Source organism: Ostrea edulis, chromosome 9 (assembly GCF_947568905.1).
Source record: "Ostrea edulis chromosome 9, xbOstEdul1.1, whole genome shotgun sequence".
Classification (NCBI taxonomy): Eukaryota; Metazoa; Mollusca; class Bivalvia; order Ostreida; family Ostreidae; genus Ostrea; species Ostrea edulis.
Window position 1 is genome coordinate 47,614,112 of NC_079172.1, and position 144,179 is coordinate 47,758,290.

General features: G+C 36.9%; 3 protein-coding genes and 1 long non-coding RNA gene across 9 annotated transcripts in view; 2 read left to right on the forward strand and 2 right to left on the reverse strand.

The window, feature by feature from the left end:
- Nucleotides 1-8,371: 8,371 nt before the first annotated feature.
- LOC130050203 (cGMP-specific 3',5'-cyclic phosphodiesterase-like) lies at nt 8,372-71,143 on the reverse strand. Of its 6 annotated transcripts, XM_056149431.1 has the most exons (22): nt 40,394-40,851; nt 35,761-36,382; nt 34,831-34,989; nt 32,266-32,355; nt 27,891-28,031; nt 27,142-27,222; nt 26,227-26,286; nt 19,397-19,461; nt 18,330-18,444; nt 17,851-17,994; nt 17,472-17,615; nt 16,896-17,042; nt 16,614-16,721; nt 15,388-15,497; nt 15,145-15,232; nt 14,948-15,048; nt 14,725-14,802; nt 13,990-14,128; nt 13,831-13,914; nt 12,634-12,751; nt 11,369-11,457; nt 8,372-10,722 (listed from the first exon to the last, which is right to left on the reverse strand). In XM_056149431.1, exons 2-22 carry the CDS (start codon nt 36,346-36,348, stop codon nt 10,648-10,650), a joined length of 2,724 nt encoding a protein of 907 aa, XP_056005406.1. In that variant the 5' UTR covers nt 36,349-36,382; nt 40,394-40,851; the 3' UTR covers nt 8,372-10,647. The 6 variants fall into 6 exon arrangements, with proteins under 6 accessions (XP_056005406.1, XP_056005407.1, XP_056005408.1 ...); XM_056149432.1 differs by lacking the exon at nt 27,142-27,222 and having other exon boundaries at nt 40,394-40,798; XM_056149433.1 differs by lacking the exons at nt 27,142-27,222; nt 40,394-40,851 and adding an exon at nt 39,267-39,422.
- Nucleotides 71,144-83,492: 12,349 nt separating this feature from the next.
- LOC125663030 (uncharacterized protein K02A2.6-like) lies at nt 83,493-87,486 on the forward strand. Its single transcript, XM_056150765.1, has 2 exons — nt 83,493-85,821; nt 86,771-87,486. Exons 1-2 carry the CDS (start codon nt 83,493-83,495, stop codon nt 87,484-87,486), a joined length of 3,045 nt encoding a protein of 1,014 aa, XP_056006740.1.
- Nucleotides 87,487-87,516: 30 nt separating this feature from the next.
- Nucleotides 87,517-88,341, forward strand: LOC130050550 (uncharacterized protein K02A2.6-like). The gene has a single exon (XM_056150766.1). It carries the CDS (start codon nt 87,517-87,519, stop codon nt 88,339-88,341), a length of 825 nt encoding a protein of 274 aa, XP_056006741.1.
- Nucleotides 88,342-134,947: 46,606 nt separating this feature from the next.
- Nucleotides 134,948-144,179, reverse strand: part of LOC130050204 (uncharacterized) — a 10,686-nt gene continuing 1,454 nt past the window's right edge. The window contains exon 2 of the long non-coding RNA XR_008798619.1: nt 134,948-135,407. This is a non-coding gene — a long non-coding RNA (uncharacterized LOC130050204). The remainder of the gene's footprint in view (nt 135,408-144,179) is intronic.

Genomic DNA, 144,179 nt, shown 5'->3' on the forward strand with positions numbered 1-144,179 from the left:
TTTCGCTGAACCAATGTTATCAACTATGCATACTTGATTATGTTGCATTACAGACCTAGCTATACCTTCTCAGTTAAGAGTTACTCTCCTTGGCAAACGCCTGTTGATACTTAGCGATGTGATCTGCACCTTGAAATTAGTTAATCGATCACAAATCAGTTCAGCAGTGAAGCAGTCAGTAATGAACCGCTACTGATTTGTAGAGTAATAACCTATAAGGACAATCAACAAGAGGTCAAACAACTAGTATAAGTGAAATAAGCTCAGAGTCTATGGTCTAAACGTCTTTCTTTTAGATGTTTTGCCTTGCTAAAGATTTCATAATGTACTCTCTCATAGCAACAAAAACAGTTGCATGTAACGTGTATACTTTAAAGCACAAATTAACGACGTCATTAAAATGGCGACTAGAACCAGTTTTCAAATTTGTCATACGCAAAGGGCAATAGCCTGATTACACAGATACTCGACGTTTTGAATATCTATAATAAAAATTGTCTTCCTATTAACAAAATATTCACAAGGTATATCACGCCGCCATCTTGGTTTTCTTTTTTACCATCTACATCAATTGCAATTTTCGGCGAAAAGTTCGATATTAATATGATAATTAGACCCTTACCGTTTAGAAGCAACTCTGTCAAGGTCACACACCTCTCGCATCGTCGCGGTGAACGAGAAATAAAGTCCGTCTATCGGTTATAATCAACAGTCAAACATCGTCTACTGCTTCTCAAATGCGAAAAATCGCTAATCCGAGGACGGTAGTTGACATAATTATGCAAATGAGAATTGCCTTGCTGATGTACATATGTACCCTCTGATGCTTGTACGGGGAAAATGGGGGGTGGCACTGAATACAAGGTAGTGTGCAGCCCTGCAAGCAATAAAATTCAAGCACAATTGTGTGGTTTGGGGACAGGTCGACTTCAACCCACTAAGTGTTGTCACCCATTGTGCCAACACTGAAAATTTACAGCCATTTGGCTGTATAAATATCACTGAACGTTTGATAGTATGCCCACGTGTACGCGTGTGTGAATGTTCATTCAGTGTATAGGCCTAGTGAACTTTTTTTTAATTACGCATGACATTTCCACTAATTTTGATAACAACGAATGCATGAATAAGTGAAGTTATCAAGTTTAACATTGAAAATAAAATAAAGTATATGCTGTACCAATAGAATAGTGTTCAAGATTCATTACCTCGCTATCTAACATATTTACTGCTAATTATAAAATTTACTATTTTATCTACCAATGAAACAAGGGTTACTCCGAAATTATGTCAACTTCCGTCCTCGGATTAGCGATTCTTCACATTTGAGAAGCAGTAGACGATGATTGACGTTTGATTATAACCGATAGATGGACTTTATTTCTAGTTCACCATGACGATGCGAGAGGTAAGACCTTGACAGAGTTTCTTCTAAACAGTAGGGGTCTAATTATTATATGATATCGAACTTTTCGCCGAAAATTGTTGCAATTGATGTAGCTGGTAAAAACAAAACCAAGATGGCGGCGCGATATACCTTGTGAATATTTTGTTTTTTAAAAAGTCTAGTGCCTGTGCCCGATTATATGGCATGTTTATCAACATAGCTAGACCGTGGATTCTATGATTCATTTAAATCTTATGTGACGTCAAAAGATTACGTACGAGATACCACAATGAGTGAAGAAGAAAAAATTGTCAATTAAGAAACCCGATATCATTAATGTGTATATGTATTATTCAACATTTATTTCTGATACTGAACTTACACATACTTGCAATTATAGACAATGATATTACAAATGTTACAAAGTCACTTACAAAGGATTTAGAACATATAGATGATTGGTCTAAGAAATGGCTTCTTGAATACTGTCAATATTGATTTTTTTTTAAAAATCAACTTTGTTTATCCGTATGTTAAATGGTAAACATTGACCAGAAATTGTTCAAGATAAATCTCACACCCACTTAGGTCTCCAATTTCAGAGTGATGGTATGTGGACATCCCATATACTTTCAATTCACGAAAAGGCTACACAAAGATTAACATTCTTCGAATGCTAAAATATAAGGTTAACCGGAAAAAAACCAACCACTGATTAAGATATTTTTCGCATTTATTAGACCTGTGCTTCAATATTATAATGTTGTTTGAGATAATTGCCCAGAAAAAGACTAAATTATTAGAAGACAGTGAAAGAGGTATCATCAGAAAAAGTCGTATGATATTAACCAAATCTTCAGAAATATCATTGATATACAGAAATAAAAATGCCTCCAGTACAGAACCCCGAGGAACACCAGCATTTACTGTTTCGGGATTAGATGCAAAACTATCAATTACAACTTTTTGATGTCTATCTAACAAGCAATTTTCAATCTAGCCTAAGACATTACCACTAATACCATATTTATGCAGCTCAAATAAGAGACCCTTGTGTCAGACTTTGTCAAAAGCCTTAGAAATGTCACAAAAAATAAATCTGACATCTTTTCCCTTGTCAAGATTTGAAATTATAGTGTTGTAAATTTCTATCCGTTGGTTTATCCATATGTGTGAAAAATTCTCGAGAGGGACGTTAAACAAGATACCAGTTGGTTTACAGGCTGAAGGCCAGATTAATATTTATAAATTATGTCATGGACAGTCTTAAAATTGTGTAAATGGTTGGATAATATTTTTTCTATTATTTTAAACAAGACACTTATTAGTGATATTGGTATATGATTCGATACTTCTTGGGCACTACCTTTATTTTTGAAAACAGGTGTGATTTGGACTAATTTCCATAGGTCTGGCAACTTCGTTAATTTTAAGGATATATTGATTCCACCTGATCCCACCTCTGGTATATTCAGGGGTCCGTGTTTGCCCAGCTCTATATTTTGTATTGCTTATAGGAGTTATGAGATTGATCACTGTTCGTTATCTTCACCTTTCATGAAAGAATTTAGATAGAAGTTTCTTTATTGAAGTAGATATACCTTTCAATACTCTTAGAGATATACCATCAGGTCAAGGTGGTTTAGTGTTATTAATTATACTTAATTGATCACATCATTTTCTGTGATAAGAAGTTCTGACAAACCATCATCAGTATATTATGGGGAACCAAGTCTATGGGGAGGTATATCTGGTTCAGTGATAACATGTAATATATGAAACCTGTGCAAAATATTTATTTAGTACTGTAGCTTTTCAACTGGGTGAAAGATAAGTTTACCATTTGATTTTAGAGGTGAGAGGGGTTTATAATATTTATTAAGTTTTGATACTGACTTAATAATACTCCACCATTTGCCAGGGGGTATATATTTATCAATCAAGGAGGATACTTTTTGTTATAGTTTTCACGAGATTTCCTAATTTCATCAATGACTGTTTCTAAGGTTTCATTATTTTTTCCAATGACGAGGATTGTGTGTGTTTGACATTATTATGAATCCTGTTTCGTTTTCTCATACGTTGACGTATAATACCATTCATGACGACTTTATATCCTGGTCTAATGGTTATAGTTTTCTTGGGAATATGCTCATCAATAGCATCGTTTAATATACAAATAAAATTAGAATGTATTTCATTAATATTTTCAGAGTTCAACACTTCATTGATTGTATTGAAGTTTCCTTATTCATAGTTTTTAATCACCCTCTTATACGAATATTGTTTGTCTGTAGTAAATTTCAATTGAATGTTAGTTACACAGTGAGAGTTGCAAAATGGTGCAGTAGTGTCATGATTTACAATTAATGGTGCAGTAGTGTCATGATTTACAATTATAATGTAATGGTGCAGTAGTGTAATGCTTTACAATTAATGGTGCAGTAGTGTCATGCTTTACAATTAATGGTGCAGTAGTGTCATGCTTTACAATTAATGGTGCAGTAGTGTCATGATTTACAATTAATGGTGCAGTAGTGTCATGATTTACAATTAATGGTGCAGTAGTGTCATGATTTACAATTAATGGTGCAGTAGTGTCATGCTTTACAATTAATGGTGCAGTAGTGTAATGCTTTACAATTAATGGTGCAGTAGTGTCATGATTTACAATTAATGGTGCAGTAGTGTCATGATTTACAATTAATGGTGCAGTAGTGTCATGATTTACAATTAATGGTGCAGTAGTGTCATGATTTACAATTAATGGTGCAGTAGTGTCATGCTTTACAATTAATGGTGCAGTAGTGTCATGCTTTACAATTAATGGTGCAGTAGTGTCATGCTTTACAATTAATGGTGCAGTAGTGTCATGATTTACAATTATAATGTAATGGTGCAGTAGTGTCATGCTTTACAATTAATGGTGCAGTAGTGTAATGCTTTACAATTAATGGTGCAGTAGTGTCATGATTTACAATTAATGGTGCAGTAGTGTCATGATATACAATTAATGGTGCAGTAGTGTCATGCTTTACAATTAATGGTGCAGTAGTGTCATGCTTTACAATTAATGGTGCAGTAGTGTCATGCTTTACAATTAATGGTGCAGTAGTGTCATGATTTACAATTAATGGCGCAGTAGTGTCATGATTTACAATTATAATGTAATGGTGCAGTAGTGTCATGATTTACAATTAATGGTGCAGTAGTGTCATGATTTACAATTAATGGTGCAGTAGTGTCATGATTTACAATTAATGGTGCAGTAGTGTCATGATTTACAATTAATGGTGCAGTAGTGTCATGATTTACAATTAAGCTAGTATTGTTGGTTATGATTAAATCAATACATGTTCCAACATTTGTTATGAAGTTTGTAGCATTGTTTATAACATTTGTTACGTTGAGTCTTTGTCACATAAGTTTAAACTTACCAAACGATATATGGTTGGCAGTATGTGTTTACAGCTGGAGTGCGAGACCTAGTCGACACTCGAGTTTTTATAAGACGACCAAAAATGATAACCAGTCGTATCTTGGAAATCCTAATTCAATATTCGATATAAAAAAAATCAAATGCTACATGTATGTTCATCTTGAAGGAGTGTGGAAGTGATCATAACGTTTTCTCTCGTTTGATAGATCTTGGCCAAAATCAGATGAACATTAGATCTTCTAGAGCAAATTCATCTCACTGTATTTACTCAGACTGAGTGTGCTTTACAACACATCAACTGTTTATCTTCTCTTGAATGACCCGAATACACCAGCAAAGTGAATAAATCAAGTGTTCTTGCATTCAATTTCAGGAGAACAACGTTCCAAAGAAATAGAGCAGTCTTTGTTACTGCTGAAGATGAAGGTAACCTTTCAGTTTCAATTAGAGCAGGCTTAATAAAATCTGTTACGTAAAGCAAAATTTACTGACGCGAACATGTAAAACAAAAGTAATAATTTTATATTTTCGTTTTCAGTCAGCAGATGTGTACAGATTTAAAAAAAAAACCAAAATATCATTTCGGTATTAAAGCATTTAGAAAAAAATCTGTTTCTTGGAAACTTAAAGTTTGTTCACATATCATATTTTCATGAAATAGAACCTAAAACATATTTGAATGAAGACAATCATTTTCAAGTAGCGGAATAATGCACCATCCTAACATATAACTGGCGAGGGCTGGATACAATCTGAGGCTAACATAAAGAAATCTAGTAAATTTGATTAGACAGAACCTCAAGGCTATTAACGTACAGGAATCTATAGTATCAGATAATTCTGTATTATTGCCTTTGTCAATTTCATTAATGTAGAACCTGCAGGTAGTTGGAATTGCTACTGAAATTTTAAATTGGTCAGCCATCCAGAAAATATAGGTCAAATACATTATCTGAAACAATTTCTATTGAACACATTCTAATATGTATAATATTTGAAAATTTCACCGTACAACATGTATATCTTATAAAGTACTTGGGATAGAATCTCACAATGTATATTCTATGAACATACTCTGAAAGTTTGATTTTGATACAAATTACTACAAGATCTGTTGCATAAGAACGGTAACTCTAATTCAACATATTTTTTTTTTTTGTCTTCAAGTTTGATTTATTCCTAGTATTGTTATTGCTTTAATGTTTATATTTTGATCAAGTCTCTTTCAAATAAAAAAAAAATCGGTATTGTTAGTAATGATGAATTACATTTCATTACTTCATTGATTTACCCACAACGCAAAACACATGAACAGAACAACTCAACACAGAAATGGGTTGTCGCCATATATAAAGATTGGCAACTTATGCCAAAAAAATCATCGTTTTAAATAAAAATTCTTTATCCATACAGAGGCATGTAAAAAGTCTTTGTTCAATTTGTGTTTTTCTATATAATTCATACAAAATGGATTGTATTCAATGATCGATTGCAATTTTATTTCTTGATATATTCTAAAAGATAGACACTTTTAAATTCAAAATTTTATACATAACACTTTCTTAATTAATAGATATGTATTTTATACCAATTGAAAGCTAAAAGAAGATTTTACAGCATGAAATCTACATAAATTGCTTAGTAAGTATATTAGATGAAAATTACATTCATCTGAGATTCAGAACCATATGTGTAATACAATGCAAGGAATTGAGGTACATCTAGATTATTACACTAAAATATTCACCTCCTGATATGATATATTACATGTGATATAACTACAGGAAAAAGTAATATGAAGTTACAAAGATAGTTATAACGATCTTCTTTGACAATACAACGTGCCATTGGATCAAACGTGTTTCATACCAATTGTTGACTATGAATTACTCTGTTTATCTAATATAGGACTCACGGCGGGTGAGACCGCTCGACAGGGGATGCTTGCTCCTACTAGACATTGTATGTTCAGGGGTCCGTGTTTGCCCAGCTCTTAATTTTGTATCCCTATAGGAGTTATAAGTTTGATCACTTTTCGTTTTCTTCACCTTTTCATTGTAAACTGTTTGTTTTTATATTTAAAAAAATACAGATGACCGAATACTCTTTGGTTGTCTTTATAAACAAACTGGGAAGATAAAACATTTGCAGGATTTTCAGATATGTTTTTAAAGAAAATTTTCAATTAAATATACAAAAAATGTTTCAGTGTTCTTTTTCGTTGCTTAAAAGTAAACATCTTGTTCTATACGTACAGTGAATTAAACTGAAGAAAAATAACAGTACAAAGAATTTCAAATAATTCAGTATTCAGCATTTCGCTATGTTTGTGTTGATATAGCAAAATATTTAACGTACTTCAAATATTGCATTTTAAATAATATTATAATAGAATGGCCTGTATATTGATCAGTCTTAATATTTACTGACGAAAAATTTCACTTCAGTAGATTCGCTTCGTTCATTCACCATGTAAAAGATTACATTTTGAAATTGCCAAGGCTACAGACACATGATACATTTTCTTTTCATTGAATAATCGCACCTAAAAGATATCCATAAAATATCCCAAAAATATTGCCAATTTATCAAAAACGATATTGTAATTATGAATGTAATTATTGACGAAACTAGAAAGAAATCAACATTTTCTGATCCATCTTAGCTAGAGGAACGTTCCATGTTCATGGTATGCTAAAGGAAACCGGAAGTGAATATACGAATATAAATACTGGTAAGGTAATCCATACAAGAATTAGACATTCTGATCCCGTAGTAAAACTCGCTATTATCACTAATCTGGATGAATACAATCTCACACTCTTCAGAATTCCACCCACGCTTCTATTTAAAAATTCCAACGTTTGTTTGGAAAGAATTTTAATTTGGTCTTCAATCAACAAACACTCTGGGGATATTGTTAAAACAATATCCATCGACACCCCGACCCCCCCCCCCCAAATAAATAAAAAATAAAACCGAGTAGTATGAAAAAGATCAATCAACAATATGAAAATTAGATTTTATTTACAATATTTCAAAAAATGTGGAAAACGAATTTTATGCAAAGGACTATCACTTTTTCAAAAGTTGATCAAAATTAGTGAAAATAATACGTCACCTGAAGCAGACCAATGAAAAGTGAAGATAACGAACAGTGATCAATCTCATAACTCCTATAAGGAATACAAAATAAAGAATATGCGCAAACATGGACTCCTGGACATACCAGAGGTGGGATCAGGTGCCAAGGAGGAAGCTTCATAGCAATGTTCATATCCACATTAAAAAAGGTGAGGAAAGCAATTTCATAAAAATGGGTTATGACTTTTAAAAAGAACGAAAGTCGAACTAGAAATATCATCATAGTTCTTCATTTGGTTCACATGTTCATTGGAGACAACACTGGGGAATTTAAAAACACGTTCTTTTACTTGTAACCAATCTTCTTGACAAAAAAGAGGACACATCAGTTAGTGCTGATTTTAACATCATGTTCCGTCTGTCATATCGTGTTCTACATTACGAATGAAACGTGGAACAACTGACTTTTGAACAACAGTTTATTTTTCATAACAACTACTAACAACTCGTAATCTCAGAGATAATTTATACGTTACAGGATGCTTAACACTGCATTAGTATCTCTTGTTTAGGTATACATGTACAATACCACTTTTGTATCAGACAAACACATATGATAATTACATCAGATCGATAACATACATCATAAAACGAGGAAGGTATAATTGGTTACAAACATCAAATATTACTCTTATTTCTAATCAAATATATCTGCATGCTGCATACACGATTGTACTAGGATAACAATGTATCTTGGTATACTGCTTTCGACAGATATCATAAACGTATTAAAGATGAAGTTTAAATTCCCCCCAGGTTTGCCTTCAACATATAGTCTGGCTGAGGGAACAGAGAATAGTCATAGTGTATGACACTAATTGTGATCCGCTGTATTAAGTAGATATCCATCTTATCCAGCCTCTTCAAAATGACACTACAAGATCTTAACAATACAACTTTGAATGCTCTCGCTTGATCATCCCACTAGAGTTGCTTTGATACTAATAGTTCCCACAATGCAGTAAAGGATTACCAGACACGTGTCTACAAGGCATTCAAACGCGATTTCTGTGCAGTTCGTCTACGGTATATCATCATTTATTGTCTTTTAAACAGACCACCTTCATAACTTAAAACTTCTATATACGTTATAAAAGGAAATTAAGAAAGTAGTCTTGGAAAATACTAAAATCAGCATAAAATATCACAGAAGAGTTGTGAATGGCTTTCACGATTTCATCGATTTGATTACAAGTACTATAATCTGTAAAAGAAAGAGAGCGAGAAAACGACAGGCAATGACTACCATAAAAATATTTACTGCACAAAGAACTATCATAGCTATATCCTATATTTTTATCACAGAACCATGGCTGAAATCATTACAGTTAAACAAAGAGCCTACCTTTATAAAATATAATCAATGACGAATAAATTACTTCAGTAAGCCTTATTTAACCAATATTGTTTTTACAGCTAACCAATATAAACTGACCAATAACACAGTAGTCGTGTCTCTTCAAAAAAGACATAAAACCATCACTGGAGAGAAGTCAACAACAGACCAGTATTGTCATGTTGATGATTAAACACACAAGAAAGTTTGGCAAAAACATTTCTAATCAGAATTACCACTAATAAAATGAGTGGATCAGTTTTAAAAACAAACTTGAGACCCGTGATGCTCACTAGAGACTACTTGCCCAAAGAGAGATAAGGACTCCATAGTTTATGTCAGCAATATTTCATGGAATGAAGTAAACTGAATCTAAACCACATGATACCGCTAGCGTATTAATTGAACATTTTCTTCCCTTGTGGTTCTTTTAAGAAAATTTTATGTACTTTACTTGTTTTTTACATATATATATATATATATATATATATATAGAGAGAGAGAGAGAGAGAGAGAGAGAGAGAGAGATCCGCCTGTAGTGGCTTCTCCCTGAAGTCGTGGTTTAATAAAACATAAATCTACAATACAGAAGGTAGGATGCTTGTACATGAATTTGACAAAAGGCATCACTTTGCTTCTAAAAGTTTGTGTTTTTCACAATATGTATCCAACTTTTAATCCTTAGTTTGGTCCCATTCTGCACACATGATTATGTCCGTTACACTTTTAATATAAAAAATCCTATTCAAGATTTAAACTAAAACTGCGTCTCGCTCTGGTTTTGGGGTTGATGATTCAAATATGTTTAAACATAAAAATATTTCAATATCAATTTGAAATTAGTTCTTTAAAAAGATTCAAAAGTCTCACGAATAGACTCACAAAAACCTGTCTCAAGAATTTATCAGTATATGTTAGTTTCTATATAGACCTTAAACTCTTTCTTTATATCCCTTCCCATCCCCCAGTAATGGCTAAAATACACTTGAATTTATATAACATAAGGAAGAATTCGTGCATAATTGTTTTTTTCTAGTTCAGTAGTTCCTGACGCAAATTTCCCTTCATTTCTCATTGGAAGAAAACATGACCTTTGTATGTAAGCGAATGTGAACCCCCAACTACCTAATCATACTTAGTGGACAGTGTTGTTGAAATTGAGCCAGCGGCTTTGGAGCAGAAGTCCAAAATATATCAAAGAAGACGACAAGGACGGAGAAGAACAAATTTTGATCAGAAAAGCTCACTTGAAACATAGGTCGGATGAGGTCCTATAATTTCGTTCTTAGATGATCTTCTTCTAACTTTTGAACTGGTGTGCACACTCCACTGTTAACACTGTTACAGGAGAATGCAGAACTTTGTCCTCTTGGAATCCTTAATGTCATCTTCCTCCTCAAATTGTACATTACGTTCCTAAAGAGATAAATTCTTTTCTATCAGACATATATTTCAAGGCATCATACATGTCTATACTTTAGTATTTCTAGTTATATTTCCAGAACGAAAAAATAATACTATAAATATTAATACATGTATGAAACTTTACATTAAACTATTATAAAAAGATTTATGCACTATGTTCATAGAAACATCTGTTTATGCATGCAGTAAAACTAAATGTGATAAAATCAAATAAGAAATTCTGAAAAAAACTGAAATAGAACATCAGAGATAACTTGTCGGAAGCAGAAGGAGTTTAAACTGTGATACACATTTTAAGTACCAGTCTCTACAAAAAAGAAAAACCAGAAGACCGAATTAGACATTTCCTTAAAATAATTCTGTGTTTGAGATATCCCAGCGTCAGTGTAATATACACACTGGACAAAATCGAAAGTGTTTTCAGATGCCGTTTATATATTTATTCACAGACTGGTACATTATGAAAATGAAACCATGGTAAAGAGTATCATAGAGAAATAAAGTAAAATCGGGGTGAAATCAAAGTATTAAAATAGACAATAAAATCACACTAAAAGACAGGAACAAGAATGGTCTACATCGGAAGTTAGGTTTCTACACTATGAAGGCCGAACTAAAATCAAAACAAATGAAGGACCTTTCTCTTTTGTTCTGTATTATCGGGCTTCTGAGTGATACCATTTTGTTCGGGACTGTGAGAACGCCGGTCAGGTTCAGTTTCCTCATCTGGGTAAACATTTTGTGTAAATTATTTAGTTCACAGTCACACTCTAGTAGTAACATTTCCTTTATTAAATCATTGCTATCATAAATTATTATTTTGACATAACAATACAAAAAGCATAACCAAAATATCATATATATCTGTATGAAAGTTTATTATGTATGATAAAATTTGCTGTATGCCCATCTTTATCTACAAATATGTATTTACTCAAAGAAAACGTTGCATGCCACCATTTTTCGGTAAGCATGTTCTTATTAATGCCGCCCGTTTTGTCGAAGTCTTTCGTGAGTTCTGGGGTATTTTGTGATATATTTATAATTTCCCCTCTAAAACCAAATAAATTAAAATAAATTCATGAACCAACTCACATTTACTATGAAAAATACATTTTTTTCGAACCAGATTTAGAATATTTTCATCGCTATTGGAACAAGTATCATACGTTTTCAAGCGTATTTGTTTGCAAATTTTCTGAATTTCTCACTATACAGTAAAAGCATTTTAGGTGTTAATCTTTTGAAAAAGAAATGAGAAAAATGATGATAAACACTTTTAATGGCATTGTGATTCTTCATTGAGGACTGCTGTATACTAATTTGACAAGTGATTGTGGTTTTGTCATTTGAAAGTGGATTTACGAAGAGAAAAATCCCCCGTGCCACATTTACTAGAAATTATGAAAAATGATAATCTACAATTACAAAAAAGTCTTTTACAAAGTCTACTTTTGTGTGCTCGATTCTAAACGAATGAAATGAAAATTGACAACAAAACATATACGTCAACGTCCATGTTATCTTTTAATGAATGATCCTATACATTCCAGCTTTAAAAGCTGGAAAAGATAAAATGTATGGTTACCAATATAATGTATCTAAATTCAGAAGAATAAAGATGACAGTTGCCAAATTGCTCAACCTATTACCATAATGAAGAAGCACAATTAAGCTTTAATATATGAAATAATATGTGAAGACATTGCATTAAAATCAATGTGTTTACAGTTATATTTTAAAACAAGTGTGTGTAATTAGTAAGAAAGTTAATGATACAAGCTAATTAGACACAGATACAGATAACTTTTTTTCTTCAAGAAATCACAACAGAACACTGTGACAGTGATGAACAACATCACAAACCAATACAACAATGGGTAAACACGTCAAGGGTCTAACCATTTAATTTGCCTGTAGTCTTACGTTCACGTATATCAGCTAACTCTTGCCAGTGTTTCTTATTGTCCAAGACACCATCATACAATGGCCGCAGACTCTGATTCATCTCTGCAAACATCTGTTATTTACAACAAGAATAAGGAAATAAACAGAATTTAAACATTTACACAGAATCGTCCGGCTATCTCTGTGTGGAGAAAACAACACTAGGATTACAACAATTTACAACACCAATCGTGTTTCTCGCAATTGGTTGTTTTGTGTGGAGCAAGTACTATTGATTTTGTATTCATTAATTAACATTACCTAATTAACAATTGCTTGATATGATTCATCCATTACAACAATCGCTTCACATATTTTACATGGTAAGTTTCTGGGCATTGTTGGTGAAAGAGAGGTACAACAAAAATTGTTTGCAACAAGCGGCACAACCATTCTGAGGTTTGGGATCAAAAACAGCATCACGGCGAAAACATTACGTATAGGTACAAACAATTCAAAAATGGGAGTTAAGATATAGTACCAAATGGTACTGAACTAGAGTGTTGATCCTGCCATTTCTCTTTATTCTTCAAACATCCATCGAGCATTGGTTTCAAATCTCCAAACAAATCTGTCAATGTCTGTTCAAGGTAAGAATGGAAGCTTACAAGATCTTACAATATTTCTTTAAATATTGACCAGCCTTATTTCAATTAGATATTTAGTTTTATAACGTTTATCGAGGTCTTATATTCATAACAGAGGTGACATATTAAATTTTTGGGCGCTTTGAATACATTATTCGGAATGCGTTTCCACTGCATCACAAAAACAGGGTGATCTGTCATAAAACGTTGAAAAAAGATAGTAATATTTTGTATCCAAAAGTCTTTCATATATTTGATACCCTCAGGTTCAGGATATTTTAAACGTAAGATATGTCTTTTAAAAAGTAAACGGCGAAAGCTGTAACAGAGACAATTTTAGATATTCTTGATCAATTCAACATGTTTAAGAGAATTAAAAGATCACCCTATCGAAAATCAAATCATGAGAAGGATCTTCATAAGGGTATTCAATTTATATCGTGATATATATTGCAAATTGACATAAAATATTTTAATGCACGAAGAAGTAGAATGTATATTTAATTCTTTCTGTAAAGTATATATGAAAGCTGAAGTAAAATCCAATTTCACGTAAAAATCAAACCTTGTATATTGGAAGACAAATTGCATCGATGAAGCCTACTTGCATTTTGGGTAGTTCGTCTTTCTTTTCCCGATCCATCATGGCCTACAAAATATCGACAAGTCCATAGAATATGAAGTTATTCTACAAAACATTCAAGACAAAAGTTATTTAACCAACCATTGGGGTTTCTCCAAGCTCATTTCGTTCTTTGTCTCCCTGTTCAAAGAATTCATTTGCCACTAGCTGTGCAACCTTTTCTTGTATCTCCCACGGTTTTGTGATGGCTGCAACATCACATGCTGTCATCAACATCGCTCTAGAAAAGACCAACAATTTCTGTCAAGTGTAGCTCTACTATTCTACTGTTCCATCAAAAGACAGACTGTAAAAGAGTTTTCAAATGATTGGTCAGATCATCGTATTTGTAGCAAAAGCATCTATATTATTCATCTAAGCAAAACTATATATATATATATATATATATATATATATATATATATATAGAATGCAAAGACACAGTATTTGTACATACTGAAATCTGACAAAATTTATGGGAAAGGAGTAATTGTGAATTGATTTCCTGTGGGAGGGTGACGACATTCTTTGTCAAAATGAAAAATTAGGATATAAAAGTATACTTCTATATTTTGTCTTCAAAGGTGTAAATTCTTGAAATCAGAGATAAACTTTAAAAGTATTATTTCAAATCCATCAAATTGAAAACGGATAAAAGAAATTGTAAATGAATTACTTTTTCATATGTGCAAAGCCTAAGTGAAATCAAACAAAAACTGTTACAGGAGTGACCTTTTGAAAAATTATTCACAGACATTAAACATCCACAAGGATGGATGAATGACTAAAACTCTAATATATATGTACATGTATATCATCGATCTGTATTGCACTTACTTCAAAAGATCCTTTTTATTTGGATCCCGGTACTCTAGTTCTCCTTCTTTGACAAGCTTTTGGAAATCTCCTCTTTTCCTACATCACAATAACATACATTTAAGGTTTTCTTTTTTTAACTACATATACATTTGTATTATCAATGTTTGCTTTATGTAGTGTATATCGTTTATTTTTATTCAATATCTCAATGACTTAGCAAAGTCATAAACATTTTGCATACTTGAAATATAACGCAAGGTCTGTTGACAATATAGCGTGTTCCAACATTTTGATGACATTTCTATATTGTGCAGATGATAGGGACTGGAAGATGTTATTTCCCTAAACGAAAAAAAGAATAAAAAAGGTTAAGTATGAACAACTGGAAGACATGACACATATGTATCTTTAATTTTCAAAAATTAAAACAGAGCGTACCTCACTATTCAAAATCATGATACAATGGTCGAAGTGATGATGTTCCATAACTGAGGTGCTGTACAGCATGGCCAATGGTGACGCTACCCTGTTACAGAGATACAGATAATTCAATATTTACATACTTTTTTGCTTAGATTTCTGATAAAAGAAAAGAAAAATGATTAAATTTCATTGAAAGAATTTAATTTCAAACGATGATTACGACGTTTATAAACTGTTTTATTTAAAGTTGAAACTTGCTTGACTTGGAAGGCATTGTTTGTTCCCCTGTGGTCTAAATCATGACATAAACAGGCCACAAGCAAAGCCAACACCTCTAGACCCTCAAATTTCTTGATCATTCCTCCCGTCTGTAAGATAATGATTGATTTACTGATTACAGTTTAACGCCGTTTTTGTGAATGCAACACACACACACACACACACACACACACACACACACACACACACACACATAATAGTTGATACGAGGTCAAATTTAATAAAGATATAAAAAGCACTAAAATGACCAACGACAGGAACAACAATGAATTGTCAAATTTTCAGGACGACCTGTCCCTTCCTCAGAACGATAGAATATTTACATACAAAGAAAATAAAACTAAATAGAAAAGGAAACTAACACTACAAATAAACTACAAAAAATGACAACACGATAGGAAGGGACAGTTCGTCCCGAAATTTTGACAATTCATTGTTCGTGTCGTTGGTCATTTTCAGTGCTATATATATATAAAAAAAGCAGGAAAATATACAGTTCCAAAATATATTTAAATCACTAGCGCTTTCTGGATTTTAACATCCATCTTCAGGTGAATACAAATTTTGAATAATGAATACAAAGTTGTTTATCTTAGAGACGTCTATTGTGACGTCATGATAGTCTTTGCGATTTAAATAAATGTAAATTTGACACCTGTGCTAGAGGCAACTACAGCGTATTTCCATTTTATAAACTTAAAACAGAATCAACGTCCATGAGACTCGCTAAAGAAAATTATTTCATTAAACTGTTTTCTCCTAAACTAAACAAACTTTAATCAATGCATATATGAAAAATTCTGATTGTTAAACCTCTTAATTCATCAACTTTTATCATGTAAATGTTCATGCTTATTTTGTCCAAGTCACCTTTCCCGAACTTTTGTATTATGACGTCATGTATCTATTCCCTCCTCGCAAAGACTATCATGACGTCACAATAGACGTCTCTAAGATAAACAACTTTGTATTCATTATTCAAAATTTGTATTCACCTGAGGATGGATGTTAAAATCCAGAAAGCGCTAATGATTTAAATATATTTTGGAACTGTATATTTTCCTGCTTTTTTTATTGAATTATTTTGACTGTGTGATATAAACTCTTTCTATTTGGATTATATATATATATATATATATATATATATATATATATATATATATATATAATTGTAATTGTGACCTTTTCTTGCTGTTTTAACTTACATATAAAATGGTGAACATAGTTTGAGTAACGTTGAAGGCATGTCTCCAGTTATGATACGTCACTGGCCTATAATTTTTTTTCACACTAAGAGTCCAACGGCACATCACCTGAAACAAGATAACACACAGGTAGTGGTGAAATTAGTTTATTGATAATTGATGAAAAGTTTAACAATGCCTTTAAGTAGGTGAAGTAATTATGCCTTTAAGTAAGTAAAGTAATTATGCCTTTAAGTACAGGTGAAGTAATTATGCCTTTAAGTAGGTGAAAGGCTTCCTTACTTCTAAAGGAATCTTGAACTCTGATAAGAGATTAGCCTCCGTAAACATGGTGATGGTGCATTTGACTGTCTCCAGTTCATCCAGAGGAATGTCGTTGAACTCAAATGTATAAAGACCAATGTTCTGACCGGACGGAAAATCGCTTGCCTAGTAAATTACATGAAATGTCATGCTACATGCATTAATATCTGAGTTTATCAAAGTACGGGGGGGGGGGAGCACATTATCATTATTACATGTAGATAAATATGTATGTAAGATAAGATAACCTGTACTTTTTACCATGTAGTTTTGACTTTGCGAACAGAAATAAATTTATATGTTTACACATAGTGTTTATATTGCAAATTAGAACGAAACTTGTTACAGAACACTAGCGGATACAACTAATGTTTGAGGCAATGAAATATCAAGGTACTCTGGTGTGAAAATATTGTTGTATACAAAATATCCCATCTCAACGTGTATATGGTCTGTAGTTGTTGTATACAAAATATCATATCTGAACGGGTCTAATGAATACGAAAAGAATCCATCCTTAAGTATTTGGTTTCATTTTAAAATTGCCCTTCTTACCATCAGCTTGTCGGTCTCGTCCTTTTGAGCAGTAGCATGGTATGACAGGACCTCTAATGCCACGGTCTGTTTCGCCATTAACCGACAGGCATTCTCATACATTTGACAATTATGGATACCAAGGCCCGTAAAAATTGAAAAAGCCTGAAAGATTGGAACGGAAAGATATAGCTCACAATATCAAACTCTTGTCATTAACCTGTACAACAATACAATAAAAAACACTGAAGAGATGCTGAACAGAGTTACAACAACTAAGGCTTTATCATCCAAAGAAATTGGGTGAGGAAAATCAAAAAAGTACACCGGGCCTTCAGAATCAGGCAAATCCCATCGACTTTTGCTGAGTGGTGCGACTCATTTCTATCAAATAAATTACCTCGATGATATTTGCATCGTTCTCGTTGAATGGTACACCGTTCAATTTGTTGACTAGTTGAGTAACGCCGATGATTTTCTTTTCATTGTTGAAAATCGGCATGCATAACATATTTTTGGTTTTGAATTCTTCATCTCTAAATTCCTGATAAATAGGTTACAAGGACATGTATCAATGGGGACATTTAAATCATTAGATACAAACGTAAATAAAGATACCTGCTTTATATCAACTTGCCCTGCGTCTCTATTTATACCAGTGTATATATACACCAGAAGTATTTCCTCGTATTGTTAACAAATACACGGATGGTATCTTTTTAGTTGCTTTTTGAAAACTTCGTTGCTATTGATTATGAAATTGTCATCATCTAAAACTTTTTTGAGTACTTGTTGATATTGAAAGAACTGAAATCCATATGATCCAAAAGATATTGACTTGTGATTTCTTAAAGGGAAAAAGTTTGTATATAATTATACCACTCCTTTGCCAAACATTGCGTCAATTTCAGCTTCGGTAATACTGAGCGGAGTTCCTTTCAGAACCACGTGTCGAGCTATCTCAGCATTTCGCCATTTAGCCACCTCAGCGGCACTGAAAGGAGATTAGTGAAATTACAGTACACCACGGCTACAGCGAACACGCTTTTGACGAATTCAACCTTGCAGAAAAGTGATTTTTATTTCATGTACTTTTAAAACATATCATGAACTAAGTGGATAAAACGAATTACGTTTAAAAAGAATAAGAATTGTTCGTCCCCAGCTTTTCGTTGTAAGTGTGTTTTGCTGTAAACCCGCATGGGGAAAATTACGAATGCAAAATGACCTACATGTACAAACCAATCATAACACACCTACAGTCATTTATATTGAATGCTATGAAGTACACTGTAGAAATGACAACTAATGTTTTAGTCTAAATAGGCACATTCTCTCTCTCTCTCTCTCTCTCTCTCTCTCTCATAGCAACACGATATGTTTGTAAAACATAAATGCTACCGAACATTGCCAAGTCAAATAGTCTTACGGCAATGTCGATCTGGACAGCATCTAGTTGAAGAGCAATTTTCTATATCCAAGTGGCCATTTAATTATCATTTTTTCAAAAAAGTCTTAATCTGGATTAAAGAGATCAAGCATCTGTTAATGGCACTAGAATTTATATCGTTAATGTAATGATTTCAGCTAAAGCCATACTAAACCTATTCCAACATGTGATATACGTTTCTACTTGAAACATTTCGAGACACCAGTCAATATCCCAAGTGTTCAGGTTAACCAGACTGTGATTTAATCAGGTAATTGAATGGAATAATTATACCTACTTGGGAAAAGCGATAGCTAAATATAGCTCTCTCTCTCTCTCTCTCTCCATGTTTATCACAAAGCCGACTGAGTATACTCGACTAGTTTCTTCAATTCTCCAGGTGTATATCTCTCTCTCTCTCTCTCTCTCTCTCTCTCTCTCTCTCTCTCTCCATCTTCAAAGCACATTACATGATTAGAAATATTAACACCCTGGAAATACACCAGGAATACATTACCTGGGAACCCTAATGTTGCCGCCATCTTTTGCATATAAATCAAACGTCATGGAAAATTGAACTTCCTATAGAAAAGAAAGCAATATTTTTAAAGTAATATTACAGTAATAAGTAATGTTGTATCATACTTTTCCACAAAAGAAATGGCACAAAATTAAAGTAAACTGGAAATAAAAACTATGAAAAATAACTACAGAGCACAAAGATTACTGCATTCAGTTTTATTTCACTGAATATTTTTGTTGGCTTTTGTTTGTACGGGATAAATTCATGAAATATAAGTTACAAAGAAAGTATATCAGATCACCAAAGCCTGTGTATACGTACATGTAATGGGGGAGGGGCATAAATTCGGAATACACATTTCAATCAGAAAACATGAAAATAACTAGTAGCGAGTTCAAAAATGTGTATAGTATTAAATGATACAAAATACCACAATGTATATATATATACATATATATATAAAATTAATAAAATATCTTCTTTAATCCCTACGAAAAAATCAAGTTCGAAAAAGGGATGTTAAAACTAAATGTATATAACGAATATTCTAAAATCATTTATATTTGGGGATGAGGGCATATCCATGCCGTTTGAGAAATTTGCGGTTGAAGAGTTTTAAATCTTTTTTGTAGTTCGATTGCCCTTTGCACATAGATTTTCCAAATTTATAGGTTTGTCCATAAACACCCCCCCCCCCCCCAAAAAAAACCGACGTAGGTTAAATTAGTTTTGTGATAAGGGAATATTCCGTCATACTAGCATTCATGATGCATGCGAGTTAAGGGTATTCCAGATGACGAATGTATTTGGGTTGGTGTCTTTAACAGTCTGTTTATTAAAGGACATATTGACGGATATTCAATAGACTTTTCCAGAGCAAAACATAGACATACATACTTAATTACGCTTTGTTGATTGCGAACTCGAGGCAAAAATGAAGTGTTTATCCTAGTCGTTTGATTTTTTGTGAAAGGGACAATGAATGGGTGGAGGTGCGCAGCAATAGCGCATTGAGACGTCTCTGAACACTTGACCATGCTCAGTAGTAACTATGAGAAACCAAGGATACTTTACATTGACATTGCTTCGCCGGCAAAACCTGGCAACACTTATTTAGCTACCGGTACAAAAACTGCCAGCTGGCATCACGAAATCCAATATCGGCAATAAAGGTGACAGCGGAAAGTGCCCATGGCCAGTCAGTAATTACCTTTTCAACGTTAAGTTTTCGATCTTTAAATTTGTATAACAACATTTCAAGCTTTTATTGATATCCGGATGAAAAGTGTCTAACTAATAGCATTAGAAAAACCATTTCTTTTCCTTTTTAAAATTTTGCAAGATTTCGAATGGATTCACAAAACTTCCACACGATTAAGACCTATCTATAAACAGATAAAAATCTTTGCATAACGCTCAATCACCTGCAATCAAATAGCATCGTAAACTTCAAAATCTGTCACTATTAACTGCTTATTTGACAGCCTCAAGAGCAAAATCCATTTTGGTTCAAAATGAAATGCTTTTTAGAAACAGCAACAATCTGATGATGCAGATCTCCATGGGATCCATGTGAGTAGGCGCAGTGTTATAGTGGTCTCCCATTCACTTGCCATAACGAGCACTCGCTCATTGTATCAGAAGGCCATCACTAATTGATTAATAACTGAAGAGTGTACGCATTATTCCAATTAATAAAGAAAGTCATTAGAATAATCATGTTTACAGAAATGACGATTCTATGACTGTCATACTGCAGCTGTAAATTCAATTTGTGTAATAAATTAGTTGAAAAGGGGTCTGGATCAAAATTTTGTTTCGGTCTATTTCTTTACTAATCATGTGAGAGAAGAATACCATGAGGATATCTTATATACGACAGTGTTTATCCCCCAAGAACACAATTCATTTAACCCACCACTACTGAGAGATACAACAGGACACAATTTATTTACTGACTCCTGTCCTAGAACCCACCACTACTGAGAGATACAACACCACACAATTCATTTACCGACTCCTGTCCTAGAACCCACCACTACTGAGAGATACAACACAATTTATTTACTGACTCCTGCCCTAGAACCCACCACTACTGAGAGATACAACAGGACACAATTTATTTACTGACTCCTGCCCTAGCAGGGCCGTAAGTAGGGTTCTAAATCAGGGGAGGCAGGGGATTGGGGGCCGCCGATTGACTTTACGACTGAAAATGACACTTTTTAAATCCCAATTTATCATGTTTGTGTTTCATTTGTACTATGTAAAGAATCGTAATATGGTGTCAAAGACAAAGGTGCTTGTCTTCATTTTAAACATATATCCTATAATATAACATTTATATAATTTTATTTTCTTTTTTGCCAAAAAATCAGACGAGGCAGTTGCCTCGTCTGCCTCATCGGCAGTTACGGCCCTGCCTAGAACCCACCACTACTGAGAGATACAACACCACACAATTCATTTACCGACTCCTGTCCTAGAACCCACCACTACTGAGAGATACAACACCACACAATTCATTTACCGACTCCTGTCCTAGAACCCACCACTACTGAGAGATACAACAGGACACAATTCATTTATTGACTCCTGCCCTAGAACCCACCACTACTGAGAGATACAACAGAAACGTCATAAGGAATGATGAATCAGTGCATGGAAGATGAACTTCCGTTTTTGACTAGTCAGGTGACACGAGACTACCACTTTGTTGTAAATATCACTATGTGCATGATAACATATTCAGATATTGCAGACCCAACTCTAGACGGACAGGAATAGAAGAACTGCCCAGACAATTAATTATCATTAAGAAGTCAGATGAGTTTCAGATAGATCAAGAGTTCAAAGATATTATCTGACTTTCTGTTGAAGTAGTTGCTGTCTAGCTCAGAACTATACTGTACAATGAATAGAAAATAAGCCATTATCCTGCAAGAGCCTACAATTTATCGTGATCAAAGCTTTATAGCACTATGGGTGTATATTATGAAAACATATTTTCATATACATGTACTGCTTGCACATAAAATATTTTTAAGAAACCAATGCTTTCTACGTTGTATATGAATGTTGTAAAATGCAGAATGCTCATAATGACAATACGGTTAAAATCTGAAGTAAGGAGAATATACATTTTAACTTGTACTATTTATAAGCCTTAAAAATCTCCAAACTTCATCAAACTGACAAAAATAAAAGCAAAGTAAGTACTAGTACTAGTACTAGTAGAGCCAGTGTATTTTAGATTTGTGATGTTACCAAACACGTAAGAGTTTCATAAATCTTTTAAAATAGTAAAATTCGTCATCTTCCCACAGTTTTCATTAGGCAAATGTTATTCACAACCCTCGCCCACGCTAATTTACGTGTTCATACATGTGATTTTACTAGATTGGCAGAAAAAAGAGAAACTCTAACATACGAAAGTTGTTGCCATAGAGATTTACTGATTACATAAAGACGATACGGTACAGCTTCCTACTTCCGAGGTACTCTACCGTGAAAAAGTACCGCGTTTTCATTATGTGGAACTATTTGAAAACGAAATTCTATTTTGATGAATAACAGTGAAAAACTGCCAAAATGGAGTGAAAGTGTACTTTAATTTTGAATGCCTTATCTCATTCAAATTTCTTATACAAAATATTGAGAGAGAGAGAGAGAGAGAGAGAGAGAGAGAGAGAGAGAGAGAGAGAGAGAGAGAGACTTATTACTCTATATATGGATTCTTATAGTTTGCTTCTTGACATGTGTTCAGGTGCATGTAAGTTTTACAAACAACCGGATTATTTGCATCACCGTATCAATTTGCTTAATTGCAATGAAAAGGTTTACAAGTATCATATCTGATGTCAAAATGAATTTTAATATTATTCAGGGTGTCTTAATGTTTGTTTAGGTGATGTACGTGTAGTTTGCAGTGGCCTTTTCCTTTTCCTCCACTAAACAGTTTGCCATCTCTTTCACAGACGTCTTTTATCTAATTCAAAAATTATTAACAAGCTAATATGGAAATGACTCTGTAGATTTACACTTTCCAAGATATCCCTGTACCAAGATCTAGGAGGCAATTAAAAAGAAAGTAGGCAGTCTCATTCATTGATTTATGATCAAACACATTTCAAAATAAACAAAACACTTGTTCTTCATCATCCCATTAAAACTACCGAACAATTACTGAAGAAGTTTTAGCATCATGTACCAGAGACCTCGGTACTTTGATTCTGACAACAAAATTTAAGACTAAAGGCAGATCATTCATCGGCAGAGTCATCGTTCTTGTCAACATAAATATAATGACTTAAATTAATTGTACCATTTTATTCTTACAAGGAACATGATGAAAAATGAAAAGGTAAAGCGAATGTCTCATAGGAAATACATCGCTGTGATCTGGGTTACGGAGATTGAAATGCTTTATCTAGGTGTCATGGGTTTCAATTTGAATCCAGATACTAGTGCATATGTTTCTTACGTCTTATCCTTTTCTAGAAGAGATTTCAGTTTGCAGAAACACCTTTCCGTGTTAGTGTTGGAAATATATAAATACATTTCTATCAAGCTCTGTGGTATTTGAGAAATTGCCACTTGACGTGGTTAATGGTTCTGTCTGCATGTCTGTTGTCGTAGACTGTATCTGTCCCGATGTTTCAAAATAATTGTTTGATATATTGCAATTATGGCCTCCATCCAGTGCCTCAACACCCCCACCCACCCACACACACCCCCACACAGAGGTGTCACTGATTACATGCATTGGACGCATTTATTCATTTTATAAAGGTGTATACTTGCAATTAAGAAGTTCACTCAGTTGCACTATTTGTTCACACCCGTCTCCAGAAATTATTTCTGATACTTTCAATTGTACACAATTGCGTACATTCGCCGTACTGACATAATTCGTATTCACAAAATTCTCTTACTATTCTTTAAAATAGCGCCGTTTCTATTCTAAACTCCATACAATAAACATAACTCCGTAGCAGACACGTTAGATTTCTGTTTTCGTTCGAAATAATGGTTTTGGCAATCGGGATATTCCTTCATACATTCTATTCAAAGTAATCCAAAGACGTGAACAATTTAATTAAGGAGAGTATACATAGAACCTCCGAAAACGAGAGACTATGAAGATGAGAAGGAGTGGATTATTTATGTGGGAATTCAGTTCCAATGAGGAGCTGATTTTAACACAAGTAAGACAGGACATTTGAACCTATTTAGTTCAATTGCAAAGCAAAGAAGTTTACAATCAAATGTTGGTCTGAAATTGAGTGAATCCAGAGGTTTCGTATTCTTGGAGAAATTCCAACAAGTTTTAAACAAATATTCTTATCTGTTATTTGTAAATTCAAACTTAAAGAGGGATGGATGTTAGTTTTTCAAATTCACCCCTCTACATGGCGTACTAACTCAGTTTATCTTGTACTTATTGGACAATGTCATTTACATTTATTGAATACAATAAAACTACGACTAACAATAAAATTCTATGTAAACCATAGAGCACTAACAACAAATAGTTTACAATGTACGTCACAGCACTCGCTCTACAATGTACGTCACAAACAGCACTCGCTCTACAATGTACGTCACAGCACTCGCTCTACAATGTACGTCACAAACAGCACTCGCTCTACAATGTACGTTACAAACACCACTCGCTCTCTAAGAGATGTGTTATACATCCTGTGACAGTTTTGTGAAACTGCGCAAAATCATGACAATTGGTTTTTTTTAGGATAAAATCAAAACGAGAAACCCTGAGTGCTAGAGTTAACATTATATTACAAGCAATAGTTATCAGTCAATCCTGTTTACGATGCCATTGCCTAGAACGACAGGAATGTCTAATTCTCACGCAATAGATCAAATAACACTTGTCCCAAAAGCCACTTGATTTCAGGAGATTAAAACGAGGCTGTGTTTACATTTGGAGAGTGTCAATATTCCCCAACACCGTATCAGTAGCTCATTTAATTTCATTATATTTCCAGAACATTTCTACGGACATTAATGTACTTATTATTAGTTCATTTTTCCGATAAATTAAAAAAACAAATGTAGAAATGTAATTATCCTCTGGGAATATACCAGTATTTTACCGTGCATGAATAAATCTTAGCTACATGTATTCTATCAATTATCAAGGTCCAATCAAAGTTGTAAGGAGATTGATCCCGAGTTGTATCCCATACACCCCAAGATTGCAGGTATAACCAAATCGTAGTTGTTGTTTCACTCGTGCAACATTCATACGATTTCCGAAACGTCGGTCAGTCTCAAATTAGCACTGATCGAAGTAAACTGTCATTATTTCTTGATTTACACGTGCAGTCTCCGCTCATATCGCTTTGATATTTTCGCAGAAAAAAAATCTTGTTTTGGAATTTGTGGTAAAGTGAGAAAATGGCAAATGGCATCCTGTAGATTGTAAATATGTCTTGTACGGAGGCATTCATATACATACAAAAATTGAACAACGAAAATCCCCCCAAAACTTAAATCCTCTTTATCCACGGAAGGTTGGCGTCTTTGGTTTGTTAAATTTTGTTCTAGAGCAAAAGTTAAATTAAAAAGAAAATGGACGGACGACTTAATGGCTTTGACGGTAAAGCTTTTTGTAAGTATCCCGCACGGCTGATTTAAACCCAGCTCTAAGGACTGCAGAAATTTACACTGAAATATTACATGTGCATGTGCCTATCAAGAGTTTTCTTATAATTATGAAAACCATGATTTACCTTGAGTGTTCAATGGAATTTTAAAAAAAATACAATTTAATCAATTCAATAAAAATGAAACCTTTGTACCTTGGTGGAGGTAGGTTTGGTTGTAGCTTGGACTGTGTTGTCCTCATTGGGGAGGGGGTCCTGTTGACAAACATCAATTAGACAACAATAAGGGTTCAACATGCAAAAAACATAAAACAAAGTACACATTGTCACTAATACAGGCATATCACAAGTCTATTTGAGGGAGTAAAACGTTTTATATATAACAAAGATTCTCAAATTTATCAAAGTTTAACTGCACCTGATCAGATCGATGAGAAATTTATCATATATATATATATTCAAGAACCGATAAAGAAATTAAAGTGACAATCTAATGAAATTCAATTTGTCATCATTTCAGACCACAGAGCATATGATCCAATGGTATAAATATTTGTGATGGTAAAATGTTTTATATCGATATTAAACACACATATATACATGTACGATTATTGATATGTCTTGAAAGCAATTATTTCATTTACTATTACTATGAATTATATACCAAGTAACATCAAATATAATACAAATGAAAGAATTAGTAAAGTTTATTAATATAGTGAGTTTATTAATATACACTGTAGTAGAAAAAAAATCTACCGTGGATGAAAATGCTTTCTATAGGAGGTGATTAGGCAAGACGTATATATCAATTATGTAAAATAGTCAACAGAAATACTAATGTGCACCGTGACTTTCTGTTAATGTACCGTTATTTAGACAGGGACCAAGGTGCTTTCCATTCACGTTGAGTTGCCGATGATGTATACATGTACGTCACCAGTAACGTCATGTTGTTACCAAAATCTCCAGTTAGCAACATACATTTGGTAGCGCGTCGATATACCAGTTTTGCTGAGAAAATGGAAAGCACCCAAGAAAAAGGTTGAAGATTCAGTGAAGTTGAAGGTATATAGAGCCGTAGGGAGTGACAGATAGCAGCCCTATTACCTGATGCATGGCCAAAGCTAGTATCTTGTAAAAACGCTTCTTGAGAATCTTTGCAAACATGCCTGTCAACATTTCCCCACCCTATAGTGGAAAGTAATTTTGCATGCAAATAGGGAGCAATCAACGCAGACAAATAAATGACAAACAAAACTTAGGATATCAGCCATGATAACCAATACTCTGTGCATGATAGGGGGGGGGGGGGTAGTAGACTTATACTATTGCCGCAAATAAGTCTTGAAATTAATTAATTGGCACATATTAAATAACAGCTCCCCGCTGCCCAAATACATAAATCAAGAAAGAAGAAAATTGCTCCTATGCACTATTTTGCAGAGCTGTTTTATTTTAAAGATATCATATTCATATCTGAAGTCGAAAATGAAATATACGAACAATTGTACCAGAAATATTTTGTTAATTCAAACATTGTGACCAATATTCTGTTTTTATATTCATGACACGAGAGTAGCGTTATCATGCTATTCGCTTATACCAGCAAACCCAAAATCACATGCAAAAGTTAATGATTAAAATTACGACATACATACTCATGAAAACAGCAGACTTAAAAAATGACGTCACGGACATATCCAATAAAATTTTATAAATTTTCAGGCGGAGTAGAAATCCGTCTGTTGAATATGTATTTTGGTTTACTGAAGTACATGTCAACTGTAATTGCGCTTTTGGTACAAATGAAGCCGATACAAGAAAGCATTGCTTGCTATGGAAGGGGTGACACTCACCTTATTTGTGGATTCCTCTGTGAGGTAGACGGTACATCGCTCACATTTCAGCATGTCCTGGGAGTCCAGCATCACTTTTTGTATCAGTCGTTCCAGACTCGTCTGCTCCTCGAACACCCCGCGGGCAAGGTTCAACAACAGCTGACAACAGAATCAAATACATTATTCCCACTGGCAAATGATAGATTCAATGTCCTTTATATTCTACAATATGATGACCTAAATCTTAAATTAAAAAAAGACTGCTGCGATTCATTATCGATGCTACTTACATGTAGTATTGTTAGAAATGAAACCTATTACCTTGCATTTGCAATTACGGTTGTTTTAGTGCGTGTTAAGGAGAGTAAAATAAATTAAATTATCAGAAGTTACATATTTCTCAGTCTGATATGATTATCGTTTGTTTAACCATGCTTTTTTAGATACAGTCAAGAAAATGTATACGGCCCTCTTTAAATTTTACCTTGAAAATACATAAAGTTTAAATCTAATGGCATTTAAATCCCTGTAATAAAGACCTAACTCCGGTTATAACAGTTCTGTACCGTTGTTTGCTTATGTCCAATGCTCGCTATTGTATAAACATTTACCTAATAAATGCACAGCAAAATGGTTTTAAGCTTGTATTGTTAGATGAAAGCGTGGATCATAACCTTCATATATATGTCAAACAATACACTAACGAATACGATCACATATCCATCAAATTTCTCCAGGTACTTCAACAGCACCGGTCCTCTCAAGTTTAAATTGCTTGATTTAGAACAAACACGGACAATTAACACTTCAGTGTGCATTGTTAGGGCAGTCAACAACTACTCTGTGAAAAATTATTACAGTGTACCTCACCAATTACGGCAAGAATGATAATGAACTATGTGCTAGAACGAAAGCAACGTTTGGTTGTTTCAAATCAGAAACATTCCCTATTGCTAAGTCCTTACATGATTCCAAATACATTTGGTGCTCTTCATTTACAAACCATTCTGACCAAGTTACACTCTTTCCCACAAATCACAAAGTAAAGGATAATGCTATATTTTGTTGGAGGGTCTCTAAAGATTCACAATAAACCTAAGTGGAATTAGATATGAATGTCATTGGTGGGTTTTTTTTTTTAAAGATATGTATAAAATTTGTAAGTATCATGCATGATACAATGCATTAACGATCAATATGGGACTACCTGCCATACTCTTGACTTAATTTACTTTGAAGTTGTCAGCTGATAAATGCATAGGGACAACAAATGCTAAGATATTGTGCTTTGATGGCAGAAAATAAAATGTAATGTATGTGTGAGGAATCACTTAACCAAAGATTTGCTTTCATCATTTTTGGCTATATCTACTAGTTTCTATGCGCATATACAATCAATAAATCAATCATTAGAACAGAACATCTATCCAATACAAATATTACCAATCAAATTTCAAAACAGCACTAATGCAGAAAGATGGTCACGTAGACAAATATTGTTTTGATGAGCTAGGTTCCGCTTATGTCAGACTGACCAGATACTTTCAGCCAGTTTCCAGTCCTGTCCACCTCGTCCATACAGTAACAGTCACAGATCGACAGCGTTTGATTAATGAATGTTGTATGAAGGAAATTTACAATTTCCCACAACCCTTTCCAGTTTTTTCTAGATTCTTTATGACAAAAATGATACATTCGAATATCAATAGAGGGCATGGAGGGTTTATTTTTAAAGAAGTATTGTGGTTATCTATGAGGGATACGACTAACTACCATTGTGATGGTAAGAATAAAAACAACCCACCCGTTTTGTGGTATTATTTGCTAAGTTCAAGGTCCATAACTCTTTCGAAAATAGGTCAACAAAGCCCAAACTCAAACTTTATCTGCAACCCATAGATGTACTTTTATGTGTAAATGTTCACTGCAGAGATAGCCATTTTTTCATTTCATTTCTTCGCTCAAACCATTCACAATGGTACATGAGGTACATAGCTTTGATTTTGTAATTATATAAACAATATTTCCAAGGGTATAAATAATACATGCATATATATGTTCATTAGCACAAAATAGAGGTGGTGCCATAATGCATACCAAGAGATTAGGACATTTAATAACTATACATTCAGGGAGGAGAGCATACTAACCAAAATAGTCCTGAAAAGCACATGCTCGCATGAAAGCACAGGCTGATCACTATAGGGCACCCATCTATAGGTGAGACGCCTAATGAGTCGTATGTCCCAATAACAAAAGGCTTCCTATCTAAAGATTATCTTTTGATGATAGAAAACCAGAGTGAAACCCTAACATGTGTGGCAAAAATGGAAAAATTCTCTCAACACCGGAATCTGGAAACCAGATATTTTATTTGCTCCTGTGAGGCATCTCTACTGTCTCTTATTAAAACACTGATCTATAGAATTGTCACAAGGAATTGCTGTACAAAAAGAAATTGAAAAATACACCGTTATGCTGAACATGTAATGGGACTGACACACGAGAGCATACATGTAGGTTCTGTTTTGTGATTGTGTAAAATCATCGAAAAGTTTTTGTTTTTTTTATCATATTATTAATATTTTATTCATTTATAAAGCGGAAAATTACATATGGTTTCTGTGCGCTGTAGTTGGTTTTTTTATTATTATTATTATTTTTTTTTTAGTGTTTATTTTTTTTTTTTACAGCAGTGGAACATTTCAAATAACTCTAAATATGTAATATGTGGTTTTCTACTGAAAAATTTACTTTAAACTGTCATATTTTAATAAGCACATATTATTACCCGTTCAATGAATTTCTGTATTCATTACAGAATAAAATTATTTAGCAAAAAATCAATTTATTGTTATGAAGGTGAAAATAACAAACAGTGATCAATCTCATAACTCATATAAGCAATACAAAATAGAGAGTTGGCAAACGCGGACCCTGGATATACCAGAGGTGGAATCGGGTGCATAGGAGGAGTAAGTATCCCCTGTCGACCGGCCACATCCGCCATGAGCCCTATATCTTGATCAGGTAAACGGAGTTATCCGTAGTCAAAATTAGTGTGCCAAGAGCGACCTAACAATTGGTATGAAATAAGTCAGGCAGTATTTGACCCAGTGATAGGTTATAATGGCAAATTAAATTGTTATAACGACCATAGAATATGCAAAATGCTGACTTTAAACGAGACTGTTGAAACCCCTGCACCATCAACTTGTCTGTCAGTAGCCTGCCTTGATTTAAAAACTGATCATACGCAGAACAAGCTCTTGCGTATCGAATCAGTTGAGATATATAAACACCATAAACAGGTGATAATGGAATATTGCTACATAGATATAGGAACCTGACGATAGAGAAGTTGAAATCATCCCGTTTATCATAAAGTTGATTTGTTAGTTTGCCGTGTCTACTTTTAATAAAATATCTAAGTATGAAGCAGACAGTCTGTATTAAATAACATGCAAGCGTGTCTGACGGAAGTGAACAACGTCGTCATAATGGATGACTTCCTTTTATAACATGAATGAAAATATAAATATCAGCAATATTTGTATATTCCTTTTAAATTTGATTGTCTAGCTGGGTATATGTAGCTCGGTCGGTTAGCGTGTCGACTTTGGATCTGTAGGTCGCGGGTTAGAGTCCAGCAGGTTTTTTTTTTGTTTTTTATGCTTTTTTTTTTAATTTTAACTTTTTATGATATCTTCTACTTAAACTACAGTTTTGACTAAACAAAGTAAGCATGAAAGTTTCGAATTTCATTATTGCGTATATCCTCCACATCAAATCTCTCTGTCGTGTTATTCCTCCTTATGGAGTACGTGCGCACATGTATTCTTAATCATATACAAATACATATTTACATCAGCACGCAGTCCTTGTCACAGATACTTGTGTAACCCCGATTTGTAACGGATATTTGGTCCTCCCCCCCTTTTGCTAATGTATTTTTGAATAGAAGCCAAGCACAAAATCGTGTTTCCTTTATTCTAAAAAGAGCCAATAATACACAGAATATAAATGACTGAAAATTAAAAGTATGTTACTTTTAGTTTACGATTTTATATTTTTAAAATTCCAACAAATCATATTCAAATGCGCTCTATTGATATTCAAACGAAAATTTTTAAGCACTTTCCCCTTACAGCACTTACAAAAACATTTTATTTCTTGGGAACTTTGGTATTTTTCTACTTAATTAAATGCACCAACATCTGATTTGAGTCGTTTGGTCGGCGTATTTGCATTCTTGAGAGAAGAGTTAATATACGGACTAAGTAAACCGAGTTGAACATTGGTCTAGAAAAGATTTAAGTCAGTTTAACTTTAAAGCGGAAACTTTTAAATCTGACATGCAAGTATCATGTGCCTCGTGTTGATTTGTACATACCTGGTTTCTTTTATATTCTAGAACGGACAACTCAAACAGCTGAGCATTAGTTATTCCAATCCCACAAAAGATGAGGTACTTCCGGAAAACCTGAAATCCACACCAAGGAATATTTGGAATAAACTTGATATTTTACGAAACAGCAATAAATTTATAATTCAAGGTACCAGTAACACAAAGTCACCACGATCAATACTATTTCTAAAAAAAATAAATAAATACATAAACATTGTGTATAAGAATCTAAACTAATTTGCTCTGTTACATGTATGAAGAACAAGAAGTATTGAAATGTTACTCTGTCTATATAGACACATGAAGGCTGGACCAACATCTGATATGCAATAATACACTGTACATATGTAAACACATAGCGATTTATGTGGCCTTCATCATGTTTAACTATAAATTGTGACTAAACGTTTACAACTATCCATATATAATACCTCTGCTGTATTAGTAGTGATGGTTTTGAAACTATTTGTCAGTGTGTTTGTGCATGCGTTTACGTATGAAGATATATCTACATACGGACAAGAACAGATTGCTTTTTTGAAATTGATTTGTGAATAATGCAACAGATAGTATAAGGTAATTATATTGCCTCACAAGTGAGCGAGCTCAATCAAGCTAGGAAATCTCGCAATGTTGAGCACAGAAAAAGGCTGCCATTAGCGGGTATACTTAAAGCATGAGGAGAATTGGAAGTAGCTGACATATTAATTTCTCTTCCCCTGCATGGTCCTCAGAGTAAAACGGTCCAATATTTCCAGCAAAACTCATAGCGGCCCAAATTGTTATTTTTTCTCCATGCAATGGTGTCCCGAGGTAAAACGTAGGTTTATACTACCGCTTTAGTGATGATTGTTTATGCTCCAGTGGAAATGGGATTCAATCGAGAACCAAATATCCTCAACAGTATTGATATTGCGGAAAGGTCAATCAGCTGTTACAAAATTTAAAATTGCTAAGATGTTGCATTGTCGAAGTTTTGAAGGTTTTCATTTCGGAATTCTACTAACATTCGCCTACTTGCATTTCCAATATCTCCTAGAACGTTTCGAACAGACTTTTAAGGTGTCTTTTTAACCACTTTCTGAACTTGATCAATAGTGTCCTCACGACGACTTGATCATGATCTGCCAAACTTTGAATGTCTTCCGTCCAAATCAGATCTCTTCTAACCCGTCTATGAATCTGTAATCTGGCGAGCATCTACGTAAATCGTGTCACTATTGTTTGATACAGGGTAATAACGAGCACAAAGAGCGGTTCAAAGACTGAGGGTTTACCACACCCTTAACCGTTTCATGTTACTTCGAGGTTTTGGGGGAACATAACGGTTGTTTTCTAATATTTACATTTCCAACGTTAAGGCCTTCGATATATTTACCAATGAAATGATAGTCATTTCCTTAAAAAAATCTTGATAAATATAGAGAGCGAATATTTTAACGGCTGGGGAAATGAAAATAGATTATAGATACAAGGAATACCTTTCATTTCTGAAAATACATGAGGGTATGAACAGCAACCCTTCACGTCGGCGTACTTTTCACTAAGCGATAACGCGCATTGTGAAGTATGAAGGCGTGAAGCGTCACAGATTATACCCACATTTATTACATACTAAGTAATAAATACAGGTTTTTTGCATATGCAATACAGGTTACTTTACAATAGCCGTATCAGCCCCCGGGGGTGATATCCGTATCAGCCCTGCAGATCCGTATCAGACCCCCTTGCGGAACCCCTCTATTCGGAACTCCTCTGGTTTTTTCCGCTTCAATATTTTGCAGACGAACATAAACAACATGAACAAGAAGGAAAAGAAAATACTTTTGAATCGCGGGCAAACAGATTAATCGAACTCAAATATATGTGTGGATTAAATACCGCTGATGTTGGTGAAAATTCTTACTGTATTACGATGGATTTAGAATCTGTGCAACCCACAGACCTAAGTCCTTAAAATTGTGCCAGCGCCTACTGACACAGGGACCGACACACAGAATGACCATGAAGATACTGGGGATAAATGTACTTTTGACTTTGATAAGGAACTAAAAAATGCAAACACAAGTAGGAAAACTGATTCGGATTTAAGGAAATTTACTACTTACCTTAGCAAGAGTAACGAATTAAGAAAACCAGAGGAAATCCCGGTCGGGGACTTAGATATACATCTTGCGAGATATTTTATAAATGTAAAGAAATCAAATGGGGAGAAATATGAACCCGATACACTGAAGTCAATTCAAGGGAATGTAAATCGTTATTTTTCAGACAAAAATCTGAACATAAATATTATAACAAAGATATAAGTGATATGAGTTCTTGTCAATGTTGATCACGTTTTCTTTGTTCAAGTCGACATATTTTGTATATTATTACTAAGTATGTAATAAACATAATAAAACATACCCATTTCCATACCACACCCTGTATCAGCCCTCTGACTGATGTTGGTGTCTCGGGCTGATACAGGGTGTGATATGGAAATGGATATGTGTTATTCTCTATGTATATATCAAAAATGAAATTTATTTCTTAAATATTACTCACATCTTCATCTTGCTTTGTAAACTCGTGGTTTCCCGACACTTTGTTGATGATCTGAGCCACACCTATAACCTCGCCCTCGTAATTCAGTATGGGCATACACAGAATACTATGGGTTCGGTACCCCGTCTTCAGATCCACGTCCTTATTGAATCTTGGGTCCTGAAATACAACTATGATACTGGTATATTTTATAATAACCGACGCCTACAGAAGGTACTCTGCATCATGGATCTTTCAAAACACATTTTTGCAATAAATATGTCTTACTTGATATTTACAACCAATCAACAGAAGTTAAAAAAAATGAAGGAAACTTTAGTACATGTACCATACGTGAGTTAGATTATCACATGTAGAAGTAATGACGTGTTTACTGATATTACAATTTACCAATTAAGATGTAATGAAATATTCTAAAATAATACAAAGTCAAATTTGTTTTTAAAAAATTACATGTCCTTTATCTAAATTATTTCCAGGTATGCACATAAGGTATATTTATATTATTATACGTAAATCAACTAAAGGTAAAACGTGGGTAATGTGTTTCAAACTGATGGGTCCCACTATGTTGCAGATATCACTACAAGAAGCAAATGTTAGCTACACATTAGCATAGTTCTAAATATCAATTACCAAATTTGTAATTTCGTAAACTAAGTTACTGGATGGTAATAAGAATTAAATCACAACCGCATAAAAAATGTCCTACCCTGCATTGAATTGAATTGAAATTTTTTGTTTTCTCGAAATAGTATAACTATAAAAGTAAATGTATCACAGACGTTACAGCACGTGCATGTGTATGTCTGAAGTATGATAAATATAGTAATTCTATGCATGATTTTAAAATCGTCTGTTGAAGGTCACAAGTTATGTTGACAATGACCTTGAAGAAAATTCATTAAATCTTAACAAAATGCTCATAACCTCATATGCACTCTTGATGTTGACGGTCTCTTTGCTCTCTGCCACAAAGCCTGCGATCCCCTTGCCGAATGGAACTATAATCTCCGTCTCTTCCGTGTGTAAGCTTTCGGTAATAGTGGACACCTCTGTCACGTCAAATAACTTAGATACTAAGTATCGATTCTCTTTGGTCCCGCGCACTAGAAATAAGCTTCCTCGATCACTTCGAGTTAATATACTCACGTTTTTCAAAATTTTATGACACAACACATTAACATCCAATTCAGTAGCAATGTCCCTGATAAGCTCCATAAACACCTCATCTTCAGGCATACTAAGTAACTGGTTCCTATCCTTGGAAGATTTCTTAATTCTCTCCAAGTTACCTTCCACATACTTCTTGAATATGGATGTTGTGATTGAATTTCCTCTTCCACCAGTGAAGTTTGGGAGTCTTTTAATTTTGATCTCTGGGGAGGAGGGCTCAGAATGACTCCCATCTTTGTGTGTAATGTCCGGAGCACCGTGCTTACTCAAGTATGTCTTTAAGAATTCAGGATTCTTTATGAGGTATTGTTCAATATCATGTGGATTCAAGTTTTCCGTCATGGTGATATCAGGGAGTTTTATCCATTATGTACGTCTGAAATGTTAGAGCATATCTGGATTACGTTACTTTTTTAATTAATGTACCAATCATTGAACTTTGATCTTGACTGTTTACTAAATATGAAATTTCTGCCTTGTATCATATCTAAATTCAATTTGTGTAAAATGTTCTCACTCCTAACACCAAGTTTTTGTTTTTGATGCTATTCATTATACGACTGATTAATTCCGAGCTTTGTGATTGGCTGAGATCCAACAAACTAAAACAAAAACAAACAATTCATCTGTTCATTTCCACATACTTTCAGGGTAAATATAACATTTGATTTCTCCGGGGCAAATATAACAACTGATTCTTTCAATCATTGAAACAAATATAAATATAAATCTCTAAATTGATACGATAGGTTATTAGTTGATCGTTCAAAGAAAACTTGCGTGTCTTATAATTTTTGTCTAGGTCTTGCAATCAAACAGTAAACAAAGGTAACCGCACATGTACCGTTTTGTAGACTCTAATAACCGGTTTTGATTTTTAAATTATTCATTCCAATAAGAAAAGAATTAAGCTACCCTAGAAGTGCAATATTCACCTCGCCCTCCTGACTCGGTAAAATATTTTACTTCTCAAGATACATGTAGCTAAAGCATTGTATTGGCCTTGAAATATCAATAAATGTATAATATTTGCAACATTTTCTATGATTTCCGAACAAAGGATTTACTCAGAGGACAGTTAAGCTGAACAGAACCATCGCGTTTCGTGTTCAGTTTATTTTTTTCCTAATACTTGAGTTCAAGACCGCCTATATGATTATATATATATATATATATATATATATATATATATATATATAAGCACGAAAACCCAACAACACCTTACTTTCTTAAAGTGTCGGATCTGAGAAGATACAAGGCCAGTTTGAAACATCTTAGGGGGATCTTGAGACAGTTTTACACATGACAATGCTTAGTTATTTACTACTTGTTTCCAAAGTTTTAGTCATTCTAGTCATCGTACTCAGATCTGATTTTGCATCGAAATTAAAAAAAAACCCACCCTGATTTAAAGGTTACTTCCAATAGGCTGTGGGTCTGGGGGGCCGCCTAGGCCCCAAGAAGCTCTGTGGTAAATGGAACAAATTTCTGCATTCTGAGTATTTCCTGGCACTTCTTTTTCACTTTTAAATTGTCTACTTCCTAAAGAAACTTTTATGTTACATTTAATTTTTAAGAATTTTTAAGTGATACTTGTATCTAACGAAAATATCGTAAATATAATATTATATTATATCAGTGAGTCGTCTTATTCATCTTAGAATTAAATGATATGCTGATGTCGATAAATTTCAATGATGCAATTACATGTAAGTATCCACCTTTCATATCATTTTGACTCAAAGTCTCGTTAAGATTTAATACATGTAATTCTTATACTTTCTGGTCTGCAAAAGGGGGTCCGGACCCCATGGACCCCTCACCCCTCTGGACCCGCCCTTGCGCACCATATAAGAAGCTTTGGCACATCTGCTGCATACATACTATCTAAGCAAATTGTACACTTGCTATACAGAAGTCTTATCACAATACGCAATTTCCGAGTTTGCCCAATAGTTCTTTCCCTTTGTGGAACTCTTACGCACAGTGGGACGCAAAACATACTACCGTCCACACGCGGTGGGTACAAATACTTATCGCTGCCTTCATTTATTACTTAAAGGCCGATTATCAGACACCATACAACCACCCAAACTGCAGGGACACACAATATTTATAAATTTATTAGTATTTAATAATAAAATAGCTCAAACGAAAATCGATTATCACCATCTTTCTTTGATTAAAATATCACTCGTGCAGAAAAGGAAATAAAAAATAATTTCATATTTAATTTAATGGCCTAATTCAAACAAATACTATTCTTGATATGGTCAGTTTACATGTATACATCTTGTACCCACCGAAGCGTTCAATAGAACACTGAATCCAGGGCCGTAACTGCCGATGAGGCAGACGAGGCAACTGCCTCGTCTGATTTTTTGGCAAAAAAGAAAATAAAATTATATAAATGTTATATTATAGGATATATGTTTAAAATGAAGACAAGCACCTTTGTCTTTGACACCATATTACGATTCTTTACATAGTACAAATGAAACACAAACATGATAAATTGGGATTTAAAAAGTGTCATTTTCAGTCGTAAAGTCAATCGGCGGCCCCCAATCCCCTGCCTCCCCTGATTTAGAACCCTACTTACGGCCCTGCTGAACGTACCTCCATCACAGAAGAGCTGATATCTCGGAAGTTGCGTATTGCTGTACACGTACTACTTTTGATTACTTTTGGCTTATAGTCCCCTTGATTGAAAAAAACACACCAAAATAACCCAAGTTTTATGGATTTATGTGCTTTAAAAAAGATAATCAAGAACACCGCTCGTCATTGTTCAGCTAATCATTATACATTTATTAAAGAAGGATTATATTCCTTAAGAGGATAAAACTTTGTTTGACAACAAATTTATGTGCATGTTCAAGTACTTGTAGTGCAATTTAAGTGCATGTACATCAGTTGTGCACTCGATATTGACTTGTTAAAAAAATTATATAACGGGTAAAAATAAATTCTGAGCTATGTTCGTTGTGTTTTTGGTAGATACGATGAGAAAAAGAAATGGTGGCATGTTTAGATTAATCATTTTTAGGGGGTTAAACATGGATATATTTGATCAGCTGTGACATGTTTCTACATGTATCTAAATACGATTAGGATAGTATGTATAGTCGTAGCTTTTAGTGAATATGTACAAATAAAGACGGGACAAACATGTCTTCCATCTAAGCACCATTTTTCCAGCCCAGTTAAAATCTTATGACAAATGTTACAATTGCGGACAGAAATAGAGATCGACTTACCGAAAGACCAAAAACAGGTTCTAGATATTTGATCTCGATGGTAAAGAAGGATGGCCCCAAGTATCCATCTACACAGGGGGTGTAGAAAGTGCTATATGGATGAAATCGTAAACCAAACAACTACTGTACATATTAGAACGTTTCCATTATACATGTATTACAATTATTGGGATAGACTTAGAATCATGTCGGATTAGCGTGCTTTCCCTTCATATGCCATGACGTTATCAGCGAGTCAATGACGTCATTTTCGTACAATGAAGTACATTTTTCAACGATGCCGATTTGGGGGAAAAAACCCATTTGACGTATTGAATGTATATTAAATGATATGCATCATAATAGGTCTATTAACTAGATTTGAGATTTTTAAAACTGATCAATTTCTATCATATTACGCTATGTACTCTAGACGATCAACACCGTGCTTTTTTAATGGTGCACAAGAATGCATGATGTGGCAGAATCGTAAAGATTTGTAAAATGTTATCGGTATATGCATGCACTAATTTCTAGCAAGTACATATGTATTTATATAAGTACATATGTATTTATCGACCTAACGACTAAGAATACATACCTTTTGTGTAAGAAAAGTAAGAAGATTTACCTTCCTCGGATCATACGCAGGCCTAATCCTCTTACACTAATTAAGTTCACCACTTTCATATGTCTAATTCTGACTGTACAAAAATTAGTCTCCATTGTTAGTAACCACGCAGATCAGATCACCGACAAAATCGATTGTATCATCGAAATGAACATCGTTCAATACCAGCTTGCCTATATCTATACTTAGGGAATGCATCTGGTGTCTAAACGTGATAATGAAATAAGATTTGAATGTATGAATAAAAACACAAGTAATCCCTTGTCAATAGTGTCCGGTATTAAACTATGTGGGTCCTTTATGTACTATATGAGAGCTTTAAAACATTTCGTGTTCATAAAGTGCACTCTACATCCAGCTTAATGTGGACTCGCTTTAATTTGTGTTAGCGCGATCGTCGTGTCTATTATCCTTTTAATGAGCATAAATAAACTTTCGTAAAATATTCTAAAAATTTCTTTTTATAAAACCTATACTATCATTAAAAGCAATGAAAGTAACGAGCTACCTGACTTACCGTACTTGGTTAAATTAACTAGCGAGAGGCATATCTTGTCATTAGCGTTCCCCGAGATAAAAACGATAATTCTTGGTTACACTATGATTAGCGATGACGTGAAGGCTACCTTTGGGATATATTCACTGTCTCCGGCATCGAGTCGATCCTAATTAAACCCTTCATTTCTCTTTCCGTCCACTGCTCTGGGATCACAAGTTCCATAGGGACGATACACAATATAACTATCACACACCTTCGATTCCAAAAGGTAAACACGTATCCCATATCGCATTATACATATTAATAATAACACCGGGAAACTCAAATAAAATGAACTTGTGTAAACATTAATACCGCCCTTCTAATGCATTTAGATATTGTCCTGAAAATCCGTGATTGTTGTAAATTCTTTGTCAAAAGTTCGTATGTCCCTGTTTTCGAAGTCTGTACAGCAATGTCGAGTTTAAAGTTGAAGTGATTTAAAGCGTGTGTCGTACACATAAATGCACAAAATGATTTTAACTATTGATTCATGAACATTTAATGGATGAATATTCATGAGGATTTCGTTCTGTCTTATTTTAAATAGCCTTCGTCACAATTGTCGGAATTCAATACATTTTCTACCGTGTTTTGAGAAAGTATTAAATTAAAACGTTTATATCTACTGACCTTCTGTTAGAGATTCCTTGAATTCATGTATTTAATCATTTCTGACAGTGCTATATGTTAAACTTAAACAATTGTTTACAATCAACTTAAACGTATAAGCATAACTTTTATTTGCACACCCACGAGTTAACATTTCCACAGGTTTGCTTAAAACCTATATACAAACAAATTCATAAAAAAGTGTGGGTATTTGTGTGTTCTCCAAGCCGTATATATATTTATAAATATATTTCCTTTGAATTAAATATGCACAAAACATCATTATTGAATATTAACAGGAAGACAAAAAAAAACAAAAACATTAGAAAGTGAACAGTGCGAAATATATATCAAAATGTGCAACTTTATACGACCATCGTACTTTCGCTGTGTTAATGGCTTGGTGTGCTATACCGCCATTTCTCCTTAATGGCATCTAGCCCTGCAATGCTGACGCAAATCCGAAGTTGTCTGTTTTACTGTTGAGACAGATCTGTTTACACCGAGGTTTAAACAACCGTGTAATAAAAATGGAATCAAAGAGGAATCAGAAACGTGGCCGTTATCAAGAGGATATGCTTCACGTTTCAACATACGTTTTAATCCGGAGAAAATAACCATGTAGATATGGCAGTAAACAAAAAGGTGTAGCTAACAGCGTGTAAAACACACACACACCAAAGTCAGTCAGTCAATAAATCATTCAGTCAGTCTGTCTATCTGTGAATCATTCAGTCAGTCTGTCTATCTGTGAATCATTCAGTCAGTCTGTCTATCTGTGATTCATTCAGTCTATCTGTGATTCATTCAGTCAGTCTGTCTATCTGTGATTCATTCAATCAGTCTGTCTATCAGTGAATCATTCAGTCAGTCTGTCTATCAGTGAATCATTCAGTCAGTCTGTCTATCAGTGATTCATTCAGTCAGTCTGTCTATCAGTAAATCATTCAGTCAGTCTGTCTATCTGTGATTCATTCAGTCAGTCTGTCTATCAATGAATCATTCAGTCAGTCTGTCTATCAGTGAATCATTCAGTCAGTCTGTCTATCTGTGAATCATTCAGTCAGTCTGTCTATCTGTGATTCATTCAGTCAGTCTGTCTATCAATGAATCATTCAGTCAGTCTGTCTATCTGTGAATCATTCAGTCAGTCTGTCTATCTGTGAATCATTCAGTCAGTCTGTCTATCTGTGATTCATTCAGTCTATCTGTGATTCATTCAGTCAGTCTGTCCATCTGTGATTCATTCTGTCTGTCTATCTGTGATTCACTCAGTCAGTCTGTCTATCAGTGAATCATTCAGTCAGTCTGTCTATCAGTGAATCATTCTGTCAGTCTGTCTATCTGTGATTCATTCAGTCTATCAGTGAATCATTCAGTCAGTCTGTCTATCTGTGATTCATTCAGACTATCTGTGATTCATTCAGTCAGTCTGTCTACCTGTGATTCATTCAGTCAGTCTGTCTATCTGTGATTCATTCTGTCTGTCTATCAGTGATTCATTCAGTCTGTCTATCAGTGAATCATTCAGTCAGTCAGTCTATCAGTGAATCATTCAGTCAGTCTGTCTATCAGTGAATCATTCATTCAGTTTGTCTATCTGTGAATCATTCAGTCAGTCTGTCTATCTGTGATTCATTCAGTCAGTCTGTCTATCAGTGAATCATTCAGTCAGTCTGTCTATCTGTGAATCATTCAGTCAGTCTGTCTATCAGGGAATCTTTCAGTCAGTCTGTCTATCAGTGAATCAGTCAGTCAGTCTGTCTATCTATGAATCATTCAGTCAGTCTGTCTATCTGTGATTCATTCAGTCAGTCTGTCTATCAGTAAATCATTCAGTCAGTCTGTCTATTTGTGATTCATTCAGACTATCTGTGATTCATTCAGTCAGTCTGTCTATCTGTGATTCAGTCAGTCTGTCTATCTGTGATTCATTCAGTCAGTCTGTCTATCAGTGAATCATTCAGTCAGTCTGTCTATCAGTGAATCATTCAGTCAGTCTGTCTATCAGTGAATCATTCAGTCAGTCTGTCTATCTGTGATTCATTCAGTCAGTCTGTTTATCTGTGATTCATTCAGTCAGTCTGTCTATCAGTGAATCATTCAGTCAGTCTGTCCATCTGTGATTCATTCAGTCAGTCTGTCTATCAGTGATTCATTCAGTCAGTCTGTCTATCAGTGAATCATTCAGTCAGTCTGTCTATCAGTGATTCATTCAGTCAGTCTGTCTATCTGTGATTCATTCAGTCAGTCTGTCTATCAGTGAATCATTCAGTCAGTCTGTCCATCTGTGATTCATTCAGTCAGTCTGTCTATCAGTGATTCATTCAGTCAGTCTGTCTATCTGTGATTCATTCAGTCAGTCTGTCTATCAGTGAATTATTCAGTCAGTCTCTCTATCTATGAATTATTAAATAAGTCTGTCTATCTGTGAACCATTCAGTCAGTTTGTCTACCAGTGAATAATTCAGTAAGTCTGTCTACCAGTCAGTTAGTGAGTCAAACGTGACGGTGTATTAATCTATTGATTTTACGATATAAAACTAAATCGGTTTATGATGGTTCATTGACGATCATCGTAAAATGACGGATTTCCCTACAAACAGTAGGCCAGTGTGATTTTACGCAGCCTTTTCAGAACACAAAGAAACTTAAGTTTTATCTAATAAAAAATCTGAATCATTATTATGAGTTACAATATGTAACTGGTCCCCGTGTACTCGGAACACCAGTTTACAGTAGCAAACGACAGCAATTACTGCGAGTGGGTTCCGGCTCTAAATATTGTATTATCACTGACTGAGTCAGAAAGAGTTTCCCTGGAGTAGACCGATTTCCCTCAGCTTTACCTCGTGCTGACTCTCTCAGTGGTAGACTTTGAATGTATACTATTGTCGATCAGTAAGTTTCATCCTAATAGTTCCACGCAATAGTAGTTACGGGTCTTTTGAACGAGTTCTTAATGCCACTTGCTACAAACTTTTTAAAAAATGATACTAAATTTATATTTATGTAAGTCCAGTGAATGAAATATAATTTTTGACCACGATTTCTCAGTTATGTCCAATGGTGTGGGAAAAATTATCTACATAGAGTTACATACATGGATAGGGGGAATATATCACAATTTTGAACATCATAGAAAATATACAAGTTCCTAATATTTTAGGAACTTAATAGTTGTATTAACTGCAACCAGAATAAGCCTAAAAATATCTATCAACCCTTGCATCCATTTTTATTTTGTTTGTAGCGAGTGTCCCTAAGTACCGAGATCATGATGAGTTTGTAGCGGAATCCCAATAGCACTAGACCTCCAATAGCACTAGACCTCCAATAGCACTAGACCTCCAATAGCACTAGACCTACAATAGCACTAGACCTACATGCATATAGCTGGTGTTGTCTGGGAAAAAACATGGAAGTAAATTGTATGGTGATAACAAACCAACAGGTTTATTTTTCACTGTGTTCCATGGCGTCGAACACGCATGTGCAAAGTTACATGAAAAGACTAGTAAAGGAAATGCAACATAATCATTGCAGATCTAGTGCTGTTAGTTAGTTAGAAAGAAATCGATGTACTCATAGTGGGTCTCGCTGTCTAATAATTTTACCCTGATCACAAATTAACTTTGAAATCAATAAAAAAAACATTGAAGAGAACACGAAGATTTATAACTTTGTTACTAAGGCAGAACAATAAAAGCCAGTTGTGCTTCGGAAAGGAAATGTCAATTTTACGGAAGATCAATTTAGTTTGATTGAATCCATTATGGTCCCTGGGGAGTAGTATACCCGACAAAGACTTTCTTTCATTTCTTGGAGGTTTTTCCCGACGGTCCTGCCGATTAGAGCGTATGTTCAATGTCAAAGACATCTTGTTACTGTACCAGTATGATCTGCATTATTGAACTACTGTACAGCGGTTTTTTTTTCGCAGGTAATGATTTTGGCTTAATTCAGCGTTGTGATATCATGCCGTCAAATTCTTAATAGCTAAATTTGCACCTAAGTGTGTCTGTAATCCATAATACGTATTTTCACAAGAATGATAACTCGGTATAGCAGTTGGTATGTAAAGCCAGCTTGGGGGAGGGGGTAAATAAACTGCTGTTTTTTAGTGCCAGTTGTTTCTAACGACAGTAAAATGATTTACAGATATTTATTGTTTGTTTGACGGGACGTCGAGAATTTTTCACGCATACTGAGACATCATCAAGTGTAGGTGAAGTACCACAAATTTTAAAAGTACTATGCTTAGCGCTTTCAACCGTAGCATGGAGTACCAATGTCTGTCGTGACTTTCGTTTTGTAGGTCATATCCGAAAGATCAGATTCTCAATTTCTAAATGCCGAGCATACGGCGAAACAGCACTCACTACCTGTTAACGTCTAAGGTTTGACGCGGCCATGGCACCAGATGGGCTCGATCTCATGACCTCCCAGTTACAAAGCGACCGATCAAACAACTGAGCTACCGCGACCGGTTTTACGGATACGAGGGCTAGTCAATAAGTAACCAGCCTAACTTATTTCCGATTGAGATCCACCTCTACTTTTTCGATGTAATTGCCCTCTAGTGTGATGCACTTAGACCAACGGTGTTCAAGTGTTATCAGCCCAGAATTGAAAAAGTCAGGGTCATTTCCATTGACCCACTCCTCAACTGCCGTCACAACTTCTTCGTCAGACCCGAAATGACGTCCACGGATATCTTTTTTTCAAGTTTGTTAATAGGAAGAAGTCGTTAGGAGCTAGGTCAGGCGAATAGACAGGGTGTGGTACTAATTCATACCCGTTTCGCTCCACAGCATCCATTGCAACTTTGCAAGTGTGGACTCTCGCGTTGTCCTGTTGCAGCAAAACACCTTTAGAGAGTTTACCTCGGCGTTTTTCACGGATGGCGGTTCTCTGCTGGTCTAGCAAGTTTGCATAGCTATTGTACTTCTCTTGGGTAAAAAGTTCAACATAATAACGCCTTCTGCGTCCCAAAACACTGTGTCCATCACCTTGCCAGCAGATGATTGCGTCTTGAACTTTTTTGGCCTCGGGGACCCAGCCCTACCCACTGGCGACTCTGAGCTTTATTCTCTGGCTCATAATAATGAAACCAAGTCTCATCTACAGTCACCAGACGCAACAGAAATTCATCTTTTGACCTACAACGCTTCAACAAGGCGTTGCATACTGATGTTCTGGTTGCCATTTGCTCATCTATAAGGGATTCCGGGACCCACAGGGCTGTTAGCTTGCGCATACCTAAACGATCATGTAAGATTGTTGAAAAGCGACCATGTGAAATGCCAAATGCCTGCACTATTTCTTCCACCTGAATTCGCCTATCTACCAGATCCCTAGCTTTCTTACACATTTCTTCGTCGGTGACATCCAGTGGGCGTCCAGACCTGGCTTCATCATCTAAAGACGTTCTACCGCGTATGAATTCCCCTACCCAGAATTTAACCTGAGCATAAAATGGCGTAGAAGACCCATAAACATCGGCTAACTCGCCGTGTATTTCTTTGCCTGTTTTACCTTTAAAACACAAGTTTCGAATTATAGCACGGTACTCAACTTTAGATGAAAAGCATGCCTTTGCATCACTAGCCATGTTTGACCTTCAATATCTTATTTAAGAATGACTACCCAGTCATAAAACATGTATGGAAACAAGGCATGGAAATCGTGACCGTCTCGGTCAATCGGAAATGCAGTCTTCACGAAAACATTTAAAACTTGCTGGCCAGTCGGACCAGTGAACTGTCTTAATTTACTGGCCCACAGTGAAATTTACTGCCCCCACCCCCAATTTTCATAGTACATGTTTATCACATACATTATGGAATGCATTGTAAAATTGTACGATTAATTTACTGAAACTATGGTTATTACTCATATTCATATCCACCATAAGGCATCCTTTCTGTCGATACCAGAAAAACAACACCGTACACGGTATTCTCTCTCTCTTCGCCCGCAAACAACAATACTACAAATTCACGTATTTTTCACAAACATGAAAACAGCCCGAGTGCACCTTGGGGAGTAGCCTTCTCTACCAACATCAATTGCAAACGATTGATTAATTCTATATTAAACTATAGAAATTGCATAAAATCAGAGATAACTGCAGTTGACGAAGTTCATTTTAATTGGACAATACAATAAAGTAGCAATTACCGGTGTGCAGTCAGTGCGATACAGAACGCGGCCATTTTTGTTGTTTCAACAAGCTGTTCGTTGAATATTCACGTGATCAACGAACAAGTTATCTTGACAATTACAAGTATAGTTATCGTTCTTTACCTTAAAGAAATAAACAAACCACGATGTTCAAACACTTACTCTGTGCTATTTATTGATTTATTTTTATTTTGATGGTAAATTTAAGCAAATTAGACGTTTAGAATATCTAAATCCAACATTGTATTTAATGTGACTTACAAAAAGTCTATAAGCCCATTGGATTTCCTGATTTTTTATTTTCACTGACCCGACCGTAAAATTCACTGGCCTCGGTCTTCGGAATATTGTTTTACGTCCCTCTCGAGAATATTCACTCATATGGAGACGTCACCAATATGGAACGCCAAATTAACATAAACTCAAATAATTGAAGATATCTTTAATTATTTGAAGATATCATCAATTCAATTATTGCTCTCTTTAATTGAATTAATGCGCGCATTAAATCAATTATTGCCCTCATCAAATGAATTAATGCGCGCTTCAATTCAATTTTTGCTCTCATCAATTGAATTAATGCGCGCATCAATTCAATTAATGAGAGCAATAATTGATTTAATGCGCGCATTAATTCAATTATTGCTCTCTTCAATTCAATTGATGAGAGCATTAATTCAATTAATGAGAGCAATAATAGATTTGATGCACGCATTAATTCAATTATTGCTCTCTTCAATTCATTTGATGAGAGCATCAATTTAGTAGAAATATTGCACGCAATAATTAATTTAGAGCTCGGTATAAATAATTTGATGATCTTTTTAATTCAATTAAAGATATCTTTAAATCATTTACAATGCTTTTGTATAAGGAATTAATGCGCGCATCAATTCTTTTAAAGAGAGCAACAATTCAATTAAAGATATCATTAATTCAATTGTGGATATGTTGAATTGAAGATATCTTTAATTATATAGTTGCTCTCTCTAAAAGAATTATTGCTCTCTTCAAATGAATTAAAGATATCATAAATTCAATTGAAGAGAGCAATAATTGAATTAATGCGCGCATTAATTCAATTATTGCTCTCATCAATTGATTTAATGCGCGCATTATATCAATTATTGCTCTCTTCAATTGAATTGTAGCGCGCATCAATTCAATTGTTGATATCATTAATTCATTTGAAGAGATCATTAATTCAATTGAAGCGCGCATCAATTCAGTTGAAGAATTAATGCTATCATCAATTCAATTAATGGGCGCAATAATTCAGAATTGAAGATATCATTAATTATTTGACGATATTGTTGTGCGCATCAAATGAATTGATGATATCTTCAAATAATTGAAGATATCTTCAATTATTTGAGTTTATGTTAATTTGGCGCTCCATACACCACTGCCGGTGAAGGGCTGCAAAATGTATGCCTATGCTCGGCGCATACGGTCATTGAGCAGGGAGGGATCTTTATCGTGCCACACCTGCTGTGACACGGGACCTCGGTTTTTGCGGTCTCATCCGAAGGACCGCCCCATATAGTCGCCTCTAACGACAAGCAAAGGGTACTGATCATGAGGACCTATTCTAACTCGGATCCCTACGGGGTAGCCGAATAGTACATGTAAATCACAGCCTGATTTCGATTCCGTGTCAAACCTATACATGTAAGGGCTGTTCCTTAGCGAAGTGCCCGGTATTATAAGTGAATGTCACGAGTTTTAGGATTATGACCTGAAAAACCGGAAGCACAGTGTGACGGTAGGCGCTGACACGATAAAGAATTCTCACTGTGGCGCCACGGCCCCTAGCGCTAGGCATAGGTCTAATTTTGGGGCTCTGTTGAAATTAAAGCTGATGACGTTTCTACAGGAGTGAAAAATTCTTCAATGTGATGTAAAAAAAAAAAAAAATTAAATTCATAAACAAAATATAGTGATCATATATTGGAAATCGTGATTATGGCCCCACGCGCAAAATTTTACTTTTGCAGAAACCTCCTATCTGTGAGAGTGGTACGAAATACCTTGAATGAGTTGCAAGAAGGAAAACTGGAACAGTCTACAAATAAGCAGAGTCACCTTGTTTTCCTTACATTAGTGATGTCTGTTTACACCGCGTATAATGCATCCATTAGAGAACAAAAATGTACGTAATGTTTTTGAAGGCTTATATATCTCGATTAAGGCTGACCGGGTCCGATAAGAAAAGGACAATGACGTCAATCCACTACCATGTAATGCATCAATTTACATGGCGGGGTTTGATATCATATACTTTGGCTTCATTTTCTGCGCAAGACTTCCAATAATAAACAAAGTTTGGGAGACCCAGAACATTGATTAATTATCTGTAGGAAAGTAATTGAAAACCGACAAGCATTTTCATCTAAACGAACGCATCGAGCAAGAATGAGCGCATCGGACAATGCAATAATGGTCGTTCTCCATCATTTCTGTCGTTTACGGACGAAACTAGTAATGTGTTTTTACTCTAATTATTTGCCTCTAATAATTTATATGTGATAGTAGGCGACAACAATAAGAAAATCTGAATAAATCTCTAGAGATCCCTTCACAGTGAAAGTAGCTGGGCAGGAATATTTTTTGCTGTTTTTGATATAACGAATGCATCAGACACGTACTCCATCATTATCATTTTTTCCCAATAATTGCAATTATGACGTAACTGCAAGTTGTAAGATAACATTTTGTACCTCATATAGGATTGTAATTTGAACTTCATTCTGTAAACCTGGTTATTTATTGTTACATGTAAGTAACTCTGTCATCGTCGATTCAATGACGAATCCACGAGGCATCTGGGATAAACTAAGCCATGTTAGAATGTAGATCTTCTGGCAGCTATAGATAATGAATACATGATTGATTGTTTGTTTTACGTCCCGTCTAGAACTTTTCACTCATAATGAAACGTCGCCAGCTGTAGGTGAAGTACCACAAATTTAGACCCACATGTATCCTTAGCACTCGGGGCCGTAGCAGTGAGGGTTCTTTAACGTGCCAACGCCCGCAGCAACACGGGACCTCCGTTTTAAAGGTCATATCCGAAAGACCCGTTATTCTCACTACTAAATGTCGAGCGTTTAGCGAAGGAGCAATTACTGCCTATGTTGACGTCTTATGTTGGAGCACGAGTAGGGCTCGAACTCACGACCTCACGTTTACGAAGCGAACGCTCTACCACTTGCAAATGGTTACAAGTGTAAGTAATGCTATCAAGTGGCATAGTGAAGCTGTGATGAGTGATTCATGGCCTTGTGGGGTTCACAGAATGGCAATGCCATGACTGCTTTCCCTCCATCATTGAGCGAAGTAGGGGAGACTGTAGTCTGTGGAACATATTTACGCTGAGGTGCGCAAGTCGATTCCTCTGCAGCACATAATACAGCGGTCATATTCAATCATATATTCAGTGATCGATGTACTTGGCATTTTCGTGCAAATATAGATATGATATGTACCATGTTTTAAATTTCCAGATAAATGTATGAAATTTTATCAAATTTTGGTAGGAGTTTTAATCTGGATACAGCAACTGCAGGCAGATCAAACTCACAGTAGCTTTAATACCATCAAACTACAATGTCATTTTGCAAGTCAGCTGTCAAAGTGTAATGTTACATTGGTATCAGAAGAGGATGATCAGATGAGGAATTGAAATACACGTGCATGCTAACATAGGAAATTAATTAACAGACGCTGAAAACAATGCTGACAGACTTTTTTTCCCGTTTTTTATACTTTGTAAAACGTGGCAGTTTTTAGATTTGCGTGATTTGAATACCTTACAATTACGTTGTGGTTCATTTGACAGACCACTTAACTGTTAAGAAGCAGCTGTACAGTTAGATAGACGATTTCCATGTTGGAAATTTTCTACTTACACTCATTCATCAAATTTTAGAACAAGTTTCATATTCTCCATAAAAAGTTTATGGCACATTTTCTAACCCTCACTGCTCAATGGCCGTAAGCGCCGAGCATAGGCCTAAATTTGAAGCCCTTCACCGGTCTTGGTGACGTCTCCATATGAGTGAAAAATTCTCGAGCGAGACGTTAAGCAAGATACAATCAATCAATCTAAATTTGTTATGGCCACATTACGGGTGCTGCTTTATTAGAAGTCAATTAAATCAAATTATTATATTAGTTACGGAAAACGAAAGAAACAAAAAATTGCGATTTTTGTGTATAGTCTGATACATGTAACAAGCCTGCAGTTGTGTTACTAAATGTAACTTGTTGAGTTGGACTGTTCTGTTACATTTGATAAAGTATAAATAAGATAATAAATAAAACCCCTCTTCAAATGTTTCAGTCGTATACTTACAGAAAATGATGTTGATAAAGAAAAAATATTATAAATCTATCTTATTCTGTCATATTTGTTAAATGATTTATCACTTTAGTTATGCTACTCTATTGAATTCCGGAAAAGAAGAAATCGTATCTACCTAAACATTTCCTGTTGGGTCACACTATATATAGTTTTAATGAAAAGACAACTATAAATAGATGTATGGCCTTGTAATCTCTTATCAGGCAAATTCTAATTATCGTTTAGGTATTCAATATATCTGTATATCTAATATTGCAGTCAGTCTCTGTTACAAGTACAGAATATTCATGTACAAATAAATGATTGTTTATTCGAGATTTTAAAAAAATCCATCTCGATTTCATAATGATTATTTATTTAGAACAAGTTTGTGTTTTACATTTGTTAGTCGTTGGGATCTCTCTCTCTCTCTCTGAGTATGAATCCCGTGGATATCCGGGTTAGAATAGGTCCTCAGTACCCCTAGCTTGTCGTAAGAAGTGACTAAATGGGACAGTCCGCAAAAACCGAGGCCCCGCGTCACAGCAGGAGTGGCACGATAAAGAACCCTCCCTGCTCAAAGGCCATAAGTGTCGAGCATAGGCCTAAATTTTGCAGCCCTTCACCGGCAATGGTGACGTCTCCATATGAGTGAAGTATTCTCGAGAGGGATGTTAAACAGTATTCAATCAATCAATCTCTGAGTATGATTTATTTTCTGTATTACGAAGGTATCAATCAAGATATTTTATTATACAGTTAGAACAGGTACATTTGCCATGGACTTTGTAGTCGTACATGTACCCCACTTCTTTTCATATATTTTAAGATAAAGCCTCCATCGACCAAACTGTATATCTATTTTATTTTGAGACGTTTATAACACTAATTAACACAACTAATGGGTTTCCGAACTCTACCTAAGCTATTTTGAAAATTACCCAATATTGTTGGAATTCGGATAGAAAACATCGAATTTTGGAATTTTTAAAATAGGTGTGATGGAGTTTTAAAAATCATGTTAGTTTTGATAAACTAGTGTTAGAAAAAGTTTGAAATGCAATTTGACTCACATCTATTTTATTTAAAATATACACCATCCATATATTTTAACTTTTATTTTAAGAAGGGGAAGGGGTAGTTTTTGTCCCGGTAATCTTGCACTTGCTCGCGAGACTTGTTCATTTTCTTACCAATGACTAGTCTCGTTCAACCAGACACTCGGCTGTCTCCGCAAATCTCCGACGAGCTCGTCTGAGATTTACGGAGACATCTGAGCGTCTGGTTGCATTACTCACAAGAGTCATTAAAGCACGCGATAACTCTCTAAAGCTGCAAATGAGAAGTATTATAACTATCTTATTTTTTAACACATGTATATTTTATTAAAATATATATATTCTTTGTTTAAAATATCCTTCTGAAATAATTTTTGCTCAAATTGTTATGAAATCGAGAGTACTTTTTTAATATCTGGAATAAATTCTTTTAAGCTTTGACCAACAATTGCAAAGATATGACGATTGAAATGCAATCATTCATATTCGGCACTCCGTTTGTTTAAGCATTCGTTTGTAGGAGTAGATTGAGAACTTTTAGTGTGATTAAAAAAGTAGTTGTTTTCAATAAATTTTGTAGAAGACAAATAAAAGTTCACTCGTTTATAGCATGTTGCTGTAATGTAAAAAAAAAAAATAAAAAAAAAAAAAAAAATAAAAAAAAAAAAAAATTGCCGCTTAAACATAATGATTCTACTATATAATTATTTGAAATATATTAATGTTCTGAAAGATTTGGATTACTTGCGGTCAAAATAATTAAAATATGTCAGAAAGGACAGCTGTCTTACCTGAATTTGCATATATAAAGGACACAATAGGATATTCACTTTTTCACCAGACAGATTGATCAAATTGACTACCACGAGGAAAATATAATTATGTCACAGTACCCATATGACGTAATTTCAATGTACTAATTTTCGCGGAGTTTTGTGGATATCCCATGAATAATCTACAGCTGTGGGTCATATTATTGTAAACAAATGTAATTTTTACATATATATTTGTCGTCCTCCAGAATGTTGAATTGTGAAAAAAGCCAACCAATGGAGGGAAATATTAATGAAGTGCACGTCTGACAAATCATATAGTGTAAATGAAACAATGAAGTCAGATGTGAAATCACATCTGAAATCAGTTCTTACAAATCAGATTTTGTAAATAGCCCTTAAACCCCCTACACGAATCGAAAGGAGTTATTACCCAACGATCATCGGATTAAAAGCCAAATATTAAGTGTGTATTCGAATTAGAATTTATCGGTAAAGACCTGACATTATCGTAAATCAGACTTTTAAAAGTAGACCATTTATTTGTCAAAATGTAGTAATTGGAAACGTCAGATTAACCTTTTATTACCCTTATGCATCCCATTGAAATGAATAAGGGGGGGGGGGGTGAGGAGAAGTGGACTATTGATTTGTGAAAATGTTAAATGGGAAACGTGAGATTAACCTTATATTTCCTATTATCGATACGCCCATACTACAGTAATTTTTTCTGTGTGGAAAAAGCAAATGGATCTCTCTTTAGAATGACCTACAGTTTTATATCCATTATCAACACACATCCGCGCGCTCACACACACGCAGAGTAGAGAAATTGTAATTTAAACTATAAAATATATTTGTCGTCCTCCAGAATGTTGAATTGTGAAAAAAGCCAACCAATGGAGGGAAATATTAATGAAGTGCACGTCTGACAAATCATATAGTGTAAATGAAACAATGAAGTCAGATGTGAAATCACATCTGAAATCAGTTCTTACAAATCAGATTTTGTAAATAGCCCTTAAACCCCCTACACGAATCGAAAGGAGTTATTACCCAACGATCATCGGATTAAAAGCCAAATATTAAGTGTGTATTCGAATTAGAATTTATCGGTAAAGACCTGACATTATCGTAAATCAGACTTTTAAAAGTAGACCATTTATTTGTCAAAATGTAGTAATTGGAAACGTCAGATTAACCTTTTATTACCCTTATGCATCCCATTGAAATGAATAAGGGGGGGGGGGTGAGGAGAAGTGGACTATTGATTTGTGAAAATGTTAAATGGGAAACGTGAGATTAACCTTATATTTCCTATTATCGATACGCCCATACTACAGTATTTTTTTCTGTGTGGAAAAAGCAAATGGATCTCTCTTTAGAATGACCTACAGTTTTATATCCATTATCAACACACATCCGCGCGCTCACACACACGCAGAGTAGAGAAATTGTAATTTAAACTATAAAATGCTTTCTTTGTTGTTTCATCGGGTGATGAAGGTAGCAAACATTGCAGAAAAATGTTATAATCTGCAATTTTTTCTGCATTGATTACTACCTTCATCACAACAACAAAGACATAGTGTTTATATAGTATGGTACCGATTGATATAGCATCGTACCGAGTATATATATATATATATATATAAAGCACTAAATAATCACAACTAGGTACTGAAAATTTTCGCCACAGCCCGGGGTCGAACCAGCGACGTACGGCACCCACCGCTTAGCAAGATTGTCAAACCAGTGTGTAAGTCCACTCGGCCACAACGACTTCCCTTATCATATCATATATCATATCATTGAACCATTCTTTACTGGAACTTTGACCTTGACGACACTCCATATTTGGTAATGATTACGCGGGCAGGTGGTACTAAATAACCGATCGACTTCGACTACAAAAAACATGTCAATTTCAAAAGAAATAAAATGTTCAGTGAATGGAAATATATCAAAATTATTTGCAATTAGCACACTTGATTTTAACGATCCGGTACACCGGCCATGACCGGTGACACACTTGATAGTGAGCCGGAATTGCCCACGCATCCCGCCGGATGAGCCTTTTGAGCCGGAAAAAATTGATAGGCGCAGGCGGCTTCAAGATGGCGTGCTTGTTATGTAGAAAGTAGTATCGGGGGTGGCTTATTCAAGACATACATGTAATGCTTTTAATCCAGGTACACCTGTGAAATAAAAATCAATTGTAAAAGTGTTGGCATTTTCTATGCCAAATAATGTTTATTCGATAGAAAGTCAACATTTTCATTACAGTACGTCACGTGCCGAGTCACTTGACACTTAGCGCGTCGCCAGGTGTACCCGGCTTAGTTCAATTCGACCGGATTTTATCAGAATCAAGTATGCTATTAAATAGCGATGTTAACGAATATACAACTTTTCGAATATTCTTCGGTACCATCGAAGATCGACTAATTTTTTTATTCGAATAGTCGGTAAATAAAAATTGACTGTATGTTTACTTGTATCAAGACTATGTAATAGTCTGCAGTGGATAAAATAATGTTTTGTTGAAGAAAAACTGTATAAATCTAGCTTACATATATGACAGTTAATGATTACGTTCTTTCTAATAAAATGTATAATTATGTGTTGCAACGGTGAGGGTATTCAAAATGCCAAACTTCAAAGCCTCGTGATACAGTAAAATATATGTAGCATATTCCTCGCGGCATGCCAGATTTGAGCCCTCCTGCGACACATTACAAATTGGTAAGATTTTGTGCAAATTACATGTGAAATGTAAGTAAAAGGGCGATATTATCATCAACAATCATGGTATCGGGATATACATACTCTCTATCAAACAAATCAAGGAGGCAGAGAGATGAAATGACCGAGAAAGATGGATTTAAATCATCAATTTCAACTTAGTAGACCTACTCGTGAAACGCGAACGAAGTGTTTGAGGTAAGTACGGGTTTCTGAAATTCGGTGACAAATTTGAATGATCAAAATATGTCTACCACACCCTATGCAATATGATGTTTGCAGAAATATGGTGTAGTTTATGAGAAAATCGATCTCATACTCGGTGATACTGAGTTTTCTCCGCGTCGGAGCCGAGCCATCATGCTCCACAGTGACGACTCCTCGAATGTGACATTGTATACGGTGTATACCCCCTTCTAAAAAGTATAATTCGAAGGGAAATCCAGGAAATTACTACATGTGTTGCCGTCATAAGGAATGGTACGCAAATACTGCAGCATATTTTAAAGTGAACTCATTTAATTGGTTTTTTTTTTATGCATGTCAAATTATGTGAATGAAATTGGAAAGTATAGATAATGTGCACAGTGTATCTGGTGTAATTCAATATTCCTTAAATTACGTTTTACCTTCACATGAAACGACATCTTATATTTTGAGACACCCTGTATATGATACAGAATAGTAATGTGCGGTATTTTATGTATTTATTTTCATTTTTACAAAGTCTTGTGAAATTTACTTCTACCTGGCTTGCGGCGTGAATCTATCATATGCCATAACAAGATATGTTAAAATGGTCAAAAAGAATTTCCCATTAAAGACTGAATCTAAAATCAAGAAACATCTAAATTTTAAGCAAATAGTTCTTGGGTTATAAAATATTTACATGTACAATTATACAGTTACTTCAAATGACATATTTTATCGGGTGTTTTTTTTTTAAATTGAATTTGTCGGTAGGAGTATGATTTTTTTTACCCGGTAAATTCCGAAATTAAATCTCTGTTATTTAATTAAACGTCAAGACGCCTTGCTATTATCGTTCTTACATAACACTATTTCAGTAATTCCGCAGTTTTCTGAAGAAGAAACAGCTTGGTTCGCAAATGCAGTGAATTAATGTAAAATAATATTCCCATTAGCGCCAACGAATTTCTTTACAAAATTAAATCTCCATTTCCTTTCTGGTAGTGTATAGTCGCTGAATATTTGGATTTCCCTTGGTGAAGTTTATTCATGATAGTTTTGCATCAACAGGATTTAAAACCACTCAGTCAATATTGCTTTCTCTGTATGGTGAATACGCGTCATTCACATATATGTGACATGTTTAAACGTAAAAGTACTTGTACTCTGGTTCTCATTCCAAAAAAGATCATCGTGATATTCTAGAGGGGTGGGGTGGGGGTAATTCTGTTGTTTTCAGTGACCGAATCCTCCCCCCGGAAGTTCATAAAACATTATTACAGCATAGGTTGTCAGCGAAATTCCATATCAAACTCCTTAACATTTTTGGAATTACACATTTTAAAATTTGAATTCATGCGGTTCCATAAAAAGCCATTCTAAGAGTTTAAAGGGGGGTGGGGGTGGTACATGTAGCACGGTAATTTCTATATCGTATGCTTATAGTGAATGACAAATATGAAGCTCTGATGGGGTTTTAAGGGGGCATTGCTCACAAAAAGCTTCATTATCATATAATCTTCTGTAAAATATTTGAAAGAGACCTGACTATCTTAAGCATCTAATTCCTGTTTCAACAACTTTCCAACTTCAAAAACAGGGATGTTATGAAAAAAAGAAATACATTGTAAATACATGTAAATAAAATGAAATAAGTCAATCAAGAATAGGGTGTCCCGACTTCCGGATGCCCCCTAAGTCTCTGGACAGGTTAGTTTGGACTTTTTTCCTAATTCGTTAAAACATATCTTTGACATTTATTAATCTGCACCGGATTGGTCTGTCATTATAGTGAACACAGATCTTGTGTTCAGTCTCCGAAATCGACCTATTTTGAAAGATACATATGATATAGATAGATCAATTTCTGAGAGGAAAGTGAATAATGAAAGAGGCATAAGGATACGAAATATATTCAGGTACATGTATGTATCTTGACCCGCTTATTATTTGCGAAAGTTAAAAACACAATGCGATGGTACAATGACACTTCCACCTAACCGGCAAACGCAAACGAAACTAAGACCTTCGCCACTAAGATCACACCCCGGACTTCTTGATGGTTTTGCAGGAAACAAATGAAATTCATTAAAAATGTGTAATCCTTCATACATTGTACAGAATATGACTTTGAGAAGCGTTCCTGCACTGTACAACTTACGCTTATGAGGCCCAGGAAATGCACGTGGTACCTTTCACACTATGTTTGTGATATAGGGCTCACGGCGGGTGTGACCGGTCAACAGGGGATGTTTACTCCTCCTAGGTACCTGATCCCACCTCTGGTATGTCCAGGGGTCCGTGTTTGCCCAACTATCTATATTGTATTGCTTGTAGGAGTTATGAGATTGATCACTGTTCTTTATCTTTACCTTGAATATATCCCGGTCCGTTTCGAGGATATTTAAGAAATAAACAGCTTTGAAAATACATGGGGGTATGAACTGTGGACGTTTCACGCTTCATGAAGCGTGTCAAATAGGAAGTTTATCTCTTGTATTTACATTTTCCTTTCATTTTTATCGGACTGACTAGCTGTTACAGTAGACACTTTATATTTATCAAGATTCATACGCGCATTGTTTACAACTGCAACACATTCAAGAAGAAATGACTATTATCAAACTTTGTAAAGATATCAAAGGCAAATGCATTGGAAATGTAAATATAGCTACATGTATACCTCACAGTTTCACTTCTGTTACATAATTAGTATACTGGTACCTTAGTTTTAGACTTCAAAGTTACAATCCACTGCTAGGAAAATCGGCTTAAAGATAAATGTGAAGAAAACTCATGTAATGTCACTGAACACAAAGCACCCAAAAGGGATACAACTAGATGACAAAAACCTGACAAGTGTAAGAGCCTTCACATATCTTGGAAGCATTGTGACAACAGATGGTGGAGCTGAAGAAGATATCAAGGCAAGACTAGGTAAAGCAAGAGGCGCCTTCATAAATCTTAAGAACATCTGGAAATCTAACAGCGTAAGTAGGAACATCAACATGAGGCTATATAACGGTTGTGTTCTGTCAGTACTGTTGTATGGTGCGGAATGTTGGAGGATGACAGAGAGGGATATGACCTTTCTACAATGGTTGCTTGAGTAATCTCTTTGAAGATATTCTGGCCTACCAAATTCTCCAACAAAGATCTACATGAGAGAGCACAAACCCCAAACATGTGTGTCGTTCTTATAAAATACCGTTTGCGATGGATTGGACATGTCCTCAGAAAACCGACCGACAACATTACCAGGATACCCTTAAGATATGGACTCCAGAAGGCAAGAGGAAGCGAGGCCGTCCAAAGACCGACTGGAGACGGACCATAGAAGCCGAGATGAAGGAGATGGGCCTAACTTGGAAGGAATTGAAGAAAGCGAATGACAGGGAACAGTGGAGGTACTCACCGCGTCCAAAAGAGCATTTGGGGAGTTAACTATAGGCGTCGACCGGGGTGTTGATTTTTCACCGCTTCGCCAACGGATAAGGCGAGTTCATTTCCAATTTTTACAAAAATGATCCATTGTCTGATTATATAGGGTTATTGAACTTATATTGGTGAATATTGGCACGAGTTGGCTGTCAACATGCACGAGCCAACTCGTGCCAATATTCACCAATATAAGTTCAATAACCCTTTTATTATATAGCTAAAGTATTTAGTTGTTAAATTATATTCCTTTTCACTCAAACTACTCCAAAATAGACGAGAATTAATCAATATTGGCATCTAAGGTGAAGGTGTGCATGCATTTCTTAACTGTTCAATATTTAACCCATCATTAATGCATGAAGCAACTGATTTTGTAAATGGGGACATCATAATTTATGTACAGTAAAACATTTTGCTTAAGTAAATATTAAATACCGGCTCTGTCAGATTCGGAGGACCGTCGTCTGCCATTTTGGCTTGTTTACGTCGTTACGGTAACGTCAATATTGAACGCTCATACTCGGAATGTTTCGGGCGCATATAATTTACGCAATGCAAAGTTAGCGATCAATAAATTCTCAGGATATTGAACGCTAACATTCTCTAGATTTTACGCAGATTTTATATTAGACTATTTATTAGCTATATAATAAAATATATTACTGCACGGAAGGGAGGCATGATAAGGGTTTCTAAACTAACGACAAAGTAGATGTATGCCTTGAAATTTTTGCAAACACCTCCGCCCAATTCTAGAATCCGGTTCAAAAAACAAAACATCTCCCGATTTGCGGCGATATCTTACAATCAAAAGCTTACGTCCAAACAACTAATGGTTCTAAATTTTAAAAAAAAAAATGTTACGACAACACATGTTCTTCATCATTCGAGGTCAAAAATACGTTCAGTAAAGACTAAATCTTCAAAATTAGAAGTTGATCTTGGGGTGTTGATTTCCTGTTCCTCACAGGATGAAAGCTCTGGTTTTATTGGCATATAAATTAACAGTTCTACGCCAAGAAAATAAATGTTCATCATTTTGTATTTAGATCATCTACGGACCTTATTTGATTATTATATGTACACGTGCAGAAAAAATCTATTAAGACGTGTCATATACTCCGATGTGAAGAAGAAGAAAACAAGATATGTTTGTGAAAGACAAATGCCCCCGATAATGACCAAGTTTAAAGGTAGCAAGATCACAAAGACAAATATCTTGGTACCAGTAGAAAAATCTTGTCACAAGAAATATATATGTGGAATATGAAAGCTCTAATGTTTACCATGTAGAAGTTATAACCAATGTCAAATTTTTAAAAAGTAGGTCAAATACCAAGGTCAAAAGGTTAAGTACCCACGGAAAGGTCTTGTCATAAGGAATATTCATGTGAAATATCAAAGCTCTAGTACTTACTGTTCAAAAGTTATTAGCAAGGATAAAGTTTCAGACAGAATGACAGACTGGACAAAACAATATGCCCCCCGATCTTCGATCTCGGGGGCATAAAAAAGAAATTTTAGCATTATTGCATTTCATAGATACAATTACATGTACATTTTTATGCTCTGAAGAGAGGTGAAAATCAAAATACAAGTAACTATACCGGGAACTTGCCTAATATATATATATATATATATATATGAACGTACTAGCAAACTTAATTATCTTAATTTGAAAGGTGTTTTACGTTTAACGATTTAGTTTTACGTGTTCCTTATCCGACTATTACAGACAATGTAACATTATCTATAGTGGATTTACAACAACTCATAGCAGATCCAGTGGTCATCTTCAGGGGATGAAGTTGGTCTACCATTGAGTAAATGAACTTTGCCTGTGGAATTCCCTTCATTGTTTGATAGACTTTTGAGGAGATTCACCTGTTGATTAACTGTCTTCTGTTTCATAGAAGTATTTTCTATTTGAGCTTGAATTTCAATAAAATTATAAAATCCTAACAACTTTTATATATGAAATTATATACAACTACATTTCATTTTTAAGATATCAAACAAAAATTTGAAAATAATTCAAATAAATAAATTAATTTAAGACAAAAAATAGATATGTCTGAGTGTGTAATGAACATATTTTCCTGTGATCAACCTCTAGTCTGCCTTGAAACTGTTTTCAATTATTTTTGAATGTTCAGGATCGTATGTGCTAATTTCTCTGAACTTGAGTACTACTTGTCATTCGGATGAGAAGGGTAGTTGTAGGACCGGATTATTGAGACAAGATGGAACAGAAATAAGGAATAAACCACCAAACCATCCACAACTCATTAACTGCGAGTAGTGCTTCCATCTTATATAACATCTTTAGTCGGGAAAGGATTCAGTTCTCAGCAAGTTTTAACAATTATTAGGGATGAAATTCTTAAATTTACAGAAATTTTCAAGCTCTGTTGCTTGAGATTAAGATGAGATTTTAAATTTCAAGAAGAAAGTGATATAATGTAGTTATAGCCTTTTTTAACATTCACCCATATCAAAAGAAAGAAACATAATTTGAAGTTTTTCTAGCCTACAGTATTATTAGTAAAAAAAAATTATTAAAATTTTTAAGCATATTTGTAATACTAGAATAAAACATTTACCGGTAATAAAAAAAAATTATATCATATTTGTCAGTTTGGCATGGAATTCGTGAACTGAGGATATTTTAAAATCCTTGAAATTTTCCTAAAATCTTCATATTTTCAGTCATGTTGAAGGATTTGAGAAAAATTTTGATATGAAAATGTTTCTTTTTATACTCAAATGATCAACCTAATGGTAAACATTTGAAAGAAACGACAATACATCACAAACAAATCTTCACGGTAAAATAAATTTCATAGAAGAGTCAATCGTCAGGTGAATGAATTGTGTGTTTGAAGGATTAAATATCCTTCTCAATAGTCTATCTAACACCTAAGGTGATTCCTCGGGTAAAATTCATTCATCAACAGTAGACCAACTCCATTCCCTGAAGATAACTTATGGATATGCTGTCAATGTTAATAACATAGAGCTGTGAGGGTGAAAAAGCAGTTTATTACCCCCCCCTCCCCCTATCATTGTTTCTTCATGATATAGGATGCACGTAGTAATATATTTTCAAGGGGATAAAAACTATCCACCACTCTTGTACATTTTTGAATATATTCTTATCTTAATGATCAGTGTTATCCCAGTTTGCATGAACATGTAGGTGTCTTCAAGCGCCTAGCTGACTAAACATAACCAGATATAATATAACCAGAACCAGTGGTGGTTCTACAGTAGAATAAAAAGAGGCGACACCCCTAGTAAGCAGAGAAATAATCAGCAAAAGGTAGTCCAAATAAATAGAATAAAAAGAGGCGACATCCCTAGTAAGCAGAGAAATAATCAGCAAAAGGTAGTCCAAATAAATAGAATAAAAGGAGGCGACATCCCTAGTAAGCAGAGAAATAATCAGCAAAAGGTAGTCCAAATAAATAGAATAAAAGGAGGCGACATCCCTAGTAAGCAGAGAAATAATCAGCAACAGGTAGTCCAAATAAATAGAATAAAAGGAGGCGACATCCCTAGTAAGCAGAGAAATAATCAGCAAAAGGTAGTCCAAATAAATAGAATAAAAGGAGGCGACATCCCTAGTAAGCAGAGAAATAATCAGCAAAGGGTAGTCCAAATAAATAGAATAAAAGGAGGCGACATCCCTAGTAAGCAGAGAAATAGTCAGCAAAATGTAGTCCAGGGTATGATATACTCAAATGAATTACGAAATTCAAAACTGAAATTCGAGTAATGTGTCGTGATTCAAAAATATGGTTTTTACTGTAACATACATTACAATATTATTTCTAAATTTTATTTTAATTCTAACTTCATATGATGCAAAGTTGTAGTTCTCAGAAAGAGCATTGTACATGTACATGTATAATCATGAAACATTAGGTAGTTCTCAGAAAGAGCATTGTACATGTATAATCAAGAAACATTAGGTAGTTCTCAGAAAGAGCATTGTACATGTATAATCAAGAAACATTAGGTAGCATTTCGAATACACTTGTTTTGGTTACGTTACTTTTCAGAATCAACCAATGGAACAAATTTCAGTCGGGAGATGTTAGTAGGTTTAGGGAAAATCAATTATAGAAATGTGCAAGTCTGGAGTATAACCTTGAACGACTAGAAACCCTTATTATGCCTTCCTTCCGTGCAATAATAAATTTAATCAGACAATGGATCCTATTCGTAAAAAATGGAAATGAACTCGCCTTATCCGCTGGCGAAGCGTTGAAAAATCAACACCCCGGTCGCCCATTCTGCAGATTCCGGTACCCTGCATCTAGCCTCGGATGTATGACGGTAAGTGATGTGTAGCTACGCCTAACATTTGCAATGCAGCCGCCTATTTAATCTCTCGGGAAAACTTCTGCTTTCAGAAAGTAGTGATCAAAATATGTTTTTTAAAAGGAATTTTTCGAGTTTTCCTTAGATAACTGCCCTCTATTTCGAGGGGAAACCCATAATTCTCAAAGAGAAATAGTTCCAAACATTGAGAGTGTTATAAAAGAATTATGTTAAAATGGACTCTTTCGCGGGAGCTGTCAGTAGTTCCAGTTGATCAGAAACGTTAAACATGTTGTTATACGTCACTGTATACGTACACATATACTATGGCGGAAAACATCATACATCCGAGGTTCTATGGAATCGACCGAGGTGATCCGAGTGCCGTTCGCCGCCTAGTTAACACCCCAAATGCTCCGTTGGACACAGTAAAACTAGTCCTTGTTCGGTGTGCCTCTGGGCGCAATAAGGACTTGGTAGGTAGGTTAGTCTTCGATTGAAAGTTCCAAGAAACCATGAGAATGAAGAAAAAATGCTTCTCAGAAACAGTGCAATTTTTCGATATAATGTTCGTGCAGAATCATTTGACGATGAAGGCAATATTGACCTTCGGCATCATGTCCACAAGTTATGTCAGCGCCGGACGGATTTGGATTTCATTTTTTAAGTGGGGGGGGGGGTGTCTTTTACATAACACTCATTCATGAGCCTCAAATGTCTTTTCTCCCCAGATCTGGGCAAACGAAGACTAAATTCCCATTAGATTTGTGATTTTGGTACACTTTGTTGTTCAATAGCCACTGTATATATACATATGTAGATAGACACCGCACCTACACTCAATAGTGACGCTGTAGTATTAAAATAATTATGGATTTCGAAAGCTGTAAATCTATTGTAGTAACTGTAACGACTATAAACATTGTACTAGAATAACCTCCGAGAAGACTCGTCTGCTACGTGCACGGTATGAACATGTCGGTAAATTGGAAATGGTGGGGGAGGAATCACTTTTAATGATCCATTAGATGTGGATTGTTTTGATCTTAGTATATACAAACATATAAAACCATTGGATGCATGTTGTTGCGCATTCTCCACTGAACTCAGTATGAATTATTTATTTCGGATGCCAACTTTGAGATTGCAATAATGACGAGGGAATTCTTATCGATAATTGTTTTCTGGTTATTGGCGACGTTTAAATGAAATGAACTGCACGGTTACAATGGTTTTAATGGCGACGGAAATAAGTTTTTAGGTTCCAAAATTGTTCTCATTAGTTAATTTCTTTCCTTCAACTCAGGTTCGTTCCTTTTTAATATGAGTGACAAATTCTCGACGGAACGTAAAACAAACAACCAACTTGAGGAGAAACGGGTATTTTCGTTATTCGTGTTATTCCGCATTCTTGAAGTTTGGGTGAAACTGATGCATGTGCAATGTATGAAACGAGTAGCTGCAGATCTGTAGCTCTCTGAGAAAAATGGGACAGACCAGAGAGCTACAGATCCACCCATTTTTTCCCTGCGCACCATTGAAGTCTGATGTTGCTTTATTTTTGTGTAGCGGTCAGCCGGGTTGATCGCCGGTGGCCAGTTAGCTCAGTTGGTAGAGCGCCTGACTAGAGATTCCAAGGAGGGAGGGGGGGGGGGGGGGCGGCTGGGTTCGAATCCCGGTCTGGTCCGTTGCATTTTCTCCCTTCCTGTTACATTTGGTGCCGTAGACCAGCCCCTGGAACTGAAAGGTGAAAATGCCTGCCAGGGAATAGAGATCCTGGGTTGATGTCTTCAGGTTTGAAGACATTTAAGGAGGGAGGAATGTAGCGGTCAGCCGGGTTCGATCGCCGGTGGCCAGATAGCTCAGTTGGTAGAGCACCTGACTAGAGATTCAGGGGGCCCGGGTACGAATCCCGGTCTGGTCCGTTGCATTTTCTCCCTTTCTGTTACATTTGTATAGCCGTATCAAATTTTACTGTAAAAATGCTTAATAGTTTTCCTCTACTACACTCGTGTCCAAACATACCTTCAAACATTCCATAAACCCCACAAAGCTTAATTAATAACTAATTTCAATTCAGATCTCCTCCCAATGAATATGATACATGAAATGGAATAAAAATGTAAAGTGTAGAAATGATATCGGTATTTTCATGAAAAAGTTAGGCCACGGTAGTATTTTCTATAATAACTGGAAATGATAAATCTCTAATACCATGTATAAGAATAACCCGTTATCCATTAATAGTCTACAAACGTCATACTAGTAAATGTTTACCACATTACAAATTACGAAATGTCAGACCCATAAATATTGACTGTGCTAAAACTAGAGCGAACGCAGCTACATACATGTATATATATGCGCGGGCGGATCCAGATGTTTTCCCTTGGAAATGATGGGCTCCACTTCATCATTCGTGCAATTTTTCCAATCGAAACTACGGACTATTATTTAGTATTTTACGACTGGAAGAGCATAATCAAAGTACAGAATGGACTCCTGGGAGTTGAAATTTTTCAAACATTTAAACGAGGAAAAAATGATAATAATTACTGTACATATTTTAATCTGAAAGTGATTCCACTGTTTGTTTTCATTTGCAAATACAAGCTACTAATTTAGATCCACCACTGCTTTAGTTGTATCACGAGAGGGAAAACAATATAGCCTTATAGGATATGCCAGTAGATCAGCATGCAAATCATACGCCATGTTCACTGACAAACGTTATTTACTTCTTGAATGACGATAAAAACAGACCGTGACGTCACGTCACGTGTCGGCACTAATCGATTTATTACATTTCGATATACACAGTGCCTAATGTGATGCACTGCATTGTGTATGGGATCTCAAAGATGCAGTTGATTTTATGATATGCAATTTACTGTAGTTCGTAATTTCAGATGAACAGGATTTGACTTTGCGAGATATTCACCATTTTTATGAGAGACTTTTAGTACCTTGTACATATTGTGTCAACGAAGTTTTCAAGGTGAGTGCAAATTCAACTCGGAAATGTTTTCATTAGTCATTAGAGCTCGCAATGCGAGCAAACGCTTTGCTGTGTTCACCACGATTTACTACAAGTTTAGCTTATGATATAAAGCTAGAAATTCAGCCAGTGATTTTTATTTCAAGGTTTGTAAGAATTTTACACAAGTCTCTTCACTAGAGTTAGGAAGCAGTGGCTGGTCTTACCTCCAAGGATTGCTTTAATTTTCGCAGAGTTCCTGTTATATTTCTGAACACACCATACTCAATTTCAGTCAATTTCTCAATATGATTGATACACTTTGACATGTATATCAGATAGCCTGAATGAAATCAGTTTGTGATGTAAAGGCAAACAATGCCCCAAAACAAATATTAAACGTGTTTATTTCAGAGTCACAACTTTGTTTTTTACTTTATTTTGTTTCGTTATCAAACGACCAATGTTTGCGAAAGAGACCCGAAGGAATATAGAAACGCACCCGTTTTGTTTCATCGTACTTGTTCATTAATTTCTTGTCTTGTGTTCAGGCTATGAGCCACATCACTTCTATAAATGAGAAAGAGTCGCATTTCTTTTTATCAAACTTGCAGGAACTTGTATAACGACCTTTCTTTCTTTTGGTTTTCAAGGACACAGGTGAAAAGTGAAGATGACAGAAAGGGAAATTTCAAAAAAGCTACGTTTTTCGTCCAATGTTTATCATCGTTGCAAAAATAGTTCCTTACATCAGATATTTATTCCTATCAGTTTCCAAAGCTACAAGTCTAGCTCACTGAAGGGAAATTTCCATAGATTTTGTGTACAATTTTCAATACAATCAGACTTGCGTCCTTCGAATGAGACCGCAAAAACCGAGGTCCAGTGTCACAGCAGGTCTGGCACGATAAAGATCCCTCCCTGCTCAAAGGCCGTAAGCGCCAAGCATAGGCTTAAATTTGTTCAGCCCTTCACCGGCAATGGTGACGTCTCCATATGAGTGAAAATATCTCGAGTGTGACGTTAAACAATATTTAATCAATCAATCAATACAATCAGACTTGTAGGAATTACACCTTGTATAGAGCCTTGTCAAACGTTTCTGAATGGTAATTTCCATATAATCTTTGTTCGTAGGTTTAATGTTAAAACCAAGATCACTGAAAGGGACATTTCGATAGTTTTTGTGCACGCGAGATATTAATTACACTTATTACTAAAAATTTTAGGTCACCCGAGTAAACTCAACTCGGATGACCTATTGCAATTGGTCTGCCATCTTCCGTCGTACGTTTACAATTAAACAATTTAATCTACTTTAATAACTACATGTACCTTTTCAAATGTTGTATGAAGCATCTTTGGGGCAAGGGGGGCATAAAGTATAAATTTCAGGACTTCTACCCTGGCGATCATAAAATTTACAATTTGTATAGAGGCCATCCTGCTCTGCATTACTATGAATTCAATTTTTCTTACAAATGTTCGGTTATTGAGAAGACGATTTTTGAAAATTGGTCAATTTTGGCAGTTTTTACCCCGCAAATAAGGCTCCAGCATGCAGACCAGGGTGGGACCAAACTTAGTATACATAGTGTATACTGTATGTGTAAAATATCTAAATGATATCTCCCTGGTATATCCAAAGTTCCGTGTTTGCCCAACTCTTTATTTTGTATTGCTTATAGGAGTTATGAGATTGATCACTGTTCGTGATCTTCGCCTTTCATGTTATTGATACTAAATTGAAACTAAATGGATATTTAGAAGGAGTAGGTAGCCCTTTACTAAAATTTTATGATCCCATGAATTAACAGGATGTGACTAAACTTATTATAGTGATTATTGTCCTTTTATCAATTGAAAGACTGATATGGTATAAAACTAAATGCAGTTAGGAAAAGCAGAAAAAGGACGTACCAAAATTGGGAATTTTGCAATATTAGGGTTTTGACTCTAGGACGGGTCGATATTAGTCACACCTTGTTAATGTTATATAATATTATGATGATGTTAAATAAAATGATGATAAATAATTTTTTTTTATATAATCATGTTCCTCGTTTTAATAAATATTGCGATAGTCTCATGCGTTTTTCGCGGTTTTAGTCTGACCCCTATGTTTTGGTCACGTGGTAAAAAGATAACGTCACTTGAAGCATTTAGACATATTACTTGCCAAATTATTAACCCACCCACCTTCCCCGACGCTCAACGATATGTGTCATTTGTTTTTGCTGAACATTTTGTTTTTGACCGCCAACGTTATGGTTGCACTATATATATATATATATATATATATATATATATATATATATATATATATATCCAAATTGTGTTTTTAAAAAAATCACAGTGTCCGGTATAAAATATTAAAAGAAATAGAATAAACAGTACACAAAGTTAAAAGAAATAGAATAAACAGTACACAAAGTTATAATCCTCAGGCGTTACATTCAAAATGTAACGCCTGAGGATTATAAAATGAAATGTAACGCCTGAGGATTATAAAATGAAAGCGCTTGCGTTAAATTTTTAACTTTGTGTACTGTTTATTCTATTTCTTTTAATATATATATATATATATATATATATATATATATATATATATGTTTTTACATTTTCTCACTGTCTAATTTAAATACAGTATTTCGTTCTATATCAGGGGAGATGATTATGCAACTTTATGTATGATATATTTCTTGGTGATCTCCCATTTTTACAGTGTCATTTTTTTTATTGATTTGTTTCATAACAGGGGAGAACATTGTGCAATATTAATTAGTACCAATGTAAGACATATTTCTGGGTGATCTCCCCTTCTACATTGTCATTTCAATAAATGATAATTCGAACACCAGTTCGTGTATTACATAATATATATTATATTATGTAAACTCTTTCACCAGTATAGGCACGGGGGGGGGGGGGGGGGGGGGGGGGGGGGCATTTAATTTTTAAGAACACGTCTTGTTTTGTTTTTCTTATACTGTTGCTGAATATTAGAATTTAGCTTAGATATGCAAAATGGGATTTTTTTTCTAATTGTCACAGTCCTTGGGACTAGTGATATTTTAAACTAATACCCAGGTGAGCGATAAGGCCTATGAGTTTCTTGTTTATTTAAACATTCAGTGCATAAAGATCCACATCTGAGGGGCGAATTCCTTGTAAACTAATTATTGTTGTGTAGTTTGTATTCGATGTCAAGTGAACTTTCAAGGATATCTTGCATCAAGATATTACTTGTAGTTCCTTCTGGTATAAAAGGTCAAGGTCACTTTAGTGTAAATTTCAAAATTCGTTTAAGAGTCTGTGATTGCAATAGCACTTGCAGTTTTGCTATCTTATTACACGGCTTGTTGCGAGGAGATGATCCGCTTTGCGGAACGATTATTTCATCGTAAGGCTCATCTTTCATGAAATTCCATGGTCACCTTCTTGAGACAATTTGCAAACATTCATATTTTGGGTGAAAACATAAACAATTGAAAATATTTGATTACTGATAATAATTTTGTTTTAAATGAGAGAAATGTAATTTCTTATGTTAACATGTTGGCTCGGATTAACGTCCTGATTGTCTTTTAAAATATTTCTATATTTAAATGCGAGTCGTGATTATGTATTGTGGAAAACATTCAAAAGCAGATACGTCTAAGCATTGTTGCATGTGCATGCGTTTCTGGTAAGTTGCAGGTGATGTTACAGGATGAAATATACTCGATCAGATATCACATCCCTCCAATTATCACCGAATCCCGACTCGATATGAAATAACTAATTCTATATCTATCTTTTCCAGTCAATGCTATTTAACGAGAAGCCAAGTACACACCGAGACGATTGTACAGTCAACTGCCTAGGCATAAGTGAAGCAGCCATGTTTGTTTTTTGAATCTCTCAGAAATCATTAGAATGGCTTACCTGAAGCTGAGCCTGAGGCAAAACATATCCAACACATCAGTCGCTCTCTTCTAGCAAGCAGCTTGTGTTTGTGGCATAAAACGAATATGTTCGTCTGATACATCGAATCGATCAGAATTCCATGTATAGGAGGAGCTTCCGGTGAAGTCTTCAATTAATGTCGTGCAAATCAATAGATTCATCTATTATCGATCTGCAGGACGGGAGTGATAACTTATCGAATCAATTAAACAATATGGAATTTGTCTTTATAGAGCATCATATCAGGTATACCTCTCTCTAATGAACATACATAAAGCTTTGATAATTGCTCATGGTTATATTTGCATGTTTTCTAATAAATATTTTTCACTCCGTTTTAAATTCACGATTGTATTTAAATTTGTAACGACTATGACTGTCAATTTCAAAGCAAAATTTAGTTTCCATACATATTATTTTCCGCAACAGCAGCTAAAATAAAACGATGCTAAAAATAAAAGCTGTATGCAGCTTTTTCGAGTTTAAACATGCATCATTAGAATGACCTGCCTGAGACAGCTTAACGCTTGTAATCTAGAGAACGGGTTTAGTCTGTGATAAATATGTTCTTGATTTTTTAAAAATAATATAACAAAAATGGAACAAAAACGTTTTTCAGAATTTGATTGAATATTCGTGTATGTACATGATCATTTTGAATTAAAAAAAAAACCCAATTTTTTTTTAATGAGACTGTTGCATGATGAACATGACGACAGATAGATGAAAGCGATTGCTATTCATTAACAGGTACATGTAACAGTGGCTGTTACTGTTCGTAATTACATTATTTTCCAGTTTTACGGAGACAGTCCTTGAATTTTAAATAAGATTCTAAATGAACTGGGAAGTTCACTAACCCAAAGACATTCACAAATTCATTAGCGTGCCTCGTTCTTTATTAATTATACTGCATCAAAAAGGGGCTTAAATTACAATGAGTGTCGTTCGGGAAGGATATTGGAGTTCTCTACACAATGTGCTTTTTTTTTTTTAGAGACTAGCTTACTTTTTTGATCATTTTAATAAGAAAAAAATCTATAAGTTTTCTTTTCCGAAGACAAAAGTAATCATCGTGTATATTGTAAAATTGTTCATCAACTCCGCATAATAACCACCTTGGCTGAAGAACTGCAGACGAAAACACCTGTTTCTATAACACGCAAAACCCTACAAGGATTAATTCAATAATGCTGTTATGCCTTATGATAGGCCGTGTGCATGGAAACCGATGTATTACTATATATATTATATAGAACGGAAATCTCTGATCACCCTGTTACAGAAGAAACCCCCGGATCACTAATTAATTTAATGGATTTTTTTTTTACTATCACACAATGAGTGTCATAATACTATGCATATTATTTCTAAAATTTCAAGACAAAGTAGTTTGTAAATGAACTAAATTTTTCTGTTGCTCATTTGATAAGAAAATATTGAAAAATTTAAAATCCAAGTCAAGAGTCGCCTGGGAAAATACACGGTTTAATTTACACTCTATGCACATGTAATAACAAATGAACTCCATCATTCATAACGACTTTAATTCGTGGCAAAAATTTAATAAAACTTTATAAATTAATCCCTAAAGGATACATGTTACCTGATAAAAGCACACACTGTCATCACGAGGATTTTCAACAAGCTTTCCATATAGCTGGTATTCTGATAAATATCAAATGATATGCCTAACCACTAAATAATCAACTGACGGAGGAGGACAGAGAATGGTGTGAGATACAAACAATGAAAGGCGCGTTCATAACCCTTTCTATACATATGAAAATGACGATATTTAAAAAAACAAATAATCATGGTGTAAACTCATACTAAGAGCTACGTATTAGACCATCAGATCATTACCCACATATATAGATACGACGAATGAAAAATGCATGCATTTTCTTTAAAACGCAATGATTTTCTCAGAATTGATAACTGTTCGACTTTAATTTATAATATTACGTGATATATATCGTGAAATGTTTGTAAGTCAGTTACTGACTTGGGTAACATAAAATTACACGGGGTTTAGGGGGGAATCATTATTGGGCGTGGCGTGCCATAACCGAACCCAATATGTAGAATATGAATGTGTTTTACATTGCCGTACATATGCTGCTCTTCCCGGGTCTCTTCAACCTACTTGTACACCGAATATACTCCAACAAGCGGGGTGTAGGTTATGTTGTTACCTGGGTGTAGGTTTTGTTGTGACCTGGGTGTAGGTTATGTTGTGACCTGGGTGTAGGTTATGTTGTGACCTGGGTGTAGGTTATGTTGTGACCTGGGTGTAGGTTATGTTGTTACCTGGGTGTAGGTTATGTTGTGACCTGAGTGTAGGTTATGTTGTGACCTGGGTGTAGGTTATGTTGTTACCTGAGTGTAGGTTATGTTGTGACCTGGGTGTAGGTTATGTTGTTACCTGGGTGTAGGTTTTGTTGTGACCTGGGTGTAGGTTATGGTGTGACCTGGGTGTAGGTTATGTTGTGACCTGGATGTAAGCTACACGTACCGAAGCGGCAATATAGATGTTCGAGGTTCGTTTTTGCATAATATCTCAATTTATGGATATATTTTGCAGGAAAGCATATGGTTACCGAAGAAAGCATTAATTCAGGAATATATGGAAACAAATATATCCACTGTACACTTTCTAGTTTTATCAAACACCTCAACATAATTCCGACGATCGGGGCAAAGTTTGGTATTACCGCGTGTCTATGATCAAATATCAGGGCAACGCTTTGTTTTATGGTCACCTTTATATGACCAACAAGTACGTGTAATCTGTATAAGTTTATGCATATACAGTCAGTGAATAAAACCAATCGTATTCAAAGATATCGACGAAAAATGAATGTAGTGCACGGGGTGTAGGCTACATGTTGTGCATGGGGTGTAGGCTACATGTTGTACACGGAGTGTAGGCTACATGTTGTGCACGGGGTGTAGGCTACATGTTGTGCACGGAGTGTATGCTACATGTTGTGCACGGGGTGTAGGCTACATGTTGTACATGGGGTGTAGGCTACATGTTGTACACGGAGTGTAGGCTACATGTTGTGCACGGGGTGTAAGCTACATGTTGTACACGGAGTGTAGGCTACATGTTGTGCACGGAGTGTATGCTACATGTTGTGCACGGGGTGTAGTCTACATGTTGTGCACGGGGTGTAGGCTACATGTTGTGCACAGGGTGTAGGCTACATGTTGTACACGGGGTATATGCTACCAGATTTCTGTTACGCGTACATGTAAGTGCGAAAAGTAGTAGCACTTCTATGTCTTGTTTGTAAGTAAAGTAGTTTATTGAATGAAACTCTGAAAGCAATGCTTCCGTTACTTATACAATGCATTTACACGTGGTATATGTACTGAAGAAATCAGAGCCCAAAAGCTTTTGTTTCACGTTATTAACTCAAATCAGCACACAATACATAATGGTCATACACATTCTAGAGGTCATCGTTGTCCTTATCATGGCTATCCATATCATACCTTGATTGTGTTCTCTGTCTAATCATATTAGGGGTGAGGGCACTGAATGCAGCATTCAAAGACAATTATGGACAAAACGGCACATGCCGCCAGACAATAATACGTCTCAAACGTGTCCCAAATTTAAGAAAAACTATGTTAACAAAATATTAACTTAAGAAACAATTAACGTTTGCCGTATAATTCAATTTCTTAATGAATGATGTATCTTTACAACCATTTTTAGTAAAGACAGTATATAATATGTTTTATCGTCGGAAACCATGTGAACATTCCACGTAGTTTATTATTTCTGTTTATCTTTTATATGACAGTAGTATTATGATACGTACTTCAATGATAGTGTCTCATGATTTAATATGTCTGGATACCAATGATATATATATATATATATATATCGAAAGAAATAGTGGTTTGAAAGATTCATGGGGAGAGGGGTGTAATGTGAACCCTTGAATTATCAAAAGGCTCTCAATCATCGTAGACCATCATATTAAAAAGACCATATTTTTTATGTTTAAGCGTTACATTGCGTCCGTATTTCGGATGAAAAGAAATATTTGATGAAAGGTAAATACGATGATTAGTGATCAATCTTAACTCCTATAAGCATTACAAAATAGAGAGTTGGGCAAACACGAACCCCTGGATATACCAGAGGTGGGATCAGGTGCCTAGGAGGAGTAGACACCCCCTGTCGACCGGCCACACCCGCCGTGAACCCTATATTTTGATGAGGTAAACGGAGTTATCCGTAGTCAAAATCAGTGTGCCAAGAACGGCCTAACAATCGGTATGAAACACGTCAGACAGCATTTGGCCCAATGATAGGTTGTATCATTACACCCACTATCGTAATCAGTATGCTTAAAAATTGAACATTCTGCTCAAATCATCTGTAAAGGAAAGCTGATAGCATACACCCCGTGGCCGGAGCACATTAATTTTTCGTCGAAATCATTAAATACGATTGGTTTTATTCACTGGGAGTATATTCATAAACTTATACAGATAACACGTACTTATTGGTCATAAAAACAAAGCGTTATCCTGATGTTTGATCATAGACATGTGGTAGTGCTAAACTTGTCCCTATCGTCGGAATTGTGTTGAGGTGTTTGATAAAACTAGAAAGTGTACAGTGGTTATATTTGTTTCCATATATTCCTGAATTAATGCTTTCTTCCGTAACCATAAGCTTTCCTGCGAAATATATCAATGAATTGAGGTAATATGCAAAAACGAACCTCGATCATCTATATTGCCGCTTCTGTAGCCTACACCCCGGTCACAACATAGCGGGAGTACACTTGGTGTTGCATCATTCACATAAAAGAAAAAATTACGAACGACTAAGAGCTTGAGATGGAAAAATAGATAAAAATGTACTCGGTCGAAATCCTTCAAGCCTTCCAGTAATTCGATTTCCACGGTTGATTTATCTTCAGATTCTATCATGATGTTTTAAACAAAGACATAAAGTGTTTTGTTGGGGATTACACTCTTTCCAGCAGCAGTTATTTTGAGAAATTGAAGATATTTAACAATTTACTGCATATTGGCATTTACTGCCATATCAACATGCAAACATTCTAGAATTCACACGTTGGGCATGTATTACCGACCTGTATCTGATACATGCGTTCTAACTTACTCCTGAAAATTGTAGATAATATTGATAGACCAGAGACGGAAATTTACACTTCCATGCTTATTGTCACGGTCCGTCTCCTGCAGACTAAACGAACTAAAACAGGGGGTCTGGATCAACCCCTTCTTAGGATCGAACCCGGAATATCTGATACAACAGTTCAGTGTTCTAAGGATCGAGTTAAAGGTTTAACGCCCAAGCCAAAACTAGTAGGTAGACCATGTATTTCACACTCCCACACAAACAATGTATGACAATCATAACACTACCTATATCAACAGACTGATCTTCAACAGACTAATATGCAGAGAACTTGGTATAAATGTTTTACATCTTTGATTCTTTTAGACCTATTGAGATTCAGTTTAATAAGATAAAAACTTACCAGAATTGCAAAATTGTCACTCCTCGAACACTAATAAGCCCGTGGAGATCCGGGTTAGAATAGGCGCTCAGTACCCTTTGCTTGTCGTTAGAGGCGACTAAATGGGGGCGGTCCTTCGGACGAGACCGCAAAAACCGAGACCTCGTGTCACAGTAGGTGTGACACGATAACTTTCCCTCCCTGCTCAAAGGCAGTAAGCCCTTCACCGGCAGTGGTGACGTCTCCATCTGAGTGAAAAATTCTCGATTCTCGAGAGGGACGTTAAACAATATACAATCAATAAAACACTACTAAGAAAGTATTGGCGGTAAACAATGGTTTACTAGTAGACATGCATTTCGGACGCTTGTTATTTTCCCCACCTAAGATGGAAGTGTTATTCTATTGCATTTTGGTATTTTAAAGTTAAATAGGTATTACAGATGTTCGAAGTAAATGAAGGGGTATTGGAAATCCAATTGTCATTGGAGTTTATTGCAAAATTTTAAGGTGCCACCTTATTTTTCTATTTTATGATGTTTTCATTTAACAAAATTTATAAAAATAGTCATTCTTTTTTAGGTTGTCCGAGTTGTAGTTTTGATACTCGGGGATCTCCCTATTATGTAAATAATGGGGTTGTAAATTTCTTCAATCGTCATAATAAATGACAATTTTCAACCAACAATATGTATTCTGTTGTTAATTGCCAAGAAAAATAACAAAGCTGCAGAACTAAGAAAACCGGTTTCGTCAAATAGTATTTCTTTTTATTAAATTATAAAAATGGAGGTTTAATGTGGTGAAACTGGTATTGAATCAGATTGTTTCATTTCCGGGTAAACTGCCATTCAATATAAATGATCAACCTCGGCATGTGTCGTTATCGGGGAACATTTAAAATCAGCGCCACCGATAGGTATTAAAGATGTAGAAATAAACACATGACGTACAATGTACGATTAGATACGTGTGCATTACTATTTCTGAAGGAAATGCTAAGAGAAAGTAGGAATCAAGTGACTGTACGTAGGTATTAACAGTTAAGAGTCACAGGTGGAGTATATTACACACTGCATCATTTTCAGCGACAGATCTTTCAAGATTGGCAATATTTAATGTGCGAAGACATTGTAATGAGGATCCTGGAATAAGCATAACATTATGAATGACAATAGGGTGTATTATGTCGCGCGCACGAAACAATGATTTAAATCGTGCGCACGAGATATGTTATAATTCTTCCTTAAGTTTATGTCATCGATTTTGATAAACAAATCATTTTTTTATTGATTTTAATGAAAATTACATTTTTAAGTGACAATTATAGACTGCACATTTAAGAAAACAACAGGGAATGTATATATAGTGTCATTATTTAATAGTACACTGTATTCATATAATTTCATATAATATGATTAAATCTTTTGTTCACCAGAAATGTTCTCCCGGGACCAACGATCTGACACATCGATAAAATTTCAAATAGAATATCCATCAATCTAATTAAAATCAGATCTTCTCTAACCGTTACAGTGGCCGGCGTAACGGTTGGAGAAGATCTGATTTCAATTGGATTGGATATTCATCTGATATTTTCAATGTTCTTAATTTTTTCCCGTGATCATTGAAGTCACTATTACGATTTTTTGTAACAATAGCACATTTTCGAGTTACTGCCGTTATTCTAGATTTTATACACCGTGATCACGTGATTTCATGATTTGGTTAGCCTTCAATACTTCCGGTAAAATAGCATCTGCCAGGAAACGAAGGGATCAAAAGCGAGATACTACTCCACAGCAGAAGGCTGTAGTGAGGACTCAAGCAAGATGAGAAAGTACGGTCATATGAATAACATCACATTATATCCCTTTCTGACACAGACAAAAGATCCAAAAAGCGTGGCTAAACTTGATGAAACGAAAATAGTACGACCCTTCGAAACATCATAGACCGTACTCTAACGAGAGCCTACAGAGGAAAATCCCTACCCGACTGTTTGTCTAGTATGACTAGAAAAACTATAAACAGCCTTTGAAGTTGAGAAGTGCGAGATCTTTCGACAAGTGGAATGTCAATCCATACATCTCACAAGTCGCATGAACAGGTTTGTCATTTATATTTTATTTACAATGACCAGCTGATGACTTACCATTTATTCTCATGTAGCCTACATTCTGAAAAATGTTAAAAGCTGGGAGGGAGGGGTAGATAGTATGTTTTATCGTAAAAATGATAATGTCCTACGGACTCGGTGAGGGCGTGCATGTCCCGAGACACAGGTAGATCATTCTAACTGGGGGGGGGGGGGGGGGGGGGTGGGGGGGGGGTAATAATTATATTCGCAAGGAAATAGACTCATTAAAGACTTTATTTGGGTAGTATTCATTTTAAAGCTTTATTTATAATGTATATGCTTCAGTAATTTACATAGATTAGGTATATAAAAAAATGGGTTAAAAAATATTCAGTGCAGCTGCACAATTTATTTTTATCATTCTTTTTCCAGATCTCGGACACTTAATTGTTTTAGTGATGATAATGATTACGTACATATCATAGTACTACTACTACTTGTGACATATTTAAAGTACAAGTTATCTATCATTATCATAGTGCAAGTTACCTATTACGTAATCTATGTCAGTCAAGCGTTTAATACAATACATGATGATGATTATGATAAGCATCCTGATGAGTATGATTTAATAAACATGTTTCCCAGACACATGTGTTGCAGGTTGCACCACTCTATTAATTTTGCCTATATGTTCTTACCAAAATTACTCACCTTTGACCTGACCCTGCTGCCTTAAAGTAAACTTTTCAGAAGTTGTACTTTCACATCATGTAGTACAGTTCTTAATGAGCATTTTCATACCAAAAAATACATACCCATCCAGCAAGGCGTGAGAGTTTGTTTACATCGAAGTCAAGCACGTGCAAAATCAGCTGGTCAAAAGCCAAATCACCCACCTCTACAACAAAAATTCAAAAAAATATTTAAATCCTTCTTTCATGGTTTTTACTCACAAAATTTCAAACACAATACTTGAATTTACATCTCATAAAAAATTGGAGAGCCTACCTCATAAGGAAAGTCCCATAAAACATGCAAAGTTCCAGGAATTATTTTCTTTCGGCCATGATTCGACGTGAACCTCCACATAAATAGAGTGATGCAACCTGCAATAAAAATAAGGTTTCTTTAAATTTCAATAAACTTCATAAAAAAGAAGTTGAATGATATGTGTGTGTGACTGTACATTCATTTTTTTGATTTCTGATCTTTATGAAGTGAAACAGGCCTTGGGTAAATGAGGTGTGTTTGGATGAAATTGAGTCCATTTTGAGCAATTCTGATAGAAAATGTGTGTGTGTGAAATTTGGATTTTTCGCCTATTTGTTTGTAATGGATGACAGTGATTTTTTTGTATATTGTTGTGGAAGGCCTTACCTTGTATATAGGAAAATTGTTGGTGATTTTGTGTGGTATACTTATATTTTATTGAGATTTGATGTGTAAAATTGCAATTGAAATGTGATGATGTTCTTGATTAAACTTATCAAATTTAATTAATGTGTTGTTCAATTCCTTTGAAATATAGTTGGTATCATGTAGAATTATCTTATCTTTAATTGTAATGGGAAGATGGAGAACATTACTCACTGCACCCAGCAAGGCATTCTGATTTTCCTGGACATGGTCAAGTCGAGCTGTCAAGGGGGGTCCTGTAGAAACAAGATAATACATATTGTCACTTTGGGAGATGTTAAGCATCCAAACATCAAACTCAATCATTAGACTTCAGATAACAGAAAGAGAAAGACAAAACTAGCATTACAGTCAAAAATTGGTAAAAATGAAGGGAAAAAGTAAGGCAAAAAGTGGATATTTCAGAGTAAAAGATGGCCGCCGCAGGGGGTCAGCCCATGGAGGATGGGAGAGAAGGGGAAAAGAGATTAAATACACCAGGAAACAGACTCTGGAGGAAGTCAGTAAAACGGGAGCATGCATATTACAAGACCATGCAGACAGTAGGCAGCCTTTAAGCACCATCATGCAACTGCGGCCAAGGGGCACCTGTGACGAGACCAAAACTCCCTGCATCCCCGACAACGAGAAGAACACATACAGACTTTTTCACATGGGAAAACTGTGTGAAATGTTCAACTTAGCTTACCACCAGCACAAACTAGAGAGCCCAAACTGCCCAACCAACCTTCAATTTGACTACCCAGCTGAACAACAAAAGGGAGTCTGCTGGGTAGAGAGCCTAAAGTGCAAGTACTGCACTTACCACAGCCAGAGTACCAAACTCTACGAGGAAGTCGACACCGGAAAACGTGGACCCAAGCCAGCAAAGCCAAACCTATCTGTGTGGGTAGCCCTCCTGGACAATCCCATCATGGGAACTGGACTGCAGGAAATTTTCCATGCCCTCAACTGTCCAGCACCCTCAGCCAATTGTTTACAACAAAATGCAAACAAGGTTGGGCCCATGATTGTGGAAATGGTTCAGGAGGACTTACGAAGAGAAAGGGCTCACCTCAAAGACCTCATCGAGAACTGTGGGTTCCCACGGGAGACACCAATACCTGTGGAAGGTGATGGGCGGTACAATAATCCTCTGTACTGGTCTCGAGACAGAAATCCTTTTCAGCCAGCAACCCAGGCAACATATACCATGTCTGAAAATTTAACGGAAGAGAAAAAAATTATTGGCTGCATCACCAAAAACAAGCTCTGCAAGAGAAGATCACAGGAAATCCCATGCCCGGAACACCCTGGAAAATGCACAGCCAACCTACAACTACAGGATCCCATAGGGAGGGAGGACAAGGCAACAGAGGAAATCTGCCGGGAATTTCTCAACGATCAAGAGCCCACACTAATCAGCCACTTCACCACAGACGGGGATAGTGCTGCTTTCCGGGGCGTCGAGAGGGCCATGGCCGAGTCTGGTCAAGCGGTAGAATCCTTGAGGGACACCCGTCATCTAGCCCAGTCCCAGAAAAAAGCAGTTGACAATGCCAAGTTCAGCGAGGAAATGTTTCCTGGACGTACAGCTGCCCAAAAACTGGCCGTCAAAAGAAAATTCTCGGTGGACTTCATGAAGAGATGCACCGCAGAGTACGACGTAGCAGTCAAGAAGTTCCGAGGTGACGCAGGAAAGCTGGTCAACACCCTGAGTTATGCCACGGATGCCATAATACACTGCTACTCGGGCAGATGTGGCAAGACCTGTGCCGAACACTCTCTCGTCTGTGGCGGCACACCCGAAAGACACTGGGCCAAAGACTACCTCCCAACCCATGCCAGAACACTGAACCCGACTGATGACGATGAGGATACCTTACGCCAGCTCATCAACTTCCGATTCAGCCGGACAACACTCATAGCCACCAGATATGGGACCAACACTCAGAAGTCTGAGGGACTACATCGCGGGTATTCAAAATCCAACCCAAAGAATGTTACCTGTTCTCGGAACTTTGAGCCTCAGATCTTCTCCTCTATACACCGGATGAATCATGGACCCGGAAAATCGACTGCCCTCAAGTGTGCTGCACTCGGTTCATCAATTCCTGAAGGCACTCGTCTTACGCGGCAACTGAAAAGAAAGCAAGAGTTGTACGAACACAGCAAACAGAGGAAAAGATCTAAGACTTATCGTACCAGGAGACAAGTCCTTGTGAGAGAAAAATTCAATCTATATTTCCAGAGAGGGACCGAGACTCAAACAGGATATCTGAAGGGCATGAGTGATCCCCCCTTACCACAGTGTAGCCCAAGGACAAGTAACGAACACTCCTACAGTAAGCAGAAGAAGAAAAAATAGTGTCGAGTGAAATTTGACTTACCTCGATTTAACTTTCAAAAAGACAATCTGGATATCCCGGGTGCTTCAGACAGACTTTAGGTACTAAATGTGTACATATTTGCCTTTCGTTATTTATGTGTGGTGCTTCTAAACTTAAATGAAGTGGATTAATGCAAAGACTGTTGTGACATATGTGTGATACATGTTTATTATGTGGAATGTGTAATGCATTTGTATGTAACATGTACATGAGCCTGTGTGCCAATAAAACTTTACGTGTACCCTCTGGAAATGTTATTTTAACTCTGCCATAGATATTCCCCCTACCCCGTCTGTTTGTAGCCAAGTTAACATCATAAAAATTACACCCCAACCCATTGACCCTATCCCTATCTACCTTCTCTAATAAAACTGCTAATTTCTCTTCTCGCCACGTGGCATCCATTGTTTTTTTTAAATATGTCTATGTAATTACCCAGACTCCCCATCTCGATTTAAAAAAGTACACCAAACACGTGTATATGTAAACATTTACCTCCCGGATTGCCTCGCTGCAGGTTGCACCACTCTATTAATTTTGCCTATATGTTCTTACCAAAATTACTCACCTTTGACCTGACCCTGCTGCCTTAAAGTAAACTTTTCAGAAGTTGTACTTTCACATCATGTAGTACAGTTCTTAATGAGCATTTTCATACCAAAAAATACATACCCATCCAGCAAGGCGTGAGAGTTTGTTTACATCGAAGTCAAGCACGTGCAAAATCAGCTGGTCAAAAGCCAAATCACCCACCTCTACAACAAAAATTCAAAAAAATATTTAAATCCTTCTTTCATGGTTTTTACTCACAAAATTTCAAACACAATACTTGAATTTACATCTCATAAAAAATTGGAGAGCCTACCTCATAAGGAAAGTCCCATAAAACATGCAAAGTTCCAGGAATTATTTTCTTTCGGCCATGATTCGACGTGAACCTCCACATAAATAGAGTGATGCAACCTATATATGACATGGTGTCAGAAGTGATCCTCGAAAAAGCCCATCCAAACAAAGGCATCCGCAACTGAGACTGGTATGTTAGGATTACTTTAGATGTTCTAATGAAAATTTAACGTCATTTTTGCAAGATGACATCAAATAAGGAACAAAATCCTCGGATGGCATGGGAGTCAGCAGACTTACCTAGTGCTTTTAAGGCTTTCAAAGCCCACTATGAATTTATGTTCGGTAGACCCCTTAAAGAGAAAAATGAGGAGCAGCGGTGCAACTACCTTATGTTATGGGTTGGAGAAAAAGGAAGAAATATATATTCGACCTGGAATTTGCAAGGTGATGACAAAAAAACATTGTCAGTGTATTTTGATAATTTTGAACAATACTGTAAGCCGAAGCATAACGTGATATATGCTCGGTACAAGTTTAAATGTCGCACCCAAGGTGATGATGAAACATTTGAACAGTTTTATACTGATCTGAAAGTGTTATTCAATGACTGTAGTTATGATCACGCCATTGAAGATGAAATGTTAAGGGATCACATAGTGTTTGGAGTGAAGTCAAAGAAAGTTCGTGAGAAACTAATAGAAGAAGGATCAGAATTGACCTTACAAAAGTGTACAGATATAGCACGTACATATGAGCTGTCACAGAAACAACTCAAAACGATGAACTTTACAGAGGAGGACCCTCATGTGAATATGGTGACGAAGAAGAGGCAACACACACCTCGCACATATAAGGAGAAACAGAAGAAATGTTTCCGCTGTGGATATGAGCATTCGCGTAAGGATAAATGTCCTGCCATAGGACAATCATGTAATTTGTGTCACAAGTCAGACCACTTTGCCAGTATGTGCAAATCTAAACGTCAACAATTAGACCGACACAAGAAAACTAAGGAACATCAGAAACAAAAGAAAATCAACTTAGTGCAAGATGAGTATACAGATGAAGATAGTACAAGTGAGGAAAGTGACTGTGGTGGTGGTGGTAGTGGTATATTTATGGGTGTTATACACGATGTGAACTCAGTGACCCCAGAATCTGACTGGACAGTGAAGTGCAAAGTGAATAACAAAATTGTTATCATGCATGTGGACACCGGAGCCAAATGTAATGTTGTCAGTCACAGTGTTTTACAAACTCTGAAATTCGAAAAATCGATACAGAAATCGAGTACCTTGTTGAAGAGTTTCAGTGGACATACCATGAAATCCAAAGGACGCATTGTGATACCATGCACATTTAACAAGGAAACTTTCAACATTCCATTTGAAGTGGTAGAAGTTAAAACACCAACCATACTTGGATCATATTCAAGCCAGGAGATTGGACCAGTACAGAAAATGTTTAGTGTGTCACAGTCAACTATTGACACTGATGAGAACCTCACAGAACAGTTCATACAGAAGAACTATTCAGATTTATTCCTCGGAATTGGCTGTTTACCTGGTAAACACAAAATACACCTAAAGGAAAACGTACAGCCAGTCGTACATCCACCAAGACGCATATCTGTTGCTCTTCGCCAAAAGGTCAAGGACAAACTCAAAACAATGGAACAGGAGGGAATCATTGTTCGACAGTCTGAACCAACGGAGTGGGTTAATAGCTTGGTGACTGTTATTAAACCTAATGGTTCAGTTAGACTTTGCCTTGATCCTAAAGATCTCAATTCAGCTATAAAGCGACCTCATTATCCTATGCTCACTATTGATGAAATAGTTTCTCGCATGCCGAGTGCCAAATATTTCTCCAAGTTGGATGCAATTTCTGGATTCTGGCAAATCCAATTGGATGAAGAAAGTTCTAAGCTATGTACATTTAACTCGCCTCTGGGAAGGTTTAGATTCTTGAGAATGCCATTTGGTCTGAACTGTGCATCAGAGATTTACCAAAGTGTGATGTCACGAATGGTGGAGGATATCGAAGGTGCTGAAGTTATTGTGGATGATATCCTTATATGGGGTAGAACTCTCAAGGAACATGATCAAAGACTGAAGAAAGTTTTGAATAGAACCAGAGAATATAATTTGAAACTTAGCGCAGACAAATGTGAATTCCGCAAACAGGAAATAACTTATGTTGGCCATGTTTTAAGTAGTGAAGGACTGAAGGCAGATCCAGAGAAAATTCGAGCAGTGACTGAAATGATTCCACCAAGTAACAGGAAGGAGTTGAGAAAATTCATGGGATTCATTCAATATCTCGCCAAATTCCTACCCAACCTATCTAAGGAATCTGCACCATTGCGACAGTTACTCTCAAAGGAAGTGTCATGGCATTGGGATGGAGACAAACAACAAAGTTTCCAAAAGCTCAAGGAGATGGTTACAAACACTCCAGTGCTCACATACTTTGATGCGGAGAAACCAGTTCTACTTACTGTGGACAGCAGTTCAACTGGGCTAGGAGCTTCAGTTATTCAAAGTGGCAAACCTGTTGCTTATGGACAGGGTTTGACATTTACTTTTTTGAGCACTAGACCAGTCGGGCTACTTCAAATCATTTTTACTAGACCTGACTTTATATCCACTAGCCCTGACCAACTTTCCAGAAAAAACCCCTGATAGTTTCTCCATGTTTAAATACTTCAACGTTAAGTTTGAACCAAAACGTATTTAATTGTCTCAAAAATATCTTAAGTCTCATCATTCAATTTGATTTTCAAACACGTTTTGTGTTTCTTTAAATTTTACCCAGCACGGATATTCTTTAATCTATTTAGTATAAAATGACATCATCCGGCTTTTTATTTCATTTACATTTCATAAGCCCGGCTTTGTTTCTTCTTAACCTTTTCTTTTTTCTCTTGGGACGTCTTTCCTTGAGGACGAGAAGTCGTATTAAAATATAGAGACATTCCCGCACATATGTCAACACCGATAAATAGTCGTTTACGACGTAATTTATTAACTTGATAAACACTTTATTATAGTCAATTCAAATAAACTGTTTAAAATTAACATCGAGTAGATCACTACCGACCGCGACTTATTTATTAGAACTAAAAATAGAGATTATTCCATCACACGGTTCAAGATTGCTTGCAAATTCTTTACAGTTATTTTCTTTTTAGTTAAGAATAAAATATCTTACTGTTTAAAGTAAAGTTTCTTGTTTATTTTTAACACGACCAGTCGGACTAGTAAATCGACATTTTACCCGACCGGGCCTATCATTTAGTAGACTCGGTCAGTCGGACGTGCCTTAGTGTCAAACCCTGATGGATCACGAGCTCTGACCACAACACAACAGAAATACTCACAGTTAGAAAAAGAGACATTGGCTATTGTGTACGGTTGTCAGAAATTCCATCAATATGTTTATGGAAGAAGAATTCAAGTAGAAATTGACCACAAACCTCTACAATCCATTTTCCGTAAACCATTACATGAAATTCCAGCTCGTCTGCAGAAGATGGTCCTTACATTACAATGTTACGACTTGGACGTTAGATACAAACCTGGAAGTACACTCGTAGTTGCTGATCACCTCTCCAGAAATTACTTGAATGAGACAACTGAGAAGTTAGTTGATGAATTCTCTGTCAATGCTTTGTCGTACTTACCAATAACACCAGAAAAATATGCTGAATTGCAGAAAGCAGCATCAACAGATCTCGAAATGATGTTGCTCAGGAAAGCTATTATAGAAGGATGGCCAGAGAGACGTGATCAACTTCCTACAGAAATACGTACCTACTGGAATTACAGAGATGAACTTGCTTGTATAGATGGTTTGATATACAAAGGTTTACGACTAGTGATACCGCAAGCCTGTCGCAAAGAGATGTTAGAAAGAACTCATGAATCTCAACTAGGCATTGTGAAATGCAAAGCTATGGCACGTGAAGTTATGTTTTGGCCTTCCATGGGAAGCCACATTGAAGACATCATTTCCAAATGCAGCATTTGTGCTTGTCAGCAAAGAGAAAATCCAAGAGAAAACCTTATTCCTCATAAAATCCCAGACCGACCTTGGTCAAAAATAGCCATGGACTTGTTTGAATTCTGTGGAAACCAGTATCTCATATCAGTGAACTGTTATTCGAAATGGCCAGAAATAGCAAAACTAGATCAGTCTACATCCAACTGTGTGATTCAACACCTTAGGAGCTAATTTTCAAGATATGGTATTCCAGATGAAGCCATGTCGGATAATGGACCTCAGTTCGCTAGTGCTGAATTCCGGAAATTCACAAAGGAATACAAATTCCGTCATGTCACATCAAGCCCTCACTATCCACAATCCAATGGACAAGTGGAACGTATGGTCCAAACAATAAAACACTTGCTTAAAAAAGCAAAGGATCCTTACCTTGCTATTTTGGATTATCGGAATACTCTCCTGGAAGAACTTGGATTATCACCAGCTCAGCTATTCTTAGCTAGGAGACTCAAAACGAAATTACCTGTTTCATCAACTCTGTTGAAACCACAGAATGCAGAATTCGTCAGAGAGAGCCTCATGACTCGTCAGGCTAAGCAGAAAAGGAAATTTGATCGGCATGTCCCAGCATCTGACTTGAAACCATTAGTTCAAGGAGAAAATGTGATGATCAAGCACAACGAAAAATGGATGCATGGATCTGTTGTGGAAAAGCATGAAACCCCTCGTTCGTATATTGTTGAAACGAGCAATGGTAAAAAGTACCGCAGGAACAGACGTGACTTAAAATCTACAAAATCAGTTCATGAAGATGTGACCATAGAGGAAGACTTTGACCTCAAACCGTACCGCGGTGAATGTACCGTTCAGCCCAAGAATCCTGATAAAGGAAAAGGAACACAAACACTCAAACCAGGCAGTCCACATAGAGGGAAAGCAAAGGAGGAAGACCTGCAGCCGAGAAAAAGTATTCCAACTGGACCAAGCACCGTGGAATCAGCATCCAGATGTGAAGTAATGCCAAATTCGGTGAAAACAAAATCTGGGCGTGAAGTGAAAAAGCCATTAAGGTTTCGTGACGAATAGGATTATGTGCATTTGTGAAATTGTGAATGTGAATTTATTTTAGTGGCTCAGATAGAGCATCAAATATTCCAATTCATTCTGGAGGATTCCTTGGTGATCAATACTATTAACTGTTTAAATATTTACACCTTGAATTATTTCAAATGACTAGTCAAACAGTTGTTGTTTTCATTATCAGTTGGTAATTGAAAATTTATGTTCTTGAAAGAAAGGGAGATGTGACATATTTAAAGTACAAGTTATCTATCATTATCATAGTGAAGTTACCTATTATGTAATCTATGTCAGTCAAGCGTTTAATACAATACATGATGATGATTATGATAAGCATCCTGATGAGTATGATTTAATAAACATGTTTCCCAGACACATGTGTTATATATGACACTACTAGCAGCAGCATGGATATAGAACTCCAGACACCACCTGTTGTCAGTGAGATAGTGTACAACTGTATCTGAGTTGGATAGTGTACAACTGTATCCGAGTTGGATAGTGCAGGTTCTTTCGCCATTTCTCTACATTAGACTCATTATCATTGTAATATTGCTTAAATACTTGCTCAATTTATTAGATAAGTGTAAATTATTTAACAACAACCTCAATATTATCTACATGATGGGTGATTAATATTGAAGACATGAACATGGTGAGGACCATTTATCATTTAATGCAATTTAACACTGTAGTGCTAGTACTGTATTATAAAGGTTAACACTACAATGATATGAATGTGTTTTTAGGGATACAATATCCGCCTGATCACAATTATATTGGGTTTCTCGAAACCACGAAACATCAGGGAAATGGCTGAAATGGTGGTACAGACAGATATGAGAGCTCCTGGACTTGAAGCCAAAATCCTAGAACCCTGATGTTGTTTGTCTAGAGAGTTATGTGTACATCCAATGACAGGAGCGTGAAATAGCATACTGTAGTGCCATTGAATGTCTGCATGTTCCATTATCGCTACAATATATTCAAGATCGCTACAAACGATTAGAGAATATTCATGAGAACGTGGGGGCTTCTTATTTTATATAAGTGAATTACATGTATAATTTAATGATAGAATGTTGTCATTTATGTTCTATTGAAACATAATGTACTGGAAAATTTAATGTTATCAAGTTTCTAATGCAAACTAGTACTTCTGTAATTTCAAATAAAGTTTATTATTATATAGCTAATAAATAGTCTATTATAAAATCTGCGTAAAATCTAGAGAATGTTAGCGTTCAATATCCTGAGGATTTATTGAATGCTAACTTTGCATTGCGTAAATTGTGTGCACCCGAAACATTCCGAGTATGAGCGTTTAATATTGACGTTACCGTAACGACGTAAACAAGCCAAAATGGCAGACGATGGTCCTCCGAATCTGACAGAGCCGGTATTTGATATTTACTTAAGCAAAATGTTTTACTGTACATAAATGATGATGTCCCCATTCACAAAATCAGTTTGCTTCATGCATCAATGACGGGTTTAATATTGAACAGTTAATGCATGCTGATATTGCACACTCACTTTAGCTGCCAATATATTTTGGAATATTTTGAGTGAAATTTAACAACTAAATACTTTAGCTATATAATAAAAGTGTTATTGAACTTATATTGGTAAATATTGGCACTCGTTGGCTGTCAAAATGCACTCGCAAGCTCGTGCATTTTAACAGCCAACTCGTGCCAATATTCATCAATATAAATTCAATAACCCTATATTATCTGTCTTCTAACTTGTTTTGAAGCTCTCTTAGAATAGTTGTGATTAAGCTGTTTACCCTCTTGGAATACTTTAATATCAGTTGCGTGGATATCATTACCAATCTATGATCAATTTGTAACATAAAAATGACAGTGATGATGTTCATGAATAATAAAACATAGCCACCAATCAGAGTACAAAAATACTAGCTTTGAAATATCAAGACAAATTTTGCACAGTGATCAACAACTACAAAAACAAAAGGAACTGAACAGATACAAACAAAAAACTTGAAAAATGAAATATATGTTGATGATTGGATGACATGATGTCACAATGGAGATGGTATGGTGAGATACTTTTACAATATATATTTTGCTAGGCATTAATATAATGTATTCCTAATATAATGAAATATGAAAAAATGTGTACCATATTTCAAAAACACAAAATCTTGCGCAACACAAGTACAACCTTTAGTTTAAACAATATTTATTCGTAAATAATTCGATAATAATGTTTACAAACAATGTCTTATACATGTAATAGATTGAGAAACAAGCCAAAAGGCTTATATTAATCTCGCTCTAAGTACAACCTTTGTCCTGGCTGGTGCACCAACACCCATACATTGTAAGGATCTGACGTCTCTCTGGATATACAGGAATGCAGTCTGATTTAATGGTAACTATTATGAGTATTTGTACACTTTCAATATACCATGGTTGTAAAGTGAATGATCTGAACCCATTTTAGTTCTTGTAAGACTGTACACAGGTTTTTGTGGGTAAGTCATAAAATTTGAACGTCTAGCTGAGAATTCAGACACTTGTTCCAGTTGATGGAATGACCATATTTACTTCGATAGTTCGACAATTATGTTAATAAATTTGCAGTCATCGTGATCAGGGGCTGTTCCAGGTTTTCCGGGGGGGGGGGGGGGGGCAAATGATAGCCAAAATATCCAGCCGTTTTGGGTGACAAATCTGGAGTTTTACTCACATCATTTCTAAATTAGTGGCGGGAGTGCGGAGGGGGGGGGGGGGTCACCTCTAAATCCGCCACTGTGCAGTACCTCCCAAGATCTGGTACTTACTGGACATTTAGTCCAGTAATGGTGGATATATTAATGGACGGAATCACATTTTAACCACAGACCGAATTCTACAGAAAAATAAAATAAAAATTGTTTAATAATTTTATTCATGACTATCGTTCAAACTTCAAGTGGTGATCAGAAGTAGAAAATATATAAATGGATATTTAGAAGGAGTAGGTAGTCCTCCACCCAAATTGTAAATTTTCATGATCCTAGAGGTAAGGGTTTTGTTTCAGGGTGGAACCAAAATTATTATGAGTTGAAGGACTTCTGTAAGTTTGCTGATACCGTATAAAATCTAAATTCATAGCAGAAAAGGATGTACAAAGTAATGGTGGATTTCGGAACCCCAGAGTTTTGACTCTACGACGGGTCCGAATTAGTCATATCGTTTAATGTTAATACATAATATATTGTGTCAAGCCTTTCATCAGAGTGTGTACTTTTGAGGGCATGGGAGTTTTAAGAACACATCTTGTTTTATACTGTTGCTCTATATTAGAATTTAGCTTAAATATTCAGAACAGGGATTTTTTTTCTAAATTCCATAGCCCTTGAGAATAATGATACTTTTAATCAGTAACCAGGTGATCGATAAGGCCTGTTGGTCTCATCTTATTGTTTTGAGGTTTGTTCGATATGTGATGTGTATTGAACGATATTTCAAAAGCATTCAACTCAAATAGTGAAATGAACATTACATCCCTTCAAAGTATTCTCCCACCATCAGAAACCCACGGTCGGTCGCTCTATTCGTTTACCTACCGTGGGTCAGGGGGTCATCTAGTCATTTGCAGCATATGATCTTAATTTTACTTGGTTTTAATGACCCCCTGTACTGTATATACTTTTCGTCATTTACTAAATAAATGACATTTTCTATTCTCAAACTTGTTCTGTTTTGCCTGCTTTGAGCAAAAAACGAGTGCAGTCCACTTGGCTAGTGGTTTTGAACTAAGGATCATAAAATGCGTGATCTTACGTGGCCTATCGAGGACCAATGGGAATCGCCGTAAATATTCCCGGTACTGAAAGTGTCAGCTGTAATGGCGGCGCCCATGAAAGTGTGTGTGTTTTATTGTGCCACTATCAAAGATATAAAGATGAAAGCTCCAGATTTGGCACCCAAAATGGCTGATTATTTTAACCAATACTTCTCTTTCACATGTGCCCCCCCCCCTTTCGCAAATCCTGGATTCGCCTCTGATATGCTGCTTCATGGCACGTGTTTAAAAAAACATTGCTTCCGAAAGATGGAACTACGAACTCGTGCTGAACATGCAGACCTGTACATAGACTCGTACGCAGTACGATTGCAAACGCTTAGTAACACAGACTTTTCCCTCCCCTGTCTTTATAGACACAAATACTCCCTCCGCTTCAATAATGCAGATAAAGCAACTCGCTGAAAGTTTTGTAACTTGTTCAACTTAAACTCAGTCAAAATCTTGGCTTCGAAAGCATGTTTTTCTATGCTACCGAGGACTGGAAATAAGGGGCTTTTTTTGGTTGAATATCGCAATAAGCGACCAATCGCATGTAGAAGCCTAGACACACCTTCCAGCGAAAATACTCGCCTTGTGAACGAATAGAGCGACCGACCGTGGGTTTCCGACGATGGTATTCTCCGTGGTTTGAACTAGATAATTTCAATCTCTGAATCCATTTCTGAAATGCGTCACGGTACGCTGATTTAGGTAGACCTCTGAGGCACTGACTGATGGATGAGCCAAGGGTTTGTTGGGACTTTTAACGACGACCAGATAAGAACTCAATTCAATTCAATTGGAAAAAGAAAAAGATCGCATGGGGCTAGATCTGGAGAGTATGATAGGTGTGGGAAGACGGTAACCTTCTCCGACTTCAAAAATTGCTTCACAAGCTCAGATGTATGCGATGGAGTATTATCATGAAGTAGACGAACATGCCTAAATCCTGACACAGGGCGCCGTTTATGATAATATTTCTTGAGCTTTTTTAGTATAACATCTTGGTAATACCGACCTGTAACACTTTTGCCCTTCGGCACCGGAATTTGTACGGCTATACCATCACATGAGAAGAATATGCAATAACGAACCTTCTTTGTACTAATGGTTCTTTTGGCAACTACAGGCCTTCGACCGTGTTTAGTTAGCCATATTTTGTTTCCAAATTTTCTTACTGGTTCGAAATAGTGAACCCATGTTTCGTCACTAGTGACAATGTTTGCAAATTGTCTTTGATTGAATTTGGGAAACATATTGAGCAATTGCTTAGCGGTTTGTACTCGTACCCGTTTTTGGTCATCTGTCAATATATGCGATATCCATCTGGCAGAAATCTTTCGTACATTTTACCGGAATTAGGTTGTACAGTACCTGGCAATGTGCAGTAATTCAGGCTATTGTTTACAATTTAGAAGTTTTTCTGTTTCATTCATGTAGTGTATTATGTTTTCGATTATTGCGTTTGACGAGAAAAACCCATGTGTACGTGTATTCATAATTTTACCTTTAAATTGTCAAACTGGACAAACACTACCATTATAGACACATTCGCAATGATGAGTTTCAAATATTGAAATAATTAACGACCGTTCATTTTGTCTCTCGTCAAGTATTCGGCATGACGGATTACTATTGCATTCGTAAATCAATATCTAATCTTCAATACGCAAAGAGGTCATTTATGTTACATAAAGACAAGTGAATTTTTAATAATTCAATGTGAAGCACCTTTGAGCGTACATAGTGTATGAAAAGGGTGCTATATAAATATGGTATTATTATTTATTATTATAATCAAGTTTTATTTACCTCACATGTGTATATGATATCAGTAAATATACCACAACTAATGCACGCAATTATTCTTTTTTTTTTTCTTAACATTATTTGAATTAAAGATGTCGTTCATTCAATTCATGTGAGCCACAATTCAAACATGCATTAAAACCTCTCTCCTCTAAGCAATATTTCTGCGATTACCCGCGTTTGCGCGGGGTTTCATCTAGTGTAGGAATGCTGCTGAAACCAGGATTTGAATGCTGTCAATGTTAGTTCTATGACAATCCTAGTAATGCTTATTACATGTACAACTCACAGTCTCTCCACTCTCGATTTATATCAACATGTATTTTGTTATTTACGCTTTTTCGTACAAAGGGCTTCCATAAACATCCACAACCTCCGGCTGCGTGACTTATACCCCTAATGGGACTGAGGATTTAACAATGTATTTCATCCGCGTGTCAACTGTAGATTTATAGACACTAATGGCGGAAAATGATATCATCTACACCGGAAATGCTTCACAATATGGGTGGTAAACATTGCTCGATGAAATTTCAGTGACGTACATAAAGCTTTGTTTTTAAAAAGACGAGATCAGAATAGGTCTAGTAAGTTATATAAGACACAATATGATGGATGATGATGAATGTGATATTTTGAACATGGGAATGCAATATTGATGACATGTGGTATTATTGTATAATAATCAATGAAATTAATAATGTATCGTTATCGATTATAGTTAATTATACATGGATACAATATTGGTGAATTTTCAGTAATTCAGAAGTAAGGAATTATCACCTGTATCCCAAAAGAGGGTAAAAGTAAATATTTCCTGAAAACTGGAGACCAATAACGTTACTTAATGTTGCTTATAAAATTGGATCTGGATGTATTGCTAAAAGATAAAAAAAAAATATATTAGATATCATTATCAGTCCTGATCAAACGGGCTTCATATCAGGCAGATACCTGGGTGAGAATACTAGACTGATTTATGATCTTATGCATCACACGGTTGAAAATGACATTCCTGGGGTTCTCTTGATGATTGACTTTGAGAAAGCATTTGATACTGTTTCTTGGAAATTTATTCAGAAATGCCTAGATTTTTTTTTTTAACTTTGGACCAACCATTCAAGCATAGCTTACAACCTTCCAACACAATAAAGAATCTACAGTCACCCAAGCTGAATTCCTTTCAGGATTTTTAAAACCGGGTCAAGGTTGTCGCCAAGGTGACCCAATCTCTCCTTACTTATTTGTATTATGCGCAGAAATTTTGGCTTATAAAATTAAGAATAACAAAAGCATACATGATATCAAAATAGATGATATTGAATACTTAATGTCTCAATATGCAGATGACACAGTAGTAATTCTAGATGGCTCTGAAAAGTCTCTAAAAGCTATCATAGATTACCAAATGAACAATTTTAATGCAATCTCTGGACTTAAAATTAATTTGTCCAAAACACAATTAGTATGGATAGGTAGCAAAAATAATCAAATGAAATTTTATGTCAAGAAATGAACTTTCATTGGATAACTCCGTTTAAGCTTCTAGGTATCCATTTTGATGTTGACCTAAGTAAAATCCTCAAACTCAACTATGATAAAAAGTTAGTTAAAATCAAAGAAATTACCAATCAGTGGAACAAAAGACATATCACTCCTAGGATTGCCCTAATAAAATCCCTTATCTCCCAAATGAACCATTTATTCATCTCACTACCAACACCATCAAGGTCAGATTACATCAACAAAAAATTGCATCTTTTAAAAAATTCCTTTCGGATAGACATAATCCTTGCCTTTCAAAATATTCAAGATAACATGAAGTTACATACATGGGAAGATTTAATATCCCAGCCAATTTGGTTTAATAAAAGAATTTCAATTGAAAAAAAGTCACTTTTTAGTGAATGGTTCAACAAGAATATAATATATAACAATGATCTGCTTGATGATAAGGGGTCCTTTTTTGAAGTTATTACATTTTGAGAGAGAAAAAATTACTGTCAAAACCAACTTTCTGACATACCTAGGTGTACAGAAAGCAATAACAGCTAGCATGAATAGTCAGAGAATTTTAAAGGAAGAAGTGAACTATAAGCCTTTTATACCTTTTCATATCAAACTCTTTTGTTCATCCAAAAAAGGTAGTAAAGCTATGTACGATACCTTAAACTTAGATGGAAATGTCACATCATTCTACAAACCAAAATGGGGAGAATATTTTACTTTATCAGAATTAGATTGGAAAAATATTTTTCAGTTACCTTTCATCAATACTAAGAGTACCAAACTACAATGGCTACAGTTTAGAATCAACCATCATATACTAACAACTAATACCTTTTTTGTTTAAAATAGGATTGAAAAAAAGTAAATTATGCAGCTTTTGTAATACATATGAAGAGAGACAATTTGTCATATACTTTGGGAGTGCCCTGTTGTTCAAGACTTAATCAATATATTCTATGAGTGTTGTCAGACAAGGGGAATGTTATTCCAAGAAATCCATTGACATTTATCTTTGTACTTAACCTTGATCCTAAAACCAGTTGAACATACTAAATCTTTCTGGTTTTTAATCATACATTTATAGGAAGCGCTGTTTGAATGAAAAACTATCTATTCACGAATTGCCAATAGATATCAAAACACACATTTCAACATTGAAATATATGGCTACAAAAACTATGAACTTGAAGATTTCAAAAAGAAATGGGAAACTTGGACCAATATTTTGAATATAAAGCACTGGTAGAATTTCATATGAAAACATGCAGACCCTGACTATTTGAATTATTGACATTAAGGATTTATCTTGTATATAATCGCAATGCTTCCAACTATGACAACTCTTATTATTTAAATACTTCCAACTATGACAGCCTTATGTTTACTCCCCAACATGACAACCTTATACTCTGTCTGTCTGTCTGTCTGTCTGTCTGTCTCTCTCTCTCTCTCTCTCTCTCTCTCTCTCTCTCTCTCGTAAACAAAATTATAGATGGATAGTTTTAGCCATATATTATTTATGAAATTTAGTCATCTAGTTCCGCCTACCGTACTAATCACTATTTACAATACAACTAGTTTCTATTAATGATATCGGGATCGGGTTACATTCTGATAATTAATGAATGAATCCACTGAATATGAAAGTAATCCTAGCTTGCCCTGCCCAGAACCAGTATAATTATACAGGCGGAATACTAGTAAACGATATTAATCAAATAGAAGTTTGATGTATAAATTTCATGCATAAGCATCTTCAACAAAATGCCATATAACTTTAATTCATGTAAGAAAAATATATATAACCGAACTACGTGCATTATGTAGCAATATTTCATTATCACCTGCATATGGTGTGTATATATAGATATATATATATCTCTCTCTCTCAACTAGATACGCAATGGTTTGTTCTGCGTGTGATTAGTTTTTAAATCGAAGTAGGCTACTGAAAAACACGTTGATATTACAGGGGTTTCAATAGTCTCATTTAAAGTTCGCAAATTCTATGGTCATTATAATGATCTGGATTGCCAATACAACCTAACATTGAGGGGTCATCCTCTGTTTTTGACTCAAATACAACAATTATAATGAATTTATTTCACCGTTTTTCGTTTTGAATTGTCGTAACATTGGACATTGTTTACATTGAAATCAGATTTAGTCCATAAATGTCGATTTTGTGAAAGAAATTAGCAATTATCAGTCCGTTTTATCCCGTGGCAATTAGCATAAACGCCGAAGGCAACCGACGGGAGGGAATTTTCATCTTGTTGTGTTATTACTTCAAACGTCCTTTCTTCAATATCCGATGTCAGTGATTCCATTATCACTTGCATATGATGTTAGTGTCTCTCAACTAATTCAATACATATGAACATGGTCTGCGTATGATCAGTTTTTAAATCCAGACAAGCTACTGACAAAATAGGTTGATGTTACAGGGGTTTCAACATTCTCGTTTAAAGTCAGCATTTCGCAAATTCCATGGTCATCATAATGATCCAATTTGCAAATACAGACTATACTGGGTCGCATGCGGTCTGTTTCACACTAATTGCTGGGCGGTTCTTTACACACTGATTTTGATTACAGATTACTCCGTTTACCTGCTCAAGGACTCAAGGTGGTGTGATCGGTCAACATTCTGATTTTGACTACGGATTTCTCTGTCTACCTGATATAGGGCTCAAGGCGGGTATAATCGGTCAACAGTGGATGCTTACTCCTCCTAGGCATTTGATCCCACCTCTGGTATGTCCAGGGGCTCACATTTGCCCTTCTCTTAATTTTGTATTATTTGTGGGATTGATGAAATTGATTACTGTTCGTTATCTTCTTTTGTTCATTTACGAGATTGGTTGTTGCTCGTTATCTTCAATTTTCAGTAATGACCACTCGAAAGCTCTTTTATTATCGTACAGTGAACTTATATCCACTCGCCTATCCATTCTTTCTTTTTACAATGTACATGTAATTTGTATTGTATAGATTATTCATAATGGTATAATTTTTGTAGAAGTGTTGACGAAGATGAAATATGGGTTTTTGAATACATTGTATTAAAAGTAAATTAGTATACAGTAGGTAGAAGATGACAAATGCAACATCCACACAAGTATGGCTGCATGCTGAATAGAACACAGCTGACTTTCATCCTCCGAAAATCATCTAAACGTGGGGATGATTGGAATTGCTGAACGATCCTTTCAAATTACACAAAACTGTGCATGAAATAAATTCAAATTATTCATTTTCTTTTCCTTAGATGTAATTATTTGCATAACAATATCAACAAATTTTGAAGAAATCTAGGAAACATTTCATGGTTTTAATTGCAACTTCGGTTTTTGTTTTCTCAGTGAGAAAGTTGTTTGGCCTGCTTAATCAAAAAGTAAACTGCTGTGTCTTGCATTATGCATTACCCGGTAACTGATTTAAAATTCTTCCGTGACTTAATGGGGCGGTCTTCGGTTGAGACCGCAAAAACTGAGGCCCCGTGTCACAGCAGGTGAGGCGCGTTAAAGAACTTTTCCCTCTTCAATGGTGACGTCTCCATCTGAGTGAAAAATCCTCAAGAGGGACGTTAAACAATATACAATCAATCAATTCAGTTTTCAACGAATGCTTCTGTTACAATTGGATATATAGAGGATACCTATATTGCGTGTTTTGATATTTGGTTTATCCAACGAGTATATCAACGAGTTGAATAAACCAAATATCAAAATACGCAATTATAGATGTTCTATTTATCTCGTGCGTCTTCTCACTTAATTTTGAGATGATCCCCAGTATGGTAGAAACAGCTGATTGAATTTGTTTTGAATCCGTGGCCCAGACGTCGTGCTTAATCTGTCTACCTTACGCGGGAAAAAATAGTGCGCTTATAAACCATTAATATACAGTACAAAAGGGCATTTTTATAAAAGAAACCATGGATGAAAATTGTTTTAGAAGGGATTATAATTTATAATTAATAATAGCTTTTCCATTCCAACAAAGTAACAACTATTGACCGAGTATCTATTTTTTGACGTAGGCCTGGCCTTCTGATGAAAGTTTGATGTCGTCGTCGTTTTGAAATTTAAACATGTGTAATAGGCCTAACGATCAATGAAAGTAATACTTTAATGCAGCGTTATTAGAATGTTCAACAGTTTACAATGAAAAGTAGAAGTGTTTGTGCATTTGGATTTTATTTACGTAGACAGGGCCGTAAATTACATGGAGGCGGAGGAGGCAGCTGCCTCCTCCAACTTTTGAGCCAAAAAAAAAATAAAATTTAAAGTTCATTAGAATTTATGTTGTTTCCAATAACTAAGAACATGATACCTCCCTTAAAAAGCATTCCAAATCTTTCTTTTAGAATGAGTTAGTCAAGTAACATCTTAGAAGGCCCTAGAATCAAGGATTTTGCACGAAACGTGTTCAGTGTGCACAAAATGTGCTCAGCGTCTGGGGGCCTGGGCGGCCCCCAGACCCCCGCCTAATTTCCTGCCTCCTCCAAATTGAAGGTTAATTTACGGCCCTGGTAGATTCTTTGGATCTGAGGGCGAGAGGAAATCCTGAGGCACTTTTAAATAGGCCTAGCCTAGTAAGTAAAGCTGTTGAGATTTGTTACATTTAGGCCTAATATGCTCCAGAAAAAAGAGACTGTGCTTGTGAATACTTGGTACCGCAGCATGTCGAGGTACTTTCGATTAGGCGTGTCCAGTAGGCGGTCGATTCCTTGTCGATGATGAGTGTGCACATATTTTTGTTTTCTGATCGTAATTTTTGAGTAGTTACAGACCGAGTTGGCATTTTTGTGGTCTGTAACTTGCATTATATGTCAGTAGGGGCAACATCATATTAATTTTGCTATAAAGGAAATTCTAAAAAAATACAGAATAATACGTTTTACGCTTTATTTCATGGATGGATATGCATAAACAGAGAAAATATGTCATCCAAGCGGGGACAGTGTCAAAAGTAGTTGGGACCGGAAGTGCTTTATCAAGCTAATGCTTTATCTCACTTTCAAGATACACCACACGTATCAGAATGACATATCCCATAAAAAACAATCTTTACTGCTAGCGCATGTAAGTTATGGAATTTCTCCCTGAATAAGGTCAAAGACGTCAAAAAATGTGGTGACCCACGCTACGGGACGTGCGAATACATAGAAGAGGGTGATTCTATAACTTTAAAATCCGGGAATATATGAAAAGTCAATGTCATCATGAACTGCAAATCTGAGAATCTTATTTACTGTGCCACTTGCCCAACTTAAGGAGAAAACTGCACAGGACAAACTAACAAACTTAATGCGCGAATGAGGGTGCATAAATAAAAAAATTAAAGATCCTAGTTGCGGAATACCCCATGTAGTGAACATTTTGCGGGATGCGGGGGTGGTAAATTTAAAGTGTTCCCGTTCTTTAAAATGTGGACTGAAAATGAAATAACCCGTAAAGCCAAAGAGGACAATTTTATTTAACTTTTTAATCCAAACCTTAACAGAAAATAATTATTTGAACAATTGAACATTATACAAAATATGTGGGAATTACAGAAAATTACCAAATTCATAACCAATTACCAAATTACCGGTTAACAGTATTATGATGTCGTAAAGGACTCGTTTAACTGACGTCATAACAGACGTTGCTGAACAATTTTTGTATAATTATTTGAACTGCCTGATGAACCATGTAGACATGGAGAAAGCGCTAGCAGTAAATGATTGTTTTTCATGGATTGTGTCATTCTGATTTTCACTACTTTTTTTACAACTGTACTGAATCAACTTCTAATATATATATATATATATATATATATATATATATATGTATATATATATATGTATATATATATATATATATATATATATATATATATATATATATATATAAAGTCAAAAAATAAAATCCAATACTCATAGATAAAAGTTTGAGTATTGGATTTTATTTTTTGACTTTATTCTACCCTGATACCAAGAAAAAAGAATTTATTGAATATATATATATATATATGTGTGTGTGTGTGTGTGTGTGTGTGTGTGTGTGTGTGTGTGTGTGTGTGTGTGTTATGGCAGATAAAGGATAAAGACGATTGAAAAAGACCGGTAACACGGTCAAAATATTTCAAGAAAGTCGTACATAATCCTGAATTATTACTATTCTTCGGTCGTATCTGTCATAACAACGTAACGCAACACTATATCTTATCAATAATAGATATAATCTTGCGTAACGTTGCTATGGCAGATAAAGACGACTAAAAAAGACCGGTTACACGGTCGAAATATTTCAAGAAAGTCATACTTAATCCTGAATTATTACTTAATAAACTAAAATATTTACACTGAAAGAAGAAATGTGCTCTATTGATACGTTAATCTAATTATATACATTATCTCGTTGATGCATAATATCGTTATATTCAGTAAATGTAATAAAATTTCTGCACACTAGTAACAAACCTAAATCTAAAAATCAATATATGCACCCAGGAGTGCATGAGCCGAGTTGCATGGGATACATTGTAAAGTCAGGAATGATGTGGCATTTTTATAATTCTGAAGAACTAATTTCAGTTTTAAACTTTTCGAGTTACCGTCCAGAAACCATATTTGTTTGAAGTTTTTCTCCAAAATCAATAGGGGCCTTGCTTTGCTGGTATCCAACGATATATCCAAGTTTCATTTGATTCAAATTAAAAAATTTCGAGTTATCCTCCGAAAACCAAAATATTTTGGAATTTTAAATCTATTTTCGGTCACTGTGACCTTGATCGTTGATCTTTTTTCTCCATAATCATTAGGGTTCTTCCTTACCTGGTATCCAACAATATATCAAAGTTTCATTTGATTCGGATTTAAACTTTCTGAGTTATCATCCGGAAACCAAATTTTTCTGAAATTTTCATTCTCTTTTCGGTCACTGTGACCTTGACCTTTGACCATTTTCCTCCAAAATCAATAGGGGTCTTTCTTACCTGGTACCCAACAACATATCAAAGTTTCATTTGATTAGATTGTAAACTTTTGGAGTTATCATCCGGAAACCAATTGTTGACGCCCGCCCGCATCACCAAACCAATAGCCGAGTTCAACTTCGTTGCAACTCGGCTAAGAATTAAAAAAGCAAACAAGTGAAGCTCAAAATTGTGAACCACATCTGAAAGTTCAGTTCGGAGAATATGTTCTTCATAAATGGCCTTCACAACACACGTTCTAGTGATTGATTGATGTTTTTCGCCACACTCAACAATTTTTCAGTTATCTGGTGGCGCCCAGGTTTTATTAAGAGACCACCGACCTTCCGAAAGTAAACTCGGAAATTTTCTCACTTATTTGCGCGAGCGAGATTCGAACCCGCGCCGACAGAGGTGAGAGGCCGTGTGATTTTGAGCGCGATGCTCTTTTTTTTTCTTCTCTCTTTGAGCGCGATGCTCTAACCACTCGGCCACGGAGGCCCCCACATTCTAGTGATTCAAGAACGTTTAACATTATCGATACCAAAATCAATAAATCAAATCTCTAAGATGTGCTATTGTTCCCAATTGCATGTATCAGGTCACTTAGGAATCAAGGAAACAAACATTCAAGCTACCAAAACCTTTTACTGGTTCGAGTTAAGAGAAGAAATAAGAATAGTTTATATATTTTATTTTATTTATACCTATTGTGAAAACTGTTCAATGAACAAACCTTCAGATCGCATGCCCAAAACTCGATTTTCGAAGTTAGCTGTTCGGTGCTCCATGGGACTGCCTGACTACTATTGATTATAGTATTCCATTACCGAATACGAAAAGAAAGAATGGTTTTATTGTCATTTATATGGATTAGTTTACCAAATTGTAGGTTAACCTGTGTTCCAGAATGTACCGCTCTTATTCATTTTAATGAATTCATTATCAGATATGATTGCCATACAGTTTTACATTGTGATCAAGGCCGGAAGTATGAGTAAGATTTTCCAAGAATTATGTGCATTGTTGCGCATTAGTAAGACTAGAATTACAGCTTGAAACTCCAAATGCAAAGGCATGATTGTGCTATTAAACAGAACACTGATAGGAATGATGGGAGTTTTTAGACTAATGCTTATGAAGATTTTGCTACTTGACATCAGCTTACCGATCAACAGGACTAAGTAACCCAAAAACCCATCAATGTTTGGACGTAAATTCGGAATGCCGAACAAATCGGTCGCGGTAGCTTAGTGGTAGAACGTTCGCATCATAACTGGGATATTGTGAGTCCGAGTCCTGTTTGTGCCATGATCACGTCAAACATAAGACGTAAACATAGGTAGTAGTTGCTCCTTCGCCAAACGCTTGGCAATCACGGCTTTTTCGACTATGACCTTAAAACAGAGGTATCGCTTTGCGGCAGGCGTTGGCAAAGAACACTCACTACTACAGCCCCTAGCATAGGTCTAAATTTATAGTACTTCACCTACAGTTAAGTTGGTGAGGCCTCAATGTAAGTTAAAAATTCTCGACGGGATGTAAACCAACCACCCAGTATGCCATTTGAGGCAACTGATCACCCATTGGCTCTTAATGATAGGTCAAAGTCACCACAGTGGAGTGAGCACTGGGTGGTTCAGGGATTACTTTTGTATGTCAATGCACTGGGTTAATCGATTGTGTATTGATTAACATCCCTCCCGCGAATATTCCACTTATATGGAGAAGTCACCATTGCCGGTGAAGGGCTGCAAAATTTAGGCCCATGTTCGTCGCTTACGGCCTTTGAGCATGGATGGATCTTTATCGTGCCACACCTGCTGTAACACAGGGTCTCGGTTCTTGCGGTCTCATCTGAAGGACCGCCCCATTTAGTAGCCTCCTACGACAAGCAAGGGGTATTGAGGATCTATCCTAATCCGGATCCTCACGGCCATGAATGCACTAGATTGATTGTATCTTGTTTAACGTCTCTCTCCAGAATTTTGCACTCATATGGAGACGTCACCAAGATTGGAAAAAGGAGATCTAATGAGACAGGTCATCAAAGTATGTACATGATGATGTACTGTGCTCATCATTATCTTTTAACATTCATAATGAAAGCTATGTAACTCAAAATTGTAAACAAATTTTAAACAGTACTACGTATCTGGGCTATCTAGTCTGAGAATATAATTCTGGTTAAGTCATTCTTTAAAAAATTTCATCACTGAATATTTCAACTCAAGAGATTTCCATCCTACAACACAGGCAATTGCATCGCTTGGGGTCGAATTTACTATATAAAGAGTAAAGGTATAGAACTCTAAATATAGGGTACCCAAGGTAGCCGATGTAAAAACAATAAATTAATTGATATAAAATTCTACTTTGTATTTTAATTTATTCATACATAATCAATCTACATTACTACCAAAGTTCATCCCAAAATTCCGTATACTTCCCAAGATATGCAGAATGAACTCGGAAAAATGCCTATTATTTTTTGGTTGACTTTTAGCTGGGCCCTGACACTATACGACTACACAGAGTGATTGAGCATTGCAACAAGCTATCAAATAGAATGTGCAGCATAAAATATCATTTCCAAAATGAATTTCTTACCCCAATTCATAAAATGAAGTCCGTAATAGCTCCAAGTGACTGAAAATTTTTAAACCGTCTGTACATGTATTTTCACAATCCCAACCATGAACGGTAGTTATAATTAATTACCCAAAAGAGATGGAAGGACCCATAATACTTAGAGACTCAAATACTAATATTTATCAATATTGATTCATTATAGTACATAAATTATGCTAATAACAAGTCTTTATAAATATACAAATGTCTTATTTTTATCTAAATCACATTATCACAGGTGTTTGACGATTGATAATAATGATGTCAATGTGGGTAGTTAGTGACACCGATGAAAATGACTGTTAAATGAAAATAGAGACGGTTTAAAATTTTCAGTCACTTGGAGCTATTACGGACTTCATTTTATGAATTGGGGTAAGACATTCATTTTAGAAATGATATTGTATGCTGCACATTCTATTTGATAGCTTGTTGCAATGCTCAAACACTCTGTGTAGTCGTATAGTGTCAGGGCCCAGCTAAAAGTCAGCCAAAAAATAATAGGCATTTTTCCGAGTTCATTTCTGCATATCTTGGGAAGTATACGGAATTTTGGGATGAACTTTGGCAGTAATGTAGATTGATTATGTATAAATAAATTAAAATACAAAGTAGAATTTTATATCAATTAATTTATTGTTTTTACATCGGCTACCTTGGGTACCCTATATTTAGAGTTCTATACCTTTACTCTTTATATAGTAAATTCGACCCCAAGCGATGCAATTGCCTGTGTCCTACAATAGGAAGTCAAGTCTCTAAAAGTCCAGGCTGGATGAAATGGTGCAAATGTGGGAGTGATTCACTCCCGCAACATTTTCGATCATTTTAAACATTTGCTGACTTTCTTTACGTAAATAAAATGATATTCTACATTTGTATGTTTCTTACTCAATATATAAATTTACAACCTGCAACTTACGATTTGTGAGGCTCTATTCTACCGTTTTCAACAATTTCAATATATTCCAATTTCTTGATTCATATTTGTGCGCCATGTTTGATGTACTGAAGTTTCAACTTCCGATTGTCAAGTTATTTGCATATGCCATTTAAGGTAGTATTTACATCAATGGACAAGTACGGAGGAGAAAGCTATTTCGTCGGTATTGAAAAGGTTTAGATTTAATATCAAGTTAAAAAACGAACAGCAGAGTGAAATTCTTTCTGCAATTATATGATTTTCCTTTCTTTGTCGGAGTGGCTCGTGTAACTACATTTTCGCGCCGATTGTCAATGTTTAGGTTTTTCAGAAGATCCACCTACGCGATCTCGCAATAAAAAACATGGCGGAGCAGACGAAGAATTTTGCATGATGTTTAATGAAAAAAACCTCTATCAGACAAGTTGGTACACCTTTTGGTGTAAACAACATTTGGGACTAATACACGGAGCTTATTATCGGTTATTCATAAAATTATTTTGCACCATTACAGAGATCCTATGAAATTGTAGCCCTATCCCGAAAACGTCAGAATAACAAAATCGGATAGGGCTACATTATTGCAGCTACAAAAAGCCTTGCTTAATGATTAACTTTAAAGGTAATTCCACCCTTTTAGAATTACAGGTTCAATCTTATATTTGATTGTTGATTCTTCAAATAATATATCTTAGTAACAAATAAAAAATGATAAAATAAGTATGTTGCGTTATTAATATTTTTTTTTTATCAATTAGCACACATATACCTGTATCAACGTCATATAATTGCAATTTTCCTTAAAGGGGAAGGCAACCCAAACCATTTTTACATGATAAATGATAGGATTAATTATATGATAAATATATGTCATACTATTCTTTTGATATACAGCCTAGACAAGCTTCAGTACTAATTTGAAAACGTTGGAATTGAAATTCCCGATCTCTATAGAGTTAATAATTAACTGGCATCTATAGTGGTTATAATTACGCTGTTTACTATAATTTGAAAATATATTAACCGTTTAAAGTTCAGATTGTACAACTTTTTGAATAATTTGATGTTGATAGTTAATTGAAAATAAATTTATGAATTGAATTGTTAAATTTTTTCACCATTGCGCACTCTTCCTTTACGATATGACGACTTATGGTTCATTGATATTTACCCACAGGATTAGGCGGAAAATTTGAAATATAGATGAAAAATGCAGACATTAAAATAGGTTTTAAAAATATCAATATAATCAATGAATCAAGATGTAGTATCATAACTGCAATATCATATCGAGCTAACGCGCTTTATTCAATTCGTATGCCCACACCGTGGCATTTATGAGATTAATTCTTTCGGAAATAATAATTCATCGCTTAAATATCATCCTGTCCGCCATATTTCTTTCAACTAGTCCGTTTTACTCGACCTGTGTATATTTCTGTTACAGCCGAGTGATTTTCTAGCTTAACTGGACCGCATCGTCGCTAGCCACGGTTACTGAGTCTGATAGTACCATCCCTACCCCAAACCGTAGCTGCATGATCAGCGAAACCCTTGATTTTCATGAATATATAAAATGACGCAATGTTGTTGTTTTTTGGATGAGTCAGTCATAATCACAGATTTCCGATATTTTAAAGCAATATCAACTGTAACTGACGGGAAATAAATTGAAAAACAAGAGATGTTTGTAAAACACACATCCCCCCCCTCCCGCGGTGCAAAATTGAAAAAGGTTATACACACACATCATTTAATTGATAGTAGTATCATCAATTCAAAACATTGAGCCGATAATATCTTCCTATGTTAAGAGTGGATTGACCATGTGATCTAAAAATCGATAGGGGTCATCTACTCCTTATTGACCTTTGACCATGTGACCTCAGAATCAATAGGGATCATCTTCTCCTGAAGATGTACCAGTGTACCAAGGTTGATGTCTGTCAAGCAAAGGGTTCTCAAGATATTGAGCGGACAGTATATTCCAATGTCCAGTTTGACCCTTGACCTTGTGACCTCAAAATCAATAGAGGTCATCTTCTTTTAAAGATATACCAGTGTGGTAAGTTTGATGTCCGTCAAGTAAAGGGTTCTTTAGACATTGAGTGGTCAGTATATTCCAATGTCCAGTTTGACCCTTGATATTTGACCATGTAACCCAGTGGCGTAGCTTCCATTGAGGCAACCGAGGCAGCTGCCTCGGTAAAAAAAAAAAAAACAAACACCTTTTCCGTTGTTAAAGTGTCGATAGCTTCTGGGGGGCGCAGCCCCCCAGACCCCCTGCCTCGGTAATATTCGAACCCAAGCTACGCCTATGTAACCTCAAAATCAATAGGGTTATCTACTCCTTAGGATGTACTATGTTTGATGCCTGTCAAGCAAAGGAATCTTAAGATATTGAATGGACAGTAAATTCCTATGTCCAGAGTAGATTGACCCTTGAATTTTGACCTGAAAAACAATAAGGGTCTTCTTCTACTCATAACCAACCCACATATGAAATATCATGATCAAGTCAATGGTTCTCCAGATATTGAGAGGACAACATGTGATCTACCGACCGACCGACATACCAACAGACGGGTGCAAAGCAATATGCCCCTCTTCTTTGAAGGCCTTTCCCTTTAATGAGGAAATTCGGGGTAAAGTGGATGTGTTGAAATCTGAAAGACTATATAGTTGATCAGACAATTATTGAAAGAAAGTAGCATGGTTACGCATATTACATGGCTTTACATCGGTGAAGTCAACAAAGAAGCGTCCATTAGTTACATCAGCTAAAAAGTGTCCAGTTCGTGCTCAATCGCCAATCCTCGGATTATTCCTATACGAGCACGCAATGACCTCCGAATGATTTTCTTTCCACCAAAAAAAAATCATAGAAGCTCACCGATTGGTTGTGGTTGAATAATGAACATAAATATTCATGAAGTTGAGGATTGATTTTTTTTTTTATCATACAGCCACGGCATTTGATGTATGTGTGGCTTGCGACGATGACTGGACTGGTGCTCGTCTCCGATAGTAATGTATAGGTGTACGAAGAAACAAATGAAATCACATAATGAAACATGCATTATAATCACTAAATTAGCTTACTGCACTCGTGGTCTCGACAAATCCTATAGAAAAGGTATCTATCAGGCAGCATTTAGTGACATTGTGTATATTTAATTTACATGTACCATGCCTATAAATAAAAGAAAGTTTAGATGGAACACCGGAAGTGCAGGTATTACTATCTTAGGTCGGGATCGCGTGCCCATGATTTACCCGAACGTGCTTCAGTACGACTCTAGTTGAAAATTACTAGCGGTTTAGTTCATAGATGGCGGACAAATTGTGAACAGTATGCTCTGCAACATGCAGAGATTGAATACTATATGGTAGAAATTACAAAAAAGATGCATGTTTTCAATTATCTTAGCAAAATACTTGTAGATTACACTCATTTTGGCCTCTGCTTTACAATAACATGTAACTCTTCGCGGCATGTTTAAATACAATAATCGGAACCGAAGTCAACCGTTCTCCACTAGGAAAGCAAACTATTTTACGTTATATAATTCGTAATTTTAGGAACATTTTCGATCGGGGGGGGGAGGGGGGGGGCACCGTTATCGAGAAACTTCAACACCATCATTGAAAAGACTGCAGATTTGACAAAATTTCCACACCTCATCTGTCGCAAACTACCACATTTTCACTTCTAAACTAAACTATGCTTCATTGTCGTGCATTAGCTGACTTCCGCACGCGAAATCAACCCTAATGACGGTATCTATACTCAGCACACAGTATACAGCTTCGCCTTGGGAGAAATAACCCAATCTAAAGTACATGTAATAAAAGTTATCTTCCTTTTCATACAAAGTTTTGTATTTCTCTTCAAATAAACATCAGATCTCTGTACAATTGATAATAAGTATTTAGTTTCATGTTCCTAAAAATAAATAAATATTTATTCCGTATATACATACATACATACATAAATACCATAGAAAACCCATGGAAGCTCGAAAGCTTATTTCCAATGGGGTCCTTTGATGCACGGATGTTTGCGCTATGGGGTCATTTATGTGGGAGGAAACCGGAACCCACGTGTCCGAGCGGTCGACCGCCATACCCTCTCACATACAACCACTGTCGATCACCTCGACGGTTATGACTAGATGGTATCCCTCAAAAGCAGGTGACCCACGAGTTACTTGCCCCTGATCATAGATAGAAAGATAAGTCGTACGTCGAATAATTTCGTAAAGAAATGTGTTTACGATAAAGAAGGCAAAGAAAATTGTTGGGATTTTTTTTCCTAATTAAGATTACTAATTAAACCCTAATTAGCTGAACTATTGAAAATGTAAGAAATAAATAAAGCAATGAACGCAATATGGAGAGAAATACGATTTGATAGAAAGTATACAGAGTATTATTTAATTAACATAATTAATCAAACCCTAATTCTCTCAGATGTTAAAAACAGTAAGAAATTTGATATAAAAAACTGTAAGGGGCGAGATCAACAGATTGATTTCGGATAAAAATCTAAATTCAAATAGTTAGGGGGAGGAGGGGGGGGTGTTAAAACTTCTGTAAGTTTCTCTCATCCGACATCGATTACACATTAGTCGAAAAAGGAGAAAGACAAGTGACTGTTAAAACTACATGACGATATTACATTTCAATGAGCATTTGATAGTTTTAATCTACACTTTCATTTGTGAATAAACAGAAGATAGGGTATACAGAGTTATTTATACTCGTTTGTTCTTACTTGTTAATCGATTATAGTTTAAACACTCATCATATCTAGTTTAGGGGGTCGTTGTGGGGGCGGATAGGGGGGGGGACGTAAAAATTATGTGAATTTAGTTTTTTTGTCAGACATTGAACTTTCGATCTCGCCCCTAGGAAGTAGATAAAACAGCGAATGCAACATGGAAAAAAATAATATTTAATAAGAAGTCTTATTAAAAGCAAAACTGATGATATCTAGCGGTGGTCAAAGTAACATATCTTTAGAAATTATTTTTGAAAGTACAGAAGGGTATTTTTGATCAAAAGTTAATCATAGAAATTATTTTAATTACCCCCCCCCCCCTCATTCAGTACACAAAATCAACTCAAAACTTTCATTCAACATTATAACTCACTAAAAAGACCATTCCTCAAAACCTGCTTTTGGATATCGAGTTAATTATTAAGACCAAACTAACTCAAGATCCAGGGCGATATAAACACCTACTTTTGAGGGATACCAGATAAGCTTTGCCACCCAGCGAAGCCTATGCTAGCCCTGCCTTTCAGGGATACCAAGTTACTTAATAAGGCTCAACTAGCCCAGGTTCCCGGGAGATCTAAACACCTACTTTTGAGGGATACCAGATAAGCTTTGCCACCCAGCGAGCCCTATGCTAGACCTGCCTTTCAGGGATACCGAGTTAATTATCAAGGCTCAACTAGCCCGGGTAACCGGGCGATCTAAACACCTACTTTTGAGGGATACCAGATAAGCTTTACCACCCAGCGAGCCCTATGCTAGACCTGCCTTTCAAGGATACCGAGTTAATTATCAAGGCTCAACTAGCCCGGGTTCCTGGGCCCTAAAATCATCTACTTTTGAGGGATACCAGATAAGCTTTACCACCCAGCGAGATCTATGCTAGACCTGCCTTTCAGGGATTCCGAGTTAATTATCAAGACTCAACTAGCCCGGGTTCCTGAGCCCTAAAATCACCTACTTTTGAGGGATACCAGATAAGCTTTACCACCCAGCGAGCCCTATGCTAGACCTGCCTTTCAGGGATACCGAGTTAATTATCAAGGCTCAACTAGCCCGGGTAACCGGGAGATCTAAACACCTACTTTTGAGGGATACCAGATAAGCTTTACTACTCAGCGAGCCCTATCCCAGACCTGCCTTTCAGGGATACTAAGTTCATTAATAGGGCTCAACTAGCCCGGGTTCCCGGGCGATCTAAACACCTACTTTTGAGGGATACCAGATAAGCTTTACCACCCTGCGAGCCCTATGCTAGACCTGCCTTTCAAGGATACCAAATTAATTATCAAGGCTCAACTAGCCCGGGTTCCTGGGCCCTAAAATCACCTACTTTTGAGGGATACCAGATAAGCTTTACCACCCAGCGAGATCTATGCTAGACCTGCCTTTCAGGGATACCGAGTTAATTATCAAGGCTCAACTAGCCCGGGTAACCGGGAGATCTAAACACCTACTTTTGAGGGATACCAGATAAGCTTTACTACTCAGCGAGCCCTATCCCAGACCTGCCTTTCAGGGATACTAAGTTCATTAATAGGGCTCAACTAGCCCGGGTTCCCGGGCGATCTAAACACCTACTTTTGAGGGATACCAGATAAGCTTTACCACCCTGCGAGCCCTATGCTAGACCTGCCTTTCAAGGATACCAAATTAATTATCAAGGCTCAACTAGCCCGGGTTCCTGGGCCCTAAAATCACCTACCTTTGAGGGATACCAGATAAGCTTTACCACCCAGCGAGATCTATGCTAGACCTGCCTTTCAGGGATACCGAGTTAATTATCAAGGCTCAACTAGCCCGGGTTCCAGGACCCTAAAGTCACCTACTTTTGAGGGATACCAGATAAGCTTTACCACCCAGCGAGCCCTATGCTAGACCTGCCTTTCAGGGATACCGAGTTAATTATCAAGTCTCAACTAGCCCGGGTTCCCGGGCCCTAAAGTCACCTACTTTTGAGGGATACCAGATAAGCTTTACCACCCAGCGAGCCCTATGCTAGACCTGCCTTTCAGGGATACCAAGTTTATTAATAGGGCTCAACTAGCCCGGGTTCCCGGGCGATCTAAACACCTACTTTTGAGGGATACCAGATAAGCTTTACCACCCAGCGAGCCTTATCCCAGACCTGCCTTTCAGGGATACTAAGTTCATTAATAGGGCTCAACTAGCCCGGGTTCCCGGGCTATCTAAACACCTACTTTTGAGGGATACCAGATAAGCTTTACCTCCCTGCGAGACCTATGCTAGACCTGCCTTTCAAGGATACCAAGTTAATTATCAAGGCTCAACTAGCCCGGGTTCCTGGGCCCTAAAATCACCTACTTTTGAGGGATACCAGATAAGCTTTACCACCCAGCGAGATCTATGCTAGACCTGCCTTTCAGGGATACCGAGTTAATTATCAAGGCTCAACTAGCCCGGGTTCCAGGACCCTAAAGTCACCTACTTTTGAGGGATACCAGATAAGCTTTACCACCCAGCGAGCCCTATGCTAGACCTGCCTTTCAGGGATACCGAGTTAATTATCAAGGCTCAACTAGCCCGGGTTCCAGGGCCCTAAAGTCACCTACTTTTGAGGGATACCAGATAAGCTTTACCCTAATTATGGTGTTCTTAAACCTAACCCTAGTTGCCCGCCTAATTAAAATATCAAGTCCCGTGGGTAGAGTAATTAAGGTGTGGGCACGACGTGGGTGTTAGATCCTGCGGAAATCGCCAAGTTTTAACGTGCCCCAACCCCCGGGACGCTAGGGGTTTTTTTTGGACAAAGTTATGGCAAAATCCCTAAAAAGGCGAAAAATGCCCTTAAACTCTGATTTCCCATAAAGGATTAGATAAAACTAACTAGGGGTTGAATAGGGGGTCAAAATTAAGGGCTAACCCTGTGGGAAGGGATAGCCCAGCACCCCTAGAAATATGGCTCCAAGGGACCCAGGAACGAGGATGGTCTGAGGGGTATAACCAACTTACCCTATAATAATGTCTAAGTAGAAAAGTACTTCATTTTTTGGGGTTAATAGTATGTTTTTCTTTTTCCTTGGATTTTCACTTGGATTTTTACCCTGGTCCGAGGGACAATGGTTGAAAACCTACCCTCCCAAAATTGCAGCACGATCCCCAACTTGGGGGCTGGGGATGGACTTTGAAGTTTGTTTTTTTTGAAGCCAAGACTGGCCCTAACATCTCATATCGGTGGCCAGTTCGAGCCTTTTTTTAACCCCCACCCCGGGTGCTAAGCGCCCCCTCAGAGATTTTTTCTGGGTGGGGTAATAAAGAGTGGACCCTGCCCTACGGATCTGGCAAGTTTCGCGCCTGAAATCAGCCTGGAAAGGGGATAGGATGATGTTTTACTAAGGTAGCCACTTGCCCTTAAAGTGCAGGGCTCGCTCTAAAAGGGTTTTTTCAGGGTTGTGCCCCTTTAGAAAAGGGGGTTAGACCCCTTCTTTCGACCCCAAAGGACCCCCAACATTTCAGATCGGCTCCTAAAAGGATATTACAGAAGAAGTCAAAGGCGACGGGTGACACTCCAGTTACTTCCCGGAGGCCTTGGGGAGTGGTCTTGGCCCCTAGCCCCTATTTTCAACCATGGGACAATAGAGTGGGGCCAGGTCATGTTTGGGTGCTAAGGGGTCTTCGGTAGCCCCAAAGACTTGGGCTCAGTGAAGAATCAAAGTCGCCGACTCGCCCCAAAAGGGTGGGACTAGGGTGGGGGTCAGACAGATCCTTTGCCCTTGACCCAGGCACCTAATTTTTGGGTCCCGCATTGCACAATCCTTTCTATGTTGGCCCTGTAAAGGGCAACAAGATCCCTCAACGGATCTTGGAGATAGCGTCTTTCAAAAATTGCCCATTTTCACCAGTTTGGCCATTGGGGGACTTCAGTCCTGACCCCATATCTCCGCTACCCTGTACGACGCTGTTGTTTTGGGATCTCATAGGGGAGGTTTGGGGTCCCATCTCACGTGAATGTCGATTCCCTAGCACTAAGGCTTCTAGGACTTCCGGCCCTTCAAAAAAGTAGAAAAAAGTGAAAAAATCGACTTGGGCCCCACTTGACCCCTGATTTCAAGGGGCTAAATTTCCCCCGTGGGAGTCGAGGGCTGTCCCTTAAGAGGTTCCTCGCGAAAATTGGAACCCTCCAACCCCCTCGACCTTAGGGCAACGACTCTTAGAAAAAAGGTCGAGAATGGAAACATGGGGTCCATTGGGGAGTTGTTGTCAACAAACCTTTTGAGGATAGACAATGCCTCTCTAGGATTGGGTAAAACATAGATGGGGCTCAAACGCACTAAAAAATGACCCAAAATTCGAAGGTTACCATATGGGCCCTTCGACCCCAAGGGGCAACAGACCCCATGAGGGGCGACTACCATCCCTATTAAGGGTCCTCCGGTAATTTGAGCTCTCTAGTCCCATCAGTTCCGGACCCGCGAAAAAATGATTTTGAGGTGATGACCGGGAAGGGACAAAATTCCGACTTTTCAAAAAAAAGGGGGCTCACTGGCCCCGGACCTGTTGGGGTCGCGTCCCCGAAGGGCCCTTCAGCTCATACTAGACCCGGAAGCCCAAACACCCCCAAAAAGTTATTCAAAAAGGAATATCACTCGTGCGAACAATGCTTGCATGGGGCAAATTGGCCCCATGGGGTCCGAGAGGCACCCCATGGAAGGGGCCTCGAACCGATTGGGGGCCCATTGCCCCATCCGTTCCAAAGCACCAAACCTTAAAAGAAAAGGAGTACTCCCCATGGGATTCCCGATGACCGGAGGGGCCATGTCACCCCATGAGGATTTCGGATCGCCCCCTTCCGAGGGTCCCTCTGTCGAATTGGGGACCCTTTGCCTCACTTCTGTCAGGTAGCCATTTTGGCCCTAAAACACTTAGACAATTTTCCAGGACCCAGTAGCCATTTCTGCCCTCCAAGTAGCCAAGTAGCCCTATAAAAATCACCCCTCTTTCCAGCAAGCACGGTGACCATACCTCGGGACCTAGGGACCCCATTTTCCGCACAGGAACTCCCAGAAAGGGGCTCTGTTGACCCCTAGAAGGGCAACTACCAACAAGGGTCGAAAGTGGATTGGGGTCACCCCTTTAGAAGGGTGTGGTCAGGGTGGGTATTTAGCCCTCTAGCCCCAATACGGCCCCATGGGGCCACAGAGTGTGACCCCAACATTTCTCGCACAGAAAGGGGTCTGGTTTGGCCCCATCCAGTAGGTCTCAGTCCTGACTATAAAAATGTTGGCCCCATCCCTGATGGCCCCTGACCCCACTGGGGCTCTGGGACCCCACAGGGATCGAGATCGCCCCCTTCCAAGGACCCTTTTCCAAATTGGGGTATCCTAGCCTCATCGACCCCGGACCTACAGGTCTTGCACTAGAGGGTGATCACTCAGGAAAATCCTGCCCCAGGGGCAAACTGGACCCATGGGGCATCAAGGGGGCCCCATCCAAGGTCCTTGTCCCAATTTCAGTTCCCTAGCCCCTTCCACTCCGGAGCTACAAAATTTGCAAAAAGGGTCCAAAAGAGAAAAAGGGGCTATTTCGGAGGGTTCATATCTCGGTACCCGAAGTACTTGGGGACCCTATGTTTTGCTCCCCCCCGACCCCTCGAGGGGTTCTCTTACGATCCCTGGAAAGGCAGGTCCCTAAAGGAACCCACAATAGTTTGGGGCCACCCTCTTAAAAGGGTCATGTCAGGTAACATTTATGGCCCTTAGCCCCAAATGGATCCCACGTGGGCACAGAGTTGGGCCCCACTAATCTTCAAAACAAATAGGGTTAGGTCTGACCCCATCATGAGGGGCTTGACCAGTGGTTAAAAAATTCTAGCCCCACCCACGGGGACTGATGACCCCAAGGGGACCCATTTGCCCCACAGGGACCGAGAACGGACCTCTCTTAAGCCCCATCCTAAATTGGGTCCGCTAGCCCATCGATCCCAGCGCTACACGTCTACCAGTGAAGGGTGACCCATTTTTCAACTCCGGCCACAAGGGGCAAACTGGCCCCAGAACCCTCGAAGGTGACCCCTCTCAAGGTCTCTCCCGAACTTTGAGTCTTCTGGCCCCACAAGTTTGGCAGTGACCCCTCTTTTAAAAAGGCTGTTATTCAGGTAGCGAAAATGGCCCTAAAAGGTAGTCAAAATGGCACTTAAACAAAAACGTAAACAATCCCAGAAGTTTGAGAGTGAGCCATTTTTTCAGATTGCGGATCTTCCGGTAGCCAAAACGGCTATTAAAAAACGTTTAAAATCCCCAACTTTCGATTGGTCATATCTCAGGACCGAAAGTACCTAGGAACCCCATTTTTTGGCCCTGGATCCCTCGAAGGGTTCTTGGTTGATCCCCGGAAGAATAGATCCCTAAAGGGGCCAGCAATAGTTTGGGGCCACCCTCTTCAAAGGGTCATGCCGGGATAAGGTTTTTAGCTCTTTGCCCAAACTCGACCCCATGGGGCCATACAGTTGGGCCCAATAATATTAGCCCCTTAAAAAATATGGGGCTGACCCCATCAAGTGGGGCTCAGTCAGCAGTCTAAAAATTCTTAACCACCCTTTGGTGACCCCTGACCCCAAGGGGGCAAATTTGCCCCACAAGATTAGGGAACGGACCCCTCTTATCCCCCAGTCCCAATTGGGGTCCTCTAGCCCCATCGACCCCAGAGCTACAAGTCCTCGAGTAAAGGGTGTCACCCTGAAACACTTGGGTCCCAAGGGGGCAAATGAGCCCCATGGGGCTCCAAGCCGCTCTCCTTGAATGCCCCTGCCCAAATTTGGATCCCCTAGCTCCACCCACTCTCGAGCCCCATAACTTGCAAAGAGGGTCGAAATCGGCAAAGTGGGGCTCTGTTGGAGGGTTTATATCTCGGGACAGGAAGTAGCTAGGGATCCCATTTTTTGGCCCTGAACCCCATGAAGGGGTTCTGTCGACACCCTGAAGAACAGGTCCTTTGAGGGGCCGGCAAAAGTTTGGAGTCACCCTCTTAAAAGGGTCATGTCGGGGTAGGGTTTTTAGCCCTTTGCCCCAAATCGACCTCATGGGGCAATGCAGTGGGGCCCCATGATATTAGCCACTCAAAAAATTGGGGGCTGACTCCATCAAATGGGGCTCAGTCGGCAGTCTAAAAGTTCTTAACCCCCCTTTGGGGACCCCTGACCCGAAGGGGAAAAATTTGCCCCCACGGGTGCCTAGACCGAACCCCTCTTAGGCCCCATCCCAAATTAGGGTCCCCTAGCCCAATCAACTTTAGAGCTAGAAGTCCTCCAGTAAAGGGTGTCACTAAAAAAACATTGGCCTTTAGGGGGCAAATGAACCCCAGGGGGCTCGAAGACGTTCCCTTTGAAGGTCCCTGCCTAAATTTGGGTCCCCTAGCCCCATCCAATCTCGAGCCCCAACACTTCGAAATCGGCAAAAGGGGGCAAATTTCTAGTCTCATATCTCGGGACCGGAAGTACCTAGGGACTCAATTTTTTAGCCCTGGACCCCTCGAAGGACTTTATGTCGACACCCGGAAGGGCAGGACCAAAAGGGGGCTTTACAATAGTTTGAGGTCACCCTCTTCAAAGGGTCATGCCGGGGTAGGGTTTTTAGCCCTTTGCCCCAAATCGACCCCAAGTGGGCACAGAGTGGGGCCCCACTAGTTCTGGAAACGAATAGGGTTAGGTCTGGCCCCATCATGAGGGGCTCGACCAGTGGTTAAAAAATTCTGGGAACTGCTGACCCCAAGGGGGCCAATTTACCCAACAGGGGCCGAGAACGGACCCTTCTTACGCCCCATTCCAAAGTGGGGTGCTCTAGCCCCATCGACCCCAGAGCTACACGTTTTCCAGTAAAGGGTGACCTTTCTAAAACTTCTGCCTCGTTGGGGCAAACTGGCCCCAGGGGGCTCGAGAGAGACAACACGGAAGGCCCCTCCCTAATCTTGAGTCCTCTGGCCCCACCCATTTGGCAGTGACGGGTCTTTGAAAAAAGCCATAATTCCGGTAGCCAAACCTGCCCTTAAAAGTAACCAAAATTGCCCTTAAAATGTAAAATTCTCCATTTCTCCAATGGGCCATAATTCGGTACCGGAAGTACCTAGGGACCCCATCTTCTCAAAAACTGACCCCAAATGGGGCCCTCTGATGACTCAGCGAAGGCCAGGCCTCATGAGGGGGCCAGAGTGGATTGGCATGACAACTTTAGAAAGGTAGGGTCGTGATAGGTGTTTTGCCCCTTAGGACCCCATGGGGCAACAGAGTGGGGCCAGTCCTTTTGCCACTCGGGAAAAGTCCGGTCTGGCCCCATCAACTTCGGCCCAGTCGGAATTCAAAAAATGTTGGCCCCACTTTTAAGGACCCCTGACCCCAAAAGGGCCGATTTGTCCCAAAGCGACCGAGAACGGACCCCTTTTAGGCCCCATCCCAAATTGGGGTCCTCTAGCCCCATCGACCCCAGACCTACAAGTCCTCCAGTAAAGGGTGTCACCCACTTTGGCCCCACTGGGGCAAATAAGTTCCATGGGGCTCCAAGGCGCTCATCACGAAGGCCCCTCCCAAATTTGGGTCCCCTAGCCCCACCCATTCTCGAGCCCCAAAACTTGCAAAAAGGGTCGAAATCGGCCAAGGGGGCTCTCTTTGAGGGCTCATATCTCGGTACCGGAAATACCTAGGGACCCCAGTTTTTAATCCTGGACCCCACGAAGGGTCTTCGGACGACCCCTATAAGGGCAGGTTCTTAAATGGTCTCACAATAGTTTGGGGTCACCCTCTTAAAAGGGTCATGTCGGAGTAGGGTTTTTCTTGTGTATAGCAACCATTGGTGTAGCACCAATCATCGGGGAACCAGTTTAGGTTGAGACCCAATCGGAATTCCTTGAATGTCTCGCGCACTATCATTCTCTCAACAAAGGGGGCGTTACGCAAGCTTCTCTTACCAGAGGTGGCGTTACGCAAGCGTCGCTTATACCTCTCTCAACGTTTGGAATCACGTGATAATATAATCACATGATATAAACAATTATTCTCGTTTCCTTTCCCTTTAAAAGTAGCGCACAGAACACTGGGTAGAGAATGGCGCACTATGTCGAGTGCACGAGACATTCGAGGCGTTCCGATTGGGTTGGGACCTAGGTAAACTGGTACCCTGTTGATCTCGCTTCTCTCGTGTGAAGCACCAATCAGTAGGGAACCAGTTTAGGACCTAAGGTAGTCTCGTGCAACCAGACGCTCAGCTGTCTCCAGAAATCTCCGACGAGCAGAGATTTTCGTTGCAGATTTGCCGAGACAGCCGAGTGTCTGGTTGAACGAGACTAGACCTAGATCGGGTATGACGTAACAATGGAAGCCGGGAGCGGTATGACGTAGGAATGCAAAAGCGTACAAACTCCCCGTCGAGGCCTCACTGCGTCACCTATGTATAGACATCTCCTATGTGACGCAGTACAATATACAGATTTGTATATTGTGAGTCCGCGATTATCACGCGGGCAAATAACACTAAAGAAGTAGTTCGCAGTTAAAGCTTGAAAATATTGACATTAAGAGCATATATATAAAAGTATGGATTTTATTTTAAATATAAAATGATCAAAAGATCATTAAAGAGAAGGGAGACTGTTCAAATTATAGTGTAAAGTAATAAACTTGTTGTTTACGTTCTTGATTTGAACTATTTACGTTTGACATTATGGTTCTTTTTTCGTCATTCTACAGTGACGTCACACAGTATACAATCGCTATCCCATAATGCCTAACTGGAAGAATTTGGTTTGTGAGCAAACGAACTCTGGCGGAAGTTTGAAGAGCGATATGACGTTAAGTCGAGCATGACGTAACAATGGGAGTTATTAGCTTTACGTCGGGAAAATAACGTTAAAAAAATTGAAATAGCAGAGAACACAATGACGTATCAATTGCAGTAATATGTGATATAGGTGTAATGGTATTTTGTAGTATGGGTGGTGGTATGTGGAGTATGGGCAGTGTAATAGTATGTGGTGTATAGGTTGTAGTTGATAGTGTATGGGTGGTATACACCACATACCACCACCCATACAATCACCTATATCACCTCCTATACATACATGGTACCACTGGCACACTTATTATTAACACCTTTAAATACTACGCCGACTTGATCGATTTTTCCCTTGTCATTGCTACGTCATAGCGCTCTTGGCTTTCTCAATTTTTTCTGCGTTATCATTACAACATAGCGCTCCCAACTTCTATTGTTACGTCATATCCGACTTGACGTCACAGGTCTCTTGTATTTTTATATCATACCCTAAACTGGTTCCCCGCTGATTTGCAAGAGAAGCGAGGTCAACAGGGTACCATTTCATATCATACCCGACCTAGTTCATCCCAATCGTAACTACTCGGCTATTTCCGCAACCGCAAATGAACCTCATATGTGGATCGACGCCATCATAGTCTATTACCATGTGTACAGAAATGCAACTATGACGTCACAGGCGTACGTTACAATATGAAACGCGAGCTTTCAAATGCATTTAAGATATCATACATGTCTAAGGTATTCTACCACTATTATTTTTTACTTTTCTGTTTATGTATTGGAGTGAATAAGACGTTAATGATACCAAAACTGAATCTCTGGTGAAAATATAAATAATACATTATACAAGGATTCGGTTTTGGCCTTTTAACCTAATCCACAGGCGCGCTTCCGGCGAAGAAATGCATCAATTTGATGCAATTCTTGCGCCGATCCACGTCCGAGTCTTTTTACCGGTTACGGAAAAAGGCGAGCGCGTGATCCGATTGAGTCCATCCTAATCCTACGTCATTGACATTTTACGTTATAGCGCTAATGGCTTATATTGTTACATCATCACTTGACCTTTGACCCACCTATCAATGCTGTTTATACTTACAAGGAATGTGATATTGCAGAAAAGAAGGATCAATTATACGCGTAACTCTCAATTAGATTTTTCACCCAAGATTTATAATAAATCATTTCTTTTTATGGTAATGTTGGTATATCAGTAACAATTCTGATTACATATACATGTAGTTGCAATGTCTCAAGCTCTCTCAATGCAATGATACATGCTTTTGCCCAGAATATGATGATATATCTTGAGTATATATTTGAATACAGATAAAAATATTATTATCTTACCTTCACTCAGAGGACTTATTGATTAAACTGCAAAATCAAAATAAATGAGGAGCCTTTCTTTTATACTGCAGTCGGAGAGAGAGGGGGAGAAAAAGAAAGGGAGAGAGAGAGGGATGAATAGAGAGATAAAGAGGTGAGAATGAGAGAGAGATAAAGAGGAGAGGGTAGAGAGTGAAGGGAGAGAGGGGAAGGGTGGTACAGAGAGAGGAGGAAGAAGACAGGAGACATGGAGAGAGAGGAGGAGGAAGGGTGGGGAGAGAGAGGGGCAAGAGAGAAAGGGAAAGACAGGCATGGAGGCATTGAGTAGGGAGAGATAGATTAGACCGAGAGTGAGTGAGAGGAAAGGTGGGAGGAGGTAGACAGACAAGAGAGCGAGAGAAAGAAAGACAAGAGAGCGAGAGAAAGAAAAACAGTAACAACTAACACCCAATATAATATGTGCACACATTCATTTACAAACTATCATAGCTGATGAGCTTAATCAGTCTATCAAAAATTAAAATTCCGTACTAAATGTTGTTTTAATTTGATCTAGTCAATGCAACATGGTGATTATTTCATAACGTTTAATGATGTCCATGGAGATTTTTTTATCATTACAGTGTAGCGTCATTTCCATTACAGTACGAAGTGTTTCTCATTTACTAGTATTATACATCTTAGTTCCATAGTAATAACTATGCTAGGCGCGAAATACGTTATTGTAATAGCTTCATTTGTGCACAATAGTCCCCAAAGACAGCTTAGCAAAACACCATAGGAATTGGCTTAGCTGTCCAAGGATTACTAACTCCGTATCTCTAAAAGGCAGATCTTATGAATCGATCTTTGTATAGGAAATCAAAAATACTATCCTTAAAAGGCAGATTAGTACCGTAGCCTACAAATCGTACTACACTCGTCGTTATGCGTTGCTGATTAACTCAGTATCCCTGAAAGGCAGGTTTGCCATAGGGCTCGCTGGGTGGCAAAGCTTATCTGGTATCCCTCAAAAGTAGGTGTTTAGATCGCCCGGGAACCCGGGCTAGTTAAGCCCTATTAATAAACTTGGTATCCCTGAAAGGCAGGTCTAGCATAGGGCTCGCTGGGTGGTAAAGCTTATCTGGTATCCCTCAAAAGTAGGTGACTGTAGCGCCTGGGAACTTGGGCTAGTTGAGCGTCGATAATTAACTCGGTATCCCTAAATGGCAGGTCTGATATAGGGCTCGTTGGGCGACAAAGCTTATCTGATATCCCTCAAAAGTAGGTGACTTTAGCGCCCGGGAACTTGGGCTAGTTGAGCGTCGATAATTAAATCGGTATCCCTGAAAGGCAGGTCTGATAAAGGGCTCGTTGGGTTGCAAAGCTTATCTGGTATCCCTCAAAGGTAGGTAACTTTAGCGCCTGGGAACTTGGGCTAGTTGAGCATCGATAATTTAGTCGGTATCCCTGAAAGGCAGGTCTGATATAGGGCTCGCTGGGTGGCAAAGCTTATCTGCTATCCCTCAAAAGTAGGTAACTTTAGCGCCTGGGAACTTGGGCTAGTTGAGCGTCGATAATTAACTCGGTATCTCTGAAAGGCAGGTCAGATATAGAGCTCGCTGAGTGACAAAGCTTATCTGGTATCCCTCAAAAGTAGGTGTTTAGATCGCCAGGGAACCCGGGCTAGTTAAGCCCTATTAATAAACTTGGTATCCCTGAAAGGCAGGTCTAGCAAAGGGCTTGCTGGGTGGCAAAGCTTATTTGGTATCCCTCAAAAGTAGGTGTTTAGATCGCCCGGTTACCCGGGCTAGTTGAGCCTTGATGATTAACTTGGTATCCCTGAAAGGCAGGTCTAGCATAGGTCTCGCTGTGTGGTAAAGCTTATCTGGTATCCCTCAAAAGTAGGTGATTTTAGGGCCCGGGAACCCGGGTTAGTTGAGCCTTGATAATTAACTCGGTATCCCTGAAAGGCAGGTCTAGCATAGGGCTCGCTGGGTGGTAAAGCTTATCTGGTATCCCTCAAAAGTAGGTGTTTAGATCGCCCGGGAACCCGGGCTAGTTGAGCCTTGATAATTAACTCGGTATCCCTGAAAGGCAGGTCTAGCATAGGGCTCGCTGGGTGGTAAAGCTTATCTGGTATCCCTCAAAAGTAGGTGTTTAGATCGCCCGGGAACCCGGGCTAGTTGAGCCCTATTAATGAACTTAGTATCCCTGAAAGGCAGGTCTGGGATAGGGCTCGCTGGGTGGTAAATCTTATCTGGTATCCCTCAAAAGTAGGTGTTTAGATCGCCCGGGAACCCGGGCTAGTTGAGCCCTATTAATAAACTTGGTATCCCTGAAAGGCAGGTCTAGCATAGGTCTCGCTGGGTGGTAAAGCTTATGTGGTATCCCTCAAAAGTAGGTGACTTTAGGGCCCGGGAACCCGGGCTAGTTGAGCCTTGATAATTAACTCGGTATCCCTGAAAGGCAGGTCTAGCATAGGGCTCGCTGGGTGGCAAAGCTTATCTGGTATCCCTCAAAAGTAGGTGATTTTAGGGCCCAGGAACCCGGGCTAGTTGAGCCTTGATAATTAACTTGGTATCCTTGAAAGGCAGGTCTAGCATAGGGCTCGCAGGGTGGTAAAGCTTATCTGGTATCCCTCAAAAGTAGGTGTTTAGATCGCCAGGGAACCCGGGCTAGTTGAGCCCTATTAATGAACTTAGTATCCCTGAAAGGCAGGTCTGGCATAAGGCTCACTGGGTGGTAAAGCTTATCTGGTATCCCTCAAAAGTAGGTGTTTAGATCGCCAGGGAACCCGGGCTAGTTGAGCCTTGATAATTAACTCGGTATCCCTGAAAGGCAGGTCTAGCATAGGGCTCGCTGGGTGGTAAAGCTTATCTGGTATCCCTCAAAAGTAGGTGACTTTAGGGCCCGGGAACCCGGGCTAGTTGAGCCTTGATAATTAACTCGGTATCCCTGAAAGGCAGGTCTAGCATAGGGCTCGCTGTGTGGTAAAGCTTATCTGGTATCCCTCAAAAGTAGGTGTTTAAATCACCAGGGAACCTGGGCTAGTTGAGCCTTGATAATTAACTCGGTATCCCTGAAAGGCAGGTCTAGCATAGGGCTTGCTGGGTGGTAAAGCTTATCTGGTATCCCTCAAAAGTAGGTGTTTAGATCGCCCGGTTACCCGGGCTAGTTGAGCCTTGATAATTAACTCGGTATCCCTGAATGGCAGGTGTAGCATAGGTCTCGCTGGGTGGTAAAGCTTATCTGGTATCCCTCAAAAGTAGGTGACTTTAAGGCCTGGTTACCCGGGCTAGTTGATCCTTGATAATTAACTCGGTATCCCTGAAAGGCAGGTCTAGCATAGGGCTCGCTGGGTGGTAAAGCTTATCTGGTATCCCTCAAAAGTAGGTGATTTTAGGGCTCAGGAACCCGGGCTAGTTGAGTCTTGATAATTAACTCGGAATCCCTGAAAGGCAGGTCTAGCATAGGTCTCGCTGGGTGGTAAAGCTTATCTGGTATCCCTCAAAAGTAGGTGATTTTAGGGCCAAGGAACCCGGGCTAGTTGAGCCTTGATAATTAACTTGGTATCCTTGAAAGGCAGGTCTAGCATAGGGCTCGCAGGGTGGTAAAGCTTATCTGGTATCCCTCAAAAGTAGGTGTTTAGATCGCCCGGGAACCCGGGCTAGTTGAGCCCTATTAATGAACTTAGTATCCCTGAAAGGCAGGTCTGGCATAAGGCTCACTGGGTGGTAAAGCTTATCTGGTATCCCTCAAAAGTAGGTGTTTAGATCGCCAGGGAACCCGGGCTAGTTGAGCCTTGATAATTAACTCGGTATCCCTGAAAGGCAGGTCTAGCATAGGGCTCGCTGGGTGGTAAAGCTTATCTGGTATCCCTCAAAAGTAGGTGACTTTAGGGCCCGGGAACCCGGGCTAGTTGAGCCTTGATAATTAACTCGGTATCCCTGAAAGGCAGGTCTAGCATAGGGCTCGCTGTGTGGTAAAGCTTATCTGGTATCCCTCAAAAGTAGGTGTTTAAATCACCAGGGAACCTGGGCTAGTTGAGCCTTGATAATTAACTCGGTATCCCTGAAAGGCAGGTCTAGCATAGGGCTTGCTGGGTGGTAAAGCTTATCTGGTATCCCTCAAAAGTAGGTGTTTAGATCGCCCGGTTACCCGGGCTAGTTGAGCCTTGATAATTAACTCGGTATCCCTGAATGGCAGGTCTAGCATAGGGCTCGCTGGGTGGTAAAGCTTATCTGGTATCCCTCAAAAGTAGGTGATTTTAGGGCTCAGGAACCCGGGCTAGTTGATCCTTGATAATTAACTTGGTATCCCTGAAAGGCAGGTCTAGCATAGGTATCGCTGGGTGGTAAAGCTTATCTGGTATCCCTCAAAAGTAGGTGACTTTAGGGCCCGGGAACCCGGGCTAGTTGAGCCTTGATAATTAACTTGGTATCCCTGAAAGGCAGGTCTAGCATAGGTCTCGCTGGGTGGTAAAGCTTATCTGGTATCCCTCAAAAGTAGGTGACTTTAGGGCCCGGGAACCCGGGCTAGTTGAGCCTTGATAATTAACTCGGTATCCCTGAAAGGCAGGTCTAGCATAGGGCTCGCTGGGTGGTAAAGCTTATCTGGTATCCCTCAAAAGTAAGTGTTTAGATCGCCCGGTTACCCGGGCTAGTTGAGCCTTGATAATTAACTCGGTATCCCTGAAAGGCAGGTCTAGCATAGGGCTCGCTGGGTGGTAAAGCTTATCTGGTATCCCTCAAAAGTAGGTGTTTAGATCGCCCGGTTACCCGGGCTAGTTGAGACTTGATAATTAACTCGGTATCCCTGAAAGGCAGGTCTAGCATAGGGCTCGCTGGGTGGTAAAGCTTATCTGGTATCCCTCAAAAGTAGGTGTTTAGATCGCCCGGTTACCCGGGCTAGTTGAGACTTGATAATTAACTCGGTATCCCTGAAAGGCAGGTCTAGCATAGGGCTCGCTGGGTGGTAAAGCTTATGTGGTATCCCTCAAAAGTAGGTGACTTTAGGGCCCGGTTACCCGGGCTAGTTGAGCCTTGATAATTAACTCGGTATCCCTGAAAGGCAGGTCTAGCATAGGGCTCGCTGGGTGGTAAAGCTTATCTGGTATCCCTCAAAAGTAAGTGTTTAGATCGCCCGGTTACCCGGGCTAGTTGAGCCTTGATAATTAACTCGGTATCCCTGAAAGGCAGGTCTAGCATAGGGCTCGCAGGGTGGTAAAACTTATCTGGTATCCCTCAAAAGTAGGTGTTTAGATCGCCCGGTTACCCGGGCTAGTTGAGCCTTGATAATTAACTCGGTATCCCTGAAAGGCAGGTCTAGCATAGGGCTCGCTGGGTGGTAAAGCTTATCTGGTATCTCTCAAAAGTAGGTGACTTTAGGGCCCGGGAACCCGGGCTAGTTGAGCCTTGATAATTAACTCGGTATCCCTGAAAGGCAGGTCTAGCATAGGGCTCGCTGGGTGGCAAAGCTTATCTGGTATCCCTCAAAAGTAGGTGTTTAGATCTCCCGGGAACCTGGGCTAGTTGAGCCTTATTAAGTAACTTGGTATCCCTGAAAGGCAGGGCTAGCATAGGCTTCGCTGGGTGGCAAAGCTTATCTGGTATCCCTCAAAAGTAGGTGTTTATATCGCCCTGGATCTTGAGTTAGTTTGGTCTTAATAATTAACTCGATATCCAAAAGCAGGTTTTGAGGAATGGTCTTTTTAGTGAGTTATAATGTTGAATGAAAGTTTTGAGTTGATTTTGTGTACTGAATGAGGGGGGGGGGGGGTAATTAAAATAATTTCTATGATTAACTTTTGATCAAAAATACCCTTCTGTACTTTCAAAAATAATTTCTAAAGATATGTTACTTTGACCACCACTAGATATCATCAGTTTTGCTTTTAATAAGACTTCTTATTAAATATTATTTTTTTCCATGTTGCATTCGCTGTTTTATCTACTTCCTAGGGGCGAGATCGAAAGTTCAATGTCTGACAAAAAAACTAAATTCACATAGTTTTTTACGTCCCCCCCCTATCCGCCCCCACAACGACCCCCTAAACTAGATATGATGAGTGTTTAAACTATAATCGATTAACAAGTAAGAACAAACGAGTATAAATAACTCTGTATACCCTATCTTCTGTTTATTCACAAATGAAAGTGTAGATTAAAACTATCAAATGTTCATTAAAATGTACTATCGTCATGTAGTTTTAACAGTCACTTGTCTTTCTCCTTTTTCGACTAATGTGTAATCGATGTCGGATGAGAGAAACTTACAGAAGTTTTAACACCCCCCCCCCCCTCCTCCCCCTAACTATTTGAATTTAGATTTTTATCCGAAATCAATCTGTTGATCTCGCCCCTTACAGTTTTTCATATCAAATTTCTTACTGTTTTTAACATCTGAGAGAATTAGGGTTTGATTAATTATGTTAGTTAAATAATACTCTGTATACTTTCTATCAAATCGTATTTCTCTCCATATTGCGTTCATTGCTTTATTTATTTCTTACATTTTTAATAGTTCAGCTAATTAGGGTTTAATTAGTAATCTTAATTAGGAAAAAAAATCCCAACAATTTTCTTTGCCTTCTTTGTCGTAAACACATTTCTTTACGAAATTATTCGACGTACGACTTATCTTTCTATCTATGATCAGGGGCAAGTAACTCGTGGGTCACCTGCTTTTGAGGGATACCATCTAGTCATAACCGATCACGGGGATCGAACTCGGGTCGCAGAGGTGAGAAGCGAGAGTGCTACCTTTTGTGATCTCCATTTTGATTACAACATGGACTAATTTAGCAAATGTCGTGGTATGATACACTAGAGAAATTTGATGTGGATGAAAAGGGGAGGATATGTACAATAATATTTTGAAATTGAAAACTTTCAAATTTACTTTGTTTTGTCAAGAAATGCAGTTTTAGTATAAAAAAAAAACCCAATTTAAAACCCCTGCTGGACTCGAACCCGCGATAGACAGTTCAGTTCAGCAGTCGACGTGCTTCTCTCTCTCTCTCTCTCTCTCTCTCTCTCCAGTCGACGTACTAACCTAAATAGATACCAGCAGTTCACACTGTATAAGTTTATTTTTAAACCCCAATATTGAACATTATTTCGTATGCATTGGGGGGGGGGGGGGGGGGGGGGGGCATGAAATTAAAATAAGTATAAAATGCCTGGTATTTTTCACTGATCGTTATCACTCAATAATCTCCTTTGGGTTGGATAAATGCACATTAGATATTTACTCCGCAGTAGCTTCGTAATCAGGAGATCGCGAGTTCGAGCCCTGCTCGATCCATGGCCGCGTTAAACCTAAGACGTTAATATAGGTAGTGATTGCTCCTTCGCCAAACCCTCGGCATCTAGAAATGAGAGGATTTACCTTAAAAATAGTTCCGTGTCACGACAGGAAATTGCTCGTTAGAAAATCGTCACTGTGGTCAGTAAGTCTGAATGGATGCATTTATCATATACTGTGATATTTTCATTTGGGGGGGGGGGGGGGGCTTTAATCCTTGCAATGCAGACTTATGTTTACAGTGCCATCAATACAAACTATACAAAACAGTAATTGTGTTCTTCATTGTTACAATAAGGGTGTAGAATTCTCGACGCGACGTAAAAACAATCTCCATCGTTACTTGAAACCCGGTGTCAAAATGGCGCCCTCGTTGGGACAAGCTGACTGACTCCTGGGACCATCTGACTAACCTAAAGACACTTTTTAAAGAACACTAAGAATTGACTTTCAAATTTCCGGTCCCGTAACGTTCGATGATGGTATTCTTAATTATTTATCTCTCTATGAAGTATTTCATGGAGACAAGGAAACACCAATTGTTTTTTTTTAGAATTAAAATCTTGAAACATGAATAACACCGTTGACGAGTAGCTAATGAAAATTGGATTTTTTTTTTTTCAACACGGCACGCACTGTACACTGTTGTAATTATACTAATTGGTTTTCATGCGTTTTGAAACAATATTTATGATTTATTGAATACATTCTGAAATAGATAAAGCATACAAGGGAAGTGACATATACGGTGGCTGATTTAGAACAATGAAAGAGGGTTTTTTTATTTTACAAATTCTTTCCCACGAATTTGAATTTCGTTCCCAGGAATTTTATTTCACGGGAACAAATTTTATTTCGTGGGAACGAAACAAAGGACAAGGTACGTTTGGGGCCAAATTTGGCCCCGCGTCCAAATTAAATGATATTCCTCAAAATTCTTTCATATGGTGTATACTTCCATAAAATGGTTATAATGTCTTCGTAAAAAGCTTTACTTATGTATAATACATATGTAAATACAGTATAGTTTACGATAACGTTGTGCCATTTTGACGTTACTTTATGCGACGTCTTGAACAAGAAAACTATGTCATGAACTCAATATGAAAATAATCCAATTTATGTCGCCATATACTTAAAGTTTTATTAAACAAATGTACACTATGGTTTTTATTTGAAAAGTTTAATTGATTTTTTCCGAAAGTTTTAATCAATTGTAGATGATTCGATGCGGCGGATGCTGTGATTTGAAGGACGATTAGTGTAATTGTATCTAAGAATTGTAGAGCAACCCATATATATTCATTCAATTTTAACATTGTATTTACATTTGCATCCAATTTGCATTGTTTTATTCTAAATTAAATGAATATCATATATGTACGTAGCGCGTGGTTACCTTAAGTTATTCTTGTGTGTATATGTACACTTTGTTCTTTTTTTTTTTTCGAGCGCACTAAATGTTTTCAGCGAAGGAACACGCACTAACCAATGCTACATTGGATTGTATATGTAGTAAAAAGAACATGAAATTCATTCAGAATATATGTGAAAAGAAATATTATAAAACAAACTTTTTTTAAATTCAACACATGACAATGCGACCGAATGTGAACCTTATAGGATGTGATAAGATTTAAAAACAATGTGATAAGTTCTACACGAGTTGACACTGACACCATGAAAAACCTAACAAAAAATAATCTTGTCGGTATTATATTCAATGGTTTAGCATATACACTTGCATCTATTAATTACACTCTTTATTTGAAAAAAAAAATATACAGGCTCCTGACAATTATCTTTATATAACAAATCTTTCAATGCATTAGTATTTACGCAAAGGAAAAAAGTTTGAATCATAAATCATATCATTGTCTCAAACTACGTCCGAAGTCCTCATGGGAGAGTATCGTATATTTTTGACCCCCCTTCCCTTCTACCTTTCGATACATGCCGATTTAGTCGGAGATATGAAAACAAATTTGGTTTCCCTATCTAATGCAAGGTTAAGATAACGAACAGTGATCAATCTCATAACTCCTACAAGCAATAAAAAATAGATAGTTGGGCAAACACGGATCCCTGGACACACCAGAGGTGGGATCAGGTGCCTAGGAGGAGTAAGCATCCCCTGTTGACCGGTCACACCCGCTGTGAGCCCCATATCCTGATCAGGTAAACGGAGTTATCCGCAGTCAAAATCAGTGTGCCAAGAACGGCTTAACAATCGGTATGAAACACGTCAGACAGCATTTGACCCAATGCCAGGTTGTATTGACGAACTAGATCGTTATAACGACCATAGAATTTGCGAAATGCTGACTTCAATCGAGACTGTTGAAATCCCTGTACCATCAACTTGTTTGTCAGTAGCTTACCTCGATTTAAAAACTGACTATACCCAGAACAATAAATTATTCAACAATTCTTTTTCGGCCAGTTTCTAATGGTGAATGAAGCATAGACTGTCTATTAACAGTACCAAAGTCAATCACTATGACAGTGCATCAGCATATATAATGCCGTCAGTCGAAGATATTTATATTTTCCAGCAATTGTCAAAATAATGAAAGGTGTAAGATCTAATCAGTTTTTGACACTAAGTTTTTTCACTATACTAGTGAAAAGGACTACTAGAATCTATAATTTACTAATCCTGCTGATTTGTGACTAGTCCGGCTGCTGAAAGTAGACGGCCGAGTCGCGATGCGACGAGGGGAAGAGTTTGAGAGGGGTTTGTCCCCTCTTAAAGAGGGTGGGAGTCCGGGGAAAAAATCTAGATGCAAATTGTTCATTTGAGACAAATATGAAAATTTTATGACCAAATCTAGCCTCTTTTCCCCGAGTCTCTCATCAAACCATCATATTCATGCTTGAATATTATGAAGAATACGTCGATGTGTAACATAGTACCGTATTTTGTCGAATATGATATGCACTTTTTTCAAGGATTTTTGGTGTGAAAAGGGGGTGCGCATTGTTTACCAAATAGTTTTTTCCCCCAGATAAACTCGGCGGTTAATGTTTTACTCGGAGACATATCGTATGCTTGTTCACGTTGTTCACCTAATCGATCTCAAAAAATTGCTACAGAACGTAAATTGTAGAAAATATTATACTTAACAAATATGTAAATAATTAAATTATCATAAAACAGCCAATTAAGTTTTATTCGATCTTGCATTCATATTAGATATTCATCATCGTGCAAAAGTGCCACGATATCACCAGACCGTGACCATGACCGGCACATGTTTTTCGAAGTCATCGTTGTGTACAAGGACTTCTTCACTTAATTTTGTCAGACACATATTCAGGGTACTTTCTGCATGCTGCACGATTTCCATGGATCTGGGAATATGTGATTTTCTTTTATAGTAAAAGACACGCGACTGACTACTTTATCTGTCTAAATGCAGCGAAATTTCGGAGAGTTATGTTTGAATTCTTCATTTCACTACCGTCTCCAAATAATGGTAGTGTACGATTACAACACATTGAACAATTGTTCAATACTTTTACTTTATTTCTATAACGTCGGCTATTTGAATTATTTGAGTGTTCAAACTTTAATGCTACAAATATCATGCTTTGCTAAAATTAATATATTATTACCGAACTGTATTCAAATTCCTGTGCTTTGTTGAGAACTTACATTATTTCCACAAAGATTTCTAGTGAAATTTAAAATTGAAAAAGCCAAGAATACTGCTTGGTTAGAATGTTTACATTAATCACCGGTAATTATGTACAATGTATATTGGGAAAGGGATATCAAACAATCGTTCCAGTTTTATACAAAGGATAATATTGTGCTCTGCTTTAGTCCTCATTACTTTGCGCACAAATTACATGCAACTTTAATTCCAGAGGGGAGGGGGTGTCCGGACCTCCACTCTAGATCCGCGCATGATTCGGATATAGTCATTAAGCGGTGTTTTGTGCACATGCCACTAAATGCTAAGTGACCGACGGTGAGTGGATTGTTAGAGTGTAAATGCAGGAAAAGAAAGTTCTCCTTATGTGTGAAAATCGCGTTCTAATACTTCAACACCAGTTCCATGATTTAATGATGAAAATAGTAACCAATGACTAGCTATCATGTATTTTTAAATAAGACTATATCACAGAACACGTGCGTCAGTTATCGATAAATGTAAGGCGATTTTATAAACAAATAATCATTACAGTGACGTAGCAACAGGGGAATTTGGACCACGTTCTTTTATTTTGAGAATGTAGTTTTTCCATAAATTTTACATGCGAATTTTGATTTATCCCACCACGCCAAGAACGTCATAACGTTACGCTGATGCTATAGAAATATATAAGTGCTTCAAACGCAGAAAAATACGTCTTAGAAATGAAGGAGGGCTATCAAATTACATATTATGAATCATCTACCTATTATCTATCAGAATCTGCTAAAAAGTGAAAATGGTAAAAATTGTCATAAGGGCCCTTTTGTCATGGGCGCAATCATATATGAACACCATCAACGTTGAAATTTGTATTACAGATGAACGCGGGAAATGGTTAAACGTTAAATTTAATAGTCTGCTCATTTAACAACCAAGTCGAAATTTTTGCTCATTATTGACTTTCAACATGATTAATTTGTATACAAAATATCTTTGTGGTTGTTGCATGTGCTCTATCTTAAAAATGGTTTCAAAGGCATAAAAAACGGCTAATTTCGGCGATTTCGGTAAATCATGTCAATCGGAGATAAGGAAAATGACGTCACAGAACATATTACGTCACTAATTTCCACATGTATCATCAGGGCCAATGCCCTAGTGCATAATCATAATGATTAAACCAAGTGAAACCACATTTTAAATTTATCCTAATTTTGTGGCGAAATTTGGGCCTTAATGTATTTTATTTCGAGGGAATGGATTCTCTTTCGTGGGAACGCATTTTTTTTATTTCGAGGGAAAGGATTTCATTTCATTGGAACATTTATTTTTGAAAGTATATTATTTTATTAGCATATAACAACATGAAAGAATATACATTTGATGCACATGTATATACTCAACATTTTATCTGTTTAAAAAAAAAATTGAACTACGTGTACCATGCATATTATAATTTTCATGACACACTCTGAACATACGATGAGTATGAAACATTTCATAAAATGAACTTGTATCAAAATATCAGTTTTCACCCCCCCCCCCCCCCCCCCCATGTACAAAATGTACATGTAATTATAATCATTTATAGTATAAGTTGTATTAATGGACTACACATATATTATGGGAACGAATTTTATTTCATGGGAACGAATTTTATTCCATGGGAACGAATTCTTTAAAAAATAATCTTCCGCCTGACGGTCCTGTCCTAAACCAGCCACCGTTACATGTAACACAAGTACGAAAAACCGCCAAACGCCGACAATATGAAAGTCACGAGTCTTGGTTAGACTTTCAGTGTCATGCATGGATCAAAAATAGCGAATAGCCTACAGCTGGTGACTTTTCTACATGAGTTCAGAATTCTCGAATGGAACGTAAAACAAAGAAGCAAACAAACAAAACATTAGCCTTAAAGCTGGGATAGATCTAAATACCACCCTGAACCGGAAGCACAAAATGTTGGTCAAACGTAGCTTCCGGATCATGAGTTAGTACATGTAAAAGTACAGTGTATTCCAATGTGTCATATGAGGAAGATTGGTTTCTGGTCCACCTGTCACAAGGTGATGGCGCTAAGGAGGTACGCTACACCAGAGAAATTTGATATGGAGGAAAAATGGATATGTACAACAATATTTTGGAATTGAAAAAAATTCAAATTTACTTTATTTAGTCAAAAAATGCAGTTTTAGTAGACAGCAATCTGAATTTTTTTTAAACCCCTGTTGGACTTTAACACACGATCTACAGTTCAGCAGTCGACGTGCTAACCCACTGAGCTACTCAGCTGGGCGATGGCATTTGAAATGAATAGACAAATATTGCTGATATTTACATTTTCATCTTTTTTTAAATGGAAGCCAGTCATTATGACGATGTAGAGTACTTCCTTAATTCACTGTCCTTAACCAGGACCACCGTCGACTGAAGCACACAATAAAGGTCGGATACAGCATTTGAACCATGTGTAATTTGTCATCTCCTTATCATAGCATTCATTTATCTTCATCGCAACATTGCTTCATCTTCATCGCACTATCAAGTTTCCATCATCGCTTCGTGTCGATAGTAGGACCGTGCGATAGTGAGTATACTACGTGACCCTACTAGGAGAAAAACAAAACATAGTATATCGTGAAATACTGAACAAAATTATTCTCATTTATTTATGATAATACAATGTATTATTATTCTATAATTTCTTCACAAATGATTTTTTTTTTAAAAACAAACTGCATGGTACGTTATATTACTACATTGTAAAAACAGGCCATTTTTGATCACGGATAATGTTGGGAATGGGGATAAAGGATGCTTCTCTATCTTATGATACCGCGACCAATCTTGTAATTCATCTTTAGATTTCATAGCTTTTTTTTTCTGAAAAGTTTCAATTTCATTACGAATTGTTATATTATTGCCTAGATTATTGACTTCCGAATTGAAATTCAAAGTTCATTGATTTATTTTAACATGCCTATCTTATGAGGAGAACTCTTGGACGCTATTTATACTACGCTAATTAAGTACCAGGGCTCACAATCATTCGATCGATACAAAGTGTTTCAACATAGATAGGTGGACGGTTTAAGGAAATGGTTGGATTACTCATTCCCGCCATAATTCTGATCATGATATGTAAGTATTTCAATATGATACGTAGTATATCTCTAAATAATATTGTGTGATTCGGGGGAAAAATTAACATATATAATTGTTTAATTATTGGTTACTGTTTCCTGCCATAATTAACTTAATGATATGCAAGTATTTTTGATATGCCATTTAGAATATTTCTATAAGTTCAATTCTTTTCATAAACTTGCACATACAAAAAGTGGTATATCTCAACTGCATTAAAATTCAGATATTTTCTGTTATAGTTTAAACATTAATTCTTCTTTAAGGTTACACGGGTCTTTAATGCTTCGACATTTTTACATTGAACAACAATGCTTTGATTTCATTAGAATGTGTATTCCTCGAATTTGAAATCATGGCGGTGTTGTAATATAGACACCCCCCCCCCCTCATCTGGCATAGTCAGTAAAGAGTTTCCCTGAGTGGAAAAACAGTCTTTAATAGAATTTCCCCCTCTTGTTTCCGGATTGTTTCAATCGAAATCTTCAATCATATCGTGCATATTCTTCCATTTAACGTAAGCACCATTCACTAGCACGGAATATGACGTAAGCACCATTCACTAGCACGGGATATGACGTAAGCACCATTCACTAGCACGGGATATGACGTAAGCACCATTCACTAGCACGGGATATGGAGCCATGATAAGTCTTCTGTAAAGAAGTACAAAAATGCAGACACTTTTAATGCGCTACTCTATGTACATTTATAGGAAATGGGTGTCTATAATTGCATGTATTTATTACACCCCACACAACGAGTGGAGGAGTATATAATGTTTTGATCCGCCCTTCAGTTAGTCCTGTTCTCGTCGGTGTAACTCCTCTGAAACTGCTCAACAGAATTTCATGAAACTTTGTAGTTAGTAAGGACTTACTGTGTAAGTGTGCATTCGTATTCCATTTTTTTTTCAAGAGGTTATGCCCCTTTTGAATACAGAAGTTAGACCAAAATTAATTACACTACTGAAGCAGTTTGTCCGCGCAACTCATTTGAAACTGCTCAACTTAATTCCAAGAAATTTTGTAGTTAATAAGGACATACTGTCTAGATGTGTATCGTTGCAGAAAATTCTGATTCAGTTTTTTTTCTGGGAGTTATGCCCCTTTTGAATATAGAAGTACATGCTATTTGGTACTCCTCTGACACCGCGAAACAGAATTTCTTGTAACTTATTTCTGTTATAATATTTTACACGTACGACTTGAATGTTGCCACCTACTTACATGGGTAAAAATAGTACAATACAACGTGACAATTTATTGTATGTCAAGCATAGCATTGCCATTCAATATGTGTAGCATTGTCATTCATTATGTGTAGCATTGTCATTCAGTATGTGTAGCATTGTCATTCAGTATGTCATGTGTAGCATTGTCATTCAGTATGCGTAGCATTGTCATTCAGTATGTGTAGCATTGTCATTCAGTATGTGTAGCATTGTCATTCAGTATGTGTAGCATTGTCATTATCTGTAGCATTGTCATTCATTATATGTAGCATTGTCATTCAGTATGTGTAGCATTGTCATTATATGTAGCATTGTCATTCATTGTGGGGACATAGGGTGAGCTTCCTCACCTTTTCTTTCCTAAAAAGTTAAAAGAATATATATATATATATATATATATATATATATATATATATATATATGACTATGAATATGACTATGCATACAATTAAATATTTGGTATTAGTAAGTATTATAAACGTCAATGTTGATATTGCGCGAAAAACATTTGAGAAAGGTAAGAGTCTAATAATAAAATGAACAATACTCGCCCGACCTCGTGGACATATCCTAAATTATGACTATGCGTACAATTAAATATTTGGTATTAGTAATGTAACAGAATTTTAGAAATGTTTGTTCACAAAGCAGTCATTTATTAGACGAGAAACTGATGACCCTGTTGCTATTCATTTCTATTCGGATTCTCATAGTATTGACGATTATTCTATAATAGGAATTGAAAAACTTTACAAAGATGACATTTATCGTCGCTTTAAAGAAAATTTATGGAAGAAAAAATTAAGTACTTATGTACCACACGGAATAAACAAAAGGGAACATTTTCGTCGTTAATAATTTAAAATGTCTTGTAAGACTTGTATGCAAAGAACGTGTTATAATAACTGATTATATCAATATTGATGTATTTACGATTAACTACCGGTACTTACTGTAATATTTCTTGTTTGTATTCACTTAGGCCAGTAATTGACTTTGGAGATATATATATATATATATATATATATATATATATAAAGCACGGATATCGACCGGAATAAATTTTCTGTGCTTTATATTAAATATTTCTTCACTTAGGGCAGTTAATGCTCATTTACGAGTTCGTTGCTATATCCGTGCTTTATATAAAATATTTCAAATGCAATGTGTATCATATATGATCCTCTTAAATGTATGTTAAATAACTGTATCCGATTTCCATTCTCAATGACCGTGTAGCGTGTAACAGCATGGCGAGAATTCCATCGTCATCGAAAGCAATTTTGTGACTAGCGCGTTGGTTGCAAGCTGTTAGGAGATTTGGTTCCGCAGGTCGCGAGTTCAACCCCGGGTAGGAGCGGAAGTGGGTATCCAAAATAAAGTAATATTTTCTGTGCTTTATATCTGCACGTATTTAAAGTATATTACACCCCAAATCGTCGCCCCATCCCAAATTGTCGCCCGGCATCCCACCCAAATCGTCACCCCGGCGACAATTTGGGACAAGATTGTACTATCATTAGGGGGCGACGATTTGGGATGTACTGTTGTACACCCCAAATCGTTGCCCGTCCTAAATCGTCGACCGCTAATATTTTATTGACGCTTTAAGGATGTTCTCTCCTGGTTTGAATTTTTTCAGAAGTATCAAACTTTTTTGATAAACCATTTTAACTGATACAACTTTATCCGAAAGACATTTAAAACATAAAAAAGAGTATGCTAGTGTGGACTTTAAAGAATTACAGCCCCTCAAAGTTGCCCCTTTGCTGAAACTTAATTTTTCATGAAAATCACCAATTTTTACAAGAAACACACTATAAAACAAATATTAAGGAGAGAATAATCTTAGTTTTCTTTTATTTTATGAAAATTAAGCATTATTGATTATTTCAATAACTTTTACATAAAATAATCACAAATTCTACAAAAAAATCAAGTATTAATTAACATAATTGTATAAAATATCACACAAATTTGAAGACCTATTTCATCAAAAAATCCAACCTAGGGAGAATATCTGTATCAAACTTTTTCTGAAATTACTAATGTAGATTTGAATCATATTTTTGCTTAGTTTAAATGAAAAAAATGTGTGGGGTAGTGTGCATTGGAACAAAATTTGCACCATTGTGTGTCCCCATCCCCCTTCTTACACTGACATACATTCTAAACAATAAAAATATACGATTTGATATAAAATGTTTATTTTTCAATTCATATTTACAAATTCTATATATTTATTTCATTATATGATAAATAATTAGAAAACATAAATAATATATACATATATACAATACTAATTCATTTATAACTACAGAATGTGTAAATCATATGTCCCCGCATCAGCATTTTCTAATTTCCATGCACTGTGACCTTGATCTTTGGCCTTCTGACCCCAAAATTGATAGGCATCTTTCCTTCTTTGTATGTATTCATATGTCCAAATTTGGTTTGAATAGAATGCAAAGTACTTGAGTTATTATCCAGAAACTAGTTTTAACAGTCAACTTCCATGTGGCCATGAGGAAGAAATCTGCACTTCCTGGTATGGTTCTTCATATAATGATAGCACAACTCATCCCTCTCACTGTGGTTACCAAATGAATGTAGCTAAAAAGCAAACATTGGAACTCAATTTCTATCAATACTGTAAATTCTTAACAATAGAACAGAATATACTATAAGGTTTACCACCAGACTGCTAATACACCAACTTCAACTAGTTTCTCCAATTTTTGTCTAGCCAGGGATTATGTTTCAATGCCTTGCTCAACAAATTGTTACTCTAAAAGAATATATGAATTTGTTAGTGCATAAATGACTGTTTATGAAAAATATGCTGAAATTCTAATCAGGATTTTTTTAAAATGTGCATTTTCTATACCCTATAAACATATTTTAACATTATAAAAACTTTTTGACAATTACACTTTGAAGGAATAATTAAAATAAAATTTTGATAAAATAATTTAATTTTCCAGAACTGATTAGAAACAAATTATCGATCTAGTAGCCCAAAATAAACATATCTATATATGTATATATGGTCAACAAAATTATCTTTTGTTTTAACTAATTTGTACACGAATGGCGCGCCATCAATTCTCTAGATGGGAGAAACTCCCCTTTTCCCTTTGAACTCTTTTTAATGAATTAAATTCGCTGTATACTTTGGCGATTTTTTAAAACATTGATATAGATTACACTTTTTAACAAAATGATGCTTCAATAATGATACATTGAACGTTATGAGCGAGATTCGCTCGTGACCGACTAGGCGGGATCGGGAAGATCGCAGATCAATTTAGGTACAGATCTACATAGTTGGTTTTTCATAAAAAAAAATCTTGTATATTGAAAAACTTACTAATTCATTCAACACTATATCAGCAACTCTGGTTCGGGTACTATATCGCTAACATTCTTCCATTTTCCCCTCTCGTCTGACACTATGTGCAGTACACGTACTGTGTCACCATGTGTGTGGTTGTGCCTAGCGATGTACCGATTATCGCCGACTTTTGATTGTCGGTCGCTATAACCCAAACGATGTGAATAATCGATTGCCATTTTGAAAATCGAAAATCGCCGACGTCGGTATTTTTTAAAAATATTAATACGAATATTCCTGCTGCGACTTAACTAAAATCCAAAATGGTTGATGAAGCTGAATCATCCGATAAAATTGAATATTGTTTTAATGTCCCTCTTGAGAATCTTTCACTTATATGGAGACACCACCATTGCCGGTGAAGGGCTGCAAAATCTAAGCCTATGCTCGGCGCTTACAGTCTTTGAGCAACAGGCCTGAGGTATTGAGGCTCATAAGAACAACAACAAAAGTCGAGAGATCTATCCCTATCCCGGGAAAACAAAATCGAAAGTATGGGATTATTAACTTCAAATTTCTTATGATTTTAAACGTCTCAATATGAGTGAAAAACTCCCGAGAGAGACGTTAAACAAGATACAATCAATCAATCTTATGATTTTATTCTAATTAACTTAATATTTAGGGTAACAAGAGTACCGCAAACGGTACATAATACGCCCGTGAAATGCTTACATAGGGTGTGTTTTTTTGTGTACTATAATTTGTATAACTTTGCTTCAGGTAGTATCAGCCATCATGAGGCTGTGACAAACTTTCATATGAACAAAGGGTCTTAGCTTAAAAATCGAGATTTCCTCAAAATGGACCAAGTTCAACAACCTGTAATTTTTTTTTTCAAAAATGGAAGAAAATCAAAATCCTTCCCCAGATGCACATCTTCAATACCCATACAAATACTCCACAAAATAAGAAGGCTCTCACTTGAAAACTGTGGGAGGAGTAGGGCGGACAAATTATTTACCTTCCATATAATAATTATTTCCAAATAAAGAGGCAAAACTCCTGGAAAAAAGGTCGAGATGGATCAAAATTGCAGTATGATCTAGAGTGACCCACAAAGAAGCTACACAGCAAGTTTCAGCATGATATGTGAAAGGGAAATGAAATTATAAAGAGAAAACCCCGACCGGACGGACGGATGGACGGACGGACGTACAGACATCGCTGTACCATAATACGTCCCGTCTAAAGACGGGCGTATAAAAAATAAAGTAAATTTAATATATTTGTGACATAAATTTGAAATGAATAAAATTCGATTATTTTTCGATTAATCAATCGAAAAGGTGAATCCGATCATTGATTAATTATTTTTTCCCGATTGCCCATCACTTGTTGTGCCTGCTTGTTTGTAATTTTCTTTGTCTGCTACTCACTTGTGAGAATATCGGATGCAGCCTGATCTATAATTGCCGTTTTACTTCTAACGAATCGCCCATGCATGTTTCTGGACTGCTATAGAATAGACTTTAAATGCGACATCGTACAGGTCTTCGAGCTCGAGTTTGTTTGCAATCGTAACGTCATCATGAATGTCGTAAAATGAGAAAATAAGTAAAAAATTGTCATGTTTTAATTAATTTTTGTTAGTTTATTAACATTACTTACAAACAAAAACACATATTAATGTTCTACTGTGTGCATACAAAATAAAACGCAGGCATTCCCAGATTTACGACTTTAAAAGGTTTGGCGACCCACTCGCGGTAAAATTACCACGAGAGTACATCCTTAAGGATAAACACAGAAGTTATTTTAAATTACACAGGTGAATATAATAATAAATATAAATGGCTACTTACATTTTTTTACAATAAGATTTGCGACATTAGGGCCTATACATATGTCTGATAATGCAACTTTCAACATATAAAGTTAGACCTATTCATCCTCAATTTATTTACTTATATATTCAGAGAAAAAGATTCTGATCAGAAGAGCTTCATATGACTATTTCAGAGTCAAATTTCATTTCGAAACAAATCAGATCATGTTCATAATTATGAATATCTGTACTACCGTCATTATACAGTCAACGTTTTGTAGGAATTTCTTGTCTTCGTCGTGCTTGTAGTTGGTCTGTAGTCGAAAATACTTAGAACTGCACCTGGTCGAAGATTTAATTTCATAAACCCATTAGTTTTTGCCAAGGTAGAGTGTATACGATAACGAAACTAATCCTCACCAACCCCCGTAATCGCTTAAAAATGATTGTCAAACAACTTCCGAGTTCTGTGTTCTCGGTGTAGTGTAGATTTCACACCCAAGTCTTTCTGAACGTTGGATCATTTAGACGAAAGTATATAGAAATACCTGACTTGCTTCATTACAGTTGAATGTAAGCACATTGAACATTTTGACGACTAAAACCCGCAGTTGTTAGTACAAATACACATTTGCGTCAGGCTGGTCTCTTTTGACGTCGTCAAGCAAGGGAGACAAGTCATCTTACTATTTTGATACTTCACACCACAGCAACATTTGACGGTCTGTAGCGTCTGCTACCTTACGATTTTTTCTGAATGACTTATTTACATATGTTATGTAATTAAAGAAGAACACATTTTCGTGCAAAACATTTTTTTTTTAAATCGTCTCCTATGACCTTTATAGCGCCGCGAGCTGTGCACAATTTTCAGCAACTCTGCAATATCTCTGGTGTTTATGAACCACATAAAATCTCTTGATCGCCAAAGCACTGCGATCTGTAATCGTAGCGAACTATTTTCGACTGTCACTCTGGTGTTTGTGAACCGATTAAGCTAACATTTTGTATGTCGGTTATATGGGACTCAGCACATAGATTTCATTTGTGTGTTTGTTTGGTTGTTTGTTAATTTACTTAATTAGAGAGAGGGAGACAGCGCGATGAGTTAAACAAATAAAAAATATTGAGAAATAATGAGGAAGGGTGGGTGTTTCTCGACGTTTTCACGAGTGTCCAAAACGGCGGCCAATAGGCGTAATCTAGCATAATCTGAGGTCACTAACAAACATGTGGTGCACAAGACCTAACAACCCCATCTTCAGCACGATTTATTGTCGGACACTCTCTCTCTCTCTCTCTCTCTCTCTCTCTCTCTCTCTCTCTCTCTCGGACTGGACGAAAAAATCCATATAGACAACAATCACAACACCACTAACAACAACAAATACAATTCTTTCAATAGTAACAACACCACTACCAACCAAAACAACATCAATCTTCTTAAAAAATATACAACAGAACAAGTAGAAGACAAAGTAGAAGATTAAAATGCTTGTAAGGTCCAGAAAACCTTTTATAGTCATAGTTGGACCACAGAAGAAGAAGAAAGAGGAGAGGAGGAGTTTACAAACACGGCCAGTTTGTATTTAAATGATGTTCCCAAATAGTTGCAGCAAGGGGGACGACAATTTGGGGTGTGAGATTATGCCCAAATCGTCGCCGGCGACGATTTGGGATGGCGACGATTTGGGGTGTAACATATATTAGTAGTCCAACGATAGAATGACTCATCTTGCATTCATTTAAGGATATATGATACTCAAGGAAGTATGATATAGAAATCAGTAAAACATTTTGTATAGGTTTTACTATTGGTAAAACACATATTCATTTAT

Excerpts from the sequence above, each read along its gene's own strand:
- LOC130050203 (XM_056149431.1), bottom strand. The coding sequence starts at position 36,348 with ATGACGGAAAACTTGAATCCACATGATATTGAACAATACCTCATAAAG. Across the intron at positions 17,995-18,329 it reads CAATGTTTGGCAAAGGAGTG|GAATTTAGAGATGAAGAATT; the intron begins GTATAATTATAT and ends CCTATTTATCAG. Across the intron at positions 12,752-13,830 it reads TTTGTCTTCCAATATACAAG|ATGTTTGCAGAGATGAATCA; the intron begins GTTTGATTTTTA and ends TGTAAATAACAG.
- LOC125663030 (XM_056150765.1), top strand. The coding sequence starts at position 83,493 with ATGACATCAAATAAGGAACAAAATCCTCGGATGGCATGGGAGTCAGCA. Across the intron at positions 85,822-86,770 it reads ACCTGTTGCTTATGGACAGG|CTCGTCTGCAGAAGATGGTC; the intron begins GTTTGACATTTA and ends ATGAAATTCCAG.
- LOC130050550 (XM_056150766.1), top strand. The coding sequence starts at position 87,517 with ATGTCGGATAATGGACCTCAGTTCGCTAGTGCTGAATTCCGGAAATTC.